The sequence below is a fragment of the Amblyomma americanum genome, chromosome 2 (genome assembly GCF_052857255.1).
Source record: "Amblyomma americanum isolate KBUSLIRL-KWMA chromosome 2, ASM5285725v1, whole genome shotgun sequence".
Taxonomy (NCBI): Eukaryota; Metazoa; Arthropoda; class Arachnida; order Ixodida; family Ixodidae; genus Amblyomma; species Amblyomma americanum.
The window spans coordinates 79,629,291-79,762,352 of record NC_135498.1 but is presented as its reverse complement, the minus strand read 5'-3'; the positions used below and the strand labels follow the sequence as shown (position 1 = coordinate 79,762,352).

Sequence of the window (133,062 nt, the reverse complement as noted above, 5' to 3'; positions counted from 1 at the left end):
ATCTGCTACCATCCTTATACTGTTGTCTCATTGTTGGTGACAGGGGCTCCAAACACACTGTTTGCTGGAAGGCTGGATGCTAGTTAAACATCCTGCATTTCAAGATGTAGTATTTGAAGTGGTAAAAATTTGACCTGTCGGCCACATTTTTCAGCACTTTGTATGTTACGACTTTGCGTCACGAGGGCTACCTGCACAAATAGCCAAAGTTGCTTGAGTAACTGCTAGATAGCTTTTATACGTGGCATACTTGCTGCTTCTGCTGCTTATACATAGTACTGTATCGAGAATCTCAGTGCTGGATGCTGTCCGTGCTTCCTGCCAAGAACTGCATTACACCGTGTTTAGCACGGACGGCATGAAGCTAGTTGAGAGTGCATTTATATTGCAGTGTTTTTGCTATACATCGTCTGCTTCAGAAAGCTTTTCTTCAAGTGCAACTACCACATCTACGCCCTCTCTTCTGTATTCCATTTGTTGTACTAGTGCCGCATTTTAGTGAAAGCATGAAAAATTTTTCTCTCTCTGAACTGAGCCTAATGTCCTTGCTCTGAGCTTATTCTATTGTAAATATGAGCATGGCTTGCTTCTTTTCTTCAGTAACTTATGACTTAATGTGCTTGTAGAGAAACCACATTGTTCTGACTTGGGTAGGTGGTAATGTAATTTATATTTTGCTCACGGTTTGAGATGCAGTAAGGATTGGGCTTCTAGAATATTATAGATTGCAGAGCGAAATGTTGTTTCGTAGCAATTAACAACACTAATTTTGATGCTCTGGTGGTGAAAAGCAAATTGTATATTAAATATCATGAACTATTTGTGATGGGGAGTTTGAGTTGAGAAAACTTGGAACATGTTGTGAGTGTATTCACAACACATTTTTCATGAGAGGATGTCTCATATAAAATGCTGAAGCCGCTTAGCACATGTGATATCATCGGTAATTCACATCATTCTTCATTTGCTGTGATTATTTTTATGCGTTTCTTATGTGCTCATTTCTTTTTTCTAATGGTCATGATACAAGCAGTCTGATGGTTATGTATGTATGGTCTGGAACAATAGTGTCACAACACAGTTCGCAAATTTTTGTCCTCACGGGCTTTTAGCAAGCCTTTCTGTACTTGCAGTTCCTAATGTGAATTATATTTTGTGTTTCTAGCAAGCACTTGTACTGATGCATTTTTGGCCATGAGTACTTTTACATGTCAGAGCAAGAATGTATGAACAGTAATTAGAAAATACAGTGGCATGCACGGAAAGAAATTTCAAGTGATGTTTTGCTCCCAGAATAATTACTATAGGGGAGCGCTTAACTTCAGAATGGACAAAACGGACAAAACAACACGAAACACCGAGCGCAGATGTTGTTTCGTCCGCTTTGTCCGTTCTGAAGTTAAGTGCTCCCCTGCAGTAATGAACGATCAACTAGCCCGTTTTAAAGCACTGCTGATGTTAATTCCTACAATAATCTGAACGAGCTAATTCATAAGCCTCACTGAAAGATGAGTGCTTTCTAACATTTAATTCTTGTCTGAATGTCACTGGGAATGTTGAATGGCTACAGATGTCTTGATATGAGTGTTTTAGAAAAAAATCTGAGTAGAACGATATTTTGTGTTGACAGAAATAGCAATCACTTATTTGAAACAAATTTTCTGGTACAGCAGGTGGTGCACTTTGATATGATGAGGGCCGGCATTGAATGAAGCTACTCATAGTATGGAAACAAAATCTTACAGCTGGATAGTTAAGGTTGATCTATTGCTGGATGTAGCTTGAACTTGTTTTTCATGTGTGCTTAAATGCCATGATAGTTGACACAATGCCATTAATATTGAAGTTATTGCTGAAATTAATCTTTTGTTTCTTTTCTCACTAAAGCCCACTTCCGGCTTTTACTAGCTGCAAAAGAAAAAGAAGTTACTACATAGAGTATGGAAATCGATTTTCACCGATTGCATTGATTGCAGTAGCTTTTCGGCTCCTGGAAACCAAAGTATGATGATTTCTTCCATCTCTAAAGACAGAAGTCTGCTGTTGGCGAGGCGTCAGGCTTAGTTTTAGATCCCAATGGTTGGTTTAAAATTTAGAAGTGGCTCAAAGAACAGAGGATACCTGTAAGGCGTGCTTCTCACAAATGTTTTCTACCCAGTGTCCAGATCAAGTGGTACAACTTGAGTGATGCTGCCATGTTGCAACATGCATATGTTTTGATTTCATGGTCATCATTTATTATTTACTGCTGGCTTGATTATCGCGCGGTGTTATTTACATTTAGGCCACTTTGCACTGCATATCAGTACTGGTGCAGGTAGCATTTCTCTGCATCTCGGCATATTTGTTGTCTCATCTGCACTTTGGTGGTTTAGTAACAATTGGATGACATGCTTAACTTGGGGTTTTGTCTGGTGTACGCACTGATCATGGTGTTTAATAGATTAATTTTGGCATTGAGACCATCATTGCAAAGACAGTGTAGATGTTTTAATCTCCACTGTTTAACACAATACGGTCTGCGTTTCTGCATGTGTTGGAATAAGAATGTGTACACCTGGCATTGCTCTGCTCAAAGGGACAGCTCAGAATTTTTCTGCAAGGGTTCTGTTAAGATGCCTTTTCAGTTGATTAGCTTCAAGAGGACCAAAAGTGTAGGGGGTCTCTCGAGTAATGCGAGCCAAGAGTTTAAAAATGGCACTGCATGCTGTTGGTCTGAAACTAAGCTGAAATTGTTGGCGCTCATGTGAAGCAACGGGAATATTTACAATAGGAGTGTCTTTTGAAAATCCCGCTGACTTGAAGTTGCCCTCCTCTGTTGGCTGTTAACATGGCGCATTATGGTTGGTACTGTCACTATCAGTGCAGATAAATGTCTAAAGCCTTGTTCTCTTGAATAGCTTACACTTTATTTCAAAGTACGGACAAAAACATTCAGGATAAGGCGACTTTTTCAAGAATTGCAGGAGTGCTTTTGGTTTCTTTAATTTCTCTTCAGTTTTCTAATTGAAACTTTTTGTATGCCTCCAAATTTTAACATACTATAATTAGATTAAGATGAATGAAAACGTGTTCCTGTGTGATATGGCCAGCCAACACCTGGTTTGTGTAATTTAAGGTAGCACATATTTAAAGGCCCTTGCCAATAAAGTTGTCAGTGCTCAAGAATCTGTGCTGTGTACTTAATAAGTGATTGTCAAGTACTGGAAGTAAACAACTATTTTAGAAACAGTTATGTTCACATTGAGAGTGCATCACTGCAACAGTATGCTTGAGCATCAAATTAGGTCTGTAACAGATTAAACAAATGTACTAACTTTAAGCCTTGATGGACTAAAAAAAAAAGTCAAATAACGGATGCAAACAGAACCTCCCCCTGCTGTATAGCACAAAATATTAAATATTGACTTTGTATTCTGCGATCTGCCAAACACAGCACTGACTTTTGGATGAACCTGTCTACAAAGAGGAGGCCAATGATGTTTCATAGAAATGTGAATTGTACCACATCATCCGACATCGTGTTTGCCGACACATTTTTTCTCACTGTAGTTTGCACACGCATGGAATACCATGCACTGCCAAGAGATTGTCTGTCTAGAGTAGTTGCACTTTCTCTTATTTTTCAGTTCTGAGAAGAACAATCAGTGATGGGAAGTGCATTACTGAAAGTCGAAGCTGAGGTAGCTGATGTACCAAAACAATATCTTGCATTTATGCAAACAGCTTTCAGTACTTATGAGAACTGAACAAGAATGTGTGGTTGTTGCTTTAAGGGGAAGTTTTTATAGTATCTTATTTGCAACCCACATGTGGTGGTCTTGAAGTGCCGGTGGTGCCTCCTCTGTTCATGGAGAAATAAATTTTCTTTTTCTTTGGCTCTAGCAGCCAGGATCTGAGGGCTGCACGTTGACTTGTAGCTGTCGCACAATACTCCTCACCCGGCATTTTTTTTTCACGACACTACAGGCCATTGCTTTTTGTTTGATGCGAGACATTGAATAAAAGGCCTTAAAAATGCAGAGGTTTTGTTGTGGCTGTTTTTTGGTCCGTAGGCGTTATTCAGAAATGATGATCAGCCTCTTAGCTGACGGTAGGTGTAAGCCTGAAATGCATGTTCTTCAAGCAAACATATTTCAAGATCTGCTGAATTCATGCGACAGATGCCTCACAAACTTCGGACGGGTTGCCCAACGAATGCATGGTTGGTTGCACTAACCCTTTGGCCCTAATCAGATATTTTAGTTCAAAGGAAAAATAGTTGAGATGAAAGATGCCCAGTCACTGACTTTTCAGCGTCGTGAAGGAATTGGTTATGACACTATATTTAGAGCAGCACTCCGACACCGATGCAAAAAATAATTAGTTGAACCTTGTCATAACGAAGTTGAAGGGGCTCGGCGATTACTTCGTTAAAGCTGTAGCTTCGTCGTAGCCCGTGTCAGCCTAGCTTCCAAGGGGAATCTATCGTTATATCCATTATTACGTTATAACGAGGTTTGACTGTATTCAGGTTGTAGCATGCAAGCAAAAGTTTGGCCGCTTTGAAAATTCAGAATAAAGAGACCAGACAAATTCGCATTTCACTTGCCCAGTGCCAAGATTGGGCACTGCCAACCAGAAGCATCTTGCATGCAATTCTTGCCTTTCTTCTTTCCAAGGGAGTGTGCAGCTGCGCATTTAGATGGCGGCATTGTTCTGCGTACATGCTGCAGACAGGGCAGGGGCTACTAACACGACAAAGAAGACTCTCCGATGTGTCGTCGTAATTCATTTGGCTTTGGTAGGATCGGAAAGCTGCCATCATTTCCCTCCTCCTCCTGTTCAGCTTTTCTCTTTGAATTTTTGACCTGTGTCGACCAGATTTTTTTGTTTTTCTTTCACCGCCTTCTTCGTATCCGCAGTTTTAACAACAGTGCTCACTTCCGTGATAGTTTGAAGCAAAATAGATATTGTCATCCCTAGTGTTATTCTTGTTAATTTTCGATTGCTTTTACTGCTTCTTTTAAGTTTCTTTATCATGTGGAAAGCTTATGACACTCGGAGACATCATATTGTTACGGGGATGTTACGGCGGTAAGTCTATATGGCGGCTGCTCTGAGAAGGCCAGCACTCAGCTCAGAACCGAGCGCCCAGCTACCAACTGTCAACGTCGTCGTCGTTCCGCGCACCGCCACTTCTTCGTTCATGATTCGTCCACTTGTAACACTATCCCCCTTGGCTGAAGGCAACGTCCCGGTGCGTGTTAGGCGTGCGATGTCGATGGTGGGTGATAGGGCTTGAGGCGAGCTACATGAACGACTTCGGACTTCAGTGGAGCGGACGTCGACTTTGGGTGCAGCGGTGTGATTTCATACGTTACGTCGGTCACTGCCCGTAATACACGATAAGGACCTGTGTAGCGCGGCAGAAGTTTTTCACATAACCCCACACGACGGGATGGGAGCCACAGCAGGACGAGAGATCCGGCAGGGTATCGCACATCACGGTGCAGGCCATCGTAGCGGTGTTGTTGAGCCTCTTGGGAGGCGGAGAGCTTGTGTCGAGCAACCTGGCGGGCGGCGTCCGCTCGGGCGATAGCGTCATGCGCATATGTAGTGACAGGGCCAGCTGTGGGCAGCAGAGTGTCGAAGGGCAGTAAGGGGTCTCGTCCAAAGAGAAGATAGAAGGGTGAGTAACCAGCGGTATCATGGCGCGAAGAGTTGTAGGCGAAGGTGACAAAAGGCAAGCTTATGTCCCAGTCCCGGTGGTCGTCGGATACGTACATGGCGAGCATGTCTGTCAGCGTGCGGTTGAGACGCTCCGTAAGGCCGTTCGTCTGACGATGATAAGCAGTGGTGAACTTGTGACGAACGGAGCACGAACGAAGGATTTCGTCAACAACTCGGGAAAGGAAGCAGCGGCCACGGTCGGTAAGGAGTTGACGGGGAGCACCATGGTGTAATATGACGTCGTGCAGAAGGAAGTCAGCGACGTCAGTGGCGCAGCTGGTTGGAATGGCACGAGTGATCACGTACCGCGTGGCATAATCGGTGGCGACGGCAATCCACTTGTTCCCCGTGGAGGACTCCGGGAAGGGCCCAAGTAAATCTAGCCCAACACGAGAAAACGGGTCGGTCGGGATGGGGATCGGCTGCAGGTGTCCAGACGGCAGGACAGCGGGCTTCTTTCGGCGCTGACAGACGTCGCAAGCGGCGACGTAGCGTTGGACGGAGCAGTACAGACCAGGCCAGAAGAAACGCCGGCGCACGCGGTCGTACGTACGGGAGACACCAAGATGACCAGCCGTAGGTGCGTCATGCAGTTGTTCGAGGATAGTGGACCGTAGGTGGCGGGGAACAACGAGCAAGTGCTCAGCGCCATCAGGTCGCATGTTGCGGCGGTACAGCGTGTTCTCGTCCAGCAAAAACCGGGCCAGAGAAGTGTCACGGCGGTCGGTGCTGAGGCGGTCGATGAGAGAGGTGAGGGTGGGGTCCAAGCGCTGTTCGTCGGCAATGTGGGAGAGGTCGGAGATGGAGAGGACACAGGGATCCGACTCGCAGTCTGCAGAAGGAGGATCGACGGGATAGCGGGACAGGCAGTCTGCATCTTGATGGAGGCGACCGGACTTGTGAACCACGGAAAAGGTGTATTCTTGCAATCGCAATGCCCACCGGCCAAGACGGCCAGTAGGGTCCTTGAGAGATGAGAGCCAACACAGGGCGTGGTGGTCGGTTATAACAGTGAATGGGCGGCCGAACAAGTATGTGCGGAATTTTCCAATGGCCCAAACAAGAGCCAGGCACTCGCGTTCTGTGATGGAGTAATTCTTCTCGGCGGAAGAAAGAAGACGGCTGGCGTACGCAATCACGCAGTGCTGGCCGCGTTGTCGCTGAGCAAGGATGGCGCCAATTCCGTGACCACTGGCATCGGTGCGAAGTTCAGTCGGGGCAGACGGGTTGAAATGGGCCAATACAGGAGGGTTGGTGAGGACGGCGATAAGGCTGGAGAATGCAGTAGCCTGCTCTGGGCCCCAGGAAAAAGGAACGCCTTTCTGCAACAGATTGGTGAGAGGGCGAGCGACGGCTGCGAAGTTCGGGACGAACCGGCGAAAGTAGGAACAGAGACCGATGAAGCTGCGGACATCACTGGGCGAGCGGGGACAGGGAAAAGCACTGACGGCACGAACTTTATCAGGGTCAGGTTGTATGCCACTCACATTCACCAAATGGCCGAGGACTTTGAGTTCGCGGCGGCCGAAAGTACATTTTTTTGAGTTGAGTTGAAGACCGGCGCGGCGGAAAAGTGCCAAGATGGACGAAAGGCGAAGCAGGTGGGTTTCAAAAGAGGGCGAGAAAACAATTACATCATCTAAGTAACAAAGGCAGGTCGTCCACTTGAAGCCCCAGAGTAACGAGTCCATCATCCGTTCAAATGTGGCAGGGGCGTTACAAAGGCCGAAGGGCATGACCTTAAAATGGTAAAGGCCATCAGGGATGACGAAAGCTGTTTTCTCGCGGTCTCTTGCGTCAACAGAGATTTGCCAATACCCGCTACGAAGGTCGATGGAAGAAAAGTAGCGGGCGCCATGTAAACAGTCCAGGGCATCATCTATGCGCGGAAGGGGATAGACGTCTTTCTTCATGACCTTGTTGAGATGACGATAGTCGACACAAAACCGCCAAGTTTGGTCTTTCTTTTTCACGAGCACGACAGGAGATGCCCAAGGGCTGTTTGAAGGCTCGATGATATCGTTGGCCAACATCTTGTCCACCTCCCGCTGGATGATCTGGCGCTCTGGTAGCGACACACGATAAGGCCTCCGGTGTATAGGTCTGGCATCGCCGGTGTCAATGCGGTGAGTCACTACCGACGTTTGACCCAGAGGAGCAGAAGCGAAGTCAAAAATGTCGGAGTAGGACACCAAAAGGTTGTGAAGATCCTGTGCATGCTCGGGGCTCAGGTCAGAAGCAATCATCGCAGAAATGGATTGTGGAACGTTGGCCGGGATGTCGGCCGCTTGAGAGACAGTAGAAGGCGGTCCAGGTGAGAGAGCAGTGACGGTACAGTCGGTGAGAGAAGACAAAGTAGCAAGCGATATGCCTGCAGGAAGAACTTGTGGTGACAAGCTGAAGTTGAGGACAGGAAGGGAGGTGCTATTCTTGGTGACGGTCACGATGAGGTGCGGAAGAACAACATTGCGGGAGAGAACGACATCGGCGAGTGGACAGGCAAGATAATCCCCATCAGGAACCGCAGGAAATGGGGACATAGGCAGATAAATGGCAGAGTCGGGGGGCAGGCGAGCGTACTCGGTGGAGCGAAGGCGGGGCGTGGAGCTTGAGGGTGTGTCGGCTGAGCTGAGAGGCAGGTCCAATCGTAGAAGGCCGCTGGAGCAGTCGATAAGGGCAGAGTGAGCGGTTAGAAAGTCTAGACCAAGGATCACATTGTGAGGGCAGTGTTCGAGGACGGTGAACAAAACTGGGATGTGACGATCGGCAAGAGTGACGCGGGCAGTGCACAGGCCAGCGACGGCAGCAGTGCTGCCATCGGCAACGCGAACGGTGGGCGAAGCGGCAGGGGTCAACTTTTTTGAGGCGACGGCAAAAGGATGAGCTAAGAACCGAGACTTGGGCACCAGTGTCAATGAGGGCAGAAACAGGAACACCGTCCACAAAAAACGTCGAGCAGATTACAGGGCGAAGGCTGGGTCAGTAGAGGATTTTCAGGTCGGGGCACCAATGCAGCATCACCTCCGGGAGCTGCACTGGCTAGTTTCCCGCGAAGCGGCCTGCAGAGGACGGTGAGTAACTGCGGTGCGGAAGAGGTGAGCGGGAACGGTGGGCTGTTGGGGAGGGAGAGCGGCTGGTTCTACGAGGAGGCGGTGTGGACTCGGCGCTGGGTGGGTCATTCCGAGGCGTGAAGCGACGGGGTCCATAGTCATAACGGCGGTCGACGTAGGGCAAAGGTCGGGGAGGTGCGGACCAACGGCTGCGGCAGTGGCGGGAGATGTGGCCTACGCGCGAGCACGTAAAGCAGATCGGCCGGTCGTCAGGGGTACGCCACTCATCCGGATTGCGATACCTTGTGTAACGAGGGACGAAGGTGTTGCGGGCCGTAGCAGTAGCGACCACGGGAGAGATGGGGCTCGCACTCCGAGGTTCGACGGGACGATGGCTGGAGGGCATGCCCAAGTTGGCGACCTCCTGGCGGACGACAGCTTGAATAAGTGATATTGTGGCCAGGGTGTTGTCCGACAAGGGCGCGTTGGGCGTAACAGGAGCCAGCGCCTCCAGTTCACGGCGCACGATGCGAGTCACGTTGTCGGGGTTGGAAGGCTGCCTTAGTGTCGGCAGATCCTCGCACGTGGAACTGGCAGCTGTGTTAGGCAGGCGGTCGAAGCGGTGTTCAATGCGCCGGTGCTTGGCCTGCTCGAAGCGTCGACACACCTGCAGAACGGAGTCAACCGTAGAGCAGTCCCGGCATAGAAGAAGGTGGAAGGCATCGTCGGCAATGCCTTTAAGAATGTGGCCTACTTTATCGTCTTCGGTCATGTTGGGATCGACCTTTCGGCACAGTGCCAAGACGTCCTGAATGTATGTAATATATGACTCAGAGGCCGTTTGGGCGCGAGCTGCAAGTTCTTTTTTGGCAGCAAGCTGACGGCCAACTGGTTTTCCAAACAGGTCGCGGAGCTTTTGCTTGCAGGCATCCCACGTGGCAATCTCTTCTTCGTGGGTTTCGAACCAGACGCGTGCCTGGCCGGCGAGATAAAATATTACATTGGCCAGCATCAGCGTGGCGTCCCACCTGTTGTGCTGGCTAACACGCTCATAAAGCGAGAGCCAGTCCTCGACGTCCACGCCATCTGTACCGCAGAATGTGCCCGGGTTGCGAGGGTGGGCTACGACGACAGTTGGCGTGGCAGGCGCAGACGGAGGGGCCGGGTCGGTAGTCATCTCGCCGGTTCGGCCCGTCGTCTCGTCGGCATGTCGGCTCGAACCCGCGACCTCCACCAAAAGATGTTACGGGGATGTTACGGCGGTAAGTCTATATGGCGGCTGCTCTGAGAAGGCCAGCACTCAGCTCAGAACCGAGCGCCCAGCTACCAACTGTCAACGTCGTCGTCGTTCCGCGCACCGCCACTTCTTCGTTCATGATTCGTCCACTTGTAACAATATTTAAGATCCCTTTCTTGCTGACAGTACCAGCCAGCTATTATGGACTAGACAAAACTCATTTTTAGAAACGCTATTTAGGATTAACTGTACTTCATCAGTTTTTTTCAACAAGGAGCTCATAAGCACTGTGAAAAGCAAATACCTGCGAAGAATTCAAAGTTTAATAGGAACATGGCACACAACAAGACTCTTTCCCAGTTGCATACGAAGAGTGGAATGAGAATTGGTATGTACTATCTGTAGGTCGATTGCTTTTCGGGACAAGCATGATCATATCATGGCACCGCACAGATCTCTCTACCAAGCAAAAACGACAATACCTCGGTGCTGCACAGTGGTATGCGCCCAGTGCAAATTATTCTTGAGGAAAAATAATCAGGACACATAAATGGCAATTTATGTGAACAGCAGTAGCAATACTTATTTAGTAGCATAAAATTTCTATACAAATAATACCTTTTCTGTACTTCAACATTAAAAAAATGAAAATATACACTGACAGGACATTACAAATATTACAAGTTTAAAACAAAATGTGCACTCCATTGAACGTATCAACTACTGCGGCAAGTCAGTTATATTTAAGCATTGTGACAGCACTCTTATGACAACTTTTATATGGCAGCAAGAAAATTAAATGTGCGAGTGTTACCATCGTGTCGCAGCATTCATTGAGGGCAGCAAATTCTTTTCGTGTCAGCTTACAAAACAAAGAGTGTTCATGCAGGTCTTCCTATCATAAAACCAAGATACTATGAACAATATTTTTCTTGCCTCCAATTGGAGCTTCAACAAGGAGAAGGGCTCCTTACAGCTAATTCCAGCAACATTTGTTTGCAAGTGTCTAAGCTTCTTATGGCATGCGATGACATGGTCAGCATGTACATTTGCATTATAAATAATTTACAGCCATCAAATCTGGCACCTGATAGAACACACACCCAACAGAAAAACCACAAAGCCTGTTTAGCATGAACCGCTTCTGGCTGGCGCTCCATGGCCAACATTGCCTTTGTGCCAAAAAAATCTTATTACATTAACTTCATCTATGAGGCAGGTAACTATGTGGCCCCATCAACGCTTTCATGATTGAAGCCCTACATGCTGCTTTGTCTGTAATGTGAAAGGTATAGCTGGTCTCCTTAAGCACAAAGTGTAAAACAGACCTTTGTGCAAATAAATCCAAATGCTTCACCTCATTCTGTGCAAACTAAAACACCAAGAGGAGGAGGAAAGGCAAGGAGGTTAACCAGACAAATAGCCAGTTTGCTACCCTGCACAGGGGGAAAGGGAGAAAAAGATGAAGGAGTAAAGACAGTTGCAGGAAATTAAAGTCGCTATGCAAAGTTACAGTGTTCTGTAAAGTCACAGCCTATCGTGCAGGCCAGAAGTCCTCAAAAAGCGGAGCAGTGCCTTGAAGGCCTTCACCGCAGACGACCGCCGCGGCCAGTGGCCGAGAATCTTCGTTTCCGTCAGTGGGCGCAGGTCTGGATGCTCCAGTGCACGGCAGAGAGACTGTCTTTCGGCGCTGTAGGCAGGGCATTCACTAAGAATGTGGGCTATAGTCTCATCACACCCGCAGATAACACATGCAGGGCTCTCAGCCATACCTATTATGGAGGAGTAGTGCTTGGTGAAAACTACACCAAGCCACAGGCGACACAATAAAGTTGCTTCACATCGTGGTAGGCCGGATGGAAGCCGAAGCTTCAGATCTGGGTCCAAGGTTTTTAAACGCGAATGCGAGAATTGGCTTGAATCCCACGCAGCAAGCATGATGTCCCGCCACAGTGGTCTAAGCCTACCCGCTGCGTCGGCTCTCGAGATGGGGATGGACACACAATCGCCCTCATGGCGAGCAGTTCGCGCGGTGGTTGCCTGCGATGCCGCCGTGTCCTGGCAGCCATTGGTAAGCAATATCGTGCCCTTTGTTGATGGCTGTGTCGGAAACAGCAAGAGGTGCTACTTAAAAACATAGGCTATGAAAATGCTTTTATTTACCTTGTTGTATAGCTATAAATACAACTGTACTGCAACAGTTTCACTACAGAATTATTTTGCCATTTTTCTCACATGAACTACATAGTCAATTCAAGTGAAATTATATGTTTTCCATGTGGTATGTTAAATGCAGGCTAGAAGATTAAGTTAGTGATATTCCAGCACTGAATAATGATTTTAGTGTTGATCTTCACCTCACATTACATGCATGTACTGCATGTACATAGTATACAGTTGGCCTGGTGAAGAGAAAAAAGAAATAACAAAAAGGAAACATTTAGCTTTTTATGTGGCTGAAAAGGAAGCAGACCACATAAGCCAAACAACTAAAAACAACCCATCACGATTTATTTTACGCCTTTCTGTGCATTGACTTTCGGAGCACCTTCGGTCTTGGACTTCCCAGAGACAATCGTGGTGTCTGCCTTCTTAACAAACCTCAGCTGCTTTTTGGACATTCTCTTAATTTTGGCAGTGTTCTTTATCTGCAGGAAGGAAAGACAAAAGGCCATGTGTGAACTCTGCTGTAATAAACAAGGTCATGAGCAGAATGCCATGCAAAGGTACACCAGACTGTGTACTTCCTGCATTGTGTACACAACTGCATTAGGCACAGTCAACACTTTTATCACCATAAATGAAATGTAGATTAAGAAAGGTACATAACACAAGGCGCGTTACGTGCAAGATTCATAGAGAGTGGAACTGGCCAACATGACAAAGATTACAATTAGCCCAAACTGTTAAACAGAAAGTGTGCACATATACATTTTGCTTTACACTAGTGGCGCTCTTAACTGGATTCAGATAATTTTTACTTTTTTTTCTAAGAATTGTCAACTGAATGTGTCAGTTATTTTCTGTTTGTGCTCTTTTGTGCCAATGACACCAGCTGCTCACTACAACCACGTATTAAGTAAACAAACGTTATGCAAGAGTTAAGAAAAGACACAACTAAAATTTTTGACAGAGCACTGCACATTACATGCCAATTTTTGCTTGCTGACATGAGTTTCAAAACACCAGAAAATGGGCAAGTGTGGCATGTGTGCTGTAAGTGGAAGTCACCAGATAATTCCGAACAGCTAATATGTCATCATACAGACTGCATTAAGTTGTGTGCGGTGTTAAAGCGACAACTTACCACTTGCACTATCTCAGCCTTCTTGGCATTTTCTTCACGTCGCCTCAGGTTCTCTGCCCTTCTCTGCTTTTTCTCCTGAAATTGAAATTAGATGTGATTGAGTGCGAGTAATGGATAACCACTAGCAAAAGAAACCTGCAGTGCATAAGCAATGGTAGAACATTAGGTGCGACATGTAAACTTCACAGGCCCGGTCCCCACTGGAGGCCTACAGTTGTTCCTCGCACATTGTTCGATTGAACTGCTTTGTTCATAAATATCCCTTCAGTCCACCCCTTAGGCCAGTGCATGGTATAGTGCTATTTCCATTGTAAATTACTAACCATAGACATCCAGTTCTAAACACAGACTAACACTTTACATCAATTTTAGTGTAGATTCATGGCTACAAAAGAACGCTGATAGCTCTCCTTTAGAGCTGGATGGCTGCACTCATTAAGGTGTTAATTGTAATTGTACTCTGTAGCATGGAAGCAGCTTTACTATGCAAGCTTCCTGCAGATGCATTTAACGAACGTCACCTCTACTTGAGGTTGTCAATCAATTCAGCCTGGCTATGTGCCATCATGGTTAGCTTGGCTAGTACAGTGGCTGTAGAGTGGCTGCCCTGGTTGGGTAGTCATCGTAAGCTTGACATTCAGACGGAAACATACTTTTCTTCAAGTAAGGAGATTTGCAAAAGCAGTAGAGCTTTCCTATGCGGTTGTATGGGTGGATCCATATAGTTGGTTTAACCAGGTACAACTGGGGGATCCCCTAAATGTACTGGTATGACTTCTCCCACGAAATGTCGAAACAGCAGTCTTTCTGTAGAAATTACAGTTCTTTTCGTGGTGTACTGTACAATGTATGTGGTACTTGCCCGCATTGTAGAGCTTGTGACAAGCTGTTTATAATGATGATATCATGGTAGTTATTGTTCATATCCAGAACCACTTCTGCAAGATGCAGTAGTGCTCCTACACTCATGTGGAAATTCAAGCAACATTCAAACACTGTAAAATTAGTCCAACACTATGAGACGTCAGTTTGCATGTCGCACTTGCACAAAACATGTTTCTGCTCAGAAGATTTTTGACTTCAAGACTTTCAAGGACACATCTATATGCCAGCAATAACATATACATCAAAAATCAGAAACTTGTAACAGAAAAGAGAATTTGAGCTATGGGACATATCCAAAAAAAGTTAGGCATTCTGGGAATTTGCATGTTCTGAACGTCAATAACTGGCTAATTGTTAATTTCACCTTGCTAAAACATGGCCATGAAAATCAAATCTGTGCTTTTTGGAGTTTAGTTTAGCAGGGGATAGCCATTTAGCAAATGCGGCATTGTAACATTTGTTTGGCCGCAAGCTGCCATAAGTGCCCTCTGTTGGTGAACTTTCAATCTGGGCATCAGAACGTGCTTGATCAGTGCCGTCTGTGTATCAGGTGCGCAAGTACTATCGCAATCAAAAGTTTACGGGACGCAGATGTGCACAAAAACAATTATTTCAGAGCAGTCACGTAATCCAGTCCCCTGAAATGCGTCAAAGCATGAAGGTAAACGCATGCTCTATCTACTGGCAACAATTCCACACGACTGAGCCACAAGGTAGAGCTGCGATGAAATTTTTTACAAGAACATGCGTCCTGTAATGTTTTGATTACGATACTACAAAACGAAGTATGCCAGCAGGGGCAAAGACAATAAAAGGAAAAGGGACGAGCAGGAAGGGGGCAGTGCCGTGGCACCGACCACCGACAGCGTTGTTCCAAGTGTCGTTTCAACGTGTTTTTTTGAAGTGCTTTCCAGAGCTTTTGAGAAGCGGTTTTTCTGGTTGGGCGCCTTCAGTGGAACATTTCTGCCAATAAGTGTTTGTTAAAGTTTATTTTGCAGGCGAGGCATTAAATGAGCACTGTGCTTGATTCTGGAGCCAGCGTGTATTTCCTTGAATGAGCCAGAAGCAACGGATCCACCCTTTCCCCAGAAGGCCGGTCCTTCACATTTCAGTGTTGCAGGCGATACTAGCTCAGCATGGCAAAGCACAATGCACACAGCTGTGCGTGCTGCATTCTTCACTTACACAAACAAAAACTGACAGATATACACCATAACCTTCCTTCATGACTAATTTGCACAAGTCACACTGTTTCTCAGCCACATGCTGCTGCAGCATTCATTTTTGTGTACTAAAATATTTGTTATCACCTCGATTAGCTTTTTCTTCTCTTCTTTAAGTTGTCGATCCAGTGCCAGTAATGCCTTCCTCTCTGCTCGTTGTTCCATTTTAACTTTCCAAGACGTTTTGAGAGGCCTGTCTTTCTTCATACTTGAGAACCTGAAATATACATTCATAAATTCTGTAAGCATCACGTAGAGTGGAGCAAGAGTTTTTAGGGTCAACTTTCTTTTTTGGTGGCGGTCACAATTAGATTATTAAACAGAGCTAGGGTAACATATGTCTGTGTGGTAGGAAGAACAAGCTAACAATGTGAACACTCAGCAAATAAGAGTATTCACAATCGCATGGACGTCATAGGCAACTTAAAAAATAAAAATAAACAAGCACTACTAGCTTACATGAGCAATTTCAATTACTGATCACTACGGCTACTTAGCCAAGGTGCTAGGGAAAAAGTAGTCTCAATAGAAAATAACAATTCAAGCTTACGAAGCGTGCGTGCATGCACACTCGAGTTTCCTCAAATGATTCAAACCTTCTTTTTACTATGCATGACACTCCCATGCCATAGAAGGTGTATCGATGCACAGTGTTCATTTGATCATTCTGTACCGTTTTCGCGGGCGAGCACGCATGCGGACTAGGTGCGTCTTACCTTTTCTTCTCGCTTTTCCATACTCGACCAGACTTTGGTATGCCTTTAGGTATCTCCTCTTCAGCGGTCTTCTTCTTTTTGGATCGGGTCATAATGCTCGCACTTTAGTACAGCGTGCACCCGTGCAAACAGATGCCACCAAACAAATACGACAGCACGTGGAGCAGACAGCAAGATGTAAACACTTAGAGGACGCACAAATTATTCGCATGACCTATTCAACTGCATTGTTGGACTCAAATTCACTGTAAATAATAATACAAAAATTGTATTTAATTGAAAGATAAGTTTCAAAACTGTAATTGTTAATATTTAGGAATCTTCTTATAATAATACCCCGGCTATGACTCTTACTACTACCTTGTTTCAAATTAGACGCTTCTATCATACCTCCACTAATCCACCCACCTATTAACCGATGCCTCCTGAAGAACATGCCTGAAGCATCTGCTCGATTTCAATGGGCCCCGATATCGCCTCGGCATTGCGCAGACTGGCCGCTAGGCGGCGCTAAAAGATAACCCTCAATTTCGGTAGGATGGCTCCTTAATTTCGGTTTCAGTGGTTGGGAGACTGTGATGCGCAGTGCCCGATCATGCTCTTTCATCCTTTTTTCAGGCTTTGAGCAACAGCTTTTATTCTGCTAATGACAAAAACATGTTTTCAAGGCCTTAGAGTGCAGCAAATGCTTAAGAAGCCTGAGCTGACTTCCACATAATACTAAAAGAAGATCATCAGTTTCGTTTTCGAAATCTGAATGCGTGCTGTGCACGCCGTTCTATCATGCCGTTAGGACCTTTTGTCTGCTGCATAATCAGTAAATTTTGGACGGTTTACAACAAAATAAACATGTTCGAAAGATCCATATTGCAACAAGTGCTTGAAGTGGGTAGAAATGCCGCAAAATAAGTACTTACACTGTATGATGCATGGTTGTATATTGTACTGCTGCCAATGGCAAGAAATCAGCTACTTCGATCGGGCAAGCAAAAAGGGAAAATAATCCATAAGATAGAATAAGGGCAGGAGGAAGTCCGGAATTACCTGAGTTATCAAATGTAGAGGTGACCCGTGGGAAAGGAGGACAGCATGGCGCTCAATGGATGCAAGCCGGAGACGTCGCGGTTACCTGCCTGGGGAGCCGTTGGCCCGCGGGGACACATCCCTCATATCTAATGTTCTTAGAACTTTGCGAAGCGCGCGTCGGTTCCAATCTTGCTGCGGAGCATTGCGAGAGATGTTTCGATCGGGTGAAGCATGTCTTGGAATGCCCAGCCTGCGCTAGCTGTTTCTGGTCATTTTCCCGACGAGCTATCGCCGAATGGTACCTCCTTGAATAACGTTGAAGAATTTTAAATAAACCCAGGCCCCTATTCTCTATTCTTTCCGCAAGAAACACAGCTCACTAGGTTCCTGTGTGATGCACACGCGCGCAGTAACTTTTGGAGTAACACAGCACGCCTGACTGACCGGATTTCTCAAAATTACAAGCACGTGCGTTGATAAAATGACAACTGGAACAAAGGGAGTATCAGACATGGCGAACGACTTGTGAATATTAAAAAAAAAACTGCGCTTGGAGATACAGACACGTGCGCACTTACAAGGAAAAATGGCATGCGTCGGTGTGATGAGGGCGGCGGAAATCGTTTCTTACTGCCGTTTCAAGAATTTTCGGGAAAGAGGTTTCTTGTTGTACTTCGCAACTGCGTTCTTGTCTGTTATGCCAAGTGCATGGCTTGTTAGCAACGGTTTGATGAACTTCTCGCATATAATATGCAGCAGCGCTTCCTTGTGGCCGCTACCCTTGTTCTCACAGGTCAGGACATGTAGGCAAACCCGCGATTTTATTCGCACTAATTGTAGAGCAAGCATGTGCCCAGTGGCCTTTGAAGATGCGTTCGGTCTTTGAGCATGATATCAACGAACTTCTTGAGGCCCCATTTGACACTCTTAGGAGCACTGAAGTCGGTTAAAATAGTCCGCCCCTGTCTTCGTGGGCAGTCAAACTGTCTACAATAGCATTTCCTTGCCTGGAAATGAAAGCTACAAACTGCAGAATAATTTGATGTTGTGCTTGGCTGCCAGTTTTTTCCTCAATTACTTTGAACAGTCTTTCCCGGAGTTCTAAGTCGGCAGGAATTTCATGGAACGCAACGCCAGGCTTCTTGTTTCGTTGACTGGACATGCGGAACAGAACGCAGCAGCAACGCATTTTCGCTCGCTATACTCCCTCCAACAACTGTAGTCATCGACGCGTCACTTGTCAAACGGCAACACTAAACGCACCACACTAATAATATAAGAAATTATAGCGCACCAGAAGGCATACTTTTTGCTGCAACGGCAGTCACAAGAAAAGTATGTGCTGCCTGCGTGTCGTCTGCTAGGATGGATACGGCTGAACCCTTTACATCGGGCGGTGGCTCAAGCCACCTAGCCATGTCTTGTGAAATTTTACTCCTGTCTTGCTTTTAGCCACCAATCAGATAACCTTCGCTTGGTTACTTCTAACCTCTTAAAATCCACTTTCCCTTCACTATCCCTAAACCCCAATGCCTTGGGTAAGTCAGCCCCGCTGCCTTCCAATGTAGGGTGAAGCCCTTTACAGAAAAGTATCAAGTGTTCAGCCGTTTCCTCCTCCTCTCCGCACGCAATGCACAAAGTGTCTATCTCCTGGTACCTGACTCTATACGTCTTAGTCCGCAAAACTCCAGTCCTGGCCTCAAACAGCAAAGAACTTCCCCTACAATTATCATATATATTTTCTTTGACAATTTCCTGATTAAAGGTCCGGTATGTTTCCAGTGCCGATTTCGTCAGCATCCCTGTTTTCCACAAAGCTCTCTCTGTTCCTTTAACCTTTTTCTTAACCGATAATTGCTGATTTGCCCCCTTACTGCTGTCCAGATATTTGCTTGTCAATTTTCTAGTTCGCTTTCTCCATTTCGTGTCAACATTCTTTATAGAGGGTCATGTGATAGCGCCGCCGTACGGCGGACGCGCGCTCTACGGCGGGCAGAAAAACCCCTGACGCTTCAGGCATGTTCTTCAGGAGGCATTGCATTAACCATCCGAGGACCCTTTACTGCATGCTTTCGACCGACTGCTGTCCGCAGTGTCTGTCTTTTCTGCCGATGTTGTCATGCCCAGAAATTCTGGACAAAAAAGCACTTTTGAGCGGGAAACCGTTTATGAACGCAATTTTTTCATATATTCTAAGATTTCACTGTAACGATCAATATATATCTGCAGATCACCCGACGGCGGTCTTGTGTGTGTGTGTGTGTGTGTGTGTGTGTGTGTGTGTGTGTGTGTGTGTGTGTGTGTGTGTGTGCGCGCGCGCGTGTGTGTGTGTGTGTGTGTGTGTGTGTGTGTGTGTGTGTGTGTGTGCGCGTGTGTGTGTGTGTGTGTGTGTGTGTGTGTGTGTGTGTGTGTGTGTGTGTGTGTGTGTGTGTGTGTGTGTGTGTGTGTGTGTGTGTGTGTGTGCGTGCGTGCGCGCGTGTGTGTGTGTGTGTGTGTGTGTGTGTGTGTGTGTGTGTGTGTGTGTGTGTGTGTGTGTGTGTGTGTGTGTGTGTGTGTGTGTGTGTGTGTGTGTGTGTGTGTGTGTGTGTGTGTGTGTGTGTTTTTTTCTATTCACGTTCTTGCTATCTACAAAAGCATTCCCCATTGGTTTTCGATGGCAGTCTTAACTGTTCTATGCGATCGCTGGAAGCATTTTAAAAGAAACACTTTGTTACATATCACAATAATGGACCATTACCTTCAATATTTCCATAACAGTGTCTTACAATTTTCCAATTTTCAAAAATTTTGCCCGAGAAAGCTGGACTTGTTTGCCGAAAATAGAAACGGTACCTTTCGTGTACATCAGGCACGTTTTCTCGGAAATCTCCGTCAAGGGAGTGGATTAAGCCCTAGCTAAGACCACCGATAATATTTGGGTGTACAGTTTGGCTGCCAGCTCATCGCAATTACTTGCATACCCATCGTTGCTGCAGTCTCTTCGTCCTATTGTCAGAATGACCAGCTCGTATGCGTGGCTGCAAGCCACCAGTGCAACTTTTCTATCAGTACATGCATAACCTGCCATTGACTCTTTTTGTCTAGGCAGCCCTCCAATGAATCAGTGAAAGGAATCAACGAATCGTCTGTTCACTCTTGAACTGAAAAGCAAAAAAAAATGGGAGAATGCTTACAACATTCGTATACAGTGCAAAAGCACGGCTTATCCATATATGCAGAAGTGGTATTTCTCTACTTAACACATTCATAGATCCCTCATACCACTCCTGGCGCAGTGGTGCGCCGCTGCACAGAGATGGCAAGTGCTGCCACCGGTGGAATTTGTGCGATTCGGGTTGTTTTCGGACAGACAAGCAAACGCTAAGCGATTTTGCTCGGGTTAGAACCACCGGATTAGTGCTTTCTCACTGAAAATTGCTCACTATAGCGAAGAAGATGCAAGGACTCGAACTCTGAGTACATTTCCTGTAGCGTATTCCACGCTTCTCTCAAAGTCCTGCGCTTGCACCCATGTCATTCTGGTCACAGCACTCGGCAACAAGAAAGAGAAATGCGCACGCTTTACTGCCAGCCTCCGGTCAATCATGAATTTCCCTTAGTCATCTGTGTGTATCACGTCTGTGCATCCTTTCTGCACCATTGCAGATATTCTGCACCTTACTAATTATGTGCAAAATACTTGTTCGACGGCAACTTTGGTGAATTGAACTCGAGCGCTTACGTCTCCTCAATCTAGCACATATTGTGATGCCTCCGAACTGTCGTAAATGGAGAAATTTATTGTAGTCGCTCCTTCCGAACCGTTTCGCCAGCTCATGCTTTATTAGCATTTCTGCGTGGTAACCACCCCGCGGAAGTGTACGTATCTTCTGCGAAATAAGTCCAAGGAAGGTGTTAAATGAAGTAGAGCGGACATATATATATTTTTTTTTGGTTTACGTGTTTCATTGGCTGATCATATTTGGTTACAGGCGCGAAAAAAGGCACAACACAAGACAGAAGACGGGATGGAGCGCTCCCTCCCGTCTTGTCTTGTGTCCTTTTTTTTCGCGCCTGTAACCAAAGATGAACAGTTACCAACTTGCCCAGCAAGTCGTTCTTTTATTCATTGCCTGAGATCGCTGCGATGCGAGGCTCGAGCTAGCCATCTTTTTTTTTTCTTACAGGGCAAACGATGCAAAAGAGTCCGGTTGTCGTCCTCTGCGGTATTCGAGAATACCACGTGATCTAAATCCGTTGAGCTGCTGTACTGCTCGTACATGTACAAGGTGTTCTACCTAAGACTTTGCAAATTTTTTAAAAATAGGCTTTTTGAGTTAGAACGCTTTTTTCGGCAAAACATGTCAGCGGTGCAGTAAATAAGAAACAAGATAAGACATGCTAACCATAGCAGGCTGGTTAACTAATAGTGAATAGTTAACAGAACTGCACAGCCCCCAAGCGCTTCAGCAACAACGCTGTTGCTATGGCTGTCTAAGATGGACGGTTTCCGGGAAAAACTATAGACTGAGTGAGTGAGAGAGAACATAACGCCACGTGAACATCTCCGCAAGTTTCAGCAATGAGCATTAGATACGGTTTTTTCCATCTTGGTTTCTTGCATGCCAGAGAAGGATAAGCAGCTCTTGAAGGGTGCGGCTGGGGTTGGAGAAAAGAGGGGGGGGGGGGGGGAATATCTCGTAAGCAGCATGAAACTTTATTCCCAAAAAAACACAAAAAAGGGGAAGGGCAACTCGTTTTTATGACAAAACGTCCTCCTCTTCATTGTTCAAGAGAAACCAGTGATCGGCCCCGCCTCCAACCTTTAAATGAGCTCGTCCGTCGAAGACAAGTCTCAAATTAGAGACCCGCTGCCCCATAGCTGTTGCAAGCTAAAGCTGCAGAAAAGTACAGTTTCACTGATCATGCGGCCTAAGAAAGGCATCCACAGTCGCAGCGCAAGTTTTCAGGGGCGTAGCTTGTTTATTGAGCATACAAAAGAATCCCACTATACAGCGAATGAGGCATAATACTGAGAGCGTGATCGCCATCAATATTTCCTTGAGCGCACGCACAGGCTGTGGCAACGAGCCAGCGAGCACCTGGAAACGTGCACGACGCGAAGGGCGCACAGATATGTCTATATGATACAACAAACACGCACACGCTGCTGAAGCAAAACGACTGAGTAAAAAAAAAAATGTTTGACTTTCTTTTTTACCTCTGAGCGAACTAGTCACGTGCAGTAAACGTCTTTCGTGGCCCGCTGCTCGCGGCTCATAGATTTTCTTCTGGTGTCCATTTTGCAACTAATACAGTGCTAGTAAAAAGCTTGTAGCCCATCGCGGACACGGCCAGTACTACACCGCAGTCAGAACGCAAGCTTAGCCGAGTGATGGCGCTGCTATCAGTGGCACACGCCGTAATTGGGGAGGCCCTGGGCGAGGAGGTCGTGTCCCTCTCACCCTCGCTAAACTTCACTATCAACAAAAGCATGAGAGCGAGAGGAACACTCTTCGCCCAAGGCAAGCTGAGTACCGGCAAGCGCCGCCGATAGCGGCGCCACCATTCGGCTGAGATTGCGTTCTGGCTACTTGTGCAGTGGGCTACAGCACTGTAAGCCACATGCACATACTGTAGGTCATGACAGGCGCCTCGCTGTTTTGCGGTCTTCAGTGTGTCCTCGCTTTGACGCGTAACATTAGAAGAGTGCAACCGGCCGCATCAACTTCAAAAACCAAACTGACACCAGTTTCGGGCAAACGCTTCAGTGAATCCTTATCGAATCATAAGATGACATTTTTACATCAGTGTTCTTTTTAATATTTCTGAGTACAGTAAGAGCGAGTATCGAGGAAGCTGTATCTACTCTGTCCCTTTTGATAACGATGGCTACGTTGCGTAATGACTGCGGGTAATATACTTTGTGACACCATCGCAACGGTATGCGCAAGAGCGAAATGAGCCCCTAGTTAGCTTATATCACCTTATGCTTCGCACAGTGGAATTCTTAACCTCGCTTTCATAGGAATGTTATTACCTGCACTGCTAGGAGCCAAAACTGCGTTCTGTTGAGTGCCACCGAATTCCGCCATTTCGACATTGCGGCTTTTTGTCTGTGACTTATTCACTCATAGGTAAAAAAAATGACAAAAGAGACAGTCAACATGAGTAGCTATCTGAGTTATTTCACGCATTGTCATCCATAATATTGGAAGATTCTAAAAAAAGGTAAGATTGACTGGATGCGCAGGGATATTCACGTAAACGGCTTGCGAGAAAAACACTGAAGCAGTATTAGCGGCCGCCTATACTTTTCAGTATATTTTAAATTCCTATTCACGATTAATATGTTTTGAGTGCTTAGTTCAGACAGTAGAGGAGGTTAAAAATAAAGCTGTAGCCTCTTCTAACATCGCACTCTCTAATTTTTTTTTCGGCACTGTGCAAGTTTCTATATGTACCTTTGCCGTGCTTCCAGCCGTTCAAAATAATAGTAAAACCTCACTCTCATTTTAAATAAAATTTCGGACGTCACCAATTAAAAATCCGGAAGTGGTTAACCAATTTGTTAGTTCCAACATAAGGATTACTCGAGTGTAATAGGCGACTGCGAACAACCATGCCTGATTTTTCATTTTTTTTAATGAGGAAGTATATTTTAAAACTGTTTCATGTGACTTAGACCTACCCTGTACAGTGTAGCTTTATGCGCACTTTATAAAGTAACACGCTCATTTGCATAGAATAGCTGCGAAGCGCAGTTCCCTGTCTGCACTTCAACTTGGCTTTCTCGTTAAAACGAAGTTCTTGCAATCGTCGCGCCTTTATACAAGCGTACTCAAAAATTGCTCAGTCCATCGATTGAAACGTCTCGAGAAAAACGCGCGTCAGTGCCACGCTTTAAAACTAACATAAAAAAGGCAAGTGCGATGGGAACTGTACACTCGCGAACGCGCAGCGCTTTCGGCTTTGTTTTTTCATCTCAAAAAAGGTAGAAAAAGGAAGAAGGGAACAGTAGTAGACTAGAGTTAGTTGAGGTTCATAGAGGCGCTGCGCGGTCAGTCCTTGTTGACCAGGTTCCGGTACAGGCTCTGCACGTAGGTGAAGACGCACTTCCAGTCGGGCTTCTTCATCAGCACCATGTCCTCCACGTCGAGAAGCGGTGAGATGCCGGCCTGCTCCCTGCAAAGCGGAGGGGGACGCCACTTTAATTGTGTGCTGTTCAGAGCTATACGCCGCGACAACTTTTTATGGCAGTGGTGGAAAATTTAGAGTTAAAACTCTTCCTACCCAGAGGAATATATATAGTCTCAGCTAGGTCTTGTTCGTTTTCTCTGAAAACATAGTATATTCAGTGTTCGTTATTTAAGGAATATTTATAACACAACTGTCAACTTTCAAAGTTTAAAGTAAAGGAAAAAAAATCTTGGTTGCAACAAATTTGCTAGGCACGTATAGTTACAAGGAGCCTCAGTAGATGGCGCCAGCTGCTCCAGAAAAGAAATGGATTCACCGTGGGGAGAGAAGCGAGCCAGGCGCACCGTCGAGCGGCTGAACTACTCGTATGTTTCGAAATGACCCAGTTACACGCATGCTCTGCCGCTGTAGTCTTCCCTTCATTGCCAAGAAAAGTGGTCGCCGAGTATAGATGAATAGCGATGAATGTGGCAGCTTGTGTCACGTGTTCCTTCCTCTGCTATCCTTGTTTACTTGTTTGTTGTCATTTGCTTTGCAAGTTCGTTGCTTGTGTTCAGGTGTAAAACACGGGACAAAATAAATCGTGTGCACACCACAAATCACACGATTACTCCTGTGTGAACAGAAGCAGCGGCAACGAGCGCGGAGAGCACAGAGAAAGCCACGTGGCACGTGCGCCATGCAGCGACGTCTACTGGTGGCCGTTGCTGTGTACGCGCCAAACACGCGCGATTTTTGAAAGGTACCGGCGATGGCCAAAATCTGTTAAATCACAGCGTTGAGGATAATCGCGCTTTCAAAATTCTAAAAACAAAATTGAATATTGTTAAATGCCGGTTACAGATTTCTCTTTGCAAGCGGGGTCCTAAATGCATTAGTTTAAAGCAGACTATTTATGATTCATCTGCTTTCTGACGACCACCAACGTCAGTATTTCTATGTCGCCGATGCTATACGATGTCGCCTCAAAAGGTCTGTTTTAATTATTACTTAATTATTACTGGCGGGCTTCCCTCAAGTGTCTTATATGAGTGTTGGTTGGGCACTTACTCGGCGGTGCGGAAGGCGAGGTCGAAATTGTGCCTCCGGTTCTTTGGGTTCAGCTGGTCGTAGTCGAAGGCCTCCGGGTAGAAGTGATGAATGAGCGCGCAGAAGGCCATGCCGTCGTTCCAGCTCGTAGAGAAGTTCTGCACGTCCACATGCTGCAAGCAAGACATGACGTCAGCTAACCCTGACTTATGTGCCACACCGATAGCGGTCCACTTTGAACCTTGCTCAGGACACTTTCTCTTTCATTGTCAAGAAGTATGGCAGGAACAGCGGATGCCCGAGGCCTTGCATGGCTTCTGTCTCTGCGTTCTCTCCCTTCTTGTCCCCTCTTTCATCTCTCCACTTGGAGCAAGACCGTGACTGCGCATTTCTCCTTCCAGAAGCTGGTCGTTGTAAGACCAGGCCTGTTATAATAAAACGACTTTTTTTAATTTGGATTACTTTCACTCCTTCACATCTACCAGAGCGGCTGACGTGTTCCGACGATAGCAGGGTTATGGCTTCACTTGCGTGAGCGACGAAGAGCGAAAAGAGTAAACATTAAATGGAGTTAGAATAGCATTGTTACATTATCCCGGACCAACACTGGATTGCGTGGGTGACGGTTCGCACGTGGTGGTTTCTACACACGAGGGATCTGCTGCTCCGGTTGACAGCATATACCACGGTATTATATGTGATGAGGTTGCTCCTACAGTGAGCAAATGTACTGAAGTGAAGGACGGTAATACAGTAGAAACCGAATATACCGCACCCGAAGGGTTCGCGAAATAGTTATTTATGTGGATATATAAAAGATCACAATAGATAAGCTTACCAGCGACCTACAAGTGAGAATACATTGCACCCACGCCAGTGACATGTTCCTTCCACAGACATGCCGCCGGCCGGCGCGCTGACAGCACACAGCTCGCTAGGCATTGCTACGTCTAGGTTGCCTTGAATCGAAGCCGCCGCGAACGGTGCTTTGAAACTAGCAATTACTTTTCATAAGTAGTCTAATCCTATTACAAATACATTATAAATAAAATAAACGCCCGCAAAACTAAGCTACAGTTGAGCGAGTTTATTTCAGAATTTATAGAATATGCAATTGTCTCGGTGAACAGGGTTAAAGACGACACACGAGGTCACCTGACTAGGCCCTAGAGCCAGCGATTAGTCCGAACAGTGCCAATGGCCCGACGAGAACATTGACGGTGTTTTCGCAACATATTCAGCAGCGAAGCAGCTTGGCTTCACCGCATGACAGGAATGGGGCGTGGAAAGTAAGTACAAGATACCGAAGGCCACCGCAAGCGCACACGAGGTTTCACAACGCGAGCGCTGCCAGCATGAAGGAGCACTATGCCACGCCGCCCACCAAACTCTGTGGCAGGAAAGTGTTCCAAGAGCGCTGTCACGAGAAGCGCAACTTGCAGGGGAGGTGCGCAGTGTTCGATATATCGAACATCCGTCGAAATTGCAGTTCGATACACATCACGCATTTATCATACTTTTGCACATGTTTTTCAAGGCATAATCTGTGTGCTTCATACACCAAGAATTCGAGATACCCGGTTTCAATACATCCGGGCTCGACTGCCCTTTGTTGTTGTGCCTCCTAATCTATTAAACAGACCCATGAAGGGAATTTCACAAAAAGCCAGTAACTCACTTCGCTCGTTTCATCTAACCCTTCTTTGGTGGATGGGAGATAGATTTATTTTTGAGCAGTTTTTGTATTGGGCTCTACGGCTCACTACGATTGGTTTTTCATAAGTACAGTCGTTTCTGACTAGATCTCTTCCCTAAAATTCGACTGATGATTCCAAATTTACTGTTTCGGTGTAGGATCTATCTTCCTGGCGCAAATTTAAGCCTCTGCACTCCGGTCCGGTGTGGTTGTTCAAGCCTTGAGCTTGTACATTCTCATCCGAACCTCATTATTTTTAAGGTATGACCGCTACACCAAGCAGCCTATACCAGTAGACTAGCAATTTGGGCTTGTTGGTAGGTCATGATGATGTGTTGGTAGCGCAAAGATACAAGCACACAGCAGATCTAGAACTGGACTGGACGAGTGAGCTCGTCTCTGCTGTGTCCTTGTGTCTTCGCGCTACCAGCACTTCGTAATCAGCCTATACCGCTGATCATTGGCGTCTATCAGCATAGCGTGCCTATCTGCGACCCCTGAGCAATAAGCAGACTCACCTCATAGCCTTTGGTCTTGCTCTTGCACCAGTTCAACAGCATCTCCTTGATGTCGCTTGCACTGCGCGCCACTCCACCTCGCGGTGGAACGCTGAAGCTGCAGCGGGGACAGATAGCGTTGCTTAATAACTGTGAAGATAAGTGATGTTCTACAACCTTTGTCCGTAAAGTTCCGAGACTGAGTCAATTAAAAAAATGCGTTTAACATTGAAATCATTTGTGCAGCACCCCTGCGAAATAGTCTTTTTTGCAGTCTATACACAGCTTCCAACGCTTCTTGAAGTCTTGGAAACAGTTGGAAAACGCTTCTTTTGGCAGGGTTGTCAGCTCCTTTGTCGTGGCGTCTTGAATGGCCTCCACGCTCCTCATTCAGCAACCTTTTAGGGCTCTCTCCCCTCCCTCACCCTCCCTTACCGAGCGATGGGAGACCTTGCTAACCAGCCCCGCCGTGGAAGACCAGCTCGTCCTGCTCTCCAGGGGCCAGGCGGCTAGGGAAGCATATGGGTCCCGTGAAGAGGGAACCACTCCCATCGACGGCGTCTAAGCAGACGTCGAGCTCGAGTCAATAAACTTGTTTCTCTCTCTCTCTCTTCTCACGAAGAAACAGGGAAAAATCGCATGGGGAGAGGTCAGGTGAGTATGGCGGATGGGGAAGTACAGTAATGCTGTGCTTAGCGAGAAATTTTGTCACGCTGAGAGCAGCGTGCGGCCTTGCGCTATCGTGGAGAAGGCTCCATTGTTCAGATGCTCATAAGTCAGGGCGACAGCGTCACATTGCATCACGCATGTGTTGGAGCGCGCAGATATAAAACTCTTGATTCACCGTCTGCCCTTGTGGGATGAACTCGTGGTGTATAGCACCTCTGGCATCGAAAAAAAACTACCAGCATTGTCTTTGTTTTGGCTTTCTGTCGCCGCACCTTTCTCGACGCCGGAGAGCTTGTGGACCGCCATTAGCCGCTCTACCTCTTTGTTTGAGGATCATATTGAAGACACCATGTTTCGTCTTCAGCAATGATGCTGTCGACGAATGCAGCATCCTTCTCTGCCTCGGAGAGCAAATCAGCGCTCACTGATGCCCGCGTGTCCTTCTGGTCCAGTGTGAGGGAGTGCGGCACAATTCTGGCATTCAGCTTTAATTTCCCCAAGTTCTCACGCAAAATTTGGTGGCATGTTGTCTTGCTAATGCCGAGAGCATCTGATAGCATGCGGACTGTAATGGTGCAGTCTTGCTGTACGATTCTCCTGACCCGAGCCACGCTGTTTTCATTCCGTGAAGTTGAAGGGCGCCCCTGCCTTGTGCCGTCTTCCACCGACGTTCTCCCCGAAACGAACCTCTTGTGCCACTCGAAAACTCGCGCCCGCGATAATGTCTCTGCCGTAAGCGTCACGAAGGAGCTCAAACGTCTGTGTGGCTGTCTTGCCAAGCTTCACACAGAATTTTATGTTTACACGCCGTTCGAGGTTGACGTCCATTTCGCCACATTCACTCACAGGAGAATGCGCAGACGACTAGAGACGTGGATGGATGGATACGGCTGAACCCTTTAAATCGGGCGGTGGCTCAAGCAACCTATCCATGACAGGAAATTTTACTCTTCTCTTGATTTTAGCCAGCAATCAGATAACCTTCGCTTGGTTATTTCTAGCCGCTTAAAATCTACTTTCCCTTCACTGTCCTTAAACCACAATGCCTTGGATAAATCAGCCCTGCTGCTTTCCACTGTAGGGTGAAGCCCTTTACAGAAAAGTATCAAGTGTTCAGCCGTTTCGTCCTCCTCTCCGCACGCAACGCACAACGTGTCTATCTCGTGGTACCTGACTCTATATGCCTTAGTACGCAAAACTCCCGTCCTGGCCTCTAACAACAAAGAGCTCCCCCTATAATTATCATAGATATTTTCTTTGGCAATTTCCTGCTTAAAAATCCTGTATGTTCCCAGTGCTGATTTCGTCAGCATCCCTGTTTTCCACAGCGCTCTCTGTTTCTTTAACCTTTTTCTTAACAGATAATTGCTGATTTGCCCCCATACTGTTGTCCAGATATTTGCTTGTCAATTTTCTAGTTCACTTTCTCCATTTCGTATCAACATTCGTTCTATACAGGTATCTGAAAACTTTCCTAGCCCACTGATTTTCCCCCATTTTTCTCAATCGCTCCTCAAATGCTATCTTACTGCTAGCTTCTCTGCTCTCGAACGGCGCCCATCCCATATCACCCTGTACCCCCTGATTTGGTGTATTGCCATGTGCTCCCAAAGCTAGCCTCCCTACGCCACGTAAATTTCTAACTTATTTTCTACATGTAGTGCCATCTAGCGGCCGGCACAACAATTAACATGAATGATTCGGGTTAGCCCGAAGAGATGGCGCTACACATACGCTGGTCCAGTGACTAGCACCAACATTTGTTTTGGGGAAACATTTCTAGAGAAAATAAATTAATCAGTCTCGAAACTTTACGGACAAACGTATTACTTGAGCACTGAATTGTCTGATCTTTTGTTTTATTTGTGGGAAAATAGACAATTCATTGGCTGATTTATTAGTAGATGAATAATTCTATTGCAACTGTTTTCCAGTTCAGTTAGTGACTAGTTGACACGGTCACTAATTTAGATTTAGTTAAAAGAATTTAGGAAATAGAACAGGAGTGCGTTTGGAAAGTTCCGTAAGGGAACAGAAAGACGCGGTAGCCGAAAGCTAAACATAGCGAAACGAGTTCCGTGTGCACAACTTGTCCCACGTGAACTGATGCTGCTATGTACCGGGTCAGATTAGGTAAGGCACGCCAACGAGCGGCTAGACTGCAGCTTCTTAGTAAGCAAAAAGCAAAGCTGGGTGCTGGTGGACAATTCGAGCAGCCAAACCTCAAATCCGGCCCCGGTATCTTGGCCGGAGAGGGCTCGGTTGTCATTGTATGCACCCAGGTGTATCGCAGATCGTACTGCGCGTGCGTAGCGTCTCAACCCAACATAGACAGCGCGCCAAAACAGGTCCTCAGTTCATAACTTTTCCGCGCCAATATGCCGCATCGACCAGCTTTTCTGCCCCTACCCAATTATTTTGCGCCTACACTTTAAGCCAGAAAAGGCTATAGAAAGGCTACACACATTGCCAAAGCCATTAGTCCTGTCGAAGAGGAAAATTTTATTCCTTAAAGACTAACTGCAAAGAGACGTCAACCATGGATATGGACCTCCTTCACCCCGCGACGTCACGAAGATGCGGTGGCGCTGATGTTAGCAGCGACTTTCGCATGGTAGGCAAAACAGGTTCCGCTTGCCCGTGCCTACCGCAGCTGCCGCAGTTACCGGCGGCTGCTTCAAGCCTGTGAACTGCAGAAGCAGCATATATTGACCAGCTGCGTCACTGCTGGATCCGCGTAGTAGCATGAAAAATATTAAATTAGCCTCGATAGGTTTCTCGCGCATAAATGCCGCATTCGGAAACTGGCTAACACGCATTGGGCCACGGTAGTAAAGCACGAAGTCTGGGAGTCGATAAGCACTGCCACTCAATGCACTTAATAGCATGCAAGTTACTGCGTTCATTCACCCGAACTTCAGGATAGTAGGCTGATAATTGCTCAAGGAAAAAAAAAGACATATGTAGCTGCACACGTACTCATCACCTTGAGCCGGAGTGCACGGGGCGCCGACAGGTTCACTCGCCCCCAAGGAATGCGTTTTTTTGTTAATGCACACCATGTTTAAATGGCGCGTTTTGTGACGTTTAATATTTACTTGAAACTGTTTCTTGATATGACGACGTAATTATTTCATTCGAGTCGAAAGAAGTCTGGTAAGTTGTGTCAATCTTGCGCGGTCGCGTTGGTGTGCTTAGAATAGCGTACCTTAAGTGTGCTAAACGCCATATGCTTTTTCATTGCATCATGCATGTGTCATGTTTCATGAGGTAATACATGATCGCGAAGCTTGTTTGGAAAGAAGCAGCCGCAGGCGTGCTACTAACAGACACGTGGCGAGATTGAGAGGGGACGCGGCGTGAAAAGTGTTTTCGTTATTCATGCATGCGATATATAACTAAACTTGGTGCAAATATGAAATTCCTACGCTAGTTTCAGTCATTCCTTTTATTTATAGCTATACCTGGTGCAGTTCTGGGTAATTATAATTAACACCGTCGTCAAGTCCCCCCAAGCTTGGTCTCAAATAATTGAGTAGATAGTGCGCAGTTTTTTTATGCCAGCATGTGCATAAAGCCCTGTTCTGTATGATGACGCGATTAGTTCTTTTTCTATATGATCAGTACTTATGCATGCATAGTTACATGAAAACGTTTCTTACAAAAAATAACTAACACAATACTGCACGTGTAGGGAAAAAATCGAGAGATTTATTACGCGCCTCAACGTCTCAGGAATAGTTTGCGACAAATGGAATCATTTGATTTTCATGCGAATTACGAAGGTGAGTGATCCAGTCGCAGAAAATGTGAGAAGTCAGAAAACGAACCTTAAAGTTTATTCCCTCGTTTATGGCATCTTCGCTTTCGCTTTGGTCAAAGAAATGCGGCACTGAAATCAAAGAAATTACCTCACATTTTTTGACGACCACACTTCTAAAAAGCGTAATTTATAAATTTGTACTCAATAGTTTGCTATAATTTTTCGTCACGAAACTAGACTTCAGGGCTAGGAAAGAAAATAATTCTAGAAATAAAAAAATTTCACCAAATCGACCAGCTTAACAAGAGGACAAGTCGGCCTGGCTGGTGCGTGGTCATGCGGCTAAGAACAGCGCTAAGCGAAACAGGAGATCGGGGACACGACTCTGTCCCCACTTTTCGCGCAGCGCGACACGTACGTATGTCAGCAGACGATGAGCGCATGTCTGCTCCGACGAAACAACGCCAGCACTTCCCCTCACTACTGTCCCGAAGTAAAATCATTCCGGCTAGTGCATGCAGAGTGTCAAAACTTGTTTTATTCAATGCCTAGCGCATAAATAAACGGCAGGAACGCTTTCTACATGTTTACTACTAACCATATACACAATACACAGTGGCAAACTATTTCTCTTTATAGGCTGCACGTGGACAACGCGAGCTCGTGTACTTCGACAAATTACTAAGTTGGAAGCATCGACCATTGCTGTGATACGCAGAAACTGGAAACGCGCCTACAAGCCTTGAAAACCCGCGCACAACACCTATCCGCGACGCCACTCCCCGACCTTTTGCCTACCACGAGCTCGCTAGCGACTGCAGCGCCACCTCGTTTGTTTACAAACATGCAGGAGGTCCATACTCTCCACGGACTAACCGTACGTCGTGTTAATTGGTCTGTGCTGTCCTCATTTTACCAATTTTTGACTAAGAGTGTTTTCTAGAGGCTTGCGCGAACTACCGACTTCGCGGACTGTTGGCGTCGCAATGCACTCGAAGGCGTGCGTACTCACCTGGGTCTCGCATCCTTTTTGGCGCCGGCGTCCATCTGCTGGAACTTGGCGAAGGCATTCTTGGGAGAGTCTGCGCAGGGTCGAGAGGGACGTGGTGGAGGTGTGTGGGACATCGTGGTTTGACGAACACCGCAGCAGAGAACATGGGACAAGGAACAGGGGGTTAAGTCTACTTTTACAATTGTATCTACGCAGTCCCACGGTAACAAACAACTCGACCTACAGCGCACCACTGTTTTGCAGGCCTATAGTCACATGGGACTCAATCGCGTTTGTGTCGCTGCGGCATTGCGAATGCGATCGTATTTTTCCAGGCGGGCGGATAACGAAAGTGCTTTGTTGGAGCCCCCGAAGCGGTTCTTTTGTTTGTTAAGATACTACCCCACGCAAGTGACGGTAGGAGCGCTGACGGATGCTGATTTAAACCTGCCTATATCAGTTTACCAGCAGTGACAATGCCACGAAAGCGACATTCCGCGCGATTCGGCGTTCCATTAAACAAGCTTATCTTCCTGACGCTTGACCAAACAATGTTTTTCGCAGAAAAACGGAGATCGGGGTTCCCTATTGTTGTAGTCACTTTTTTGTTTCTTTTTTGCATAAAGCTTCTATTGCGGCTTTATTGTAGTGATGTCTACATTACGGTAGCATTTCGAGCCTTCAGCGTGGCGGCGCCGTGGCGGTGGTGGCGCTGCCACCCTATGGCTGCGCCGCCACGCTGTCACGTCGTTGGTCACGTGGTGCAAAGCATCTGCCGGCGCCGTGGCTGATCGCATGGTTGGTCAGGTGACCGAGTTCCACCCGGCCAGCTGTAGCTATTGCGTCACTCCAGGTTTAACCAAAGCTAAACCACCGCCAATTTTTTGGTAATAGTGCCATCCTGTATACGTTTATTTTCGTCAGCGGTGTTAAGCCGGTCCTTTGTGACGCCAAGCATTCAGGTTTGCCGTAGTTTCGCTTCTGTTAGCTACACAGCAAAAAAAGTTTTTCTTTTTATAAATTATTTCGTGCAGTCATATACCTCCCCTCCATATGCTCTTTCGTTTTCTCGGTAGTAACGATAAGGGTAAGAGATAAAGCGTACACGCACAAAGAGGGTAGATAATGGCCGTATCATTGCGATAAAAAATTTTAGGCCACTATTATTATTTGTCAATTAATACAGACAACCTAAACAGCTTCTAAGTAGATACCACTAAACTAAGATTGGCCTACGTTTGACATAACCGGCAATGCTAGTGTGAGGCTCCAAGAGAGTGCAAAAGAAATAACAGAAAAAAAAACTAGCAAAAAAGAGAAGAGCCTAGACATAGAAGAGAGAGAAAGAAAAAAAGGAACATGGGACGTTAAAAACGACTTCATGGTAGTACTTGTTCCCGTCCTAAATAAAAGTCGGAAAGAAGTCGTGATAATTGTCGCTTATAATTTTTTTTTTCTGTGACTTGCTAAAACGCTTATCATCTTGTGGATGTCTCGCCTCGTCTTCCTTGTTTTGCTCCTTCACTGCGGATGTGCTCCTGGCAATGGACTTATCGCTAGAGTTTGTGTTTGTCAGACAGACATTGTGGCAGCACGAAACATTAACTTAAATTTCACAAAGTAAAAAAAAAGGTAATCTCAAACCATTCTGTTTGCATCTTTCGACACCACTGATGTTAATACGACAGCGAAAAAAATAAACAAGGAAGATCCTGTGCTAATAATAATGTAGCGTGATTGTTTTTCCGTTTCGCTGTAGTTTGAGTATGAACCGCATACGTATTCATATTTCGTGACGCACGTTCGGTTTGCTCACATAAAGTTCAAAGGCATATTACTGATGCTTTTTTTTTTCTGGTATACTGCGTTTACTGTGAAACTACGCAAGTTTCGCATGACCCTTGTTACTCAATTTTCGAACATTTATTTTAAATAATAAATGAAATAAAACAACCTAACCATGACTGCACAACGAGACCTCGTAAATCGACCACTAAAGACTTCAGATCTCGATTGATACAACGTTGAACGCTTGTTTTAGCAGGTTATTTTGCCCTGTTTACCTATTATTTTCACTTTTTAAGGGGGCTTTATAACAATTACACAACTGCGCCTGTGTTTGCTCGCTCGTTCATTTTATAATTTTGTTATCACAACCCTAATTAAAATACTCATTTTACCATAAATTTCATCTGTTTCTAATGACATATGTTTAAAGTCGGCTTGCTGTTTTAAAGAACATATAAGTATAATGATTGTTTTATTCCGAGAGCTAGCGTGGGCAGAACCAAATTCCTTCTTCCATAGCTACCATTTAGAACACGACGGATTTCAATACTGCCGTATTTTCTGCCACTTTTTAGAATTTTCTAATCTGCAGAATGTCCTTAGCACTCCTTTCTGCAATACCGTCGGGTATGGCCAGTACATCGTATAAATATACAAATATATAAACAATAACAACTGAGGCGTACTCGTACGGCTGAAACAGAAAACTACGTAGCTTTCTTAATCGTAGCGGTCAAAAAAATATCGTATGAAACTCGTACCCGAGTTATAGTAGGCGTAGTTGAATAAACGGGTGAGAATGAATCGGCTTTAAAATATTCTTTCTTTAGTGAACTGGCGCTCGCGTGAAGTTTTCACTGGGCGGAAGACTTTGCCTTTACTGTCATTGGCTTCCGAATTACCTGTTTATTTCGTAATAAGATGCTTTGATCACACCATGTCACCGTCTCTCGTGGGGCACAACATGGTACTAACGCAGTATTTTTTGTTTTCTGAACGGCTAGTGTAAATTACTTGTTCAGCAAATGTTTTTCGAGACAGACCCACTGGCGAACAGGACCACGGTGCCACAATTTACTGCAAACATAGAACCAAAGTAAGCAGGAAGGTTTCTGAAAGCTGTCCCTGATACATAAATCTGACAAGACTTGTGTAATCTGCTCAGAGAATAAATAAATAAATAAATAAATAAATAAATAAATAAATAAATAAATAAATAAATAAATAAATAAATAAATAAATAAATAAATAAATAAATAAATAAATAAAAGAGAACAGAGTTTGTAAAACTTACATGGCGGCCAACATTAAGTCATTTCCAGATTTGTTTGCACTTTCTAGCATTTTCATCCTGTCGTATTTACGGTTGTAGGTTGTTTAAATTCGTATCGCTTTGATGCACGTCTGCTATCTTACGTGACAAAACTAAATAACACGGGATGCATTAAAACACGCCATTTGCTAGATAAGCCTTGACAATATGCCTGCAACACCGCCAACTGTATAATTTTGAAATTCTAATTTAGGCTTAGTTTTAATACGAACACAGAGCCTGGCCCCGGGATACACTTCAAGCGCATTTTAGACGTCTGGGGTTCAGTCGGAAGTATGCACACGATATTTGGTCTCCGACAAGTTAAAATTGACGAAAGTGAGTGATTTATTGAAACTAGCCGATCATCTTCAACCGAGCGGGCTGTGGCTTTTTTAAGTTTTCTAGAAAATGAAATGCTTGCTGCCTCCAAGCTTGCTAATAGTAGGCTTAGTCGCGCACCAACAAATGACCCTTTGCAGGCTTTGAACTTGCTGTTTCGCGTTTTTTTTTTGTGGATAACTTAAAGAACTGTGAAACTTCGCTCCTGTTTGATGTCACGGTTTCATTCCGCGTGGTATGAAGTCGAATAGATAAGATGTTTCTGTCAATCGCGGTACTTTTCTCTAAGCGCATCCACTGCATCGCCCGGATGGCTGTACTTGTACCTGCCACTTGTCCTTGTAGCGATGAGGTGAATAAATGTCTGCGCTCGCGACTTCCGGTGCGTCTCCCGAAGAGAGCGTTTTGCCAGCGACGACCGCGGCAAGCGTCGAGAGACCAAATAAGCAGCGTTAACAGCGGTTTACTCGGTCTACGCAGGACCGGGTTAGTGACGTCAAAGAACCGCACACAGGCAATGCCGCAGAACACCACGGGAAAATGTGAGAGCGAAAGAAAGCGGGTTAGCGGGGTTTTGCTCGTTGTTTTTTTGTTTCGTCTGCTCTGCAATGCAGACAGCACGCTCACCTGCTTGTCGCAGACATCGACGGGTCTGGTAGACTGTGATGACGGCTTGTAGGGCGAGGAGCGTGTCCGATCCGGGACTTGAATTTCGGACATGCGCCTTGTGTGAACTCTAGAAAGAGATTTCTAGGCGCACCAATGTTACTTACTTCTGGTTCATGTTTTAAATTCTTTTTAAATTCCTTGCTCTTTTTTTTCTTACTTGATACATCTACTCAAGACAGAGACAGCTTCTATAGCACATATATTGATTACGCGGTACCAAATGTTTTTTTTCTACCGGCTGTTAAAGCCCCCCAAAATACCTAGAGAAAATATAGCTTCGTGAACACCGCTACTATAATCGTTGGAAACTCGGCATTCTAGCAGCTGAACATTTTGGGCGTGTAAGAACACAAAAAGGTTAAGTGGAGGAAATCGAACGTTCTGTACGTCGCTTCAGTTTCATTGTGAGTTCATTGTATTTTCGTCTTCGTGAATGTTTTACGTTACAGAGGACCGAAATTTAATTTAATTTTTTGTTTAATTTAATTTTAGGCGCGGACTGGCCCCACTTTTTCATCTGTTCTCTCCTTTCTTTTTCTGGTTACTGTCACGACAACGCCGCTACAGAAAGTGCTGCTGATAGTTTTGTGTGAGTCGAACGTTTTCATTTACAGTAAACATAGAGGAACATTATTTAACGCCGAATTGGCAGGAATTAACATGTAAAGGCTTTGTCAAAAATATACATGTCCGACAGATTTTCGATACTAGGCCTTGAAGTGTGCCTTTGTAACCCATTGGGAGGTCCTTAACTATGGAGGTGTTAGTAATGCAGCTTTTGTCTCCATGGAGATGTTTGGAACACTGGTTATGAAAAACCAGACACACAATTGGATGACGCATGAGCAAGGCTTGTGGCCTGTATACTTTTAAAGAGGGCTGTACTTATACCGTGAACAAGCATGCATACTCGTGGAACCTCTATATATAGAGTAAAGAAAGATCAAAGCCAGAAAGAGCAAGATATAACGTGTTCATTTTGTTTTATTATGCTAGTTCTTGAAAAACTAAGAACATATATAATAATGTGACTGAACGTTGAACACTTTGATTCACCTCTCTACCCGCTGAACTATGCCTCGAGTCTGACAGGTTTGAATGTCTTTTCATTTTTTCGAAACAAATGCAACGTAAACAATAAAAGCAACAACAAAAAACTTACAAAAGCAACAACAGTAACGGAAACATAACGTTCACATTTCGCGCACGTCGGCCCTGGATGTCCGTCCAGTAGTGTGCGGTAACAATTCACAGCAGTTAGTATCGTAGTATACTCTCGTCTTTCTTGTGCACGCCATATATGAGATCTTCGCTAACCGGTACGGAAAAAACAATGTTACAAGCAGTTCGTTGTATCGGGGGCATTTCACTGTGTCGAACTAAGCAGGAAAACAAAGAAAGGTAGTGTCGTTCCCTCTGGGCTTCCTCTTTTTTCATTGCGTCGATATATGGGTCGCGAAAGTTGTCGTAGTCTTGCTCTGATCCGGCTTGCCCGTGCTCGGGTTCGCTCGCGGGGTGACTCGAGAGCGCGAGAAAAGGTGACCAGGGAGATGGTGAGTTGTGGAAGCACGGTGGTGAGTGGAGTTACCGGGCGCCCGCCCTTTGCTTTGGCGCATTCTTGACCGCGGCTATGCCGCCCTTGAAGCCCGTTGTGCAGCTGTAGGGGTTCTCGAACGTCACGTCTTCGGGTACTGCGTGATGACGTCGTCGGAGCGGGAAGAGAAAAAACAGAGAGAGAAGATGCACTAAATCAAAATTTTGGTTAACGAAGCAAGCCTTAAATACGTTAGCAGAATTCGTTCTAGCTTCCCGCGATCACGAGCGGCAGCAGGTTTGGAGGGCGTACAAGAGGTTAGCATTGCACACCTTATTGTTCATCTTCACTACTGGGCATCGTCTAGTTAACCTCTTTTGCCTTTCCGTCCTCCTGTTTCTCTCCATCTCTCTTTCAGCACCTTTAGAGGTAAAGAGTTTATATGATAGAAAGTTTGAGAACCTCCGCGCACAGTTTTCTCAATGATATTTTCGACAGTGTTTGCTGCATAATTTTCGGTACAACTTTTTTCTTGCAGTATTTACCGCATAAAAAGTTGGCTTTTTCGCATAAATATTATGCACGCAGTGAAGCCAGCTTTACGTTGCTCTTTCTTTCTCCTGGCGGTGCTCACGACAGCACGTACTATGGGTGCTGCGATATAGGTTCCTTTCGGTGGGGGGCTGTGACATGTCCGTCATTTTGAATCACGGCCTCATTTAGCCGCATCAAAATATTTTTGCGGTAATCAATACTTTGGCGTCTTTGGCCATAACAGCGTTCAATACAGCTTCCAGACATTGAGGTATTAGTCCAAATGAAATTTTAGGATCTTTATTTCTATTCTACTGGTGGGCGCGATGCTTGTGGTTCAAAATGGTGTCTCCCGATTGGACAGTAGGTGTCGCTGGCCTTCCGAATGAAACCTGTATCGAGGCATTCCAAAGGGAAACTGTATCAAGACATTCCAAAGGAAAGCTGTACCGAGTCGCCCTACCCGTACAACGCGTCGGCAAGACCGCGGGGTTGCACGAAAAGTGAAGAGGCGAGGCGACGAAATTGGTTTCGAGACAGAAATTGGCTTCGGGTCGATCGCGCTCTGCCGTCAGGTTCTCCGTCGGGTTTTCCTCTCGAAAGTAACCGTCAGCGGCGTACTCCAATCGCTACTGATGCCGAATGCTCTGTTGTGAGCGTGCCATTATACTAGATGATGAGTGGCAAGGAAACAAGCGCATCCTCTTCCTTGCATTTTCGTTGGCTATCGGCAGGTAGCCTTTTTTTTTCTGCCGGCAGAAATATTCTCCGTGCCGATAGTGCCCTCCACCGGGTTTTCCGCCGGACGGTGCCCTCCGCTCGCTCTTGACGCCTAACGCCCTCATGCGGACGTTCCATATCGCAGTGACTCGTTGGCGCATGTGGGACGCCCGTGTACCCACCTTGCAGATTGTTGTACTCCTCGAGGCAGACGGTCTTGGGCCCCGCGCCTCCAGTGCGTGCTGCCATCTGGTAGGCGGCCAGGATGCGGCGCTTGCGCTCCTCAGCCTCCCGCTGCCGGGCGAGGATGCCGCGCTGCATGGCGTCCATCTCGGGCTCCTCGTCGCCCGTCAGCGACAGCTGGCGCCACGCGGGGGCGCCCGACGTCGTCGGGGAAGACGCCGGCACCGCTGGGGGACCACCAACGCTTCGTCCATCTCTAAGTCTCTCGCTTCGCGCCGCAAGACTGACCACTTTGCCTTTCCTTGACAACCAACATCTGTTACTCTAAATCTGCACAAGCTATTTCGCACACGACCTCTGTAATTCGCCTCCGAGTGTAATTCGCCTGCTGGCTGAGTGTGGGCGGTATGTTGGCCAACCATGGCGATAGTTTTGCAATCTCTGCGCTTCTACAATTTTGCAATCTCTTTTTTCGGGAACGTAGATTTTTTTCTTTCTCGCTATTAGCTCATGTTGCTTAGTTCTGCTACCTCGCAGAAACTAGGACACGAATGAGATCTACGTTAACGTCAGGGGACGATCATCACTGTCTAGAATCTAGGTTGAAATCTAGGTCATCGTCGCTGCCACAATTTTTTTTCCGCTACCTGTTTAGAAATATCACCGTTCTACGCGGAGTTGGGCATTTTAACAGGAGATTACTGTAATACAGTGTTAGCTGAACCAACGACTGTCACAACACCGGGTACATGTTCCACGCATAAGCGGTTGTGACACACAACATAAACAGTGCTGAAATAAAAACAATTTTTTTTTAAAGAAGAGCATCTTCTTTCGCAAGAGAGTTATGTACTACACTCTATTACACTACACTACACTACACTACGGTGTTACTTAATTCTAGCTATGTCTACGGACCTACAGCGAAACAAGGTGTGCTTTTCTTCTCGCTTTTAAACAGTGCAGAACAGCAAAAGGACAGCGAAGAGAGAGCGCGCAGAAACACGCAGACATCACAAGGCTTGCATAACAGGAACGCCAACATAAGGGGCACAACACCACCAACAACAACCATGCGGGATCATGCGCACGAGGTGTCCAAAGAGGCATGCTGGGAAAAATAGCGGAAAAACGAGATAGGAAAAAAAATAATGCAGCGGCGTTTACGTCGCTACAAGGACAAGGAAACTTTTGACACGCGTTGCGCCGACTCGAAAACTAGCATATGCCACCTCGCGTTGCTCGTCAGTGGCGCGTCTACTGAAGAAAGCTGAGCGTTTATTTCTATCGCTTTTTTTTTTTTACGTGAATACCCAAGATTTATTTCGCAGCATATATCTAGGCTGCGTCGAAGCAGCTACGTCACATCGCGGCGATATGTCACCACGCACAGTGGCTACTTGGATGTAAAAAGTTGTACGCGACGTTGATCAACATCAAAAAAGGGGACATGGATTTGAATCCAAAGGCGTTATAAAAAACGAACCAACGCATTCTTTCCAAGCACGAAAAAAATTCACAAAACATTGAAAGACAGGCACTCTCGAAGCATTTTTTCCTACGCGCTTTAATATATACTTTTTTTCACATTGAGTTGACGGCTGTTCGCTTTCTTTATGTGCCTTTCGTCTACTGCGAAAGAAAGGTCGTTTTATTTTTCATGCGGCACATTCAATCTTGACACGATTACTGAAACGCCAAACAGAACAATATTCATACTTCATAAGGCGAACTGACTTAGTTTTCGAAAAGTAACAGGCAAAACTATACCAGAATGCTTGTCTCTTCCAATTTGCGCATGCTATTTCAGTTTCAATTTGTCATCAGGATACTCTAGAAATAATTTTACGCTTACCTACTGACTATATAACCGTCCTTCTTAAAATCCCACAAAAACAATTTCTATTGACGATGCCTCTCAGCGCCTGGCGCACAGTCGGTAGTATCATTCTGTCTCACAGTAGATGAAGCGCAGCCTTGCTCAAAAGTTCCCAGGTCGCATAGGGTTTGTTGGGGATGCGGATAGCTGTGCATTGAAGGACAACCTGAAGCCCCATATATTAGCAGTGCGAGATCTTTCTGGAGCCTTCGAGCTACAGGGTTTCCATGATTACTACATTACCCTCAACAAGCGGTAGTGTCGAGAGAAACTGGTTTCAGCTGCAAACCTTATGTGGCCTGGGAACTTCCTACCAAGACTGTACGTGCTGCATGTGCTCTTTAGGGGCTGATAGATTTAACGAAAGTGACAAAGACAGATTTTGTAACGCACAGCGATCTTCATCTCACAGTTCAGAGCAAGTTAACTCGTTTCTAAATGTCGTGTGCATGATAAACCGCTTGAAAGAGACTCACATGGAAGGCCAATCATTACGCTGTTTAGGGCGTGTTTTGATCGTTTCGAGTACATTAGTTTCCTCATGAAGCGAGGAATGAGAAAACCCGGAGCTGCGGAGAACACGGGGAACAACTTTCCTGCAGGTATGAGTGGCCACATTATTTCTGGGCATTCCTAGGGGCATTCTTGGGTCCTAAAGGTATATCTTGCTCAAATTCTACGCTATTTGCATGCGCCATTCGTGTGTGCTACTAGCATTCGAAAGAAAACTATGGGCTACGTGTACGAACAATGCCCACATGAGCTACATGTCTTACCCATTGCGCTACAACACCAGCAATGAGTAGGTCTGCTATTGTGTACCTGCTATTGGCAAGTGCCACTAACATACTCAGTAGCGTACTGAAGGGACTGAACTGCCATTCGTGGGCTGCGGGCACAAACTGGTACGCTTAAATAGAAGAAACAGGAGGCACGAGTACTGACCTTTGGTGATCTTGGGCACACCACCAGCCGCGCAGAATGTGGAAGAACCAGTGGCAGCACCGGTGGGCTTTGGCGCCTCGAACGTCGACACTGTAATGTTCCGTAAGCGCGCTTCGTATTCCAGAACGTCGCAGCTTTTATTAGTGGTCATTTTGTTTAAGGTTCCTCGAAACCGATGCACATGTGCTGCACGCTGGCATAAAGTTCACTTTCAGATGTCGTTTCATATATGCGAACTCATGCGAATATATCCATTATGGTTATGTTCAGCTACTTGTCCGTTTTTTTTTAAGCTGAACCATTCCATAACAGCTGGCTGTGTAGTTACATCATGTTAAGCATTGATGTTTGTTTGTTGGCGTCGGCTTGTTCCACTGGAAATATTCACGGTGATATCGTATGGCTGATCGAAATTCTTTCTGGTATTTATATAACATACTTAACTAAGCCTCAACTGCGTTTCGAGTAGGTTCGATCCGGCCGCGGTGGTCGAATTTCGATGGAGGCGAAATTCTAGAGGCCCGTGTACTGTGCGATGTCAGTGCACGCTAATGAACCCCAGGTGGTCGAAATTTCCGGAGCCCTTCATTACGGCGTTCCTCATAGCCTGAGTCGCTTTGGGACGTTAAACCCCGTAAACTTAACTGCGTTTTCATTCTAATAATTTCTGCAGGATCATTACCGTTGTAGCGCTGTGAAATCACTGTCACGCGCATTACGCTTTTACAGGTAACTACAGATAACGGAGCAACAATGATGTGTTACGATTTTGCATGCCAAACCAGCTTATCGGCTTGGCTTTATCTTTAGGCGGGCGACATTCCGAATGGCCGGCTCTAGATCGCGGTCTATGTGATGTGTATGAATAATAAAAATACACTGCGCTTGTTAGATGTATTAAAGACGTTGGTTAGTTCATAGACAACGTACACCGCAGCTGTATTCTAGTTGGTAGAAATAACCGGTGCGGCGTGCCGTCAAACACACAGTGCAGGAACGCAGCGGACAAGAAGAAAGAAAGCAAGGCACATGCGCTGAACAACCTCATTTTGTACTTGTGACCAAGTACCATTTAAATAAGATTTTAGTCGTTAGTTCAGCGCTCGCATCCTCTACACCTTTACTGCTCTGTGTGTTCGAGGAGCAACCGATCTGCCCAAGATGTGTCACTCCTGGACTTCCTATTATTCCTGAAATTTTAAAGCAACGGTGGCCTAGATACCAAGTCATTTGCACGTTCTCTAAAAAAAAAACATGCACATGATCCCCGTGGCGTGTCGCTACTGGCGTGGTGCGCGACGGAAAGGCGCTCACCATCGGCCTTCTTGAAGGAGTCGAAGTCCACGGTCTTGACCACACCGGCCGGACCGGACTTGGCCGCCGCGTCGTACGCGGCCAGGATGCGCTTCTTGCGCAGCTCGGCCTCCCGCTGGCGTTGCTTGATGGCGTCTTCCACCAGGTCCTTCTTGCCCGACTCGTCGTCCTCCTGGGATTCCACGCCTGCGGAGGACGCGTCCGCACACACTGACAAGTCTATACACACTAACAAGGGCGCACGCAGACACTGAGAAATACGCACACATTGAGAAGCTTTTCGTGCAAATTAGCTCTACAGCGCCGCACTGATTCTGCTTTGCGTTCGAGTGTAGTACATTTGGGCTGCTTTCACGTAGATTGATTTCAATTCCCTCTAGATTCCCATACTGCCTTGCTTGGTTCGGGCTGGATCTAGTATCGCTTCAGTGCACTACGGCGGCCATTGTGAAGGCTGTATGTTTAGAAATCCCGCCCGGATTGCCTTTAATGTAAACTAAGTAATGGAAAGGGCAAACTTGAAGTGAGGGACGTGTTGGAGGGGAGGAGGCCTTCCTTTCCGAGGGAGAGAATTTTAAGAAATATGCACCGCGTAAATAGGCAAACCGTCCGCAGTGGTGGCGGAAGAGATACATCGCTGGGAATAACGAGAGTGAAGAATTAGAGTGAATAAATTAATGGGCGGGATGAAGCCTCGTGTGGTTGAGAAGATGCGTCTTCCTTAAAGATAAAAAAATATTAATGAACGAAGTTGAGCAAAAAAACAAACAAACTTGATGCTAAGTAGAGGGGATAGGGCCAAATAAATGATAAAAAGAGTCTGAAACGCGTGCTCTTTTCCATATCTGGTGAGGCAGTGAGAAGAAACAGCCCCAGAGAACACACAGTAGGCGTATAGGGAAGGGACACAGGCCGAGCGGGGGAGCCGACCTTCTTTGTAGAGCGTGGTGTCCAGCTTTCCGGTCTTGGCCATCTTGTCGTACATGGCGAGGGTGCGCTGCTTCTGCTCAGCGGCCTCTTGCTGCCGCTGGCGGATGGAGTTCTCGCGCTCTTGCTCGCGGTTGCGGACTAGGGCCTCGCGCTTGGCTGCAGGCGAGAGAGGGGAGAACGCGAGGCTCAGTGAGATGTTCTCTCTACAAGAGCTTCAATTTTGCTAATGATAGAGCAAAAACAAAACAATACAAGAAACTAAAATAATGCATTAGGCCATGCTATCATTTATTTTATCTATAAGTGGACGAAATCGTATGAATGGCTCATGAGGAGAGGTACTGGATCTTCTAATTTGAGCCGCAGTTAGAAGGCAAGGACACCGGCTAAGGGGATATAGGGCAGGCGCCGTCTTACCGTTTTTTTTTCTTGATATCGTTTTCGTGTTTTTGATGCTTTTAAACAATTGAACTTTGTTTCTAACTCACCTATTTTGCCATTTCAGGGCTAAGCGTCGTCATTGCGTTATTGGGCACCGTATTATCGATAAAGATTGGAGCTGCTTGAAGATGGGCCCATTCACGTGAGAAGTGTACAATGAATGGGCAAAATTTGTCAGTGAGATAAAAGAACGGTGTGTAGACGCCGGGATGGGCGAGTGAGCTGAAAATTGACTGTTTAGATGGAGGTAGTGGCACACTTGAGGCAGAGGATTGAGTACAGACACGTTCTATATAGCTACTTTTGCACTATATGGGCCTGCAAATTAACACTTGGATACGTATCGGAGATTGCTTGGCAGGAATATTAAAAACTCGAACGCCTGCAAACTGCAACAAGTGACACCAAATGTTATTCACAGCAATGACGTTATACTCGCGATTTTTTTTCTCAAACAGTGAACATGCAAAAATCACACCGTCATGAACAGGCGGTGTCTGAACTCACCTCGGTTCACGGCCTTCACCTCTTGTAGCCTGGCTCGCACAACCTTGCGCTCTTCGAAGTCCTCGGTTGAGTCAAGCTGTGCAATGGACGGCAAAGCAAGGAAGAAAGAGAGTTTAGTTTCACGTACGTAGAGCTCTTACGGGTGACCAGTGCGCATGCGCAGAACGCAAAGGGTCTGCGCGAGTCTCACGTACGTACGTGATATTCGGATTTTTACGTTGCGGTCTTTGCGTTGCTTGCGTACGTAGCGCTGACAAACATGGCGGCGCCCTGCCCGCCGCTTCACAGCGATAACAGCTTCGTCGCTAATCGCTCGACGCGATATCGTGTTCTAAACTGTTGTATTCGCCTTCGATTTGCCCATTCTTACCCTAGCATAAGGTTTCAAGCGACAAATAGCTTTTGTTTTTCAGACAGAAGGGCGATTTTTCAGCTGACGAAGCAGCGTTGGTCGTCGTCATAGCAACGGTCTCGCGAAATCTCGAACTGAGAGAGCCCCAAACCAGCCAAACATAGCTGAACCGCCAAACACGAGCACAGACTGAATGGCTTGGCTTAAAAACTTGTCTTGGATGATTTAGGCTACAACCAGTGTCTGTGTTTCTTAGTAGATGGCGCTAGAAGTAACGCGCGGCGTGCGTCGCGTACGTGTAACTATTTCAAACGACCTGCGTGCAGGCTACGTAGACTTCTCACGTTTGCGTCCGTGAACCCTCTACGTACGCGAAACTAAAACTCTCTAATGACATTGACCTTGGTAAGGGACACAGGGATGGCAGCAGTGCTTCTATATTTTCCAAACTTTCCAACTTTTCAAACTTAGCGTTATCCTCTTGTTTGCGGCGGCGGCTAGACATCTGCCCTTGTGTGTATAATGCCCTCGAATCTCGTTTCATTTTCTAAAAGCGAGGAGGAAAGAGGCGAATTCGTGCATAACGTGACTGTTCATACTGCAAGCTTTGCGAGTTATCCAAGAGAACAATCTAGAAAAGATACATTACTCAAACACACACAAAAAAGAAAGCTATTTTATGCTGAAATGGTATTAAGTTAAACAAATGAGATTTTTACAAGCTCGGATTTTAGTTTTTAGAGTAAAGAAAAATTGCTGAATCTTGCGGTATCTTCTACCTCTAGTTGTTTCGAGCCATCAATGCTCAGCTATCTGACTGCCCGATTTTGAGAGAGAAAGAGAAAGGAAATGTATTTTGAACCTCGGAAAAGGAACAGCGTCAAAGCGTGCGACCACACAAGAAGAAAGGACAAGACACAAGCGCTGACTATCGATTGAATTTTATTGAAGGAAGGCACGCCTTAAATAATGCGACGAACAGAGGTGAAAAGGAGGAGAGCGAACAATCTAGAAAGACAGCAGGAGCCCAAGGAAGCATCAAGACATAAAAAAACCAAACGTTGGCTGCTTCTAAAAATTCTACCTCTGCTGCAAAGAGTGATAATGAGGGAGTGCTGATGCAAGTGTCGCCATATCTCTTAATATAGTAAGCACGCGCAGCTAACACGCGCAGTCTTGTCGGCACTCTTACCTAGAATCCTAGTCTCATGCAAACGAGTCACGCATCCTCTGCGCTTACTTAAGTGCGCAACCAAATGTGCGTACTTGTCTTTTAACTGAAGGAAATTTCGGGCATGTTCCACCAATTGTTTGTTGATGCAACGGCCGGTTTCGCCTGCATAAACCTTTCCACACGTCATGGGAATGGCACTTCACAAACGGAGTGTCATGTCGTATCTGGCATCCTCTTTTTTTGGAGCCGCAAATGCGTGGGCATAACTTTCCCAGCTTGTTGGGTGGCGAAATTACAACGGACACACCATGCCTGTTGGCCACTTTCTTGATGTTGTGCGAAGTCTTGTGCAGGTATGGCAAAACCACAGGCATATCGGCCTTCCGACTATCATCATCCATTCTTCTTGTTCCAGTCTTCAATTTCTGAAGCAGGGTTTCAGGTACAGTAATCAAGACCGAAGGAGGGAAACCCGCCGCCAAAAGTCGGCTGATCTGATTCTGAAAACTCGTTTGCATCTGATGCGGGCATGATTTTTTGAGACAGGATTCTGTACAGATTCCTTTCTTGGTGTGTCGTTGCGCTGCTCCTTTTCCTGGATTCAAAATGCACCAACTAGCCCCAAAAGAAGTTTTACAGAAAGAAAATGGCTAAACTCACCAGTTCCATCAGCTTGAACTCATCATCCAGGCTGTCGATGTTGACGCCGCGGATTACCCGTGCCATGGTCGCTGCTGTGCCACTGCGAGAAGCAATTTGAAAGGAGGAAAAAAAAGGAGTTTGCGTGAGATAGAAGAAGACTGCCGATGTAAAGCTGCATTGTTTGTAATTACCAAAGAACACTGGTTACTCTGTATAACAAAAGTTGTTGACCTAAAGAAACTAATTCATCAAAAGACTTTCTTTCTTCGTAGATGACCTAACAACTTCTGAATCACTTACAGCAGCGTAGACTGCACTGCGAGCGTGATTCTAAAGAACGTGCTCATTTGAATTCTTCTTGGTCCATTTTAAATACCTCACAAAGAACCAACGAAATACGGTTTTGCAAAGGCATCAACAAACATTCGCGAATTGTCGTTGGAGGATGCCTTATGATAGTCACACGTTATTTAGTGTGCGCTAGCGACATATGCACACGCTACAAGAGCTGGCAGCACACACAGTTGTAAAAGACCAAAACCAGGACGGAGGTAGACGGTCGAGAAAACTTGAGTAAATATTCGTGCCCTTCGGCAATGCAGCTTTTCAACTGCAAGCTATACCTGCCCACCTCTTCTTCTCAGTGAAAACACAACAACAAGCATACAACAAAAAGTAAAAGCTAGGGCAGCCAAACATGCCCCGAGCACAGCGGGGTGCGCTCAGTGTTCTGGAATTCCCTCGTGTTATAGTGGAACGCACCTAAGTGCGGAGCAGGCATAGCGTTACGACAGACACAGGGGCCAGCTTGGAGCCATAACTCATTGTTTCACTGCGTTCGCCACGGGGAAGCGAGAGTTCACCTCATGGCTGCTCCTTGTTTGTTCGGGGCTGTCGGTTGTACTGGAGTACATGCACTCCAGCTAGCGTTCGCCAGGGCTTCGCCGGTGCGCCATTGGCGTTTCGCCAGGGCAGAACCGAACACTGTGACTCACATTAGTCTAGCTTCGGCAGCGTGTTTAGGAACCATGGAAGAGGGATGAATACATAGCAGGAGCTTGGAGAGTAGCTTCGCAGTTACATATGAGAAAGCGTGACCTTATATGTGAATGCAAATAGAGCAGACAGAGTTGCTGCCGGTGGAAGACTGGTCTACTTCGCTTATGTTTTATTTGAAGCCGAAATTCGGTCTCTTCGTGTCAGCAGTGTGGATCAGCTGGTGTTGACCGGTTCGCTTACAGTGGTCAATACTGCTCGGTGCCTACAAGCAGGCATGGCGACCGCTGTACTGGGAAGGTGATCTGGAATGGATATAACCGCATTGTGCCCTGGCCAGAAGCCTCTTTCGTAGTAGGATGAATGTTTGAGCTGGTCGGTTGCCATTCATTCCTGATCGTTTCACAGCGCGAAACAGACAACAACCAAGGCACGTATAGTCAGGAGTAAAAAAAAGATTAGCAAGATGACATAACTGGAGGGACGAAAATTTCAACGCGCGGTTGCCGCGGCGCCGTGCTTTGCGAACACACCTGGAACTTTTGTTAGCGGAGTGTTCGTAACCGCAGGGCCGAGCGTTGCTATCTTCTGCTGCGGTGCTGTGTCACTCGTGCTTTATTTCTTCCTCCAAGTAATGACGTCACAAAGTTGCTGGCTTCTAGAAAGCGGGTAGTTCGAAACACGGACGCTGTCTACGCTCGAGGCAGTTTCTAGCGAGCTGAAGTGCTGGAGTGGCAGGTCAGAACGATAACACGTACGGGGCTGCAAAACGCGGCATAGATCAAGACACCTGCAGCATTTCCAGCAAGTCATTGTCTATTGTTTATTTTACCATATGCCACATAGGATTAAAAAGGTTCAGATCTCTCGCGTAACGTTGGCTGCGGGGATCTCTATGAAAGTATTGCTTCGTAAACGTTTCCTTGGAAAGTACAACAAATAAAAACAGTGCGGTAACACTTTTTCGACATCGGAAGCTGCAAACAGCATATTTTTTTTCTATTGTGCTCATGACCAAACACGCATTCGTGCCGGAAATGTATAAGTTTCCCCTTGCCGCGCAGGTATACTCCGTTTCATACATTAGGTGCAACGCTGTGAAAGGTACGGAAGTAGTCCGCACGGAAAAATAAAGGAAGACATGTTACTCCGCGCTTGTTCTGCGCCAGAGTGGTCTATGGCACAAGAAAGCGACAGCATGTTGTCAGCAATAACAGTGCATTTAATCAAGATCACGACAAATGTGTCATGTGATAAGCCTACAGGCAAAGCATTTATTACGTTTCGCTAACCACAAATAACGCACTACTTTTTGGTCACGGATGCAGGCAGCGCAAACAAGAGCGCTAGCTTTGACAGCGTTGCACATGATTTTTGGAACGGAGTATAGTAAAATTCTACCAACGTCCATAAGCTAAGGCTTCACAGCGCGCATGACGGCGTCGTTACGAGGGAAATGTCCCGCACATATTATTTCATGTTCCTGATATAGGGTTTTGAATTGAGACTGCATGTTGCATGCAGTAGGATAGCATAGCCACGACTGGCAATATGTTCCGCATGGTCTTATGACTAGAATAACGCCTGTTTCTACCGCATTGCAAGATGAGGGTTTGCTATTTGACCTCTCTATGGAAATTGGTACCGTAAGTGCAGACAGGGCTTCAATGTAACTTTTTTAATGTTGGCGATCTCTCCCAGTTCCCAGAAGCCCCAAAAAATCACTCCTTTGAATTCCCAAAAGGCAGCTCGTGCTAATTATCCGCCCAGGGCAAGCTTTCGGGAAGTTTTTCTGCTATTGTGCTTTTAGATTACGCCCCTGCGTGGGCTGGCGTTCTAACTAAAGCTTGAGCTTTGTCTCTAGCGATGGTGCCACCCGGAATAAGATTCCAAGCAGCCTCTGGCGAAGAGCAACCGCAGCGTTATATTTTTGTTTTGTATTCCCAAAGCCTCATAACTATAGCAGTATTTACTGTTTATTCGTTTGTCGTTGCCTCCTACGGATTAGTTTAGACTGTAAGCAAGGGTTTCTACTGCTTGCACGTGCTGAATACTGCAGCGTCCTTCTGTGCGTCGCGCCTTTGGTGCACGCCAGGCAGCTGCGCCAGGTGTCATGAGACGACAGCAACAGGACCAGAAATAGAGCCGCTGCCACCGTCTCTGGTGCTTCTCCACTGCCTTGCGAGGTCGTCACACCCGGCTGGCCTTGTCTGCGCGTTCAACGCCGCGTAGACTAGAAGAGGCTTTGAGCCATTCTCACAAGGAATCTGCGGAGTACTGCAGATTTCTGGCAGTATTACTCAAAACTTGTTCCACTTGTAGCTAGCTTACAACAACCTCTACCTCTCTTCAGCTGTATCCTATCTTAAGCATTCTTTCTCTCCCGCTTTAAGCTTTGATGCCCTTAGTTCAAGATCTTTGCAGTAAATCTTGATGAAAGCAATGAGATGTGACTAATATTCACTGCTCCCAGAAGGAGTAAGGAAGCACTTTCTTCTTCGACTAAACTCCGGTTCCGTTAAGGCTTAGGTGTCATCGAGGTACAATTGCCGACAGTGTCAGGTGGCTCAACGGGCCCTGTCATTCCACGTGGAAGTTCAAACTTCGTGTGCCTTTTGAGTCGAGAGAGACCAGCGATTTAACGTGCTTACTGAAATGACGTAAGACTCGTTTTGTCTAGCCAGTTTATCTCAACGAATAACAGGGATACTTGGATTGGTGTTTATTTCTTTCAAACGAAAGAGGAAGCGAAGGCAGAAGGCAGCAAGCCTGACTGGGCCTTGGCTAAAGCCTGTTCAGTGTGATGCAGCGAAACCCTGATTGAAATGTAAGTGGAATATCAGACGGGTAAGTGGCATTAACGTGTCCAGGAGTGAAGAGCGTCACGGTCACGATGACTAGTTTAAAACCATCATGGGGCACAGTAGATGGCGCACAACACGTAAAAGAAGCTTTACCGACAAGCCCACCCGAAGTTCTCAAGAAAAATTACCGCCCTTTCCTTAGCCATCACACAGCGCACAACAAGGCACTGATATCCAGCACTGTTGGCCCTTCAGCAACAGGTTGTTTGAGGTTAACATTATTTTCTGCTCTGAACTTATACTAAAGCCCGATGAAATGCCTCTATTTCACTGCTTTATTTTATTGGGCTATGGACGCTATAGTGCCAAAGGATAGTTCCAACTGAGCGCGAAAGGGCTACAAAATACAGCGGCTATCATCAACCACTGCGTTCATCCACTCTTTGCTTGTGTAATTTACTGTTTCGATGCAGGTACGCCTTTAACGGTGGCATCAACGCGTCTTTTTTTTTTCCGCGGAATTACTTTATTGATTTTTGCCTGAAGAATCTCGTGGATGGATTTCTGTGCGCAGTGAGCGTACTCTAGACGCAGTGGGCAAGTATATACGTCGAGGCAGTCGCAAATACAACACCATTAAGTGCATACCTCCCGCTTATTTCGCTAAACGTAGCAAACGATTTAGTGCAACTTTCTCTTTCTTAGATGTCAGACGGCGCATATCCACACCGAATTGTCGACGAAGAATCAGCCATCTATACACAATTATCAGAGAGATGCTATAAACAAAAAACAGGGATAGAAAACACGCGCGATTAAGTTCCAGTCAGGCAGGCGTAAATAAAAAACGCGGGGACCTCTTTAATTACACAGCCGACGCGGTGGTTGAGTGGTTATGGCGCTCGGCTGCTGGCCCGAAAGACGCGGGTTCGATCCCGGCTGCGGCGGTCGAATTTCGATGGAGGCGAAATTCTAAAGAGGCCCGTGTACTGTGCGATGTCAGTGTACGTTAAAGAACTCCAGGTGGTCGAAATTTCTGGAGCCTCTCACTACGGCGTCCCTCATAGCCTGAGTCGCTTTGGGACATTTAACCCTCATAAACCAAACCAAACCAAACCTCTTTAATTACAACGGACGGAAAGTTAATGTTCTCGTGGTCAGATCCGTGCATCCTCATCACACGTCAACATAATACCCGCGTTCCACGAAATCTACTCGACCCTCTATGTGCGTGCTTACATTTGAATGAAATGTAGTTGATGCCTCTAATGAGCGCTTCGCACGCAGACATCGCAAGTTGCGAGTGTCTTTCTTCACCTCGTTCATTGTCCGCGTGTTCTTCGTGTTTGGTTGCTCGCGCGCCGAGCTTCTAAGTGAAAAGTGTCCGAACTATCGTCGGCATCCATTACCACGCTGATCTGTCGGCCGCACGTGTGTCGTTCGTCGCATTAGGCTCGTGTCCAACGCTTCTTCGTCTCGAGTGGAAAGAAGACAGCCGGTGACGCAGTCTTCCGGGTCTCTTTCACTCAAGGGTTGCAGCACTCAGAGCCGTAACTCCACCTAAAGCGGGAGACACTTGAGCGAGATGGTGCGGTGTCGAGGTGCATCTATTTTTACGAGAACAATGGTGGCAACACATTGAGCATGGCCTGACCGTGATGCACAGCTTTGCTGAGTCAGTGTGAGTGAGTTAACCACTGTGCATCTGTTGCGTCGATTGCATCGTTCTGGAATCGCTTTTGCTATTCCTTTTACTTGATACACTGACATATTTGCTGCTACCATTTTTTATTGTCATTACCTTCTACACGACTAAAAGAATGCATTTAACACTTAACTATCTGTTATGAGAGTGCTACTGGACGAAGGCAGTAGCTATTGATCCCTTCCTTGAGTGGGGAATTTTGAGAAGTGCTATGGAAGAATGAAGTGAACAAACAAAGCGAATTCTTCAAGTCGTCCAAATTCGCCGCTGTTGGGCTGTGGTCAAGATGCACGCTAAACAGTTCCACTGACGAGTCCTAAAATGACGTCGGCGTCAGGTTCACTTTGGTACTGGGATCAGATCTTGGCTTTCGGGCTAGCAGCCGGTCTCAAAACATACTTTCCACACTACTTAACGTATTTTGCGAACCGTTTCGAGAGAATACTTTTAGTAAGAATCCATTGCTTGGAACTCACAGCAACAGCAACGTCTTTTCTCTGTCCCGTACCTGCCTCGAATAACATCTGGTGGCTGTCAGCGCTTGCTTTAGCAAACGAAAAAGCTAAACTCTACACAAGCACGCACTGTTTGTCCAAAACATCCAGGTCACGTGGACCTAAACCAAACTACCATTAGGTGGGCAAAAACAATGTCCTCTTCTCCTCCTCTGTGCGACACCCTTTTTGCATCTTATCACTTTGTTTTCATGTGTTCTGCATGCGCCAGGTTTGCGAAGGGGGAGACCGGGTGTCCTGCCAAGCGGGAAGCCGACTGCGGGACGCCGCGTGTGCCTGAGTTTCGGTTGGCTCTGGCGGCGTCCAACACCTGCTCTCCGGCCGCCGCTGGCGACTTGTCAGCGCGCGGGGACGCTACCGAAAGGCTGGTCGACTTGGTCGTCCTTCGACTATGAATAAACGCCGCAGCCGCGACTAAACGGTGGACCCCCCCCCCCCACCCCCCCCCCCCCTGGACACGCGCCGACGCTGGCCTCCTCATTCCTCCATCCCCTGAACATCCGCACCTGTTCCATCTACGCTTGCCGCTTTTATTTTTTATTTTTCTCGCCGTTTTTCGTTGGCTTACATAGCGGTGACATCAACGGACAAGTAGAAAACGCACCCACACAAAAAAAGATTGATATTATCTGCTTAAAAAGAAAAGGTTCTTTTAGTAGTGTATTATAGACACTTTCAACGTGACCCCCCCCCCCCCCCCCCCTATAGACACACACACACATGAAAAAAAATAAATAAGGCCAAGTGTATAAAAACGACGCCTCTCAACTTTCAATTCGTTCCAGATGGGTGTCGAGGCGCCTGGGGCGACGACCGAAGGTGTCGTCGTTCTGGTTGCGGTTGCCCTTATTTTTTTTTCTTTCCTCCGCACTATCTGTCGTTCACGTTCATCTCCGGCGGCGATGGCGCCAAAATGGCGGGACAGCGCTTAGCGAGGCGCGACCCGCCTCCGTCTAGCTGACGAGTCTTGCGTAAGCGTCCCCTAGGTCCACATTACCCGAGACACTCTTCTTTCTTTCTCCTGTCTCTTCTTTTTTTCCAGATCATCTCTCATGGCAGTGGAGCAATGCCCCATTTTGCTTGCGTCCTCGCTCAAGCTGATTTATCGCCGCCTTTTTTTTTTCTTTATGTCGCGTACATGGAAGCTAACTTTAGCACTGGCTTGGCGTGAGTTACGCTATGGGATTCAGCCGCTGTCTACAAGTCAAAGACTAACCCCATTAACCTCTTACGTCAATGCCTCTTTTTTTACGATGAAACGTACAGCCTAGGTCAAATGCAGGCAGCACAGTCGACTCAACGAACTGCGTAGCAGCGTTAATGCGACATCCCCTAAAGATTAAAAGATCTTGATGGGTGAAGGCCTCATTCCGCAAACTTTCACAGTTTCAGCGGTGCCATGGACGATGCACTGAACGGCTCAAAAATAAATAACGTGGCTTTAAAGACTTTTGAGTGAGGATGTACATTTGCTTGAACCAGGCGGCTGCAAAATCAAGACGCTTCTCTCGGATGCAGTGAGAGAAAGGAGGTGCTTTAAGTTAATGCTTTTTCGCTACAGGCGGAATTAACGCTAACTGAGCGATGTAGTAATCAAGAATGCAGACGAAATATTTTTATTGTTTATTTCAATGCCGAAGTGTAGACTGGAGCACAACCGCTCGGCTGAAATAGACATCTCATGCTTGCCAGGGCCTGTAGACAACGCAGCCTTGCTCACTGAGGTAAGTTATTATGCGGTTTCTGCAGTTCTACATCCTGTCCGTACATCGGCATCTTCGCTTGTGTGGTTGCAGGAACAAGTTTAGTCTTTTCGTCATCATCGTAGAGGCTTTTTTTAAAGAGACACGGGAGTGAACTATATCCGAATTTTTTTTATTAGTTGAAATTCGGTGGTATTGCACATTTGTTGATGTTTGTCTCTGTTGATGTTTGGCTCTGTGGATGTTTGTCAGGCAACAAGAAGAAACAAAAACGCATTATTGTTGAGAAATGTGGAGCTGAAAAATATTTCCTCCTCTATGGTTAAGACTCTTGACTTTGATGACAACGTCGAAAGAATTTTTGGACACCGGGATCGCTGGCTCTACAAGAATGGCGGTGTGGTCGTGCCTCAAAAATCCGCAAACAAGAAATTACTTGCGGTCAGCTCTGTTTGCTTGTTAAAACTACCTTGACTCTTGAATTCAACGAGCTGGAGTCTCGACCTGTGCACACGTTCATTTTTTGCTCTAAGGCATGCGTTTGTTATAATGCATGTAATGTATGAGTGCGGTAATGCGGTTACATTTTCACTTTGTCTTGCCTGATCTCCCGCGTCCGCATATTTTGTTCGTCCGGCCATCCTTCCGCACAGGTGTGCCTGTGCAAATGTCAGTCTACCTCTTTGCACCTGTTTTTATCCTGTATGTAGCTAGCGGTGTAATACACGGGCTTCAGCGGGAGCCCACTTCACCAATAGAGACCTAAGCGCAGCTGGATAACAGAGGAGCACTCACGTATTTAGAAGCGCAGATGATCTCCAGCCTCGAAGGATACACTGGTCTCTACGGGATCTTCGTTAAGAGAAGAGCAACGAAAGGGGACACTACTGCAGTTAGAAATACAGTGCTATTTGAAATGCAGGTGATTAATTGAGGAGTGCCACGCTGTAACACGCAATCTTGTTCACCAGAAGCTAGAAGACGCATTGCTCTTGACTTCTCTGCTCTCTTCACGTTCCTCCTCTTTATCCCCCCCTCCCCCCCCCCCCCCCCCCACGCGTACAGCAGTAAAGCGGGCATTATTCTGGCATATTTGGCCACCGTGTTTTTCAGCCTTGATATCCTCTTTTTGACGGGGCCAACGTCTCCCCTAAGCTTCGTGACTATGATGTCAGCTTCACGCGTATTGGTGCCCTGACCCCAATCGCGGGCTTCGCCTCTCACGCCTAGCTAGTCTACGTCTTGGTCCTCTAGTTCTTTCGCTCTTACTATTATGCGTGAAAATTGAGCTCATGTCTTTTACGACCCGTATTTAAATGCCCACTCTCTTACTGGTATTCAAACTTGAGTTAGTCGTTGGTCGTACAAGTGACACTCCTCTATTGAGCAGTTTCAATTTCTTTATCCCTCTGCACGCATCATAACTGTCACAGCTCAATCTATGACGTGTCAAAAAATAGAGAAGGAAAGTTTTTGCAGCTCAGTATATTTAAGGCTGACCTTGATACTATCGTTTGATGTTCTTGGCTTTGCACAGCTCAAGTGTCCTCTTTTTTTTTTGCGTGGGACATCAGTGAAGGAAGCGCTTGGAAGCGCACTATGCGCATCCTGGAGCAAATTCTTCACACTATCATGAGCATTGTCGGTCACATTGCAGGGCACATGCGAGGCTACTCGGACTGAAACCCTGACGATACGAGCTGCAGCCATTTTTAGCTACCGTTATACAAGTGTGTGCCACGAGTAGAGGCAGACTAAGTATGCGCCACATCGGCGTTAAAGCTGTATTAGTGAATTTTGAAAAGCGAGAAAGCGCGGATAAAAGTAAAGATACACAACCTCAGACTGCGCGAAAATCCCGCAGAATGGTCAAAAAAAAATATCGCAGGTGCAACAACATGGCGCAAGGCGGTGAAACTGCTTCTTAAGCTAGTTCGTATATGCGGTGCTTTTGGTATATCGCTGCTTCTATTAACCGCTTCCTTCTTCAGTAACGAACACCTGCTCAACGTCACACTGCGGAGTTACATAGAACGCAGCCTTTGATGTCACCCGCGCTTATCTAGCGATAAGAAGTGCGTCATCCCCAACGGACACCTCAAAGCCACCGCCACCCCCGAAACGAAAGCGCTGCAACCGGGGCCCACTTGGCTCCAGGAGTGTGTGTCTGTGTCCTCCGACCGTCAGCCAGCCAGCTCCGTTTTCCGCGCGATAGAAAGAAGAGCGAACGCAACGGACGACTGCGGTTCGTCTTCCGCCGCCGAGAGACGTTCTAAGAAAAGCGACCGGGGGCCCCAGAAGCGAGCCCGGCGCTCCCCTGCCACACGGACAAGTGTGCTGTTCAACTTCTTTTTCTAAAACGCGGCCGCCGCGGCAGAACCCAGCGCGCTCCCTCGCCCCGTGCGCGAGCCCGTGTGCGCGCGTCTGCAGACCGCGGACGCCGCGCAGCCCGTTACCGCTGCCGTGCGGACCGAGTTGCTGGACGCTGTTTTTCTGCCTCTGTTTCCAACATCCCCCCTCTCTCTCTCTGCCGTCCCGTACTCCTCCCCCGCCGTCGACGTTTCCCTTCTGGAGACGGGCCAGCACTCCAAATAGGGTCCGCCCACCACTGCGCGCCGGTGGAAGGTGTATGACTGTTCTAGAACACGCTACCGCCGAACGCAACAGCAGCATCACCCCGAGACGAAAGCGTCGGGGATCCGCGCGAGTGTAGAAGAAGCGACAGTTCTCCAGACTCTCTCTCTCTCCTTCCCCGCGAACTGCCTGCGTAGCGCGTTGCGTTCCGGTGGTATCGGGTACAGGGGCCAACGCGTGTCGCGTTCAGGTCGTCTCTCTGTGTAGCGCAGCGACGCGAGTTGCTGTATTATGGTCAGTCAGATCGGCTTGGGTTTGGAGCCAGTCGCCGTCAGAAAGCTGGGAAGGCTGTCGCGGTTTTGAAATCGTAAGAAAATTTTAGAGAGAGTTATTACAGTTCTGGTCCTTTTATCATTCGTGTTTTTTTTTTGGCATAAATTGTATTTCTTAACGCTTTGACCAATTATGTTACCATTAAGTCGCATGTGTGCGTTCACTACTGTTACGGTTGAATTTACTGCCGCGAACAAGAGTTATTAGTTTCTCCGTTCCATTGATGAAGTCCTTCCGCAATACAGACACCCTGGGACTTGTTTCTGTATTTGAACGGGTATTTGAACCTATGGCAGGCAAAGGTAAGCCGAATAACGCGATTTAAATGAAAACTGGCTACGCAGAAAAAAATATCAACACATTCTTTAGCGCCACTTTTGCCTTTGTTATCAGGTTGTCACATGCTGTGAATCTACCAGTAATACCACGGAAATAGAGAGCAGTAATCTCGCAGTCCCAGTATAAATGCAAGCGACATTTCCGTACTTTAGGCACAGCCGTGAGATTGGCCGTAAATGCGCATGGCCGAGTGTATATGTTCTTATTTCCTGTCTGAGAAAGGAGACAGGTCGCGTCGCATTTGACAAAACGTCCGCCGGAAACATAAAACTTTCAATTCCTTCGTTCGCCGATCCTTTCCCATTCTGAATCAAGCCTACTTCAAGCGACCATTCACGTTTTCTCTTCGTTGTTTTAGGCCATGCAATTAAAAATAAGAAAGGTAGTCGAAGTACTGGCTTCCGGTCGTGTCACATCGCGCTCCAAGTGGGACAAATGGGCGGCCCTGATTGCACGCGGCCAGGTCGGCCGTTGGGCCTGATGCCGACGTCAACGCCTCGCGGGCGAAGGCAGAGCGTAAACAAGCGGACCCGCGACGCGTCGTCGGAGCAGCTGGGAAGTATGCTGTGGTGGCTGCGGCGGCCCTCAAAATAGCGGCCCGCGTGAGGCAACGACAACAACGGGCGATTGTGAGGCGGCGGCATTGCGAGTGCGCTTCATTAAACCGACGCGCGGACGTTGGTCCCTCCACACATACACTCCTCTCCATCCCCATCCCCGTCCTCTCATTTTCTTGTCAAAGCATTCTCTTCCGGCGCAACACGCTCATCTATCGGTATTTGCTCATAACTCATAGGACCAGGGATGTCAAGCCGGTCAAATTGTTCCAAATATTGGATTTGACTCTGTCGGTAAAAATACGCTCATATGCGAGCCATGTTCGGTATCAGTTAATGAACCTTTTTGTATTTTAGTGCACCTTATCACGTGCAGACTGCACTGGGTTCATCGCTAAAATAACATTCATACACCTTGTGCAGCGTGTTGTAAAACCGAGAGAAAATTGACTCCGCGAGAGGTTTTTTGCTGGAGTCGTGAGGAATGGTAAGCACTTTTTGTCACGGATTTTCCCTCGGTCAGTGACCTGTAAACTTATTACTTAACGCCGGGCTTGTTAAAAGTTAGTGACAAGAATGATAATACTGTTTTTTAGTGAAATTCTTCCACAGGCCGTTCACTTCAGAGATGCCAGGGACACTCGAGTGAAAAGGGACCGTCTTGAATACGTAGCATTGTTCACATTTAAGTAGCTTGACTGCACAAAAACTAAGCAGCTGCTTTTAGGTAATTTATTTCAGGCGTTTATTTTTGTAAACGCTAGCCGCGGCATTTAAATTTGGAAATCACTGCTGCTACGCATGACTAAATGAAAATGAAAATTGGTTTTTAGGGGAAGGAAATGGCGCAGTATGTGTATCACATATCGGCGGACACCTGAACCGCGCCGTAAGGGAAGTGATAAAGGAGCGAGTGAAAGAAGAAAGGAAGAAAGAGGGGCCGTAGTGGAGGGCTCCGGAATAATTTCGACCACCTGGGGATCTTTAACGTGCACTGACATCGCACAGCACACGGGCGCCTTAGCGTTTCGCCTCCATCGAAACGCAGCCTACAAAATTCGTTTTCTGTGTAAGTGTGCTTACCCGCGCAACTTAACTGTCATACAGGCAAAACACGCTTTACAGGCGGTAACAGCGGCAACGTTTTTTTTAAATATTTTAATGTGAGAATGGGTCTTTGTAGACGTAGTGCACTTCTCATCGCTGTCAAACATGGGCGATAATCTTGGGAGTTGTACATGAGTTCCCACTATGGCTTAAATGAGCCTCGTTGATTTAAAAAAACCTCGATTCTTGCACATCAATGCTACTTTGTGGCCCGCACTCAGTCCGTTGCTTTTTCTCACTGCAGGTGCCATAAATGAAATTTTACATTTCCACAGTGAAGATAATGTCATAGACTTCAACTGGAGACTTACCATGAGTACGTAATTAGTGTGTGCATAATATTCGCCCATCTGTGGATGGTGAGGAACCGGACCCGCTAAACCTCAAAAGTGAAGATGTCAGCACCAGGAAAATATCTACAACGCCCACGCCATAGTCTGGAGAATGAGAATTTTTAGATGGCCGAGGACCGCGGAGAATGCGAAGACAAACCAGTGGCTCCGCGGCACCAGAAAAACGCCGCTCTAAGAGCACTATCACGCATTAAAAAAATCATAGGGGGCAAAGTACGCCGGGACAATGAATTCTTAATCGAATTCAGTGGCTGTCACAACAACGACACCAGTGAAGTGCCCATTGAGTGACAAACGGCAGGCACGCACAAAAATCTGAACCGAGCCATTCAACTGAACACTTCAGAACACTTGACGTCACCGCTGAAAAAAAAACAACAAAAAATCATTGCGTCTATGCGAAGTTGAAACGTTGTTGTAAGCGCCAGGGCATATGATGCTGAATCGTATCCTTGGCGTAGAGTTGAACGACTACTTATAATCCGAATTTTTTGAATGAGTGAACTGCACATCATGTAAAACTTATCGGAGCCCTGCGCACGTTCCTTTGTCAGTCGTCGCATTTTTTGCCTTTTGGCCTGTAATCTGGACCTGCGTAGCTGGGAGAAGTTATTCACGATTTTTTTGACAAATTCAGAAAGTAGCATCATCGCTTATAGATTCCAATGTTCGGGAACCCTCTTTTGAACATGGAAAAAGAAAAAGGTCGATACCCCGTAAAAAGAAATGCGCTTGTGCCATCAAGGAATTCGTTAGAAGCGCCATGCACAGTGACAAGAGATTTGTATTTCGTTTGTCTCCTAAAACACGATGAGAAAATTGTTAACGATTTGAGTTATCTAGAGACGCGCGGGCACACTTAGAACCGGGTCAGGTATAGCATAGTATCTTAACGCGGTAGCATTAAGGAGCCCGTGACGCAGAAAAGCCGGAGTCGGCATCGTTGACCGTGAGCGAAAAATCCACGAAAACTCCCCAGCGAGTCAACCTAGGTGGGCCACCTAAGTCACGTGATCTTGTGGCGTCATCGCAATCTTCCCACCGGATTGTGAGCAAACTCTTAAATTAATGATTATTGAGCCGCAGTTATATCAACGACTGGTCGCCAGAAGTTGCTCGGGCAACCTGGGTCGCACAAGCCCAGCCAGTGTCAGCACCGGCCATCGCAGGATAGTAGTGCATCGCTTAACCGCCTAACTCTCTACCACTGCGTCAGGAGTGTTATGCGGGCTCTCAGAAATCAATGAATGTAATGTAGAGAAGGGCCCGTTCCTCATATTTGAGCATTAATTTATTAACGCTAACGCGTCATACCCTTAAGGCGGAGCTTAAGTGTCCTTCTCCATTTTTCCTTCTACTATTCCTATTAATTTTTATTACCTGCTCCGCTCAATGGCTTAAACTAGCGACGGAGGGTGAAACTAAGCTAAATGAGAACATGCCAAAGAGGAAGAGTTACGTTGGCTCGCCGCTGGTTACAGCTTATCAAAACGGCGTTACAAAAGAAAAAGAACGCTATGACAAAAATTAAGCAGCGTTTTTGTGGGCCCTCTCGTTTATCTAGCTGCCATAGCGCAGTTAATTTTTCGTTTATCTTCTGTCGCAACAACTCAGGCAACGTGTCAATTTCTTTCTGCCAAATTTTTCTAGCGCACCGTTAATTACCGGCATCCATGACCTCGCGGGCGTCTGTCTCGGCAGATAGATTGTTTCGACGTTTTCGAGAGTGTGCAAGGATGCGCAATTGGCAGCGTCACCCGCAGACAAGCGGTGAATCCGTCCAGAATTCTCGTGCGGCAGAGAGAAAGCGAAGTCATTGCGTCAGGGCTGACGTCAGGTGATTGAGAGGCGCCACCTCGAGTCAGTTTCGTGGCGTTTCGCAACCTCAGAGCCGCGGCGAAGAATAATGCGCAGTGATTCCATGTCATTGAGAAAGTGTGAATGGCGTCACCCCGACGCCCTGACGACTAAAGCGCGGAGGCTTGGGACGGCCACGTGGTTTTATCGCGACAGCTTTGTGTTTTGCTAGTTGGTTTACACCGGCCGATTCTTCAGTTAGGCGTTCACTGGCTTGAGGCGCTCAGGACCTTTTGGTATTGAAAGCGATGTATGCTGCTCGTACAGAACCACGATTCCGCTTAGCATAAGTGTAAGATAAGGAAATCAAGATGCAATGTGTATCAAACGGAATATGCGTATTCAGTTTTCAAGCATCGTTTCTCAAGAAAGGCAGTACGTTCGATTAAAAAACTAGCGAATCAGTAACGCCGCTCCTCAGATAATTTAGCGGTTGAAACACGTTGAGTCTGTGTTTATGCAGGAAATTAGGATGTGCTATGATAATTAGTTTGTTTGTTTGTTGCCAGGTGGCCGAGCAGTTCATTTATTCTCGAAATACTGCACATCCTCACTTAAACATCATGCTCATTGCTACCGGGCAGCCTCTTTCTGCCTTCCTTCTCCTCTGAGCAGCACATTCACGCTTTCTAAAAACGTTATTGTCACTAAATATTCGAGTACGAACCTTCGGAACCTCGAAATAGCCCTAATCGCGCTCTGAAGCCAAGCCATTTTGCCTAGGTTCCGCAGGTGTGTGGCGGCCTCTTAAGAATCGCACTCATTCTGTGTCACTACCGCTGTCTTTCTGAGTGTGAATGTGTGTCACACTTCAAGAAGAGGTAACTGCAGCACTTCAACAGGGACGGAAAAAAACATTTGTTGAGCCACTTGCGTGAACTGCAATCGTATTTTGTCAAGCAGTGCTGTTATAATAGACGAGCTCATGTCGTCTCCACAGGCAAGAAGCATCATCTGCTAGTTTGGCGGCAATAAAAACAAGGCCCGTTGGACGAGGAATCTGCGCAGCAGAGGTCGCGAAATAGCCCTCGACGATCGCCAAGGAGATAAAAAACTCCACCTGATCAGGCATACTGTTTCCAGCGTGCCAGCTGCATAATCGACTGTTTTCTCAATGTGCTTTGACGTGATAGCGCGCGTGAATAACAGAAGCGGGTGCGCGCGGCAGGCCTTTATAACGCGGGTGACAGCAGCGTCCCGTCTCTGCTCACTGCGGGCTTTATTTTCAGTGGCTTCCCGCCAGTTGGCTCACCCCTTGCCAATCTGCGCGCAGTGTCGCAACGGGTTACCGTTTCGGAGAAGAAATGGCGCACGCAAAACCCCCAGAGTCAGAACTCGTCTTTCCTTTGTTAAAAATAAGATCGTTTTGTACTGAAGATGTGTCTCATGGTCACGACCTGCTTTCGAGTTGCAGCGTCGAAAAAAAAAATGAATGCAATTTAAATGCTGTCGGGGCATCACTAAACCTACAGCTGTGTACGCGGCTGAAGATATTTATCCTAAAGGTCTGGACTAGTCGCCGGCGACAGCACCCGTGCCGTTTCTTTAAAGACACTGATGTTATCGGCGTCTTATGACAGCGGTAGGCGTATCCTTTAAAAAAAGAAGCGTCTAGTCTTTCGTAGTTTTTGCTGCGCCAACTGCAGCACGGGCGTAGTTGTTGACTACACTTTGCTGGTCCATATCTACAATTTGCCAAAGAGAACATATACAGATTTGAACTTCATTGAGCTCATGGGAGCTGGAAAACACTTTGTTGGAGGAAAAGTTCAAAACGCCGAGAGCACTCGGGTCCGTGGCTGCTTTTGGAGTTGACAATTGCGCGTAAAATGATGTAACCCGTAAAACGAACTTTCGTAAACGTGTGGCTTGCTAAGATGCCCATCGATCTGTTTTCTCCGCAGTAAATAAGAAAAAAGAAAACATATCTAATGTACGTATAAAGTGATGATATGGTATCCTTTGTCTGAGATTCTCGCTCACTAGCTTTACAGCTCAGGCACCTTGGGCTTTTTGAAACAGTGTGGTGTGGCATGACGTTATAACCCGTCACACCTGAAGAGAACACAGAGAAAACTTAACTACACGTTGCTCGTAGTAGGTATCATTTTCAGAGCGGCTTGTGTTGATTATTTTGTTGCAGCATCCGCTTATACATATACTTGTCACATACTTGTGCATGTACTTACACTTAGTAAAATGCAGCTGGAAGGTTAGATTAAGTATAAGAATTCTAAAAGAAGCGTTTGATACTAAACTTAGTTAGTTAGTACCTCTGAAATGCGGAAAATCCACAGGCCCAGCAGAAACACCAATTTTATACAGGGTTCTCGTTCACTGCTGTTTCGCTGTATAATTCCTTATATCGAATTCATCCTGTATTAACGTTTGACTGTTTCATTAGTCTGTCGATTACGATGTAAGCAGTTGGAGATGAAGCAATCAAGCGTGATCTTCACTTTTCCGAAGGGGTCCATGTTTCACAGACGACCATATAGTTCTGAATCAACTAGATGACACGTGCGACTTAGTAATGTCCAATGACGTTTTAAGACTGGTTTGAATGATTTACTTCCACTCTGTGCGCGTGGTGACTTCGATGAATATGGAACAGTGCAGTGCAGATTGTGCCATAAATGGACACGCGAGTAAAAGTTGGTTAAGTTTTTTGACAGAAGCAAATTAAAGCCGTTTAGAAAGAACTGCATTCGCAATCTTTCTTTTTGCCTCATTTATAAAAGTTCGTAGTATACAATAGGAAATACCAGAAATAACAAAATAACTCAAAAGCTTGGCTGAAGTGCCATTTGCAAGCACGTAATAAATGCTTGTTTTCATTTGAGCAGGCTTCCACTCAAGTCACTTTTTTTTTTTACTCTGACGCATGCGCAGCTAATTTTGCCGTTTCTAATCAAGAGCTGCGCATATTCCACACTAGCCTTCAGCTTATTATTTGGAAACACTAACATGTCGCACCTTCTGCAGAGTTGTATAACGCAGGGTTTACAGTTTATGTTCCGTTAGTCACGTACGCATTGAAAAAAAAAAACAATCATAACAGTCGCATTTATCGATCGTGCCGTGCATGTAGAAGCGCAGATTCATGCAGAATTTCAGTGCTAAAATGCAGCCCCTTATTCAGAAACCTGAAGATGGAAGAACCAAGGTGTACCGCTGATCATCTCAGTCATGCATTCGTGACAGCTGAATTAAACAGCGAAGGATATGCGAGGTAGATCTTTGTACGAAAGTGACGACGTTCATGAAAAATCTCACGGTGTAACTCAGCAGTTTGCCTTCGTGACGAAACTAGCTCTTCTGCACGACGTTTGTTGTCCTACTAGGTAACTAGGCCCATTCCACGAAGTCGCAGACCAACAGAACTTTAAACACAAACTGAAAGAAGAACGCATGCGACGAAACGGGCGCTAATAATGCGGGCGTTCTCGACCCGTCATTTTTCGCGTTGCGTTTAAACCTGTCAACATAAACCGACTAGCCTAGAAAAAAAACGTTGCTTGAAGGATGAGCAGGCACTTATATTTTTCTCCATATTCTATCTTTTGTTTTATTTTTGCTGCGGCTTTAGCTGCTGCCATTTTTAATGCTCACGTGTGAAATCACGCACGTGACTCATGCGTGTCTGCACATGTGCGGTAATGTGAAGAAACATGACTCGTAAGTGGAAGACTGCGTCAGTCGCAATGTCTGATCAAATTGATAGATAAATCACAGGTGCAATAAAATAGTTGGTTTCCCGTTACTTTCACTTATTCGTCTTTTTCTCACTCTCCTTCTAGTGCAAGGTAACCAACCCCACTTCCTTTCCTACCTTGCTGCGGCGCTGTTGTAATTGAGCATGTATACCTTGGCAGCTTTACATTTGTGCCTCAGTTCAAAGGTCGTAGGAAGAGATGATGAATTTGAAACCATGATTTGATCCGTGCCACTCGTTGTTTTATGCCACCTAACTAAAGCAGTGGAGGCGTGTCGCCCGCCTCTTGGAAGTGTATACCTCGTCCACCGGGAAGGCACCTAGCCCAGCTGCATTAAAGCGCGCGCTAAGCCCGAAGCGAAAAGAAAGTAATGAAGCATATTTTGGCGCTCCTCCCCGACCCATTTCTTTTCACTTGCCTGCGGCCACGAAACGGGCTTCCAAGCGCGCGCCACTCGGCCGGCCCACATTTTCTGCGCCGATGAATGCGTAAACAAACAGGAAGGAATGTTTCTCCGCAAGGCCGTCGACGGCGCTGTATGTGAGTTTGTTCTCCCTCTGACGAAGCTTGTTTACAATAAGCGGGACTTTGCGATAACTTCTGCTTGCAGTCTAGTTTTCATAATAGCGCGCTTATTATGTGGAATTAATAAAATGCCTGAGCCGCAGCGGGCCTGTTTTCACGAGCAGGCGAACAAGGTTTCTTCGTTGCGCCGACTTAAACGCAGTTGTTTTCGATGAGGTTTGAGAAAGTCTGTGACTGTCATCTTAAGTGTGTTTTTTTTGTTTTTATAATCGGAGGTTTTGCAAGCTGAAAGCCGCAATTATTTTTATGTAGTCTCTCATCAGTTTAAACTCGGTCGATGTCATCACTCTTATTATAAGTGAGCGGAAGATTGGAAAAGGTACCGCTGTCATCGTATGCCTCTTCATTGAGTTACTGCCCCTGACGACCATAAAAAAAAATAAAAAATGCCCGCAGAATGAACTGCCGCCGTGGTAAAAAATAACGTCTACAACGTTTTGTATTAACATGTACGACTCCCGCTTATCGGGAGGGGCGATGGCCGCCTCCACCTGCCATTGTAACTTCATACAATGCTCCCCATCTCTCCTGTCTTTAAATGAGAATGAAAGGCTTCATTAATAAGAACGCCTGCATTTGCCAAATGCACAACCATTGTCGACACCGTACAACGTAGACGAGAACCCGGTGTGCTTATAATGCGCACGTCATCTGCCTTGCAACCTCCCATTGCGCATGCTCCGAGTCTGAAACGCTTCTGGCCAGCTACGTCCTTTTCCAGGTCCTCAAGCCAGGAAAATATGCCTCCGAGGCTGCGTCTCCGGTGTACTGTGGTCTTCTTCGTTCGAGAAAGTAGCGATGGACTGGTTAGAAATAGTAGAGGTGGGTAGCAGTCTTGCTGCAGCTACGTCGACCCGTCGTCCGCAGGATGGCAACCAAGTCCTGAGGTAACCGTGATCCGGTGATCCCTATGTCAGTTTAAGTGACTCCAATTCTCGCCACGTATAGTACATGCCGGACTTCAAAATCCATGACTGGGGCCGGACTGTCTGTGTGTGAGTATTGCGCACAGAGTGGCTGTACAAGCATGCGCTCACCTGGTCGACTCGTACGCCTCGCTGGCCGGTGGTTCCCCGCGTGCCCCTGGGCAAGGTGTCTGTGACTCGTCGCGCGCTTTGCGTGCGTCTGCGGCCGCCAAGAAGAAGGCGGACGGAAAGGGTGTCCCCCTGGTGGTCGGGCTCGGAAAAAAAATAGGGGCTGGGGCGAGAGGCCCGGGTCTCAACCCTCCCCCTCCTTAGTCCACCACACTCGTCACCTCCTCCACCTTTTCGTATAATGGGAACGTGACGTCTGCCCTCAGGAAGCCCCCGAACGCCAGCCTCGCCACCGGACCGGGGAGGACCTCCCGAAAATAGACACCGGCTCGCTGGCGGGCGGTAAAAAGAGAACGCCTAGCTGCGGGCTGCTGTTGCTGCTGCTGCTGCTGCTGTTGGTGTACTTTTGTCTCAGGAGGACGCTAGCGCACCACCCGCCGCACCCCTCCACCTCTGCTCCCCCATCTTCCTTCCATCGCTCCCTTTTTCGCCGCTTTAGCCTCTTTTTCTTTATTTGTTCCGTCCCCTTTCTGTCTCAGTAGTCTTAGCACCCCTTCTCTCCTTAAACCCGGCTGTCGTCACCACAACCACTGCTAGCAGTGTCGCCCTGGCTGCGTCACACGCAGTCAATATGGCAACGTACTGAGTGCAAGGCGTTTCTTACCCGGCCAGTCCCTTTCTTCATCTGCGCTGAACTCGAAAGTAAGGGCACAGTGTGTTTAAAGAAAGACAGTGCCCCCGCGCTCAACGCGGTGCAGAAGCACGGGTCACTGACCGTTCAAGCAGTGCAGCTTGTTGCTAAAGACGTTTCGGATACCGATGCGCCTGGCTAGGAACGTCGACCTCTTGACTAACTGCTTGTCTCTTTTTGTTTTCAGATACCGAAAAGAGAGATTTCTGGACATTACGTAACAGTCTTGCAGTGCGTGTTTAGGTAGAAAAACAAAGAAAGAGGCGTTAAAAGGACGCACAGAATTCGCGTTGTTTTTGCTACAAGTCACTCTCAGTACTGTACGCGTGGTGCAGCGCTGTTCTGCAATGAAAAGCTTTGAGAAAAGGCATTCATGACAGTGTGTCCTGAATTTCAGCAGCAGCTGCATTCATAAAGAGGATGCGGAAGAGAGAATCTGGCACGGGGAAGTTAGGGGTGGAGCTGCGAGTTGTTTGAACTGTAATGCAGACAACTCGACTATTTGCTACTGCACCTTAAAAAAAACAACAACGCGAAGATAGGGAGGACGAATGAAGAACAGACACCACAAGCACTGACTCGCGACAGAGCGTTTAACCACAGAACGAAAAATGTGTACATGCTTCGAAAAAAGTGTACACAAAACTACAAAACAGCAGAAATCAACAGCAGAAATCAAACAGGCGCGACCTGATATGACTGCACTCTTTCATGCGGGAAAACAGATGACTCACTAAATCATGCGTGCTTGTTCTTAGAGATACGGTAGGCTTCCGACACCTCCCATGTTAATCGATTAAGGATGCCGAAACAGGGTTGTTATTTAACCAAGGAAAGGCTAACACGCGCGGTATTTATTTATACAAAATAACCCTAAGAGCCCTCAGTTCGAGGGTATTACATGGGGGGGTACAGGCATGTAATCAAAAGTAAACAAATAAACCACAATCTGAATAAACTACAAAAAGCAGATAAAAGCATATGAGTCTGCAAAAAATACAAAACACAAAGGTAAACCTTGAAGCGTAAAGGGGAAAAACAAAAACATGAACAGAGCAGCAGACAGTAACGTTAATGCAAGTTATACAATGTCTCACAAACAACGGCATGAAAATAAAACGAGAATCATCAATAACAGAAATGCTAGATAGGAGCCTAATGCAATAGTAAGTTAACAATGTACCCAAGAAATTTAAGCAGAGGTAGTGGCGGCCAATAGATGATAACATTTATCCACATCAGTGACGGTAGCAACATGTGAATGCAGGGCGTTCCAGTCAGTTATCTTACGTGGTATGAATGAATGTGCATAGTTAGATGAACGACATGACAAGCGCTTAACTTTAAGCGGATGGTCGCGGCGTTCAAAAATAGAAGAAGGCAAAGAAAAAAAGTAATTATGAAGCGTTCAGTGATGATACAGTTTATTAAAAAGTGATAAACGTGCAACTTCACGAGGGAGACATAGATCCTGAAAATCAGCGCGTTTTTTCAAGGCTGTGATGCTGCTATAACGCGGATAATCAGAGAAGATAAAACGAACTGCAGCTTATCTGCAAAGATTTGATGTTATTTATTAAGTATGCTTGATGAGGATACCAAATAGTCGAAGCATATTCAATTTTTGGTCGAAGAAAAGTGGTGTAAGCACGTAATCAGAGGTGGGACGGAGCATGATTTAAGTTATGTTTTAAGAGACCTAAAGACCGATTATCGGATGCAAGAATAAGGTTAGTATAGTGGCTCCATGTTAAGTCTAGAAAAACGTGAAAATTGAGGTAATTATACGTGGTTACCAACTGGACTGGAGTGTTATTTAAAGAATACTCTGTTTGAAATCTAGACATTCGGTTAGTAAAAGACATAAATTTTGTTTTAGAAAGGTTAAGTTACGTGAGCCAAGTAGAGCACCATGCTGTTACTGTGTCGAGGTCGGATTGAAGAGCTAGGCGATTTTCGTTAGTATAAATTTTCCAATAAATCACACAATCTTCAACGGAAAGTCTGATTCGGGAAGAAACTGAGTTAAGTAAATCATTAATAAATATCATGAAAAGCAAGGGGCCAAGCACGCTTCCTTGTGGAGCGCCGAAATGAACTTGGCTGAGAGACGAATTATGGTTATTGACAGCGGTAAACTGAAACCTGGAGCAGAGAAAATCTTTAACCCATGCAATAACAGGAGGGTGAATATTAAGAAGTGTTAATTTGGTTAATAACCGTTGTGAGGTACCCTGTCGGACGCTTTGGAAAAATCAAGAAATATAGAGTCAACTTGAATACCAGCATCAACAGATGAATGAAGATTTTGGATAAAACCAGCAAGTTGCGTTTCGCACGAGTACCCTTTACGGAAGCAGTGTTGATATTTAAAGATGTGCTTTTCTAAAAAGTTAAATACCTGTGAATGAATCACATGTTCAGTTGGTTTAAAAATCGTGCTAGTTAATGATATTGGTCGATAATTTAGTGCTGAAGAAAGATCACCGGACTTGAAAATGGGCACAACCTTAGCTAGCCGCCAGTCACGTGGAACAAAACCAGATGAAAGAGACTGCGAAAAAAAAGCGGACAAAATGCTAAGGATACCTTCAGATCTAAACATAGATATTACTAACAGCTCATCATTAGATGGCTTTAGTGCCCTGGTTAGAGGTCACCTGTTTGTTTCCCAGTAATTATTCTCATTTTCCACACTTTCCTATTCTGCCTTGTTTACTTTTACCGTTTTTTTGTGCCTACACTGAAATTACAGCGCTAACTACAGCCGATTTTCCTTTTTTTGCTTGTCACAATGTTTGCAGCCTATTATTTGTACCTAAACTTGAATTCTAACCGATTTTTTAACATTTTATACCGTAAGTTATTGTTCAAGTTGTTTTACTTACCAATATGTGCGCTGCACCTGGTTGTATTATTCACCGCCCATTCTGTTACAGTCCCTGATGGGACTTACAGTATCAATAAAAAAAATGAATTCTTGAGTATTTTGTTATTAAAATATTGAATATTAAAATATTCACTACAATGCTTTCGTAGGTCTGAAGAAGGCGCTATGGCCAAAGATCGGCAGTGCTGAGACAAAGTGGCCGGTGCTTAAATGTACTTTTACAGGAGCACAACTGATCTTTGGGCAAACAGCCTTCTTCTTCTATCTGTTCGTTCTCCGCCCTACGTCTATTTGCGTCGTTTGTTTTCTGAGTTGTTAAATTTCAAGGGTGACAGCTGAATAGTATACATGGCCCACTCACTATTGAGAATGAGTTAATTTTAATGGCGAGCGGGAAGCTTGGCCAAAGAGAGTTGTACGGCTGGCTAATGTGTTTGGTCTCCTCGCGGTTTGGTCAAACACTCACTTTCAAAGCGTTTCGCCCAACAGAAGCTGAGCACCAGGTGAGGGGAAAGCTTTTTGACATTGGAAAACCGGTAGGTACCGAATTGAATTGAGGTACCGGTAGGTACCGAGGTACTGGGTATTGAATCACGTTTGCCCACAAGGCGAAAGTTTAAAGAGCTAGGCTGCCCCTGCGGTTATTCACTACAATTAATAGGCCACGCGACAATTAACGGCTGACTTGACTCACGGGTCCCGCGACCCATGGGTCATGTGATATTTCATGTCATCACGTAGTTTTAGGCGGAAAACTGAAATGAGATCTCTGAGTGTCCGGCTGCACCAGCTTGCGCTGTAAAATAAGCCTGGGAACAGTGGTGCATTAAAATCGCAGGGGAGGAGAGCAGGAGGACGCTTGGAAGCAGCTTGTGTGAGCGGGAGTGACAGTGCTAATGGCAATGATAAATAAAACACATTTTCTAGCACACATCGCAGCAAGAAAGGCATCAAAAATGAATATAATAAATAGCAGGAGAAATAATAAGAAAAGCTAGCAAAACACCATGTTGATCCATCAAGGTTAAATGAAAGACTTGAACGTTAAATTCTCTTCTTTCTTTCCATTTCGCTTCCTTGATTCCCCTCTTCCCACGTGTAGGGTAGCGAGCCGGGCACTGTCTGGTTAAGCTTCCTCCTGCTTTTCCTTTATCCTGTCTGACTCTTACTCTCCCCTGCTTGCCTTATAATGGGACTAATGCATATTGAAACTTAACTATTACAAGCTATTACAAGGCATTGATCCTGAAACCAGAGTTTTGACCCGCAATGCTAAAAAGTCATCTGCTATTTTTTACACATTGTTAATGCCTCTTCTTTAGTCTTTTGAAATAGTAAGGGCACAAATATCAAACTTTTCATGATCTTCCGGGTCAATAAAGTGGCACCACATCCCGCCCCCCCCCCCTTTTTCTCTATCAACTTTTTTTTTACATGAAAGCATCCAATTTAAGGAGCACGTGCGTCAGGCCCGACAGGGAGGCCTACGCTACTGCCGGTGTAATTTATTCCTCCAAAGGAAGGTGAACTTTTGTTATCTTTTTTCATTTATACGACATTGCAAGGGGAGGCATGTGCCTGACAGCACCCCCGGCTAGTACATTTAGGTCCTCTAACAAGAACTGCCAACATAACACAGAACACAGCGCACCTACGACATGCAGTGCAGAGTGGCACGCAATAATCGACGCATTTGTGCATGGATATGGGCTTTCTGCCCAAAGCAAGCACAGCATTCGCAACAGTCACAAGCACACATAAGCAGTACTACTTTCGATTTGTACGTTGACTTCATTAAAATGCGATTCTCATTGTTCACTATTGAAAATAAGCTGCCCATTCTCATGTCTCTGTCATGTCAGCATGTCCGGTGTTTACACGGCTGAAATGTCTTGTGAATGCTAAACAAATGAAGGGAGAAAACAATAAACTTGCATAAAAGCGCCATTGCTATTACTATTTCCAAGTAGTAGCTTTTTTTTCTGGTACCGGCAGGCTCCTTTGGTAACAATGCTCCCACTAATGGCTTGCAGGTTTAGTAGAAATGTCCTCTGAAGAAGCCTGAACGCACCCGTCTGCGATCTCGTGTCCTGAATTTTTTTCTTGCAGATTTCTAAACATTTAAACAAAATAAAAATAACAGTGAAAGAGAAAGAACTCGTTGGATGGGATAGCCAGGAATGAAAAGAATCTGGATGGATGGGCCAAGGGGGGTAACAGTGTTCATGCTTTTGTTTATACCAGAGCGCAAACAGAAGACCTCCTTGTTGCTTCGGAAACCAGCTGGCTCTGAAAAACAATCAAGAGTTCTTCGAGCTCTCACTCTAAAGACCTTGAAATTTGTTCCGTTTTAGAAAAAAAATAACAACAGAATCCTGTAGAAAATACAACAAAACCTTTTGTTCTTTTTTGTAGTAACGACAAATTATTTTGTTGTGTTTTAGTATTTTTCTGTAGTACTTTCCTGTAGTCTGTAGTTCTGTAGTACCTTTCTGTAGTATTTACACATAACTCTTGTTGTTGGTAGAGAGATTTCTTTTGTTACTACAAGCTTTTCGTCAAAAACATTACAGAAAATCTGCTGTGACGACAGGAAACTTTTTGTTGTGTTTTTCGTCCGGGTTCTGTACCTCCTGGCGTGATTCAGAGACAACTGCAGACCGATCGCCTCCGCCGCCGCGATGCACCCTAAGAGCTGTGGTACTCCTGCCGGCAGCCGCGTCGATGCGGCGGGTGGTGCACACGCGAGAAGCACACCTGTTTGCGTCGCCGCGAGGTGCATTGTTCTATGTAAGATGGTTTTGTGTGGCAGACAGCTTAAACTTATCGGCGCCATTGCCTGTGGCAGCTGCGCTAAGCAGAGGAAACCGGATTTCGCTTTTTTCTTGAAAAGAGGAAAGGTCTTTAAAAAAGAGCGTAGAAGTTGATCAAAGAGCCAGCTGAAGTCTGTTGAGTGCATTTATCGGTATTCTACCTACAGATAAGTGCACGTTGGAAAGAGAGAGAGAGGGAGAGAGAAATGAACGGAAAGGCAGGGAAGTTAACTAGGCGACGCCCAAGATGCTACACTACACGTGGGAAGGGGAACGGAGGGAGAGATAGAAAGGAGAGAGATGAAAAAAAATGAAAATGAAAATTGGTTTTCGGGAAAGGAAATGGCGCAGTACCTGTCTCACATATCGGTGGACACCTGAACCACGCCGTAAGGGAAGGGATAAAGGAGGGACTAAGAGAAGAAAGGAACAGGTGCCGTAGTGGTGGTCTCCGGAATAATTTCGGCCACCTGGTTTCACGAGGGTCGGGTTGATCTCATTTCATGACATCACCAATCACTTTAGGCTGGAGAGGCGCGCATATCCCTCTCCCCACAAATCCTTAACAAAAGCGCAGGAAGTTACCTGGCACCGACTGCAAATACGCTCCCTTCTGAATCCGGCATTGCTTGCCCTCATGTACCCTGCCCAGTACGAACCAAACTGCCATAAATGTTGTCCACATACGGCCACATTCTGTGGAACTGCGCAAATGATCCGCCTCCGGCGGAGTTGATACAGCTCCCTTCTCTCGAGCGGTGGGAGGCCGTGCTGGTAAGCTCGGACCCCAAGATTCAAGTACGGGTAATCGAGCGGGCCAATGAGGTCGCCGCCAGCCATGGGCTAGCGGCAATCTAGTATGTGTCTCCTGCAACCTGCTCTTGACGCAATAAATGTTTTGCAATCCAATCGACCACCTGGTGATCTTTAACGTGCACTGACATCGCACAGCATACGGGCGATTTTGCGTTTCGCTTCCATCTAAACGCGGCCGCCGCGGTCGGGTTCGAACTCAGGTATTTCGGATGAGTAGCCGAGTGTCCTAACCACTGAGTCACCGCGGCGAGTAGAGAGATGAAAGGGAGATCACTATTTCACATGTCCGTAGGCCATTACTAGCAGCGTACACAGGGAAGTGTATAAGTTAGGACCTTGAAAATTTACGGTGTACGTTGGAAGATCGTAAGCGTTCAAGGCCATAACTTTAAGTGCCTTTTACACGTCAATATCTTCCGGCGGCCTTGTTTTGAGTGAAGACGTGGTTAGTTTCACTTTAACACTGCTTCATCAAGCTGTTTGTACGCCGATTTATGCCCGACGCAGGGCTGCGGTTGAAGAACTGTGCGAAGATTTAATGTCATATTAAGATTTCCACAATGCGTGAGCGTTTGACGCACCTGTTCACTCTTCATAACTCAGGCTGGAGGGGTAGCATTATCGCTTTTACTAGTTAATGGAGTGAGAAAGCGCGCGGCGACAAAGGCTTGGAGACGTGGAAAAGTTTTGATAGTTTGTCGCATATCGAACTTTGACTATTCGTAATATTGGCCTGTTCGCAATGCCTCATTTACGTCAAAATATGACCTATTTTCCACGTTAAATACACAAAACAGGGAAGCACTTTGGCTTGTTCTTGCACCGATTTCTAGCCTTCGGTCAAAGTGTTGAGGCTAGTACTGAAAAAAAAATCGAGTAGCACGATAGGCGCCCTGGTTGCTAGAGTTAGGTTATCCTGAAATGAAAGTAACAATTTGTTTCGCAGCAGTCTGTAAAAAAAAAACTGTGTAATAGTCGCAAAACTAGTAGCCATCAACCCCAAACATTGTGCACTTAGAATCTCCGCGATTCGCTCCTCGTTTCCCAATTTACGCTTAACACACACGTTTGTCACAGATGAAAACGTATTCTGCCTTGCTCTTTTTTGCTCATGGGCACCAAACACTTAGTGAATATATTTGTACGTATACTTCTGTAAGCAGAAACAGAAAACAAAGCGTGCGCATTAAAAAAAAGAACAGCAAAGAGGACGACGAAGAAATTAAGACAGGAAGCTTTTTTGATGGAGATATGAATGCCTGTATGCACACTGAAAATTAACGTGGCAAATTCAGGTGGCAAGGAATGCAAATATTTCGTGGTGATGCAAAAACGCGCATATATGTAGGAATGTTCTGATGACGAAAGCGTGACCTTGAGTATTTCAAACACGAAGGCATGACCGACAGGCATGGTGTCGCCTCCGCGGTCTGCTCCCTCCTCCTCTCACAGCGTCGGGTACCCCTTCAAAGTGCATAGTAAAGCCTCCGGATTGTTTTTAACTGAATACAGTGGACGCCGCAACCGAAATGTACTAATTCTAATCACTGCCAATATAATGCCTATCTAATGTCAATCAAGACGCCAAGTAAAGCGGGCTGTCGCGCAGGTTTTTCGTTTATAAACGGAGACGAATACAGACACACTGAAAAAAAAAATGAAAGCCATTTAGTGCAAGCTTAAGTGAAATAATTGTGCTTTTACTATTTCGAATTGCGACAGTCATTTTGAAACAACAGATGCGCCTGACATGCGCAGTCACAAAAGCCCTTTGTTTAAAGGGCACATTGACTTGCTCATGGCTGTGGTTTGCACACTTGCCTAAACTTGTCTGAGCCACGGTATTTCTTATTTTGCTCATTAGCGTAATCTATATTCTCAGCAGTGTTACAATAAAACTAAGGCATAGCTTCAGTTACGCTCTAAACTCTCGTGGTCTCCTTGGCAAACTGTCCTGGCTCTCAACAATTTTCACGTCTTTCATTAGTCATATTGGTGTGCATTTTTCTAAATTCTATGCATCACTTCAGATTTGATTCTTATATGTTGCTACATATGTGGTTCAGTCCTAAAATTTTCTCAATAAAATAATTAAAACGATGTCTTGACATGTCCTAAACGTATCAGAAATGAAAAGTGGATGTTCAACAGTGGATATTTCACGCAAAAACCTGTGAGTACAGAGATATTCGGGGCACGTAGGGAACCTGATGCACAACAGGGCTAATTATTGTGTCATTTAGCTATATAGTGTCGGGGACAAAAGTGTCCAGGAGTGTGAGTAACACTCCAAGCATTAATATTTGTTATCGGACGGCTGCTCGAAACCACGCATGTTGAGATGAAAGCCAAACTCGCCTTATCTAATGCGTGCAAATTAAATAAAGCGTTCGTTTACCATTCGCACGTCCTGGTTACTTCTGCATCCGATTGTGCGTGTCGATGCAGCGCTATAGCATGATAAGATGCACACGTGACAACGGTACAAACGTAGCTCCAACTTGCAATTGATTTTTTTTTTTTGCCAGCACGGAATAAAATTTGAAAGAATGGACACTCAAAACACGAAAAAAGTATTTTCTATGCATGCTTCTGCATATCATCTTCTTTGCAGTCAATAAAATTTTGTTGCAAGTTGACGTTAGTTGGCCAAATGTTTAGGGGAATCCCCCAAGATAAAGTAATTTGTGCTGGTCCTGGATTTCAGCCCCAGACCAGGACGAATTTTTCTTTTAACTACGAAGTTTCCGTGAAAGCTTTATAGCTCTCTGGTGGATACCAATGGGTAATTACTCCCTTATTACAAGTTGGCATTACGTTCGTCCGTTTGAGACGCCTGCGTCTCTTTGCTTTAGAGCAACTGATCGAAGCCCAGGAGGTCGAAATTAATCCGGAGCCCCCCTCCACGACGTCCCTCATTGACCGCAACGTCGCTTTGGGACGCGTAAACCCATCAATCAGACACAGTGGTCGTCCGTGAACCTGTTACGTCACGTGCCCTAGGCAGATGCATTCCTTGGCATACTCTAGTGACGCGCTTTCGACTCATTGACCCGGTTTCGAAAACTTCTTGTTCATTTCTTCCTTCTCCTCCGGCTGTCAAACGCGCAAGCCGCTCCGTGGGAGAGTTGGCAAGCTACCTGAGTGCTTTTTCGCGCTATACGGAGTCCCATAGCGTAAGACGAACCTTTCAGCAGCTTGACGCAAAGTGGGGCTCCCCAAAGGACAGAAAGAGAAAGAAAATAAAGAAAAGAAGAGAATGAGGGATAGTAACGAGGCAGACAGAGAAGGTTGAACGACACCGCGTGACGGATGACTGCGTTGTCGGTGCAACAGTGCATTCAACGAGTGCAGCCAGGCGAGCGCGTTGTCTTTGAAGGACCGTTTCATTGCTAAGTCGCACCAAGTTTAGTCGGTGCTTTGGTTGGTCACTCGTAAGAGCTGCCCTGTTACTAGTTTACCCATCCAGTTACCTTGTTTGCCCACCTAACCTGTCACTTAATCTTTTATTAGATGAAATTCCGCGTAGCTTGTCAGGCGATGGCACGGCACCAAGCCTTCATCGAGATTTGGGGCGATCGTTCTTGCGGCTACCCTGCAATATCGCGTAGGCCATTGACTTCCTTTACGAACACGTCTAAATTCTCAATTGAGCCCGTCCCTTTAGGCAACGCTATAAAACATCTAGAACATTTCCGATATGACATTTGTCACCACGCTGAAGCTACGAGCTTGAACTAAATACCGTGGGCCACGCAGCGCGGTCGCATCAGGTCGCATTGTACGCGAGTTGACGCAATTGCTCACTGACGTCAAAACTGCCCAACGCTGTTTGAGGAACTCGGGCGCCAGTACAGTTACGCAAACGCAGCTTCGGCAGCAGAAGCGACGCTAGCGGTTTAGGAGTTGATTTTGATCTTTCGGTACGCAGTGAACTCCACACACACACACACACACACACACACACACACACACACACACACACACACACACACACACACACACACACACACACACACACACACACACACACACACACACACACACACACACACACACACACACACACACACACACACACACACACACACACACACACACACACACACACACACACACACACACACACACACACACACACACACACACACACACACACACACACACACACACACACACACGCACACGCACACGCACACGCACACACACACACACACACACACACACACACACACACACACACACACACACACACACACACACACACACACACACACACACACACACACATATATATTTATACATACATACATACATATGTACATTTTTCGTGCTTGCATGCTTCTAGTTGATTAATGTTAGAGCCTTCTTTAGCTACCTAACCCAGATTTCGCGATGTATATATCTAGCCTCGTAATGGGGCTCTATCGCCGAGCGGGCTTCAACGGCCCCTGAAACAAATGCGTGAAGCCACCGGACAAGAGCGCGTCCGCGAACCAACCGAGGAACGCGAGGTATGGCTCGAAAAAAAAAGTGCTCGAAGTTGTGTTGTGTGCGAAAGCAACCATCTACTGCCGCGACCAATGTCTACGTTGCGAAGCATTTCATGCAATACGTGTTTGGGGTGAGTTGTGTCATGCTCCCCCCCTTTGTAGACAGCCAGCGTGGTGGTTTGTGCAACATTTTTTCTTTCACGTTTTGTATCAACCTTTATGTTGCGCTGTGTCCGTCATGCGGCTAACGTTTCCACAAATGCGCATGGAGGACCTTTTGAGTATGATTCGTTTTCCTTTTACGCAGTCCACTTTATCTGTACCTGCGCTATAATAAGAACATTTATTTTCTACCGCTGTCTCCCGAATGCTGCGGCCTTGTTTGATGTCATAGCAGCTTTCAAGGGCTGTTCCTTCGTTTGGTGCAAAAAGTGATGAATAACTGAAATTATTAAACTAAATATGCGGTGTTCCTTCGTTTGGTGCAAAAAGTGATGAATAACTGAAATTATTAAACTAAATATGCGGTCGCTATACAAGATGCTTGCGCAAAATTGCGCAAAATTGATATTTTAACGCACGTTCGCCTCATCTTACGTCTTAGGGCTACAAACCAATGTGTCCACGCGCGCATTCGTCGCACGGTGGCCGAGTGGTCTGCACCTGGAACGCATAGATAAGGTGGTTCTGAGAGTGAACCTTCTCTGCTGTCGTGCTTTTTTCTTCTTTTGCAGAAAAGAATACTGCTGTTAGGTGCTTGTCATTTGTCGTGCGGTGCCAAAACAAGTGAAACTAGACCGCTGTCACGAACTTCTGCTAATGTCTCGTGCTATTTTTGGTGCGCAGCCTACAGCGCTAGTCTTTATGACTCGCACTAACTGGGAGAGAGAACCAAATTAAGGAGACCAACCGGGAATAAAGAACATGAGAATCAAAAGCTGTTAACCGACCGAATCATAAACGTAGTTCTCTCTAACGCTGGATAGTTGCCACGGCCAATTTGTTAACGTCCTCTGTTGGGTTCAACGCGATCTAGCTAAATGCTGTGCATCCACGCAAGCCCTTTCCTCTCACAGAGCTTGCAAGAGTGACGTCATCAAGCACAAAGAGCGCTTTTTGAATCGCACCATCGGAGATAACTTGGCTACAGTCCGGTGCCGTAAAAATTATCGGCGTAAGTGTCCTCGTGAGCTCGGGGCTTCCAACTGTGCCGGACTTCAAGGCCCATGACAGAAACAGAATGAGAGGCGAGGAACTGCCGGCAGGGTCGTGGGAGATTCTTCGCGCTGACAACTCAGTTATACAGAGAGACAACGTTGAGGTGGGAGGGTGTATGTCGGGGAGAGGGAAGGGGAGGGGAGGTTTCTTCCTGCTAGAAATACCCCGCTCTAAGCAGCACTCGGATTGCCCTTGGCGAAGCTAGCCCTCTGCTGCCTCTCCCCCTTCGGGCTTCTGCGACGAAGAGAAGAATGCGAGAGTGAGGGAGCCGCAATTTATAGCGCAACTGCTCTGTTTACAAAGTGAACTACCTTGCGCATCATGCAGTGCGCGCTACCACTTGCACGTGATTGCCTTCTTGAAAAAGACGCAATGTTCTCGTTTTCGTTGTCAGCGTTGCAGTGCTTAAGAATCAGCATTCTCGTTCAAAGCTCAGAGCTTAGGCGACTGTTGCGCCATCTTCGGCTTCAAGAACAACTCCTTTTCACTGCTCAATGCATGGTTGGAGTGGCGAAAAAAGAATCGTAAGGCGCCAACAGTAACTGACGGCCATGCTTGCAGGTGGCACCTCCGCCTGATAACCTCGAAGTTAGCCGGTCGGAATCTGGCCCGGAAGGTGATTTGAAAGTTGTACGAGTGCCATGCCAGAGGATCGTTCTGCTGGCTTTCGAAAATCGTATGACTGATAAAGCAGCTTTCAAGTAAGGCTCACGCCCAGTAAGATGCCAGTGACGTGCCAAACTAAACGCTCCACGTCCCGACTAACAAGACACATTCCCGGCCTGACCTCGACACGAAGTGCTATACGGTGGTCAGGCTTCCCAGGCTGACGAAAGGGGCGCCGACAACGGTAGTGAGTGCGACTCGGCACTTAACCGGGCTTGGCGCTCTCGGAAGGAATTCTGAGTGACCATGGATGAAACCGTTGCCACTTGCAAAAGCAGCCTTTTGAACGAGCTGCGCAGATATGCGAAGAGACACGGGGTGCCCATTAATGCAAAGCCGACTTGCAAAACGATGCGCTTGATGCATAAGCGCTCATAGGCAACTTAATGATTGAGACGTCTTTTTTTAGTACTGCTCCGTCGAGCTTGTTATATTTTGCAGTTACTGTGTCGTTCCGGAGGATCTCAGTGAAATTCTAGGCGTGCACTCAATGTCGGTTTTCCATCTGGTAAAAATTTTGCTTGTCACTTCAGGTCATCTCACTTCTGAACCTTCTCGAGTGAAAGCGTTCACTAAGCAACCGTTGTCGATATCTTGTAAGGTGGAAGCGAAATTATACGACCCATTGTTGTCGCCCCAAACTGCGCCTAAAGCTAAAGAAAAAAGAACTCCCTGGCCTTCATGAGCTCCAAATGTTCGCTTAGGAATGACTAGGCACTACTGTATGGCAGCAATGTTCGTCACTACTATGTATAAATGAATATGTGGTTGCTAGCGCCTAGTACACTTTAATCCTAGCACTTTCAGAATACCTAACAGGCTGAATGCTTCAAAATTTCGTGGCATTGGGTGGTCAAAAATTTGCATATATACGAATAAATTGAGTAAAAATTGATTTACAGACCGATGTTTGATTCAACGTTCATCGGTGTAATGGTCAGGAGTCATTCCGCATGAGGGCGACAATTGGTGAAGGAAAGTTTGTTGACTGCCATACCACCGCAACTAAAATCATTTAAAGCTTTGTAATATACATTTTACCCTGTATTGTTAACGAGCCGCGAGCCAAATAATCTCTTTGCGTCTTGCTCATGCCGATAACGCTCATACCATGTGAGCCATTGTTTCCGTTTCTCTTATCTGCTTCAAGTACTTTAACGTTTCAACTAATGTACGCGCGATGGTTCTTCGTACAGCTATATTCTTCCAAATTCTACTTATTGCTGCTGCGTTCTGTGTTTTGTTTTGCAAATAATTGCCTTCAGGTGACCCGCCTTAGAGCTATCCACATACGCAAGACTTCCTTCTGACGTTAAGTTGGCGTTTTGTCGGACAGTAATGTCTAAAGTGGTGCACCCTTCGCATGGTTTACTTATGGGTAGCTTATGGATAAAAACATCGGTGAGGCTTGTTGGTTCATTGTGAAACTTAACGAAGAACAACACACTTCGTGTTTTCTGCTGGATATGGGGTGCACTGTGCATAAATTTATATCCGTTGCACAGCTCCTATTCCCTCTGCCTGAATAACAAGAAATTGGTAGATGATTACGATAGCCAGCAGGGCGAATTTTGAGCGCAGCTCTTAACGTATTTTAGTCCTACGATACGCTAAGCCACCTGCGGCTCTCGGCATTTTCAGGTGTCGATTAGCTCTGCTACTGCCTGCCACGGCTGGCAAATGGCGTGTTACGCCGACTACGCCGACATCGCCGACGACTACGACGCGGAATCTAGGAACGGGCGTCTAAGAGCTGCGCTGTAAACGAAACGGTGGAGAAATTAGAGCCCAATGTCACGAAACAACCCCTGCTCTCTTAGCGAAGGAATGACGGAGAAAGCCATGGCCCTCTTATGAAGGCGGATCACCGGGGTCCGGGGTTTCGACACCAAGCTGCCAAGCACACTGATCTTTGAAGCGGTCGCCACCGTGCAGCTGCATGTGCAGCCTCTGACGACCGCTTCCCTGTTGACCAGGCGCCCGTACGGTGGCAGCGTGTGCGGGGAGAGGGGCAGGTAAGAGGAGCTTCCGGTGAACATCCTACGTAAGAAAAAATGGTTGTGGTTTAGCTCTGGTTAAACCTGCAGTGACGCGATAGCTACAGCTGGCGTAGTGGAACTCGCTCAGTCGAATTGCAAAGTCAGTCTTTCGCCGCTCCGTTTCGCTGGTCGTTCCTTCTTACTCTTCGTCCCACTTGACACGGCGCATGCGCACAGCTGTTGCAGCCCGGTTTCACCGGTGCGCCGCGCCGCCGGCAGCAGCAGCGGCTCCGCACCACGTGACCAAGCACATGGCTGGTCACGTGACCAACCACGTGCTAGGGTGGCTACGCTGAAGGCTCGAAGAGGTGGCGTAGGTGTAGCTATCGCTACAAAAGGAGGACCGTACACGGTGTGGGTTAAAAAGAAAGGTCGTCTAAAGAACGTCTTTTGGTCCCCTGCCGTTAGACTGCAGTTCTTGTTCGTTGAAGTAACAGGGTGGTTTGGGCTTGTTGGTTGCTATTCATACTGGAGACAAGTTTCGCAGCATGAATAAAACGCACACAGAAGACAAGGAACAAACAAGCAGCACAGTCCTGCCTTGGTTGTTCCTTGTCTTCTGTGTGCGTTTTATTCATGCTGCGAAACTTGTCTCCATTATGAGTTCTTGTTCATCTGTACTGATTTAGACGTCGTCCCTGCGTCGGTGCGTGTTCTGGAATCGGGTGCTCCCCGGACGAGAAACTTGAGAGGATAGACACGAACTTTGTGACACATCGTCAACCTCAACAGTGCATCTTTTCCTCTCTCATTCTCCCCTCACTAACTCTGCCCTCCCTTTTCCTCGCCCCCGCAAATTTTTGTGCGTCAATCCTCACCCTCACCTTACCGGGTGAAACCCTTATGAGGTAAGGGTGAAGACGCCCTCATGAAAGCTCGCCCTCGTGAGAGTGCCCATGTCTGAGGCTGAGTGTACATAATGCATTGGGAAAGCTTCAGCGCTCGTGTTTACGACTAACCTTTTTCTCCGTCCTCTGGTTTGCGCTGTTTGAATCACCAGACCCTTCGCATGGTCGCCTATGCTCACCGTGCTACTTTCTTCTTATTTCGACGGTAATTGTCCATCGAGACGGCGAAATAATGTTCGCTCATGAATACGTGATTCGTCGTCGCTGCGCAGATCTTCATGTGGCGAGGCACAGACGCCACGTGTACTTCGCTTTTACGCAATTTACGCAGCTTATAAATATTGGAGGGGAACACTTAAGCTCCGTCTAAAGGGTATGACGCGATAGCATTAATGGTTTAATGACCACATATGCAGAATTCGTCATTCTCTACATTACATTCATAGGTTCCCGGGACGGGAGTGGTGGAAGTGTTAAGCTGATTTGCCAGTGCTCTGCGATGGCAGGCGCTGTCACCTGTAAGGCTTGTGCGACCCAGATTGCTCGTCGCGAGCGACCTCTTGCGACCAATTAACTGAACTGCCACCTGCCACTGTGGGCACTGTGCTCACAATCTGGTGGGCAGGTTGTCATGACGCCACGTCACGTGATCTAGGTGTTCCACCCAGGTTGCTTATCTGGAGATTTTTCGTTGATTTCTCGCTCATGGTCAACGACGCTGATGACGACGCCGGCTTCTCTTCAACGCGAGCCCCTTAACACTATCGCGTTTAAAGCGTTGTTTTCGGTAAAATGGCATATTTGCTATCAGGTAACCCTGCCCTATTAGCACGGTTGCCTAATAGTCTAGCCTGGCTTAGTATTCTCCTTGAGGGTCCCGTTAAGAGCCCCCGCAAATCAAAATTAGTTGGAGCTATCTACAACCGTGTGCTTCGTTGCCGAGAGGTTTGCAGTGGAATGTAAATCTGTATGATGCACTAACAGCTAGCTTAATTGTAGTATGCAACTACATACTGTGTTTCCGCGTGCCAAAAAAGCTGATTTCAGGTCCATATGCCGCCGCGCGAAAGGCGGTGGCGGCATCTGTAGGCAGGGAGGAAAAACTGTTCCGGAGACTCCGAGATGTCCGACAGAAGCTAGACGGTTTTGCAGGAGCGCGTTTCGCCCTATCAGAAGCAGGTGGCGTTAGTACCGCTTGCACTTCAATTATTTAAATCCGCGACAAGGATATCGCTTAGAGCTCCTCCTTGTTTCACTCTTTCCTTCGTCAGGTGCGGTTGGTAAAGTGAGACAGCTTCTGCATCTTTTCTCAGTTCCTCAAAACCACAGCGTGGAGGCGGTGCAATCATCGTCACATTTTAATTCACCCCGCCGGAATACCAGGGTTCGCACCCAGCCACGGCGGCCGCGTTTAGATGGCGGCGAAACTCAAAAGACGCCAGAGTTCTGTGCGATGTCAGTGGACGTTGAGGATCCCTAGGCGGTCGGAACTATTTCCACTACTGCGCCTGTTTTTGAAGTGCCAAGTACAACTTCGGCGAGAGCAAGTCGAGGGTTGCATTTGCTTCGTTTCGAAGTCTGGCGGTGGCCTCGCATTGCATGCAGGAAGGACTTCCACTTGATAAATTAATTCACGCAAATATCCTCATTGCAGGCGTCGGAATGAACACGGCCGTCACTTACGGGAAGGATAGGTTTGTTCTTCCTAATTCGTGCTTTTATTCGCAAAATCTAAGCGCAGTGCCAGGACGTAGTGAGAGTCGGCACTTAGCACGTGAAAGCTCTCATTGAAAAGTGAGGGCTTGGGCAAGTTTCTCATCACACGAAATAGCCTACGCATGAACACCGGGCGCGAGCCCGCAATAGAAGATGGCGTCAGTGAAACGTTCCTATGTTTTCCTGTGCGAAAATGGAAGCTGCTATAGTGTATTATTTTAAGCGCTGAATATTTTTTGAAGAAATATTTGCTATGAAATGTGTGTCTGTCAAACGCAAAATTTTTTTCATTGGTTCGCTATATTTGACGACATGCATTGAAAGCGCTCTCACGATGGACAAATTAATAATAATAATAATAATAATTGGTTTTTTGGTGGAAAGGAAATGGCGCAGTATCTGTCTCATATATCGTTGGACACCTGAACCGCGCCGTAAGGGAAGGGATAAAGGAGGGAGTGAAAGAAGATAAGATAGGAACAAATAGGTCCGTAGTGGAGGGCTCCGGAATAATTTCGACCACCTGGGGATCTTTAACGTGCACTGACATCGCACAGCACACGGGCGCCTTAGCGTTTTTCCTCCATAAAAACGCAGCCGCCGCGGTCGGGTTCGAACCCGGGAACTCCGGTTCAGTAGTCGAGCGCCCTAACCACTGAGCCACCGCGGCGGGCGATGGACAAATTAATTCGGTGCTCGTTTACGCTTATATGCTTTTCTGCTCATTAATTGTAATGTACAGAAAGTAAATTTGATCAAACGACCTATTGATTGTAAAAGAATGCTTCCGTGTAATATATGTTTTGCGATATTATGTATTTCCGCAGTCGTAGTTATGTTTTAGAATTAACGCAAGATAAGAAAAGTGCGATACCATTGTCTGCTCGGCACTCCCACGTGGATGAAGTGCCCTTTAAGAAACCCGCAAAGACGGTTGCTTGTTATACCGCCGGCAGTGGGCTTCACTATGCCAAAGGATGGAGTCCTCCAGAGGCTGGCCACAGCGTGTGGATCTTTCTTCTGGTGTGGACACGGAGAGAGCGTTGCAAGAGTTTTTGTTCGCCTGCCCACCGACATGGGTGGCTTCAGCATCCCGGATCTTGAAGTTATATGTCGTGTATTGGCCTCAAGGGCCATGTGGGACCTTATCTCAGACACAACGTACCGAGGAAGAGCACTCACCTCAAATTTGATAACATCGCGTCGCTTCTTTGAGTTATCAAATTGGAAAGGCCCTGCGGCTGAAATGTCGCCAGCTTTCTACACATACGTCGTGAGATCCTTACATTTTCTTGAAGGTACACTTCCTGATTGTGATTCGAAAGAATTGTCCGCGAGTGAAACTTGAGAATATGTTGCGTTTCGCACCCGAAATGTAGACCAGCGCAGGATAGTGCGCAAAAGGCGGAAACAAAGAATCTTTGCCTCTCTCCCCGCTGATGTATCCAATTTTACCTGGCTTCGCGAATGGGAAGCGTTACCTGCAGCTGACCGCCTTGCGGCGTGGGGCGTGGCGCCCTCCGCCTCATGTCCGCAATGCGGTCGAACTGAAACTCTGAACCATGCCGTTTTTGAATGCCCAGTCGCGAGCAATTTCTGGAGCTTGATAGCGTGCATGTTTCAGGTGCGCATGCGGTGGCAGAGTCACAGTCGCGATTTCTTTGTTGAATTAACGTGTGCGGGTGCTTATGTACTCTGGAAAAGGAGGGGACTAGCTGTTTTGCGAGGACGCCCGCAGAAAGCAAAGTTCCCTTTACTGTACCGCATTAGAACGCTGAAACAATTGAATTAAGAACTCGTCGTGTTGGGTGAGGGGGCCTTCCTCCTCCGCTGGTCAACAAGGTTCATTGTTGTTAGCGACAGAGGTGTGTCCACGCCCATCCCTATTAGGAAGTTTGCCGAGCGTTGCTCATTTTTTCCTTCCTTGTATTCCAATTAAGTGCATAATGAAGCTGCTTTAAGCCAGCTCATGTAGAAATGAATTGTTCACTGTCATTTGCACATACGAGATACCTGTACAATGATGGCTCCTTGTGATGCCCTTGGAAACCAGACCACTTGTGTACCGAGTCCTTAGCAGTGTAGAAATTTTCGGAAAATGAAATTATCTTAAACGGAAGTGTCTCCCGAATTTTTCTTCGTTCACTCCCTTCTCATCCTTTCGTCGCGGCATGGCTGAGGTGTCCATCAAATGTGAGACAGTTCCTGTGCCCTTTGGTTTCACCTGCCGCGGTGGCTCAGTGGTTAGCGTGCTCGGATACTAATCCGGAGTTCCCGGGTTCGAACCCGACCTCGGCGGCTGCATTTTTATTGAGGCAAAAAGCTAAGGCACCCGTGTGCTGTGCGATTTCAGTGCACGTTTAAGATCCCCAGGTGGTCAAAATTATTCCGGAGCCCTCCACTACGGCACCTCTTTCTTCCTTCTTTCACTCCCTCCTTTATCACTTCCCTTACGGCGCGGTTCAGGTGTACAACGATATATGACACAGATACTGCGCTATTTCCTTTCCCCAATAACCAATTTAGTGGTGCTAGTGGTTTTATTAAAAAATAATAGTAAAAAAGAAGGAAAAGATTTTTGCTAGCCCCGGCATCTGCCATCGATACTGAAGCACCTGAGCTGGGAAGCGGAAATAAAGGATAGCAGGCAGAATGGAGAAATGAAAAGAAAGAGATGAGGGGACAGGAGGAGAGGATAGAGGGAGAAGTAATATGTACAAACTATTTACACAATAAGAAATGCGTCCAGGTTGTGCGCGTGATTAGTTCATTTTAGAGGAATTAAATCACACACGCGCAGCACTGTGTTGCTTACAACTGGAGTGGGGCGTCTAGTTATTAATCGTTCAAGATAGAACTCGCGGAGCGTTCGGTCACTGCGTGTAACTACCTGACGGAGAACAGACGGGACGCCAAGCCCGTGTGTTCGAGGAATGCACAGATGCTCACCAAAGTTCGCTCACGAGTGCGCGCACTGCCCTGCGGCCACAATAGCGTCGTGATGGAGTCTGGTAGTATGCCCTGCGCCCTATAGGCCGCGAGCATATCGCGACGAGCATCGGCGAACGCGGCACAGTGAAGGAGCAGGTGTTCTAGTGTTTCCACTGCACCGCATCCGTCACACACATCACTCGTCGCGATTCCGTGACGCACCCGTCGTTCCCCGGGCCACACGCAGCCAATGCGCGCGCGGAGGATCATTGCACGTTGTGACCGTGTAAGTGCGCGACAGCCGGTGACACTGTCGATGCGCTCACCTCCCGCGATGCGTGGGTCGGGGTGCTGCTTTCGGAGATGGTCGTGGATGGCCGCACGCACGTCCTCCAGCACAAGGGGCAGATCGCTAGCAGGTAGTTGGTGTGCAGCGGTCGCGAGGTCGTCAGCTTCTTCGTTGCCTGCGATGCCGCAGTGACCGGGCACCCACTGTGCACGCATGGCACAACCTCTCTGCGCGAGGCGCTCGATGCGCGAGCGAATTTCCCGCACCAGTGGGGTATATACCGCGGCCGTTAGATTGCAGGCGGCTGAGGGCGGCGCGGGAGTCGCACAGCAGAGCACTTCTGGGCGGCGGAGGGCCGAGGGTGAGCAGCAGGTCCAGCCCGAGCCGGATCCCCATCAACTCCTCCGTGGTGGAGGAGCCCAGGAAGGCTGCATGCGTGTTGCTGGCTGTGCAGTCGCAGGGCGGGGATGGTGGCCGCCGCAGCAAGGGAGCAGCTGTCGCGGGCCACTGAGCCGTCGGTGTACACGAGGAGATGGTCCTGGAGCTCCTTGTGTATGACGGCTCTGGCCAGCTGCTGCACAGCACAGAGGGGTGTGCTCCGCTTTCCCGCAATGCCGACGATCTCTCGCTGTACCTCCGAGGCAGCAGGCCAGGGCGCGCAGGAGCCGCAGGGGGGTGGGCCTTGGGTCAATTGCTCATACTCGAGCAGCGCCGCGCCCATTCGTGAGCGCGGGTGTGAGCGCCTACGCTGCAGCAGCGAGCCACCGTCCGTTGCGCAGTGAAGCCGGTCGATGTGATTCAATGCCCTGCGCGCTGCTTGGAGCTCAAGTGGCCACGCATCTGCCTCGGCCAACGTTGCGGCGCACTGCGAGTTTCTGGGCAGGCCTCGGCACACGCGCAGGGACTTGCGGTGCTGAAGCTCGAGTTTCTTCCAGCACGGCTTGCGCACCGTGACGAGCGGCAGCGCATAGAGCACCGCCCCCAAAGCTGCGGCATTGTATAGCCGCAGCGCGGCTTGCTGGGAGATGCCCTGGCCTCGAGCGGTGAGCTTGTGCATGGCGGCGGTGATCCTCTTCATCTGCAGACAGGTCTTAGTCGCCGCGGGGCGGAAGGAAAGGCGCCAGTCGATGTCCAAGCCAAGGTACCGCACCGATTTACGCCAAGGAATCGGAGTCCCGTCCAGTGACAGTGGCGCAAGGTGCGCGCGCGAGCGCGAAACGCAGGCCATGGCCACCGATTTGTCCGCGCTCAGCGACAGACCAAGGCCGTGCAAGCTGGCATCGATTGCGGTCAGGGCTCCCTGAAGGCACCCCCGCACGCGGAACGCCTCGCCCGGTGGTCCCCGGCACCACAGAGCTATGTCGGCTGCATATATGGACATGTACACATGGTTTCGGCCGCTCGTGGGGAGGGAGGCCGGCACCACCGACATGGCAACATTAAACAGAAATGGTGATAGGACAGAGCCCTGCGGCACGCCCATGTCCACCGGGCGAGGCTTGGAGAGCTTACCCCCTACTCGTACGCGCATGGTGCACCCGCTCAGGAAGCCACGAACGTATCGCAAAAGGCGCCCGCTCACACCAGCCCCCTCAAGCACCGCGAGAATCGGTGCGCGGTGAACGTTGTCAAAAGCGCCCGAGACGTCCAGTAGTAGCAGCAGCGCAACCTGGCCTGCCGCCCTGGCATGCTGCAGCGCTGTAACAACGTCCGATATAGAATCAGCCGTGCACCGCATCCCACGGAAACCCGTCTGCTGCTCGTCAAACAAATCAGCCTCCGCAGCCCGCTCGTTCAGACGCTGCAACGCCATATGCTCCATGAGCTTACCTGCCGACGATGTTAATGCCACTGGCCGGTACCCGCTCAGCTCCGTAGGTGGGCTTTAGTAATTTAACCGATTTAGTTTCAACAAACAATTTTCTTTTTTTTCCTAAACGACGACTTGCATTTGTTTAGAATGTTGCATTTTACCATGTGCGGTATAAAAGTTTCGCGTAGCTGGCATATTGAGACCTGTAGAATCCTTAAACAAACTACCTTGAATGTATACAAAGAAGGTTCCTTAGAAGCATAAATCGAATATCGAATGCATCATGTCGCGCCCTTGCAGATATTGTGTGTCGCAAGTAGGCAGCAATATTCGCTCAACTAGCGGTTGATTCTTAGAATACTGGCTTCAGTATTCGCTCTAGTAGCGGTTTACTACTGGACATCTCGCGTCCGTCCGTGTGTGCCTGCAATCGACATTGCTCAAACAGAAAGTTCAAGGGAAAAAAATATGAGGGCGTTTAAGCTTCGTCTTTAAGAGTGAGACGCGGTAGCGTGTTGCAGCGTTGTCAAGGGGTGCACGGAACGCCATCGCCCGTTCGGCGCGACGCAAGGCCATTGGACAATTTAAGGAAAGGATGCCTGTCACAATATTTCGGTGGACACCCGAACCAGTCCGTAAGGGAAGGAAAATGAAATGAAAATTGGTTTTAAAGAAAGGAAATGACCCTGTGCCGCGCCGTATGGGAAGGCAAATACCTTCCCTTGCAGCGCGGTTCAAGTGTCCACCGAGATGCGCCATTTTTTTCGCTCACGGCCAACGCCGCCGACGCCGAATATTGGCTTTTGGGGAAAGGAAATAGCGCAGTATATGTCTCACATGTCGGCGGACACCTGAACCGTGCCGTAAGGGAAGGGATAAAGGAGGGAGTGAAAGAAGAAAGAGGTACCGTAGTGGAGGCTCCGGAATAATTTCGACCACCTGGGGATCTTTAACGTGCTCTGACATCGCACAGCACACGGGCGCCTTACCGTTTCGCCTTCATTAGGGTGCCTCGATGTCAGCGTCGCCAAGGTGCCTGGCGCTGGCATCGAGGCTCTCTAGTCTCCATCGATACGCAGCGCCGACACCGGCTTTTCGGCGACACGAGCTCCTTAACGCGGCCGCGTTAAAAGGGTGTCCACGCCGTACGGCCCATTACGTTGGATTATAGTGGATTCTAGCGAATGGCATTTAAGAGTGAAATACGTAGGATTGAGTTGGTTTGTTGTGGATTAAGGGTAGATTATGTTGAATCAAATCGAAATAGGGTAGGTTGGGGTGGGTTACGAGTACATTAGATTGAATTAGGTTGTAGTATGGTGAAGTAAGCGTGGATGAGATTGAATTAATCTGCAGTAGGATGAATTAAGTGAGAGTACGGAGGATTGTGCAGGATTAAAGAGTACATTACATTGAATTAGATCGCAGTTGGATGGATTAGATTGAATTATGGTAGACTGGTGAAAACCGAATTGCTCGCGCACCTAATTCGCATAATTAAGCAAATCGACCACCATTTTTTTCTTTACGTAAAATGTGGTGCATTCTTGGTTCTCGAATATTTTTCTCTACGTCATGGAAATGCTGGAGGAGCGCAGAAAGCGTCCGAGAGGTGTTTTGAAGCATTCTGGGGCGTCTTGAGACCGGGCGTCCCGTCATCCCTTCACGGTACACCTTACTGCAGTGCAGGTGTCCATTCACTGTACACTCCTACTGTGCATTATTTTACAACTACCTGCAACCCTTACACCGACGAACAGGACGGCCGAGAGGTGTTTTTAAACGTATGTGGCAGCGTGCTATAACAGCGCGTCATCCTCCGATCTTTTAACCTTTACGCAGACGCATGCAGAGGATCCAAGAGGCGTGTGGAAGCATTCGGCAACATCATACGACTGCGCCTCCCACTGATCACTTCCAAATACAGCAATCGCTTGAGTAAACATGATTGAGCTTACGCGTTCAATTTTGCAATCGGACCCCTCGGCGAGCTGCGCGGCCTGCCCATGGGCAGCTAGGAACGCCGTTGACGCACGCGCTGGTGACGGCAGCGCCGCACGTAGCCAACAAGTGGTGACTGAAAGTTTCGCCAAAATCAGTTCAGGTTCGCCTTCCTGTTTTCCATTCGGTTGGCGCCATGTTATCCATGCATTCTGGTGTAAACGTGACCCGCGGCGCGCCGACAACTGGCGCTAAATGCATTTCATGCTTAAAAGACAAACCTTTGTTTTGCCAGAAGCAATGTCCTGTAGGCGGTGGAGGCACTCATCAGTCGCGGAAACATGAAATGATTCCTATCTATCAAACCTTGTTTTCAGTTGTTTGCAGGCAAGCAGTGTGGCCGTCGGGAAAGATAAGCAGAGGTTCTTTCAGGGGACAGTCGGGAGTGAAAAAAAAAAAAAAACAGCCCTCGGTCGCCGCGATGCCACCTCACTCGGTTGCAGCCGATTTCGTGTTCTAGATGAATCAGAGACAGCAGAGATGGCGGTTGATTCCAAAGTGCCAAAAGGTCGTGGTAGCCGGGTGCTGTTTATTGCGACGTCTGACAAGCAGAGATGAAGAGGCTGTGAGTACGGCTGAGATTCCAAGAGAGGTGGCATCGGTGCACTGCGTTTGGGACTACCAGATTAGGAGGTAACAGCTGCAGCTAGTTTACTGGCTGTGGCATTACTTGACAGAAAGAGATCCGCTACTCAGAGATACAGCGCCGGCACAGCAATTCGCGCAGCGATTTCCGCCCGTATATCTGTGAGGCAACCGTGGTGGCCTGCCCCTCCGAAGCTTTGGCACCTTACCGGCGCAGGCCAGCACTCTCCCCTATCAGCTCCCGCACCTCGTCCGCAAACAAGGCCATCGTGCAGTATAGTAATCCTCGGTATTATCACGGGGCGGTTGATCAAGCGGCCATTGTATTAGCATGTCCAGAACGCGGATGGTCTGGACCGGATGTGCGTCGAATTGGAGCACCTTAGGTTCTCGCGGGTCGGGGACGGCCAGGCGAACTTGCCTATCCCTGTTTACTAGCAGTTTCGGACTTCGTGCGGGAGCATGTGAACCCGTTCGTCCGCTACTATTTGCAGGGAGCTTTGGATTTCCCCGTCTGAGCTGGAGTTGGTCCAGAGGGTAATGTAATAAGTATATATTGAACGTTTAATGCGAGGTATGTCATCCAGGATTGGGGGGAGGCCTCTCATTGTAATGATGATAAGGAATGGAGATGGGACTGCTCTTTGCGGTGTTCCTAGGGTGCCTAAGGTAATCTCGCTGCGGAGGTTTCCAACGTGAAGTTCTGCTGCATGGTTATGAGGCGATGTAGTGGTAGGTGCAGGTGTCTACATTCATTTGTGAAAGGTTTGCAGGATGGAAGCATGCCACACGTCGTTGAAAGCCCTTCTAACGTTTACGCCTAAGATTATTCGTGTAGCTCGGATCGAGGATGTCGTGTTGGATTTGCCACATAATGTCTTTGGTGGAGAGGCCGGTCCTGACGCCGATCATAGCTCAAAAATCGGAGGCCATTCAACGCCTCTGCACCACAGCCCATCAGATAAACGGCCTCACCCGTCGCATTGCCACCTGCCGCAAATGAAGGAGGGCGACCTCTGTCAGCCCACGAAAGTTATCGTCACTCCACACAACAGACGGGCTGTACGATGTCAGTGCACGTTAAAGATCCCCAGTTGGTCGAAATTATACCGGTGACCTCCACTGCGGCACCTTTTCCTCTCTTTCACTCCGACTTCTCTCTCTTCCCTCACACCGTGGTTGATGTTTCCAAACCGATTTTCAATCCACGCAGCCCAACAAGCTCAGCTCCAAGTTCAGTCGATTGGTTCACGGAAAAGACGAGAATACAAGACGAGAATCTCGTCTCCATAGAAATGCAGTCACCGTGGTCGGTATCGGGCCCTTAACTCCTGCTGAACGCAAGAATGCTGCAGCCTCTGGTCTACGGCGGCTGGTCATGCATTAACTGTAAGGTTCAAAGAGCGCGACTACGTCACATAAAGCCCCAAGGTGGAATACTAAAGGTGATCAGTATGCGATCCCATTCGCTTCCTTCCTGTGTATATGCGGCATTTTCGTCCTAGTTGCTTGGCCGCCATACGACTACTTCCTCGTGCAGGCTTTTTTCTAGCCCCTAAAATTCATTGCCGGACCATGACTGCAATACTACAGAGCATGTGCCGTCTGCTAGTCAAAGAGCGCCGGAGCAGACCCCATTTATGACGTCACGGCTGTCATGGCCATTCCCAGGCGGCACCCGAAACCACTGCGTAGGCGTGGTTGCGTGCCTACATTTTTTCGAGAATTAAAGCTGCTTGCGTCCAGTTTTTACGCATTTGTACATGAAAGCAGAGTTCTACGGCAAGAAATCCGTAAACTGACATTGTAACACTCCTTTAAGCGTAAGTGAGGTGCTCAAAGATGCCAATGTTGCTTCAGCTTCAAGTTACAGCCACAGAGGTAGAAAGGTAGTTACCTACTACAACATACGTGGAAACTTTTGGGCTTGTTTTGGTGCCGCCGTGGCGATACACGAATATGCGACACAGCAGATTTGTGAGAAAGCAAGACACGACTTTATTGCACAATGCGTCCCGACAGTTATACAAGAAGCAAAGAAAAAGCCGAAAATGCACTCATGGCGCAGCGCTCTAGTATGTAAAGCCCCGCGATGGCGGGGTAGCACAAGTGCGAAACGCCACAGAGCGCTTTCTTCGCCAACGATAAGTGGCGAGGATGTCTGCTCTCCCAGCGTCCATAGCCTGCATCCACAGGGTCCCAGCCGTGACAATGCATATCAGCTGGCTACCTGGGAATAGATTCCCACCCTTAAGGGATGAGTGTGGGCTAGGCTAACAGCGGTGAGTTACGCCTGGCCTCGCAAAGGTGGCAGCCGCGTCTGCCACTGAAAGAAGGGTGTCCAGCGCAGAGCGACGCCGGCGTGTCTGGAGTTGCTGGCGTCGCTGGCGTTCCTGGCGTTGCTGGCGCTGCTGGCGTTGCTCGGGGTCTTCCGGGACACGCACAGGCAGCTGGTTCCAGGCGTGGCTGATCAGGTCGTACTTGGCCGCCAGGTGGGGGAAGCGCCTGAACCACTCGTCCACAACGAACACCTTCAGCAGGATGGCGGTCACTGAAAACGCAGCGCGCGCACAAAGGGTTAGCAGAAACAAAACCGCAAGGGCGTCGGCCCTAAATGTTGACGCAACTTCCCGCTCAGTTTGTGATTTATTGGTTTATGGGGGTTTAACGTCCCAAAGCAACTCAGGCTATGAGGGACGCCGTAATGAAGGGCTCCGGAAATTTCGACCACCTGGGGTTCTTTAACGTGCACTGACATCGCACAGCACACGTGCCTCTAGAATTTCGCCTTCATCGAAATTCGACCGCCGCGGCCGGGATCGAACCCGCATCTTTCGGGCCAGCAGCCGAGTGCCCTAACCTCTCAGCCACCGCGGCGGTTTTTGTGATTTAACGTCGGAAATTATTGGCGAAGGGTGGACTCAGCGTGGCATAACCGGTAAGGTAAAATTGAAAATGCATTTGTTGGTTTTGGTATGTCACAATGAGAGCCCCTGGGAAACAATCGGCATCAGAAGTCTGGACTGCTGCGATGGGGGCTAATAAAGTATGGAGCATGAACCTGACGCAAACAAGCCTTCTTTTTCTTTTCCTCTTTTGCAGTGTACTGCCCTAAAAATATTTTTCCCATGGGCAAGAATCACAACCATTCAGGGAGCGCGCGAGCACGGCGGTAAATAAGCAAGCAAATATTCGTAGTTAACGTTGTCTGAATAATAACTTTCGCAGAAGACTATAGATTAGAGAGTTATAGCATATCGTTACCGTGTTTACGTTACCGTTTACCGGGCCCGGCAACTGACTCTGCGCATGCGCCGCCACTTAGCGGTCCGCAAACACTTTACGGAATCCCTTTTAGCATTGCGGAGAGTTAGCGTTCGCTTGTAAACAAACATGGCGGCGCCCTGCACAGCCGCTTCGGACCAAATACAGCACCGCCGCCGCGTTCTTCGGCGCCATTTCTCGCTATACATGAAGGCATTCGCTTTTAATTTGCAAACTGTCACTCGTACGTTGAGGTTTGAGTAACAACTAGGTCATGTTTATGAGATTATTTGCCGATTTTTGAGCAGTTAAGCCTGACTATAAGTCGTGTTCATAGCCAAATAGCAACGACTACACTGCAGCTCTTCAGTTTCGTGCCCGATTTAACATTTTTCTATATTTTCATGATTTTTTCCTCGAAAAAAAAAAGATTGGTAATTCTTTTGGTATATTCATCAGTAATTCCAGAAAATAATAAAAAAAGTTTCTCCGGTCCGGTGTTGGCACGCTTTAACTTACTGCCACTAGATGGCGCCACAGTGTTCACATCCAAACACACAAAGAAGCGACGTTGCGGCACGGCGAACAGGTGTCGTAGTTGTGCTTTTTTTACAGCGCTCGCAACGCAACGTGCGCTGTGTATGCAAGCTACTGAGGTCTACGTAGTGAAATTGTCTACTGGCCAGGGTAGGCAAAGGTGTCAAGCTTCACGGGCACATTTGAAAAGCCGCTGAGTCGGCTGTTAACTGAAGTGTAGTCGGTACGTCCTTATATGAAGAGAAAAAGATTATTAAAGTGTACCATTTCACTTCATAGAAAGGATTGCAATGCATCTGTTTTTTTATCGTTAAAAGCTGGGCATCTGCCATCATCATAACTCGTTTTAGCCCTACGGTAACTTGGTACGGGAGGGACGGTACGGTAAAACGTCTTCTGGCTTGCGCCGCGCTAACCGGAAAATCCGGCGTCTGGTAACACGGTAAACGGTAACGTAAACACGGTAACGATATGCTATAACTCTCTATTAGCTGTGTTAATGTAATACATAAATAGCATGCGTCCTGTCTCTTTCTCTTACTTTGGTCCCTGTCTGTGTTTGCTCTAGTCAATATGTTTCACAGCTACAACCAACCAGCCCAAATGAAAGCCTTAGCATAAATAAACTCGCAGGGTGGTTACCACTGTGTAACGAGATTCAGCGACTGCAGTTTTCAAAGCTGCGTACAACGTTAATTTCGTGCTTGGTAGCTGAGTGTTCGCTTGGCGCCACTGTGCTGTCACTTGTGACGCCACTGTATTCGTACAACTCAGCGTAGCTGCTTTCAGCCGCACACGTCATACGTGACGGAATTGCATATGGTACCTTAGGTGTGTGACGCTAAAGCGAGCGACACGGAAACATGAAACGTGTCTTTAATACCGGCTCCTATGAAACAACCGAGACAAGGTACAAACAAAAAATTCGCAGTGGCTTAGCTCGGCTATGGCAGGATATACGTAGCGTAAGCTACGCTGAGCCGCCGAGCATCACTTTTCGCTGAGCAGCAATTTCGCTCTCCTTCTCCATGGATATACCACACAGGCAAACGCCCGCTATATGTATACCGCCATTGATACCTCTGCGCATGCGCACAAAATGAGAGGCGCTATCAAGCGGTTCCGGCGCAGCGTCAGACTTTGCTACTGCGTAACGGAGGCGCACAGCTGGACACGCGCCGGCGCCAGTGCGTCGGACGCAGCTTGACGTCACTCCTCTGGAATGCGCATACCGGCGATGCGTGCGGCGGCGGCTCCGGCGCGCCAGTTGCGCGCCGCATGACGTCACTGCTGCTCGCGCATGCGCAGCACGGCTCTCCAGGAGCCACGCGAAACTGCTCAACCTCGGCCAGTGTAGCTCACGCTACAAAAATTCTCCGCTAACACAGCCTCAGTGTTCGACTTCAGAGCATTAGCTATGGTAGCTTCAAATGTCTACGTCGGTGAGCTCAGCAAAAGTGGAGAAAACCAAATCCAAACATCTGCGGATGTTTCCTTTCCTTTCCGGACACATCTCTTCTAGCTGAGACAGAAGCAGAGCCATCTACCTCATTGATTTCGTACTGCTATTGCTATTTACAGCCACATTCATTATACCTGGTATATTTACTCGTTACATCAGTTAATAAATTTTGTAAACGCGTGCATCACAACACAACGAATCTTTTGACACCATCCGGAACCCCTGCAACAAAGGTTCGGTGGGAATCGCATACGTAATATGGGCTTCATCTAAATTAGTAATTTTATCCTCAGGAACATGCCAAGTTATCTGACACCACTTACTTTGAACATTCTGCGTCAAACGGGTGGCCTCCAGATTTTATGCAAATGGTGGTCCCGGGGGCGGGGGGTTCGCACTTCGATGACCGCTATACTAGCACATATACAGGGTCTCCCAGCTAATTTTAGCCAGGGTTTAAAAATATTCCCGGCACTCTAAGACGACGCGACCAAACGCACGTTGCTGCCTATTGTATGGAGCAACTCATACTATTTCTTGTATTGTGATGAATAGCATAAGCAGTCGAGAGTAATTAACCAACTTGTAAGCAACGAAGCCAGACGAAAAATTTCAAGAGAAGTTGTAGAATGCCCTGAAGAACATCCGAATGATCAGTTTATAATTTTCCATCTATTACACATAAGCCTTTTTTCGCTACTGCCAATGCCCATGAAATACAAAAATATGTCATGTGACATGCCTGCAGGCGCGCCGCGATTGCAGTGCTCTCAAACGTTCCGCCGCCGCTGTGGTTCAGTGGTTATGGCGCTCAGCTGCTGACCCGAAAGACGAGGGTTCGACCCCGGCCACGGCGGTCGAATTTCGATGGAGGCGAAATTCTGGAGGCCCGTGTAATATACGATGTCAGTGCACTTTCAGGAACCCCACGTTGTTGCAATTTCCGGAGCCCTTCACTAAGGCACCCCTCATAGCCTGAGTAGCTTTGGGACGTTAGACCGCCATAAATTAAGCCAATCAAACGTTCTGCCCAGCAAAATAACAGGTCATCTAGCCGGGTGGGCTGCCGCTTAAAAGGGGACAGGGCTGCGGCACAGCTGCTGGCTGGGCGATTTACTGTGTCTGCTTATCGCTATCATGTACCACCGCAAGGGAAGCATACCGCTGACGTATCGCACAGCCATCTGCTGCGTCGCTGCCCTGTCTCATTCTAAGCGGCAGCAAACCGGGCTAAATGGTCAGTTAGTTTCTACGAGGAACGTTTGAGAGCACTGCCATCGCGGCGCGCAAGCGGGCATGTCGTATTCCGCGGGCACCTGCAGTGGGGGAAAAAGGCTATACGCAACAGATGGAACATTAGAAACTGTTCATTCGAAAGTTTTTCGGGGAACTCTGCAACACTCTCATAGAATTTTCTGCCTATCTTTGTTGCTTGCAGAGTTGGTTAATTAAGCTCGACTAATTATGCAAGAAAGCACAATACAAAAGTAGTGTGAATTGCTCCATACAGTAGCCCGCAACGCATTTGGTCGCGTCGTCTGAGAGTGCTTCGGCGTATTTTTAAACCCTGGCTAAAGTTATCTGGGACGCCTTGCATAAGGGATCGAAAGTATAGGAATGAACTGAGGCGCTATGCGGCCACTGTTGCTAAGTGATATAGTGTGGTCACGTGGTATCTGTTTTGGTCATTGCAGACAGCCGCGTCCTTGACAAACGCAACAAGTAAGAGCTATCGCTTTTAAAACAGCGCTGCACGCTAGGGAGCTTACCTGCGACCTGCATCGCGACTCCCTGCCCCATCAAGAAGGCGAACAGCGTCAGCGACAGGAGCGTCAGCAAGAAGCAGAACGAGGTGCCGGCGTTGTTCCAACAGAAAAGGCTGCGCAAAGCGCACAGGGAGAAAAAAAGTGTTAAACACACATAAAGAAAAGAGCCGCAAGAAACGGCGGCAACGAAATTAATTTTTTAGGACGTAATTGTACACAGAGGCACGGGAGAGGAGGGGCCACGAGTGCCTTTTCAGGCTCTGATTTGTCAGCACTGAGACGCGTGTGGTCCTTAATTCATGCCTCTATCAAAATGAAATGCTTAAGAAAGGCCGCTTATCTGAGAAACCTACGATCATTGCAAGTCTCTGATATGGTCGCTCCTCTGCAATATAGTCTGATAAAACTCAAGAACGAAGCGGCCTTTCGTCGACAAAGGACACCCTTCCAGCCAACGGCGTCGGCCGATTCTCATGAGCCTGCTAGCATAACGATGCAGGGAGGGGCAGATGAAAGGGGATAGTCTCCCCCCTCCATTGTCACGATAGCAGATCCATGATAATCGGCCGACGCCATTGGCTGGAATTGTGTCCTTTGTCGAGGAAAGGCAGCTTTTTTCTTGACTTGTACCACACCGAATACAGTGAGATGGGCGAACGAATGTTGCAGTCGGATCGTCGGAATTGAGCGCAGCTATTGTGCGCAGTCAAGACGACGTTGAAAGCGGTCAGAAAATGACGGCGATCTGACGTGTAATCGACTAACTTGCGTCATATGAATAATTTATATTTTGCGCTGCACATTTACAACCGACGAAGAAAGAAGCGACTAACGAAACAATAAATCTTGCAACAAGTGAGGCCATGCCAGCGGTGTCCGGGACAGAACTTTTCTCATTATTCTAGGAAGGGGGGGGGGGGGGAGGGGTTGTTTCCTGCTATAAAGGCACCAAAGCGAGAAATGCAGGAAAGTAGAAAAGGAACGCATTGGCGCAAGGGACAACGACGTGTGAAATTGAGTGAAATTGGATTTAACAACCGATTGCTTTCGTCACAGTACGAAATTGATCCCTCATCTGCTACAATGATATCTCAAGAGAAATAAATAATCTATTTAATTGTTAGCTTACCTCTCGGTCTTGTCGAAAACGGTCGAGATTTCCTCGAATGTCTTCTGCAACGTGGAACACGAACAAAAAGATTAGCGTGAATGAAAGGGAAATGTTAGAGATTGACGCAAAACACAGTAAATACGCTGCGTATTCCCTCTCATATAAAGTCATAATGCAGTGAGGCAACACGGAAAGGACAAATGATTTGTCGTGGCCTGAACATAGGCAATAGAGTATGCGATTGGTCACGTGGGCACCTGGCAGCCATCTGCGGTGTTAGCATAGGGACTGTCTGAAGAGCTTTCGTTCCTTGCCCATCCTTCCTTTATGAGTAGTATAGTAGGATACAACATTAAAAAAAACTGCACTTGTTAACACTAGGCCACGATCCGCGGCATCCTATATTACTCCTCTAGCCAATCATAACAGTCAACGAAATCAGCTTTTTAATTTTTGACTTGATTAAGCAATCCAGGTATCAAAAGTCTAGAGCTTATAATTTTTTCTTGTGATCAGATTCTTGTTTAGGTAACAAGAAAAGTTTTCACAATGCGCTACTTTTTTGTCGTGGAGGAATTTTGTGCAGCGGTCCTGAATGTGGGCGGACCTTCGATGCAGACTTAAGTTGTATCCGACTATAGTAGTAGTAGTAGTAGTAGTAAACATTTAGTGATAATTCAAAATTCAAAACACGGGTGGTGTCCTGATTTCAGGACTGCAGTGGTCATGGCTGCTTCTCTTGCCTGGGACACCTGGTTGCTCTGAAACGTCAGGTCAGACTTAGAATAGTGTCCCCTATCCCTTTTTCCTCGGTCTTGCTCACTCACTCACATGCACACTAAACGGGCTGCGACAAATGAGAAAAAAGGCCAACCCACTCACCGAGACTCGCATGTCGAGCTTCATGACCTTGACGACGTCAGTCACCGGCTTGAAGAAGTGCTTGGGGCCTTTGCGCTTGCGTCGCTGAACGGCGGTTGAAAGAGGAGAGCAAACGCTATGATTGCATTGTTTGAACAGCTCACCCTTGTAACGTGGTCTCTTATGAGCTGCGAAAACTGTATACGAAGATGAGGCTGTATACATGTGTGCTGGATGCGAAGAGCCACGTGGCAACACAGAGGGAGACGATGAAAACTCTAATGAACAGTCCAGTGTTAAAAGTTATTGCGTGTGGGAACAATTCAGTATGAAGCCGAGCAAGTGATAGCTAGCAATGAGAAAAGGCGTCAATTGTTTTCACACGGCATAGGTATGTTATGTCAACGCATTTAACGTTTTAGAGTAGCGTGACAGGACCACATGACTGGAAAACAGCGCAGGAAAACGACACGGCAAAGAATTGAAGGGCACTGTCCTCTCGGTTCTCTGCTGCCCGTGTATATTTTCACTCTATCGTCGGATACAGCTCCAGAACGCAGCGGCTTTTCCCTGTCAAAGGACCCCGCTCCAGCCAATGGCTTCGGCCGATTCACATGACCTTGCTAGTGTGACAAAGTAGGGAGCGGTAGATGAAAGAGGACATACCCCTCACTTCATTGTGGCCCCGCTGCCCGCATTGTCACGCTAGGAGGCTTATGAGAATCGGCCGACGCCATTGGCTGGAAGGGTTTCGTTGACGGGAAAAAGCAGCTGCATTCTTAAGTTGTAATCAGCTATAGTTAATATGTCTCGAGCCAGTCACCAACCATCCAAATTAAGAGCATTAGCGCCTCAAGAAAGGCGCCAAGCTGCTCAATGACCCGGTACTTGACAGTTATTATAAAGGTACTAATACCGAAGTGCACAGTTAACAATGGGTAAAAGAAGCAAAAGAAATGGACGCCACACAGGAAAAAATAAACTGCTCTAATAAGGAACAAGCCTCGGTAAAACTCCGACCACTGAATTTAAATATTGACAGAACAACTTTACAAAGCATCGTTCTACGGTACTTATTCGGACACAGGTCAAGAACGCAGCGGCTTTTCCTCGTCAAACGTCAAAGAACCCCGTTCCAGCCAATGGCGTCGGCTGATTCTCGTGTCTCTGCTAGCGTGTCAATGCAGGGAGTGGTAGATTAAAGGGGATAAGTCCCTTCCTTGCATTGTCATTCTAGCAGGACCATAAAAATTGTCCTACGCCATTGGCTAGAAGGGGTTCCTTTGAAGGGGCAAAGCCGCTGCGTTCTTGAGTTGTATCCGACTATAGTCATATCTCTGTTGTCCGCTTTGGAATCTACAGCGTTAGCAACAAGTTCTTAAGAGCTGTACAGAGGGGATCTCCCTCTACTTTTTGAAGAGAGGAAAGAGAGAAGGTGAGAGGCGACGGATGGTCTAGGCCCGAGAGGCTTGGAAGGGTATGGATAAAAAAGAGGAATGCGAAGCCGGAAGGTGGCTACCATAAAGCCCCTCGAACCATCGAAAGAAGTTTGAGGGGCTTTAGGCTATCACGGGAAGGATCCAGAGGGTGGCTGCCGTGGGAGGAGGAGGTTACGACAAGGGCGGAGGAATCAGCCACCTGAGGGTGATTCTGCGGCAAAATTCAGCCCTATGCGGCTAAACCAAGACTATAAAAGCTGTCGCACGGCTACATTAATTGCAGCAGCCTATTAATTACCATGTGGTGAGTATAAAGTTTCTCTTCTTTGATGAACAAACACAAGTTTACAAGCGTACAGAAAAATAATCTGTACGCATTTTTGTATTGCAGTGAAGAGTGCTGATTATATTCATCTTCTACCCATGGTAGTGTGTTAGGCCGTTTATGTTAATTCCATGAAGCACACATTTAGGTTTTCACTACCAAACTTTATAATAAGTGGAAACATCTGGTAGGAAATTATTTGTCAGATTAGCTATTACCTCTGGTTTTTTTAATTTCTTTGTTTCTGAAATGTATGAAGAATTGGAATAATGTTTACTCCAGTGAAGAAGAAATCGTAAAAATAAGTTTCTCTCGCGATTCCTTAGTGCAGCAAGATTCACTCAAACGCGTTTCTTTAACTAAACCCTCGACAGGCCGCCGTGTTGAGGCGACGACTACCACAGCACCACTGAGTTGTTTGTTGCCTCCGAGTACAGAGGCAGAGCGCAAAATCTGTCGCGATACGCGCCTGACCGCATGGGCAAGAAACGTTGGAGAAAAACCGAGAATGCTCACCTTAGTCCCTTTGGGAGCGATGGGCTTCCTGGAAGTAGGGACAAAGTAACAATCAAACAGGGCGCCACAAACCAGATACAAAAGGTCACAAAAGTGATGCTAGTGTCTATGAAAGAGACAGACCTCGCAGGCAAAGCACAAAGAGTGATGTTTAGAAAGGACGTTTTCAGTGCTCATTTCCGGTTATGCCTCAGGTTTATAATGCTTCCAGAATCTCATAGTTGGATTTTAACGTGTAGAAAACAGCATGAAACATCGTAATGTTATGTAATTAAGTTGGTTAGGTTTCAGAAACAATTAGATGCACTTATTTTTAAAAAGCTACTAGTGTACAGTATTCCTACACTATGTCCTACCTCCACTTCTGAACTGAACGCTTCTTAAAACATTCGTCTTGGCACAGCGCAATTGAGAAAGGGAAGGACTGTGACCTTTTTGTAGATGCACTTCACACGCATGCAACGTTATAAGGATCCGTCTATGAAGACTAATCCAAAGCCCAGGAGAGCTTGTCGGCTGACAACTGAGTCTGCCCTGACTGCAAGGATCTATAACATATGCGCATCTACAGTTTACACGCCTACCAATTGTCCCCTCTCTATGTACAGGCAGACGAAGTGGTACAGTTAGTCGAAGACCCCGCCTGCAGCGGCGTTGAAGAAAAGCGCGTGAAAAAGATCTCTGCTGAGTTTCACTCGATAAAGGCGAAAGCATATTTGCATGCCACAACTATGGTCAAGACGTCATATAGGTCAGACAGCGCAGGCCTCAACGAAAGCTTTCAAGTGGTGAGCGTTGCAGGATGCGACTCCTGCGACTTGTGTGTTTTTGTAACGGAGCACTGCGTCACTTACCGCCCTTCGGTGAACTGCGTAGTGAGGTAGACGACAGCTGGGGCGAGTAACAGCTGTAGAAGGCATCCCATCCAGATCGCGAACAGCGACACCTGCGGAAGGCAGAGAGATGAGGAAATATTCAAGCGCCTTTGTGAGCGAAATCTTAACTGGCTGTGAAGAAAAAGCTAGAAGGGTGGGGAGGTGTCCGCCACTGTCACTCGACCAAATAGTGCAACTGCTGGACAGTGCGGATGTTGCCCCCTGCGCGGTTGCGTCGCACCCTCTGGTGTAGCAGACGCCACTATGGAAGCCTGTTCTATGCCATGACTCTTTAAACATGAAATTGGGCAACTGTCCTACAAATGTGAGTTAAAAATAAAGCATGACATATATACTCCGCTACAAGAAAAAAACTATCAACTGCAATCGGGGACTATATTTCACTGCTGCTTAGGAAGACAGAGTTCCGGCTCTGTTGCTTTCGCTCCTTCGCCAGGAGGAGTTGTCGTGGTGTGTAGTCATGCAGGGAGGGTGTTGCCACGTGGTTACAAAATGCGCTCTTGGATTCGATAAAGAGGCGCGTCCCCGACGTGGAACTGCGAGGACTGGCCTACAGTGTGTAGCACACAGGGGCGGTCCACTCACCACGAGGAGCAGGCCGGTGCGCAAGGGGCGCTTCCAGGTGATCAGCTTGAGGTACTCGTGGTGCACGTCCTTGAGCGAGTCGTCCAAGCGCTCTGCGGGCACACACAGAGGCGGAGGGCACGCGGTTCAGAAGATACCAGGACTAAAACGTTTGAAAGAACCTGGTAGTCTATAACGACATAGCATAAGTGCTTTGCCTGCAGTGCAGGGAGTTACCATAGCATCCACGTGTCTAAAAGGTAGACTTGCAAACCACGGCAAAAGTTCACTACACGAAAAAATAAGAGAGAGAACCAGCGACCAGCCACAGTCCTATTAATTTTGTCCGGCTTGCCGAGGTCACGGTATGCCACAGCTTTCAGTTTACCGCATTTTCGGGCCTGCTACAAATAGACCGCATCGGAGTGGCAGTGTTTATCTGCGTCTGACTGATACGCGTATTAATGGGAAAACATTCTACTGGTCATCACCAACGACACCCGGCGGCGTCGGTGTTGTTGTTCAGCAGCAAATACTCAATGACGTCACCATGTTGTCGCATGACGTCAGAAATAGAACATAAGTAAATGGACGTCCATAGCAGAGAAAAATAATTTTTTTTTTTCATAGATGCCGGGAATCGAACCAAGGATGGAGGAGAAATGCACAGGCGCCCGTGTGCTGTGCGATGTCAGCGCACGTTAAAAATCCCCAGGCGGTCTACTTTATTCCGGAGGCCACTACTACGGCACCTCTTTCTTCCGTTGTTCTTTTACTCACTCCTTTATCCCTTCCTTTATGGCGCGGTTCAGGTGCCCGCCGATATGTGAGACAGATACTGTGTCATTTCCTTTCCCTCAAAACAAATTTTCATTTTCATTCCATTTTTTACTTTCAGATTACGAGGTCAGCACGCAGCACTTTTTCCACCAACATCGTTATTTACAGCAGGAGGTTATGTATGTACAGAAAGGGGCTATATACAGAGTAAACACAAAGTACGCATCTATCGACTGCACTGCACTAGCTTGAGAAAAAATAACACCGCTAGGCTGTCCCTGACTTAGAGCATTATTCGAATGAAATGGCTTCTGGCTGGGACAAGAGGTTCAGCGCTGCGGCCGAGCATGCGCATTTTCCACATGTTATGATGTCCAATGAGGAAAAATATGTAATAAGGTTCGTAATCAGGCTGAGCAGCCTTGTAACGAATGCCGTAGGAATTTAAAACAATTTATTTCTTTAGCGTCCTCTGCAACACATCCCAAAACAATATCGCATCCTTGCAGTTATTGACGAGTGACTATATCTTAATGAGCAGGTGTGTCGTTGGAAAGAAATGAATATCTTTAATAAACCCCATAGCAGAATTCACGATGAGGTAACCCTTTCGCAATCAGAGCACGTAATTTGCCTTAGAGCCCTCCGTAATTTTTCGAAAGCCATCTTAACAGCCATGGGGCATGATGTAAAAAAGAAAAAAAATCGGCGTGTGGGCTCAGGGATCACTTGTTGATGTACTCCGTGGCTTAGCTGAGATCTGCGACTGACAACCTGACTGCCCATCAGCGGTGCGTCCGACTGGCGTACCCTTAAAACAAAATATGCCGAAAGTTCACACAATGAGCCAATGAGCGCAGCTCAACCACGGCAGTCTCAGACAGAGTCTCTCAACACTACCTACAGAGGGAAAGCTGGTGACACCACGCTTTATACACCATGAAGAGATACAGGAATGCCAGGAAGATGATGACTACATATTTGGCTCGGGTATTATTGTGCATAAAAATGGATTCATAAGACTACTCGCGGGAAATCTCGAAGAAATGCTCATCTGCGCGCATGCAGAGGAGAACATTGCAACGCATCTGCACATTCCGAAGCAGAGCCCACGTTTTCGGCCCAACATTAGTCAAGCCAAACAAGAAACCTCGCCTTCCCGGCATTCCCGCGGTGGATGAAGAAGCTCACATAGACGGTGGCGCCGGCTTTCCCTCTAGGTGATTTTTAGAAACTCTATGCTTTGAGAGTGCTGCTCTTGACGAGCGTAATGTGTCTTTCCTTTTGTCCCTGTAAGAACTCGCGCTCTTCCGTTTTTAAACGGTCACAAGGCCACGTTCGTCAAGTGGCCAGAGTAACAGCTGGCTTCTGCCAGTAGTGTCGGAACTTGTTCTGTCTAGCACTTGCGAAATACAAGGCACACAGCAAACGCTAGGCTACAATAGTAAAGCAGAAAATTCAGGTAATACGCACCATACTTGAAAAGTGTGTCCCGGACACTGAAACAGAAAATGAAAGAGCGGGAGAAATACCGGGTCAGGCGAGAACGTACGCTAATTCTGGACAAAAAAGATGAAAGCCAACGCTCATCGAAACCAAGAAGCATATGGGATGTATATTTTTAATTTTTGTGGTCTTATCAATGGGATATTAACAAAAGCAGAACAAAAAAACAACCACAAGGACAAAATCATTTTTGAACGGGAAAAAGTTTTTGAGTGCAATTTTTTTTTCATATATTGGAAGATTTCACTATTACAATCAATATATTCGCAGATCTCCCGTCAGCACGCTTCCATCCTTCTGCTATCAATCCTTCTGAAAGTTTCCGTATGACGAGTTCCATAAACAAAAAACACTATAAAAGAAAGATTTTGCTACATATCAAAAGAATGGACTCTTATTACCTTCCATTTCTATACCTCTTACAGATTTCTAATTTTCAATATTATTGCCCAGGAATGTTGGACATGTGCAAGCACAATGCATGTATTCAAAGAGGCAGCCCAAATATAGGAGCGTATTGACCGTAGAAGTGGGGAATTGAGCCCAGTGCAAACTAATGTGGAGAGCAAACAGAACGAAGTGGTTGTCATCAGCCTACTGCCGCGGCCATGGAAAATCTTGTGCATGCGCTTGTACAAGCATACGCCGTGAGACTATAATGCGCCAGTAAGGTTGCCGTGCGGTCCGCTACGGACGCTGCCAAGTGTCCGTAACCCAACCTTAACGTTGCCTCAATGCACGATTGCTGAAAATTCCAGCACGACGAGTTGTCAGTGTCTCCTGCAGGTTCGCTAAAATTGCATGCTCACTATAGGCACTAATTAATGTGCGTTAACTAGAAACTTCGCGTGCGTCACCAGGTGATCAGAAGTCATCATGCCTAACAAATGGCGACATAGTCTCGTACCTTTGGGCAGGACGTCGTGAACAAAGGTTTAGATTTAACGTTGACCATGTTACCCATAGTTTTGATATCGTGCGTGCGTGTGTCTGTGCGTGGGGCGCACCTCGTTCTCAATCAGTTTATTGTACTTATGCCTTCTTTTCTCGATGCACGTTAATTTTCTCTTTCCGTCAAGGACACCAGCCCCGCGTCCACCCGTTACGAGGTGGTTGACCACCACTTCATCATAACCTGTTCAGAATTGGTAAGCAAACGATCAATAGATAGAAAAGAATTGCCAACCCGTGCAACTCGAGGGCGCATACCACAAAACAACCACGCCCAGCTATAGGGAATTATCAGCGGCTAGCGCGACGGTAACACGTAGATGTGCCTCGAGAGGTGTCGTCGCAGGAAGGGATAACTCACTAGGTATAGGAGAACGGAGCGTCAGCCTCCACCGCGCGCCGCTCCTCGAGCTCGTTGCGAGGCTCGTCGGCCACCCAGGGCGGCCAAGGCTTGGTGGAACGCGCTGATTCCGGTGTCTCCACTCCATCGGTGAAGGCGGGCCCACGGCTCTGCGAGGACGTTGGCTGCTGCTCCTGCCCTCCTGTGCTGGCCGACCGAGGTGATCGAGGCCTGCGAACACCATTCACGTGAAGGCAGTGCGACAAACGTCATTCGGGAATGGCTACCAAGGTCTCTTCAGCTTAATCATGAGACGTACTCTGAAATGCCCTCATAGAAAAACCAAATTTGTGCTCCATCAGGCATCTTCGACACTTTCAGCTAGCCCTCGCAACGTGTTCTTTTCTTTGCAGCATGCAGAAGGGAGAAACACTACAAATTCAGCGAAAGGGCGCAAACAATGACTTGATCTGTCTGCGTGTGAAAATGAAAGTGGAACTGAACATTCCAAAGATAAGAAAGAAAACAACAAAGTGTACGCGAGTCCTGCTGGGCTCCAAACTGCGGGCCCTGCAGTCCGCGCCTTGAATTAATACAACTATTTGAATATCTAGAACAGATTGTCACAGTGCTCAGGGCGAAGTGTTAACGCCATCCAGATAAAAGTAATAACGACTACCACTACTTTGTCGACACGCACCACCCGAACGTAAGCGTTCCCATGCCCCTTCAAGCTTGCTATCGCTCTAGATGCACAGGTTTATCAATAGCGCAGCACCTTGCCAGAAAGAACTCTTGGAGGCGGAACTTCCACTCAGCCGCGGAACGCTGTAAACGCTGGGCCAGCTCTGGCTTCTTGGAGCATTCTGCAGCGACGACCGGTTCGTCGGAGCACACTCCGGAGGACGGGGCATCGTCCGGGCTCTCGCCAGGGACATTCGGCGCCTCAGCATCTGGCGTAGGCGCTTCTTCGGTGTCCTCGGTCTGAATGGGTTGCCCCTCTGTCTGAATGGGTTGCCCTTCGGGCTGCATGATTTGCGCCTCAATCTGCTTGAGCCGCTCCTCAATCTCACTGAGTTGTTCCTTGGTCCCCGTGCGTTGGTCCGGTGGCTGCATGAGTTGCTCCGCTACCTGCTTGAGTTGCTCCTCAACCTCCTTGATTTGCTGCTCGATCCGGTTCCGGTGCTCTTCGTCCCTCTCGAGTTCCTGCTGGACAGAGAATACGCGGCAAGTGGTGAGCATGTACGCACAAATTGCAACAGTCGCAACTTCCACGAGTTATAAGAGTCGCCACTAAAATTCCACCAGGCTACTCGAGGAATGGTCAGGAAGCCATGCCAACCTTGTGCAGCATTGCGCTGCTCGATGCCGAATTAATATGAGTGTCATGTACTCGCCATATAGCAATGAGATCGATGATGTCCTACACTTGTACAGCTGTAAGGCTAGTCATGCTGTGCGCCGTGGCCTGAGAACATACACGGTAACGTTTGTCACTGCATATAAAGGGCCCTTCGTTTTAGGGTAAAACATGGTTTTAGTCGATGTTTGCATGTGGTACAGACTTAATAAAAACCGGATTAAACATATGCCTTCTACGCGCAAAGGCACTTTGCAGTGCCCGCACATCGTCAGTGTGCAAAGCTGAGGGCACAGCACAGAAGTTAGCTGAGATCTTGCAGTTCTTCACGGGTGGAGTTGAAAGTTAACTGTTGTTAAACTTAATTTTTTATTTTAATTTTTAGCGCGAAAACACTGCTTCACGAGACCTAACCGGCCCATAGAATATGTGTTAAGCTTGACCTTGAGGATGACCGTGCCCCACGTAGAAGTATAATAAGAAAATATTGCCGCGACTGCGCTTCGAGCCCGCGGAAGAGCGAACAGATCAGTTTCGCTGGCCACTACAGAAGAGCAATATGCTCTCGCCGCAGCCGATCACGCCTCGTGTTAAGCTGCAGCACACTCGCGCTGTACACTGTTCATCGTAATCTTCATCAACCTCCGTCAGATCTTAAGCGGAGCAGATCTTAACCGGAGTCTAATATCGTCGCCAGGCGTGAAGACGATCGAGCAAAGCATAACCATTAGCCAACCAGGATAAGCACAGGCTTTCGCACGCCAACTCGGTTTAACAACGTTAAAACCTATACCATTTTTTTTTATTTTAAAAGCAAGAGATCAGAAAAGAACCACCGACCGAAGAAGTGTATCTGAAAATCTGTAAAGTTACACGGGTATTACTACATAGTCGGATGCAACTCAAAGAAACGGCAAATGCGCCTCAAAGGAGCCCCTCCAGCCAATGGCGCCGACCGATTTCCAGGACGCCGCGATTAATACGATGAAGCCATGGTCACCTCCTTCTCATCTGGCACCACCTTGCGATTTCGTTCTCAACTCGAATACAACTCAAGAACTAAGCAGCAAATGCGCCTCAAAGGAGCCCCTCCAGCCAATGGCGTCGGCCTCCTCTTGCCTTTGACCTATCCGCTTTGGCCTCAAACCCCTGAATAGCTTTACTGTGGGGCTTTATTTGGAACTACCAGCATGAAGTTTTTAATCTGTTGAACAAGAATATCGCGTTTTGTAAGGGCGGAAATAAACGCAAACGGCCGTTTTTTTTCTTACAAGAAAACGCGCACCACCGCCTCAGGACACCGAGCGAACGCCTTTGTTTCCTGTTATTGGCAGGGATCTTCGTGACGTCATCCGCAGGATATGCGGCCGGCGCCAGCTGTGTTGGTGCGTAGCGCGTTGCTTCGGTTGGCTTCTCAACTCGACTTTGGAAATTATGGGGTTATTCAAGCAGTGTCGAATAGCTTACTATGCATGTTTGAGCCATCAGTGGCTAAAAAAAAACTGCGTAACCAATAACGCTCTGTATGTACTAGTACGTATACTAGTAAAATTAACTGGTACGCATATTTTGCGTATTTTCTTTTTTTTTCTCCCTTCACTTAAGTGACAGAAGGAAAATAAAGAAAGTACATTAAAACTCTCTTTGTGCGCTGGTTGCCGCAAAAACGCCGAGCACCAAATTTTTGAATAACCCTTGTAAACATGACCGAATTCAAATAACCGGCACGCTTACACAAGTCGCGCTAAGAAGTCAATTTAGTTGCAGCGAGGTCGTAATTAAATCCGGAGGCCTTTTAAAACTGCAATAGAATGCTAAACTGGGTGAGCTGGAGAGGGTTTGCGACTGGGCGGCGCAGACACAGCATGCTGCAGCACTGTCTCACGTTGCACAAGCTACGCACTCTGTAGCACCGTAACATCGGAAAGGACCGGTCCCTGCCGGATCATGAAAGTAAGCGAGAAGTTCGCAACGTTCGCAGCACCGGATTACGCGAACTTACTGCAAAGGTGCTGACCACGATCGAGCGCCGTGGTCAATGGCGCCCTGGCAGTGCGCTACGCCCTGGTCGTCTATAGGCCTAGTTGTTTTGCATCGGAGCCGCTACAGCGGACGGCGCTTCGAAATTCGCCAGCGTTTTAGTAACTGGTAAAGGAGTAAAAGCCCATTATCTTATATTAAAAGAAGACATGAACAATTTCAGCGACACCTTAGCATAGGAGCTAGCACGCAACGTTATCCGCGTCGGCGGCAGCTGCTATGAATCTTGCTTGTGTAGCAGCGATCACTCCAACCAGCCGTTCGGTAAATGTGACCGATCCTGAGAGGCATTCAATTTTGACATCCCTTTATCCCATGGCTTATTGTTTGCGGGAGCAACAAATTTTAGCACGCTTTCTGACGCTGGCGCCCGCGATTAGCCGTAGGGAAGATGTTGGCTTGGGGCGGACGGCTTGCGGCGGTGTACCGCGATGAAAGAAGTGCTGCCACCGGACGGCACTCTGCGTTAGACTGCGTTGTAAATAGCTAAGAAATTTGTAAACACAGCTCAGCTCTGCCGATCACCATGTCACTTCGTTTTATAGCGATAGCTACATTACGGTAGCATTTCGAGCCTTCAGCTTGGCGGCGCAGCCACGCCGTCACGTGGTGCGGAGCAGCTGCCGGCGGCGCGGCGCCGTGGCTGATCACATGGTTCGTCACGTGAGCAAGTTCCATTCAGCCAGTTGTAGCTATTGCGTCACTCTAGGTTTAACCAAAGCTAAACCGCCGTCATTTTTTTTTTTGCACCCAGGGGGCCGTTAGCTGCCGTAACTGAGAATGGTGGCTAGCTGCGTGACAAAGGCGAACTGCGATTAAGCATAACCGCAGTTAGACTACCCGTGCAACTAGGTTATAAGGCAGTGCTAGAAGTGACTGTAACTCAGCATGGACGCGAGCCAGATGGGAAAGGAAAAACTTCACAAGCAGGAGAGAAAGTATTGTAACCAAAAGAGTGAAGCGATAACATATTCTGGGCAGGAAGCTTATTTCTCTCGCAGAAAGACCGAACAAGAGAAAACAAACGGCACTGGCAGAAGACTGCCTTGATCCTTCGTTCACGAATGCGCGGAATGTAGAGGAGCCATGGAAGAAAAAAAGATTGGAGTAACACTTAAGCTCCTCCTTAAGGATATGACGCGATAGCGTTAATGAGTTAGTGCCCGTATATGTGGAATTGGTCATTCTCTGCTTTACATTCACACATCCTTGGAAGTCCCTATGCCACTCCTTGCTCAATGGCGCAGCGGTTAAAGGATGTGCCGTTGTCCTGCGATGGCAGGTGTTGCCGCTGGTGGCTCTTGTGTTGTCTTGTATGTTCCAAGTTAGTTTTCCCGAGGAACATCTCGCGACCAACCATTAATTTAACTCTCACCTGCCAGTGTGGTTAGTTTTCTCGCACTCCGATGGCAGGTTGTGATGACCCACCACGGCACGTGACGTAGGTCGCCCACCTAGGTTGCTTCTCCGGGGGTGGCTGCCTGGGCCATCCTTATCATCACAGGGCATTTAACGTTACTTCGTTAGACCTCAGGAAGGGAGCGCGTGCCATGCGGCCAGCCTTCGCTGGGCAAGTGCTCATGAAGCCGCCGCTCCCTCCGCCGCCTTCCGCTTCGAGTTAGCGCCCAATGTTTGGTCTAGGTATGCTTTAGTGCGCGCATTTGCGTAGCCCATGGCTAGACACACTGCCATGGTGCGGGCATCTGCAGCGAGGAGATTGATCTGCAGTCAGTATGCCATGCTCATCCACGCAAGCAGCGGGATGGGTATCAGTGCACGCTATCACGTGATGTGATCACACTTGCACCGACTCCCTCTTTTTTAATTTTTACGACTTAGCTTGAAAGCTTCTGCAGGACACTCCCACCTGAGTTTTTTTTTTTCCTCCATGAGAGGAGCAATCGAGCGAAGCCGGACTGCCGGCCACCTCTCCGCGGATGTCGTCACTTCTGTCAGTTCACCACATTTTCAGCACCCGGCGTTCCCGGAAGCGACGAGGGCGTGTCGGCGGCAGGTTTTTGACAAACGATTTAGACTTTTTTTTTTGCAGAGGTAATGAAAAAAAAAACACACATGATTTACAATGTCTCTTCCTCTCAACTACTGCATTTCATGAAATTTAAATACCATTTCAGCTTCCCTTTAAGCACTAGCAGGACCCAAACCAACGCCGCCAGCGCGGCGTCGTGCTCCCCGCACATATTCCAGCACTGTTCTAAAAAAAAAAAAAACGTGAGCTCTAACACCATTGCATAGCATTGGTTGAGAGAGTAAGGATCTTTGTACTAGTGCTTGCGAAAAAGTAATGAGACAGATAATCGTCATCAGCCTGACTGCGCCCGCTGCTGGACACAGTCCAGTCGCATTTGTCGCCAATCAACCGCCTCTTGTGCCGGCTGCGTCACCACCCGCCTAACTGTCTGCGGACACCTGCTACACCTGCCTTCTGTAGGAATCAATTCCATTACACCGAACGACCACCGGTTGTATTGCCCTCACATTAATGATGCGCCCTGCCCGAGCCTGTTCGCAATGTCCACAACCGAATGGCCTTACGCAAAACGGCTGCCACCTATAATAAAAATAATAATAATAATAATAATAATAATAATAATAATAATAGTAATAATAATAATTGGTTTTTGGGGAAAGGAAATGGCGCAGTATCTGTCTCATATATCTTTGAGACACCTGAACCGCGCCGTAAAGGAAGGGATAAAGGAGGGAGTGAAAGAAAGGAAGAATAGGTGCCGTAGTGGAGGGCTCCGGATTAATTTTGACCACCTGGGGATCTTTAACGTGCACTGACATCGCACAGCACACGGGCGCTTTAGCGTTTTTCCTCCATAAAAACGCAGCCGCCGCGGTCGGGTTCGAACCCGGGAACTCCGGATCAGTAGTCGAGCGCCTTAACCACTGAGCCACCGCGGCGGGGCTGCCACCTATCGGAGAAAAGCGAAACCGGTTGAACGTCGCCATGTTCGAGGATGACTGTGGTCAGTTCCTCCTCTGCTCTGGCTTGCAGCGCGTCCTGCGATAGCTTGTGTACGGCATGTGCTCATAGCAGCTGCAATTGAGACAAACCACTGCCCACACCAAAACAGCGGACCTCGATTGCCCCTTGCGAGGCCGATATTTGCCGCACTTTACACTGAATCGCAGTAATAATAATAATAATTTGTTTTGGGGGGAAAGGAAATGGCGCAGTATCTGTCTCATATATCGTTGGACACATGAACCGCGCCGTAAGGGAAGGGTAAAGGAGGGAGTGAAAGAAGAAAGGAAGAGAGAGGTGTCGTAGTGGAGGGCTCCGGAATAATTTCGACCATCTGGGGATCTTTAACGTGCACTGACATCGCACAGCACACGGGCGCCTTAGCGTTCTTCCTCCATAAAAATGCAGCCGCCGCGGTCGGGTTCGAACCCGGGAACTCCGGATCAGTAGTCGAGCGCCCTAACCACTGAGTCACCGCGGCGGGGCCTGAATCGCAGTAAAGAAACAGGTTTTGTATGATATTTCTTGGTGCCGACAAATCTCATAATCTCTTTTGTGAACTATCGCTTAAGAAATGTGTTGCGTGATGCTCTCGATCAACAAGTGGCGACGGTTCTGCAAAATTTGTGTCGCGGATGGCGCTGATCGCGAACAAGAAAATAGAAATGCTCTCGGATCAAGCGCCCTTGCCTTTGTTTTTGTCCCTCCGGCGTCCTTGTGCCCCTTGTGCGAACAGCAAGGCACGCAGCAGTATATGGGCATCTTGAGCAAGAAGAAACTCCAGCGCGCGTGGCATGCGTACACAGATACGTGTTGCGATTTCGGAGGCTATCCTACAATATGGCGGATTGCACGCGGCGGTGGCTAGCTAGATGGCATCGCAGAGGAATCCAAAATGGCTGCCCGGGAAAGGGTAACGCTGCTTGGTCAATGTGCGCCGTAGCACAGGTTAGTAAATAACAATACGGCACTCATTCACTAATCCACTCTCCGGTCCGCGGCCCGCGCGTCATGGGTTCACACGTCACAATACTATGTGGGGCTGGCTGTAAAGTGGCTTTTGTAGCGAGAGCTACACTACGCTAGCATTTAGAGCCTTCAGCGTGGTGGTGCCGTTGGTCACGTGGGTTGATCCCGTGGAGCGGCCGTTGGTCACGTGGTGCGGAGCAGCTGCTCCGTGTCAAGTGGGACGAAGATGAAGAAGGAACGCCCAGAGAAACGGTGCGGTGAAAGACTGACTTTGCAATTCGACTGAGCGAGTCCCACTCGGCCAGCTGTAGCTATCGCGTCAGTCCAGGTTTAACCAGAGCTAAACCACCGCTATTTTTTCCAGCGGGATTTAGGGGGCGCCGCAAATCTGTGCGCCCTTGTTCTAGCAACCAGCCTCATCATCACAACATTTTCAAGAACCGCGCAAATTAGACGCGGAGTGAAGGAAGACACATACAGGTGCTGACTTGCAACTAAAGGTTTATTGCTTGGAACGTGTTGTTTGGAACCTGATTTATTTACTTCCACGTTCCAAGTAATAAAACTTTAGTTGCAAGTCAGCCCCATTCTGTGGGTGTCTTCCTTCACTGCTTGTCTAATTCGCGCTGTTCTTTTTGAAAATGATATACCAAGTCGCCCAATCATCATTCCCAACGTGTCGGCTGCCGAAAGTCTCTCTCTCACGATTTGTTGCTGTCATAGTTGTGGCAAAGGCCACATGCCAGCCTGCGTGAGAAGGGGAAGCCCACCCAGCTGCTGCTTTGGAAAGCTTCGTGATTGCTTGCACATTCGCTCGCTTAGGGTAACAAAACACAGCCGAGTTTGCCTGACCACTTAGCTCTTTTCCGAAGCGGAAGTCATTTTTATTTGTGTCGTTGATGTATCGTGTAGCAATAGCAAATTTTATGACTATGACACCCATGGGAAAGATGAGAAAAATTGTCCGTAGTGGGCAAAAACTTAGAGAGCACTGCGCAGGCTGCATTGGAGAAATGCGAAAGCATTAATGTCTTTCCGTGACGTTGATGGCTCCTAGTCGACTTTGGTAGCTCTTGCCTATTTGACGTCATATGAAGTGTTCTAGAACTATTTGAAAACCTGCAGATCATCCTACTTCTCAGGCACCGACAATCAGGGCTCCGTTTTTGGCTTTACCTTAATTGGTTGTAGGCGTGACATCATCAAACGTATGGGATGACTTCACAGCCCTATGGTGCCACATAGTAACACTAATTACTCTCATCAATTAACATAAATATCAACCTTGTTGATTACCCTATTAATTACCATCACCAATTAGTGCCATTGGTGAATGTTACTAATGATGGCCGTTAGTTACGGTCATTAATCAATCACTAATGTTAATGACCAATGACTCGATATTGTTTAATCACTGCATTTATATACTTCACCACACCACTCTTGATTCCGCCTTTTGCGGACACTTCCGGTGCCGACATAGCCTAGTAATGGTTTTCGTATTTAAAAAATCATTACGAATTAGTCGGGGGAGGAAAACCCCATCGGGGTGCGTAGGGAAATTACTGCCAGTGGCTCAATGGTGCCATATGAGATCCGATGTGAGCCGCACATAAGACCAGCAAATAAATCGTGTCAGCGAGCGCAAGCCTTCATTTCATGTATCATGAAGCCCCCCTTTCTTTGAAAAAAAGTAAAAACGGCACGTGATTAAAGTGCAGCGCTGAAACACATGCTTAAATGGATGGATACTACGTAGTTTGTTTGTTTTTTTCACCAGAAGTGCTGAAAAACACTCATGCGTTTGTGATTTACTTTGTTCGTTTACTCATTCGCTTCACGTAGAGCATCGTATTTAAGATGGCTCACCAGCTACGAGGCAACTCAGATTTGAACTTTTTCTGTCGACAGATGGCAGCACTTAAATACCACAAAAAAGGAGGGAACTTCTGTTTCCCTCCAGGTGTGTAAATTTTACCGCGACACCTCCTTGACTGCGACACGACAGTATTAGCTCTTCCGCGAAGAAGTAGGGCCGAGAACTTTCTGTGTATATCCTGCCAAAGCTGGAAGACAGAAGCCCGAAAGAATGACCTGTCTCAAGGGGTGGCGGTCACAAAATTGACCTTTTTCCAGTAACCCACCACTCAGCCGCTACAAGGAAAAGTACGTTTTCCTGTTTGGGTCCCCCTAAGCTGGCTAGCATCTTTTCTGCGAAAATACATTTACAATGGTAGGGTGAGGTATACAGCCTGTAGTTAGAAGCAGTGTCGGGTTCGCCTAACCAGAAGAGATAAGTGTGAGTCATCCTTTGACACACCTTGGGAACACCTCCCCTTCGGCACTTCGGCCGGCTATTCCGTTTTCTGCGTATTCCTCCGTCGCCACACGCAATACAAGCCTGGCGACCGTGTACGAGTGTGGATGCCTATTCGACAACGCGGCCTCAGTGAAAATCTTTTTTGCGGTCTCATTGTTTGCACTGCCAGTGTTTATTTTGCATTGTCTTTGCTGTTGTTGACCTTATTTTTCGTTTAAGCATCCGGACGATGCTTCTTTGATAGAAGTAATGCCGCGAAACTGTTGTACTACTTGTTTGTTCGAGTTCGAAATCGCCGGCGCTCGGGATTATCGCTTCGTTATGCGAGATGCGATCAGCGCTATCTGGAAGGATTGCAGCCAGGCACAACTATTTCGACATTATTCTGGGTTTTTGTAGTTATTTTTAGTGCCTTATCATGAAGGTTTCTCTTCGATGACCACCGAGTACGTTTGGTAACTTGGGTAAAAGGGGGAGATGTGTGCTTTGCAATACCACTGAAATGGTCCTGTTGCTATTCGTGGTGACTTTTAACGCAAATTTCGTCATTTCACAAGCGACTTCCAACGGTTCTGGACAAAGTTGCTATTAGTGGTTTATTTTTAAAAACAATAAAAATTGCAGTTTAATAGAATAGTTTAATAAAAGAAAGGATGGGCGCTGCAGCCACGCCAGCCGCGTGTGCTCTTTCTGTACACAAAACGGCAGCGCACCTGAATTGTCATGACGTCACAGGTTTGAAAGCGAAAATTCCACGCCTACTATATATGGTTTCCAGGAAAGTCTCATTATGTGGCCTGATTTTTATGTTTTTATATATTTTGTACATATATTGTAGCAACCCACGCGGCCGGCAGTAGCGAAATGTCGAGACCGAAGTTTTTCCCAGCACGCGCTGGGGAGAATGCTCGGGACCAGGGCCGGACGCTACAGCCGCCGCTCCACAATATCTTATCTCTGGCAGCCCTCAATAGACGGTTTTAGCTGTGCGTACGCAAAGCGCTACGGCGCTGCGTGCGTTACGCTGTCCGCTCCGAAGTATAGTTTTAGCTGGCCGTGCCGTAGCGTCCCTCACGTGCACCTAGCGCCATCTAATGACAAGACGTCAAAGCACATCAACGCTCGGTTGAAGAAAATTTCATCCGTGATTACTGATAACTAGGGTGAGTGCATTGGGAGCCTTTTTTGATCCAAGAAGAAAAACTATGCAAACCGAAGAAAATGTAAGAACTGGCTAAAAGCTAGAAAACTGCTTCGCCAGGTGTCGTTGCTACGAGGAAAACACTGAATTTAGTTAGGCCTAGGAGCTTGAAAATCGCTAAATTATCTGAAAAACAGGGGTTAGTTATCGCTTATACTGCTGCGTGTGGGCAAGAGTAGGCAAAATAAAAGCGAACCGCTGCGATTTGAGCGAGCTATTGCGTCGGAGAAACCAGCGGCGACATGTATTTATTCCGAAGCGGGCGACCAGGGCGCCGCCATCTTCTCAAAGTTGGCGTACGAAAGCCACGCAAGCGCCGCAACGCAAAGTCCGGTGGCTAGCGTACGCACGCAAGACGCAGGGCTTGCGCTTGCGTTTTGCGCATGCGCACAACCGTCCTCGCATACTCCTTGCGTACGCTAAGCCGTTGCGTACGCAAAGCTAAAACTGTCTAATAAATGCGGCAGCCTTCATCGGCTACCTCCACAATATATTTTATATATGTATTTTTATAGCGCCCCTTCCGAGCGTTCTTCTGATGGAAATATGCGACTTTCGGAAGCATAGTGCAGGAGGTGCGACTAGGTGTGGCGCATACCGAAGCGTATCTAAGTGGGAGAATAAAGACTTTTGGGGAAATCTTGATACATGCGAAAAAGGATCAGAAGCAAAACTGGATGATTTCGCCAGCCAGGCCATGAACGTTTGAAATCACGTTATTTACACCACGGAGATGCCTATTCTGGAGTGGGGGCTCGGAAATCCGCGAGCTCCTTTCTGCAGACAAGGTGCGCCCACGTTTACCCGCGTACAGTGGATAACGCGAATATTCTGGCAGAGATATGCCTGGCCGGGATGGCCGGGAGGAGAATTTGGGAGAAAGAGCGACACTCGACCAAAGATTCGTTAGAGAACCGACTTTTCGATGCTGATCCGACACATTCGGGTTTCACTAGCTTGGAGCCAGAGGCGAACGTTGGCATCGACCGGTTCTCTTGACGTCGCAGTGCAGCAGAGGTGGAGCAGGAAAAGGAAGGAGACGGTCATTTCTCCCCTTTCCCTTGATGTCGGCTGTTGCACTGCCACAGATAGTTGTCAGCGAGTATAGCGTGAAGTCGCAGGGGATTGGCAAGTGCCTCAGTGCAAGGAGGTTAATCGCTACGTCATGAAAATCAGTCTACGCCTTTAGCCCTGTTTACATGAACCCGATAGCGCCGGGTTAATTCGGGGGTCGCGTTGAGCATGGTCAATCCACCTCAACCAGTTTGTGTTTACATGAACTCGATTTTAGCGATTCGAGACCGGTTCAACTGTAGCCACACCAAGTGTCGAGCAAGCAGTAGCAGCTTCTAAGATTGAGGAACGCCATCGCTGTATCGGAGGTGTGACGGCGCACGTGAAAAGCAAGTTCGCATTTATCCTCTCCCCTCTCAAAACTTTACTTTTCGACTCGGCAGCGTTTACAAGCACACCGGGTCAGGGTCGAGTTGAGTCACCTGCCCCTTGCAGCGGAGTTGACTGGACCCAACCCGTCGACTCCCGACTCGCCACGCATTTGCATGAACCCAGTACCGGTTTTCGGCCCGATAACTCAACAACCAGGCGTGTTGGGTTCATGAGGGCCTCCCATGAGGAATATTTGCAGCTGCATTCTTGACTTGTATCGACACCTGCGTTACTGCGCCCCTGCGCTGGGCAAGGAACAATGCTGTTATTCCACACTGTCCTGAATAGGGAGTCCCGTCCCTGTATTTTGGCACTCAGAATGCCTTATTTTGTGGCTTCCGGAGGGGGGGGGGGGGGCGCTTTTGGGAGTGGCCTTGCAACCCACTTCCTTTCCGCACCAAGAGCTCGAGCAAAAAAGAAAAGCAGAATTTTTTCGGAATACAGCCCAAACAAGAAAAAAAGGAATGAGCTCAAGTCCGTCCATGTTCTGGGTAAAAACCGGCGCCCACGAACACAGACGACCAAAATGTTGGTGGTGGATTGTAGTAGCGGCAAAATACTCTGACGCCAGATGGAGCCACGTCACGCTAGCTAAATGTGGCGAGAATTTCAAGTCCCCCACAGAAAATACATACACAACTTTCAGAGCCTGTAACTCGCAAACACTAAGCTCGATATGGATGAAAATTACGGCTTGAAAATGAAGAAAAAAAAAGAGGAAATGTTCAAGAAGAAATTCTGATATTTGGCTTAGTTTTTTTACGAGATGACACGAAAGACCGACTTATATAAAAGTACAATTTCTCTGAATATTTACCTGATTTCTAAAAAACTGAAAATTAAAAAATAATATCTGTCCGCAACATTTACTCCACTCTATAAAGAAGAAAACGCTGCCACAAACCTCATGAAAATTGAGCCATTTTTAGACACGCTACAGCTTCTGAATGTTCCCATGCATTTCCTATGGACACTGTCACTGGTAAACCGTCTTAAATATGAGCTCATGTTCTATCCATCATTTCTAATTCGCCTGATCCCTGTTCAAAGTGTAAATGCACTAAACATGCACTAATTTCAAATACATGAAATACGGTCGCATGATGGTGCAGACATTTTCAGAAGGAAACTATAAATAATTGCCATAATATGGCGTTTGTTCGAACTTGTACTTCTGTTCATGTTCTGAGGGAAGCTACCAAATGTTCTCTACCACATTCTTCTAGTTATTTCTCTCCGATTATCCAGATCTGCGGCCACTACCTGTCCTAAGTAGAGGCAACCTGCTTGCTTTACCGGGGCATGGACGTCAACCTTCTGGACGCACCAGGAAACAGCTCAGTAGTGCGCAGTAGCCTGCTTGCGTTGCCTTCACACAGCATTATTCCGGTAATGACGCTGTGAAGTGGAACCACCCAGGCGGTTCAAAGGGCGGCAATCTTTAGGCTGAAATCTAGTCCAACAATCCAAACTACATCCCGCTTCACTTTCTGATCTCCGGAAACATAACGCGCTTTTCGGATGCGTGTTCAGCGCCCAGCTTCAAACACTTTTGACACATTGAATGCATAGTCTGCATTCACGTCATAGCGGCCGCCATCTTTGGGAGCAGAAACCGGTTACAGCAGAAACGGCTGGACAAGTGAGAAAAGGAGACTGTGGTTTGACCCCGTGCGGTAGGGAGTGGGCTGGTCGGGCTAGGGGAACGGAGGAGCGATGGCAGTGAATGCGGTAAGTTGTTCAGGTGGTTGAGTCGCTATTGTCGAATGCAGCTCAAGAACGAAAGGGCAAATGCCTTCAAAAGGTGACCTTCCTGTCAATCGGGTCCACCGATTCTCCCGCTTGACTCGTCCCTGTCGACCTGCTTGCTAAGTACTGTAAAATCACACGGGGTTGCAGATGAATGGGGAATAAGTACAGCTTATGCGGATTAACTGCGATACCATGAAAATTGCTGGGCACTGAAAGCCTCGTTTGAGAGGCATCTGAACTGTGCTCTGCCAACAGGAAATAGTTGAGGATTTAGCTCCCCCACGTTCTCCCTACGCGCAAAACCGGTTTTCCCGGGGCTCGTGAAAATGCCTATTGTGCACTAGAGGCCGCACCCCACGGCGTAGCGGTACGCTTGTTTCCGCTGCACACAAAGATGGAGGCACGTGCATGCATGTCTAAACTACAATTTCCGAAAACCCTGCACAAAGGAAGATGGGCAGAGGAAAGGGCAAAGTACTTCGCTAAAAAGCTTGTTGAAGAGCGCTGACAAGTGTTTCCTCCCCCAAGTCTCGAAGGGAGAGGGTGCGGTCATTTCCAGGATTAGCTGGACAACAGCTTCGTCTCGCTCGTGCGGGCAAAGGGCGATGCGACCGCCATTTTCGTCGCGCGCCACGACTGTCGGCACAGGCATGCCGCGCAGTTGATTCTGGACTAGTTGGCGCATAGCTAAATGACGGAAACCAAAGTTAGCAGAGCTGATGTCACGTGGATTAGCTCTACATAGAGGCTGAATTCTCAATAAAGACCGAAGCCTTTTCCACTGCGGAGAGAACTTGCACTCAAGATGATCGAAACCGGGGAAAAAAAAGAAATTCGGGACAAAGAGTCGCATCTCTGTACCACGTAGCAACCTCATTGCCGGGTTAGGCACAATAGATCAGACTTGGTTTCAACTTTTCGTCCATATCGGTAACTAACTCTAAGAGAGAAAATTTCGTCTCGCGCAAAATCGAGCTCAGACTGACAACCTCGCAAGTGCGCATGGAGTGGATGACCGAGTAAATGCATCTTGCCAGATAGGCTTAGCGCAGAAACACAGCACGAAGGAAGAAGGAGGACGAGTGTTAAGCCTCCAAAGCTCCACTTTACCTAGAGTAATTGCTTCTTCTTGCGATACAAATGCGGCGCAGGAAAATAAATGCCTGCAGTCTTTGCAAACCTCTGACTACATTCTGTCTGTATAATGCAAGTGCGAGGCAACATGCACAGAACAAGCGCGTTTAAAACAACGTTTCGCTGCTAGTAGTCCTTTGCGCGCTAAGATCATGGTATGCATGGCTGAAAAATGCGATCGTAAAATATCTGCACTCTGCCTGCTGAAATGCAGAGACGAAAAAAAAAAAAGGCACATCGGACTCACCATTTTCCGGCGCTGACGGCGGGTCGTGGAAGCCTGGCCTGGAGAACGCCTCACTTTACTAGTCGGGCTGGGATCGCGCTGTGGCCGACTCTACTGCACTCAAAAGAGACCTATACCGTGCCTGGCACTGTGCACACTGAAGCGATACTGAAACGATACGCGTTGTCTCGCCATTTAATAGGGGGTAGGACCACGTGATCCTCAATACGTGACGTCATGGTACAGCAGCGACAGCTGCGGCAAAATTTTTACCATCGTGATAAGCACGTGCAGTATTTTTAACTCTGTGAGCCGTTCCTGACTCATCCTTTGTCTGTTGCCCTCTCCAGTATGGAGACAATGCAATGCAGAGCGCGGCCCCACAATGCAGAGAGGGGTGATTCCTAATCATAGAGGGAAGGGAACATCCCTTTCATCTACCACTCCCTGCTACGTCACACTAACAGGGCCACGCGAATCGGCCGCCGCCATCGGCTGAAAGGTGCTTCTTTGACAGAGAAAAGCCACTACCTTCTGAATCCTGTAGCTCGTCAGCCAGAGTGTCCATACTACAGGAAAACCTAGTGCCACTCCCTTCTTCCTGAACGACCTCTTTACTTCCATCTATTTGCCTTTTTTTCTTCTGGAGCTGCACAGTGCTGGCTGCAAAAAAAATGCTGCTGTTTCTGGGATCTATTTTCACTTCTTTCACCCAGAGAGGGAAGTCTGGCTTTTCTTCAAAGGGCGGAGGGGGAGCTGGACATTGTGGAGAGAATTGTGACATGGAGTGACAGTGCTGGCCCTTTTCCGGAAACGAGGGATTAGCAGAAGACCTCGGGTGGGCTTTCCGCGAAAGGCTATTGTTAATGGGACACCATTAGAGGCCCACTTCACAAGTAAAGCCGTATCTCTCATAGATAAATACGTCTACGTGGGCAAGTTGAAACCTGCTCGCGCAGCAGCTTGTCCACCAATTTACAACTCGTCCACCCTGTGACAATCAAACTAAAGCAACAAAATTAAATGCAGTGGTCTAACGTGGCCTGCGCACTAGCTCATTGCCCGAGAGATGGACAGCCTTCCGAAGAATTATCTCTGCATAAATGAGCCTTATGGGTGCTCGGAAAGAGATGCCTGGTCCTTGCAATCACTGCCGGTGGCTGTGTTTGAAACAGCTGCCTCCCGTGGCAGTGGCGCATTGCTTAACCGCGGCACTTCTGTGGCAGGAGTGGTATGGAGAATCCGCACGATTTATGCGCATATGAAATAGCAGGAGTACTTGGGCAGGAGGCACTTTTAAAACTATCGCAGGTTAAGCGTCGTCAAGGTTTGTTTTCTAAAAATAATCCAGGGACAAGGTCTGGGCGAACGAAGGTCATTTTCGCGGTGGCTGCGTTTTTATGGAGGAAAAACGCTAAGGCGCCCGTGTGCTGTGCGATGTCAGCGCACGCTAAAGATCCCCAGGTGGTCGAAATTATTCCGGAGTCCTCCACAACGGCACCTCTTTCTTCATTTCTTCTTCTTTCACTCCCTTCTTTATCCCTTCTCTTACGGTGCGGTTGAGGTGTCCAACGATATATGAGACCGATACTGCGCCATTTCCTTTCCCCAAAAAGAAAAAAAATCAGGTGTCACGTGTCATGGTAGTTTCTTCGCCGTGGTATGTCCAATCGGCCTGCAACAGCTGGGAAATTCAGGTTCGCAAGCTTGCCTATAAACCCTGTTTCACATGCAAGCGAAAATGCTAGCAAATCCTGCCGCCACGGAGGAAAAACCTGTTTCGAGTCGTCGCTGCGATGAGCGGCGAGGTTCCAAGTTGGAAGTTTCCGCTGTGACGCACCGCTCAATAGCTCAGTCGCTTGCATGTGAACCGGTTAGCATCGCTTTTAAAAGCGAGCAGCGCGAAAGGAAACGGGAAACATTGAAAAACACACCACAAGCGCTTGTGGTTTCTTCTCTTTGCATGATCCTCGTCTTTCGCGCCGTTCACTTTTAAGAGCCAAGTCATCAGCGCAGAATGTCCTGGCAGTTAACACTCTGATGGAACAAATTTATTAAAAATCGTACCGAAATGGTCATTTTTCAGACAACATACAATCACCCAGGGACGTCACGTTGAAGTCCTAACCTGCTACATCTCAGTGAGGTAAATCGTGGGATGTCCCTCTAACCTCCCTTCTGGGACCATGTACCAACTTCCAAAGGAGAATCTCTGTGGAGTGTGAGCCTGACTTCACCATGTTAATACATTCTGGAACGGCTGTTTTCGAGATCATACGTACATCGTACCGCAGGGGAAAGTCGACGCGGGCAGCACAATTTCGCCATGAATGCCAACAACCAGAACGTGATTCTAGTCGGAATTTTAGCAACTGCAAACAATGCAGCTCTGCCAACTCCTACGGTATATAGGTAATTTTTTATTTATTTATAAATACTCAGGAGGCCCTCAGTTGAGAGTATTATATTGGGGAGGGGGAGGCATCGGCACACAGACTACAAAGCTAAATAGGCAAGCAAAAGGGTGCAAGAAAAAGGAAGCAACACTGAAGCCAAAATACAACTACAAAGTACTTATAAATGAACCGAAACACAACATCTCCACAGTTAGAACAAAAAGTTCATTTGAGGAATGTAACAACTGTTAGAAATGAAAATAAACAATACAGCGAATGAAACAAGTGGTACAAGGCGCTCGTCACATTGGCCCAGGACCTGTCAAAGGCCTAACATAAATGCTGTTTTAATAAACGTGTTACACCATCTGTTATGTTTGGTGGCCCATATTATTTCTATTTCCTTCTTGCGAATCCGTGGCGCTGTTGCCTTGCATCTGCGTTGCCATAGCCAGTACGTGCGATAGCTGCCTGCCGCCATGCGGCTTCACATCTGATTGAGGAACATTTCATTGTCTCCCTTCGACAGTTATCCACCCCTATTGTCGTGAACAGTCCTCTTGGTCCAGCAGCGTTAGTGCAGAGCGTTGCTTCGATGCAATTCCAGTGCTTTTTTATTGGCTTAGCTCTGGCTTTTCTTTGCAAGGGAAGCTGAAGCACTTTTCGAAAAAAAAAAGAGTTCTCTACGTCATTTTATAGCTTTTAGTCCGCTGAAAAAGAATATCTCATTCAAAAAGAGTGGAAATAAACGCAAAAAGCTGTTTTTTAGAAGAAAACGCGCCCCATCGCCTCAGGGGGTCGAGTGAACGCCGCTCTTGCTCTGGCCGGGACCGTCGTGACGTCATTAACGGGGATCTCCGGCCGGCACCGACGGCGTTGCTTCAGCTGGCCTTTAAGGACTACGTTTTGGAAATTATGAATAATTCAAATAGGGTTGAACAGTTCTGACTTTCACCATGCATGTTCGAGCCATCAGCAGCTTCAGAAAACAGCGGAACCAACGACGCCGCGGAGTGCGGCGGCAGCGAAAGTCAAGCTGCGACTTTTTCACATGTTGGAAATCTCGACTGGATAGATTGATGGATGGATGGATGACAGCTTTTATTTCCACCCGAAATGGAGAACCCTTACTACTCACCGCTCCCGGCACGCAGGCCTGGAGGGCGGGGGCCGGAGCCTCCGTGACTAAGGGCTAACGAAGAGATTTTATCTCTTCGCGGCACCAGCCGCCAGGCGGATTGGCTTGTTTCTGCCGAGCGGGTTCTTCGCTGCGCAGCAGGGCTTCCCAGCTTTCTCTGCTATCAATGTCTTCGTCGACTCCGGGCTAGTCGGCGCATTCCCATATTCTCTGCTTCCCGATAACCGTGAACCGCCGGACTGTCGGAACCTGGACGAGCGCGCGCAAACCTATACCGAAATCGTTTAGAACTACATACTAAACAGAAAATTGGTTCCACCGCCGGATAAGAAGCGAAGTAATAGAGAAGCGACCGCATGACGGCACCTGCAAGCCGGAAATTTCGTTAACCCAGTATGGACCTTTCGTGTCCTACCAGGGTAACACGAAAACTAAATCCCGAGTGATACGTATGTTTTGCGTAGGTGCATGCGCGTGCTTATTTTTTTTGTAGGTGCATGTGCAAGTGGCAATAAAAAAAAAGGAAATTGCGCCGAAACGTTGTTGTCTACCGCTGCTGCATAAAGGCCTGGCCACCAACTTCTTTCCGGCGACGGTCTGTGTGTGTCTTCTCCTGGTACTGCGTCTTTTTCTCGCTGGCTTTTTCTCTTGACCAACTTCTTGTAACACCTGTAAACATGATCTAAATCAGTTTCGGCATGCTGTGTACCCCCAGATTGTCTTGTTAACGTGGAAGAGGCTGGAGGAGAACAACCGATGGATTCTACCAAGCTGTGTGCGGAGCGCTGTTCGAAAGAAGTGTCATGCCAAAACTTGCCTAGTTACTCCCGAAGACCTTTTAGAATTACAAAAGGATTCCAAACTGGATGAGTTGGAGTGGGTTCACTGCTGTACTGCAACGCGCAGAGACGAGGCGACCGGGAGGAAGCTCCCGTGTGCGCTTCCGTCCGTAGCATGTTCGGGCGGCTGCTCAACCATGAAACTTTTGCACTTTCCCCCGTGCGTTTTTTTTTTGTTGCATGCTGAACACGCTTTTGAACAATAATTATGGCTGCGTTTCGGAGCTCGCAGTGCTGCTCATCAAAACTAGTGTGCTGCGAGATATAGTTGCTGCTGTTGCGTGTCGAGATAACCGGCAGAATTGCTTGTGGCAAATATATGCGTACCGCTGTTCGACAACTTTGCCGTTCTGACTCAAGGACAAATTAGCATGAATTCTGGCGACATGTCGACCGTCAGCCATGAGCAAGCGCTCATGAATGCAAATGTTTGCTTTGCTCAAGTATACTAGGCTTATATAATCGCTTTTTTGTTCAGTTAGCTGCAGCTGCGTTTGCTGCGCGCTGATGAAAGAATAAAAGAATTGCTTGTGCTGCCATGAGGTGCAAGCAATCAGGAAAAAGCAAAAGGCACACATTGCATAACGAGCTCAAAAGAGTTCAAGACTGTGTGCCTTGAAGACAGTGCTGGAAGTGGCCTTAGCTCAGCATGGATGTGAACCAGCTGGAAAAGGCAAAGAGTTTAGAAACAGGTAAGAAAGTAATATAACGAAAAGAGAAATATTGATGCACGCATCTTGTGCAGGCAGTTTCGGCATGCTGCGTGCCACCAGATTGTCTTGTTAACGTGGAAGAGGCTGGAGGAGAACAACCGATAGATTCTACCAAGCTGTGTGCTGAGCGCTGTTCGAAAGAAGTGTCATGCCAAAACTGGTTTACATACAGGCTTCAAGCATTACAGGGAACGCCCCAACGAGAGAAAGTAAACGGCACTGGCAGAAGATTACGTTGATCTGTGGTTCGCCAAAGCGCGGGCCGCAGCTAAGCAAGCGCAGCCGGATGGCCGGCCGACTCTCCGTGAATGGCGTCACTTCCGCCAGTTCTCCCTCTCTGCCGTCCCTCCACCCGGCGCTTCCGGAAGTGACGTGGGCGTGTCGCCGGCGGGTTTTTAAGAAGCAACTGCAGCTCTGTTTGCGGACAGAATCGGGAAAAAATTTACACACATGATTTTCAAGGTCCTTTGTTCCCAACAACAGCGTTCCATGCGATTTGAAAACCGTTTCAGCTTCCCATTAATGATACACTGGGTGCACAGTTTTAACGCGATAGCGTTAATGGCCCCGTTACTCAGAAAATCCGGTGTCGGCGTGAGCAAAAAAGCACGCGGTGGTGCTCAAAGAAAAACCTTTCAGCCAGGTGGGCCACCTATAGGTAACAGGCCCTTGAGGCGGCGTCACAACCTGCCCACCGAATAGTGAGCACACTGTCCACCACGCAGGTGGCAGTTAAATTATTGACTGGTCACTTGGGAAGGTTAGCCATGGGCCGCGCAAGGCTCACCGCTGCGAGAACCTGACATCGCCGGGCAGTGGCGCATCGCTTGGCAGGTGGATGTTAAATTAATTATTGCTCGCTCAGGAAGATCAACCTAGCCCACAAAAGAGGCCGACCACAGTAGCACTTGCGCCAGGAGGGGTATGAGGGCTCTCAGGGATCTATGAATGTAAATTAGAAAATGTCATTCTGCATACATGGGAATTAACCCGTTACGCTATCGCGTCATACCTTTAATGCGAAGCTTAAGTGTCTCCTCCAAATATTTGACGCGGGACCAATATAGCAGTTGGGGTGGCTTGTTAAAATTTTAAAAAGAAGGTTTCAAGTGCTCTTTTGAAACCGTATATATATAGTATAGTGAAACATGGTAAGCATATCGTTACGCAACGGCCAGCCGAAGAAAGAGGTGCGCTCCTTCCGGCGCCACTGCCAGCTTCTTCTTCTTCGGGACAATATATTCAAATGATGGTTTATGTGCCGGTCATATCAGCGCAAAGTTTTTTCTCTTCTGCGTCAATTCACAAACAACGTGGATCCCTCCCAACATGCCCTCGTTTGCGCACAACGTTTTTCTATCTTTCTACGGAGCAAGTAAGAAGCTAGACAAAAAATTGGAAGTTCATTAATGAGAGCTAGTGAGCACGAGAGCCATGCCTGATTAGTCATGCAGCGTGGTTTAGAATAGAGTGCGGCTCTAATCAGGCGCTCATTGGAGATTCTTCGCCGGGAGGGCACCCATAGAGAGAGACAGACCCTCACGCATCGTTTACAGCACGCACTGGTGCGTACTTTCGACTTGGTCCCGCTTCAACAGCTCTCATCGGCGAACGCGCCCAACGAGAACGGTCCACCCAGCCAGTTCGCGCACTCGTTTCCCTCGCGGGCGTTGTTTGCGCGTTCGAGCTGGTATTGTTCACTGCCTTCCGTGTTCTTGTCTTGAATTTTCTCCCTACTGTCCTCTAACGGGAAAGAAAAACGAGTTCCGAAACTCGCGCGTGAAAAAGTTTTGTACCTCTAGTGGCAGAGACGAAAAAGAAGCTCCTTCTTCTCACGCGTGGAAGCCATGCGCCAGAGCGAATCGAGCCGTCTTGACTCATTACCATCGCATGACAGGACTCGAGACGATGGTGTCGGGTGACGTTAGGCGTCTCTTCGCGTTGTTGGTATGGGGTAGCGTGGTAGGGCCGGAGAAGGGACC

At 47.4% G+C, this 133,062-nt stretch overlaps 3 protein-coding genes across 5 annotated transcripts; all 3 read right to left on the bottom strand.

Annotated features, from left to right (window-relative positions):
* Positions 1-12,489: 12,489 nt before the first annotated feature.
* Positions 12,490-16,358, bottom strand: LOC144121468 (coiled-coil domain-containing protein 86-like). Its single transcript, XM_077654684.1, has 4 exons — positions 16,131-16,358; positions 15,502-15,631; positions 13,307-13,381; positions 12,490-12,647 (listed from the first exon to the last, which is right to left on the bottom strand). The coding sequence occupies exons 1-4, from the start codon at positions 16,220-16,222 to the stop codon at positions 12,510-12,512; spliced, it is 435 nt and encodes a 144-aa protein (XP_077510810.1). The 5' UTR covers positions 16,223-16,358; the 3' UTR covers positions 12,490-12,509.
* Positions 16,359-22,098: 5,740 nt separating this feature from the next.
* Positions 22,099-68,560, bottom strand: LOC144121477 (uncharacterized). 2 transcript variants are annotated; one of them, XM_077654702.1, is made up of 10 exons: positions 68,428-68,560; positions 48,265-48,346; positions 46,079-46,154; positions 45,131-45,286; positions 44,201-44,386; positions 42,887-42,976; positions 33,002-33,071; positions 27,579-27,675; positions 25,386-25,537; positions 22,099-24,320 (listed from the first exon to the last, which is right to left on the bottom strand). In XM_077654702.1, exons 2-10 carry the CDS (start codon positions 48,328-48,330, stop codon positions 24,197-24,199), a joined length of 1,017 nt encoding a protein of 338 aa, XP_077510828.1. In that variant the 5' UTR covers positions 48,331-48,346; positions 68,428-68,560; the 3' UTR covers positions 22,099-24,196. The 2 variants fall into 2 exon arrangements, with proteins under 2 accessions (XP_077510828.1, XP_077510829.1); XM_077654703.1 differs by lacking the exons at positions 22,099-24,320; positions 25,386-25,537; positions 27,579-27,675; positions 33,002-33,071 and adding exons at positions 38,058-38,782; positions 40,062-40,289.
* Positions 68,561-96,256: 27,696 nt separating this feature from the next.
* Positions 96,257-126,141, bottom strand: LOC144118720 (uncharacterized). 2 transcript variants are annotated; one of them, XM_077651566.1, is made up of 11 exons: positions 126,016-126,141; positions 111,330-111,757; positions 110,573-110,782; positions 109,228-109,253; positions 106,996-107,087; positions 106,369-106,460; positions 105,515-105,542; positions 103,256-103,339; positions 102,392-102,435; positions 101,266-101,375; positions 96,257-96,784 (listed from the first exon to the last, which is right to left on the bottom strand). In XM_077651566.1, exons 1-11 carry the CDS (start codon positions 126,016-126,018, stop codon positions 96,507-96,509), a joined length of 1,395 nt encoding a protein of 464 aa, XP_077507692.1. In that variant the 5' UTR covers positions 126,019-126,141; the 3' UTR covers positions 96,257-96,506. The 2 variants fall into 2 exon arrangements, with proteins under 2 accessions (XP_077507692.1, XP_077507691.1); XM_077651565.1 differs by having other exon boundaries at positions 111,330-111,760; positions 126,016-126,137.
* Between the last annotated feature and the right edge of the window lie 6,921 nt (positions 126,142-133,062).

Coding starts and splice junctions, on each gene's coding strand:
- LOC144121468 (XM_077654684.1), bottom strand. CDS start 16,222: ATGACCCGATCCAAAAAGAAGAAGACCGCTGAAGAGGAGATACCTAAA. Junction 15,632..16,130: donor TGGAAAAGCGAGAAGAAAAG/GTAAGACGCACC, acceptor TGTATATTTCAG/GTTCTCAAGTATGAAGAAAG. Junction 12,648..13,306: donor AGGCTGAGATAGTGCAAGTG/GTAAGTTGTCGC, acceptor TCCTTCCTGCAG/ATAAAGAACACTGCCAAAAT.
- LOC144121477 (XM_077654702.1), bottom strand. CDS start 48,330: ATGGCACGGGTAATCCGCGGCGTCAACATCGACAGCCTGGATGATGAG. Junction 45,287..46,078: donor GGTGAAGGCCGTGAACCGAG/GTGAGTTCAGAC, acceptor TCTCGCCTGCAG/CCAAGCGCGAGGCCCTAGTC. Junction 27,676..33,001: donor AAAAAGGATGCGAGACCCAG/GTGAGTACGCAC, acceptor TCCCCGCTGCAG/CTTCAGCGTTCCACCGCGAG.
- LOC144118720 (XM_077651565.1), bottom strand. Junction 109,254..110,572: donor GCTCCGTTCTCCTATACCTA/GTGAGTTATCCC, acceptor TTTCTGTTTCAG/TGTCCGGGACACACTTTTCA. Junction 102,436..103,255: donor AGCTCGACATGCGAGTCTCG/GTGAGTGGGTTG, acceptor TCCACGTTGCAG/AAGACATTCGAGGAAATCTC.